Raw genomic sequence first — 144,179 nt, 5'->3', positions numbered from 1 at the left:
GCATAACTTAAAAAGAAAAAAAAGTTTTGGCTACTGACTCTAGTGTCTAGAGTGTCTGCATCACAGAAGAGAGCAGAAAGGAAAATGACCACAGACAAGGAAGCAAGAGACCATGGAGGTGGCAGTCTGCTCTCTGTAGGGCAATTTTTTTCTTGGGAGCTTACCTACTCCTAACTAGATCTGAATCACCTACCCAAAACAGCATTAATTCACTCCTGAGGATGGAAACCCTGTGTGCAGATTGCTTTCTGTGGACCCCGCCTGTTTGATTCTGGCTTGAGGACCAAGTCTCCAGTGTATGAGCCTCTGGGGGACCAGCCACATCTAGACCTTTGCTTGTGGTGTCAGACCACAGGATGGCTCTGAGGAAGTTCTAGAAAGGTCACATTTGAAGAGGTGGTTTTCCTTCTGTGCTCAGTGAAGGACTATCAGCAAGACTGGACCTTAAAATGTGGTGTAAATAATAAAGTGGCTGATTGAGAATGAAGGATTGGGAGTTAGAGGCCAGTAGAGCCTGGCCAGTGGACAAGGACTGATCTCAACCTGGAGGAAGAGTGACATAAAATCAAGTCCAGAGTGTGCTAGTGAGTGTTCAACAACCACCTCCTCAGAGAGAAAGTCTGTATTTGTAGGGCATGCTGATTTCACTAAACTAAAAGACTCCTACCCTGGTAGGGGTCAGATTCCAGCATGCTGTGCCTAAGCACAGAGCTGGGAGAGCCATCTTGTGAGATGGCAAAGCCGGCACCAGCTCGCCACTGCTGTGTGTGAGGCTGGAATTACTAAATGAGTGGAACTGGGACCTTCTGGACCAGTGCCTGGAGCACAGCAGGTGCTCTACAAATGGCTGTTTACCCAGGAACTGTGAGGACTGAAGGCCACAGGTGGGAAGTCAGTGAGCAGTGGGGGAGGGCTGGGAGGAAGCCCTGAAACTGAGGGTGTTGACTCTGGGACCACAAGTCAGAGGGAGGCTGTGATTCTTTTGAGCAATTACCTTTTAGACTTCTAGATCCCACATGGGACAGATGGAGAGGAGGGGTTTCTGTGGTCTCTATAACTCCTTTTACAACACTGTTCTGAAAACAGCAGTTTTCAACCATTGTTTTAAAAATGCAATGATCCTTACAAACAAAATACTACAAATAAAACTGGTGAAGGAGAATGCTCTTCTGTTGGGGACCATGTTCTGACTTCCTTGAAAGTCCCTCTAGCAGAACATTGACTCCGTGACTCCCAGCAAACTGTGCTTTCCTGTGCCCATGCCCTGTGATGGGTCTACTCCCTGAGCTCTTGGTCCGGCCCAAGGCCTGATGCATCAGAGATGAAGAAGAGCTGGTGGCTTCCCTGCCTTCTGCTACCCTGCTGAAGAGGCCATACAGAGAGGTCACAAAGAAATACGAAGATGCTGAGACCACATGGAGCCAGAAAGAGGGTCAGAGTCCCGGGTACTCAGTGTCCCAGATGGACCCAGGCCTAAATCATGCACAAAGATTTAAAAATCGTGAGTAAATAAGACAGTTGTTGTTTTAGGGCTCAAGGTTATGTTACTTGGGATTTAGATTATGGCAAAGAAGTAAAATTATCTGAAAAGGGTGTTGGAAAGATGGCTTAGTAGTTAACAGCGCTGGCTGCTCTTTTGGAGAATCTGGATTTGGTTCTCAGCACCCATATGGAGCCATCTGTAACTCCAGTTCCAAGGTATTCAATGCCCTCTTCTGACCTCCTCAGGCACCAGGCATATATGTGGTACACTGGCACAGATTCAAACAGAATATCTCTACACATTAATAATAATAATAATAATAATAATAATAATAATAATAATTAGTAAATAAATAAACAAGGCAAGCTGAACGTGGGGACACATAGTGTAATCCTAGCAGGGATGAGAATGAAGTAGGAGGATCTCTAAAGTGGAGAAGGGGAAAAGAGGAAAAAAGGAAGCCAATGAAGAGTAAGTCCTAGCACTGGGTCCCAGTCCCACCAGGGACCTCTGCAGAATAGTATAGAACATTTTTGGGGGTTTTCCCACCTAAAGAGGGAAAAAAAATCTGAGATATTTGTCTTCTGCCGCTGGACATATCAGTTCTGTAGGATTTCCAGTGAGCCTCACTTAAAGACTGTGAGACCGAGAAAGTGGGGCAGAAGTTTGAGTTCTGAGAGCTACGGACAGGGTGCTAGGGTTTCCTCCCCTGTAAAGCAAAGCCTTTGGCCAAAGCTCATGTGCTAATGGGGTGAGGAAGAAGAGGGAGCCAGAGAGGACTCTGCACCACACTGGCTGGGATGACTGCTTACTCTTAGTAGATGGAGAACATGGGAAGTTACCTGATCATCCCGCCATGCCTGTGAGAGGGGGAAGAAGAATCCCCAGTCCTTAGTCACACTGATAACAGATAAGTCCTGGACAGGTTAGTGAGTGAGAGGCCCGTGATGCAGGACTAAAGAGAGGAGATACCTAGTAAACCTGGGAGTCTGAGAGCCGCTACCTCAGCAAGTCCTTCCATCTCTCCCACCACCTGCAGAAGCTGAAATCTCCAGGATTCCCAGGAGGAAGATGAATATTGACATCCAGCACCAGGACGGATCTTGAGGTGGTACACAAATCAAATCTGGTCCAGAAAGCAACGAGACTAAGACAAAACCAGGTGGGGCATCCTGATGATTCATGTCATGAAATGCGATGGATCACATCACGGAGCTTCACCAAACGAGAAGGTTCATAAAACACTTCTACAGGTTGACTCTCTAGAGGCTGGAGTCATTATCTCAGTATTGCTTCCTGATCATTTTAAAGCTGAGGCTATTAAAGAATGTTAATGAACACACAGAAAAGAAAAAGGAGATTGCCAATGCCTGAGTCCAGTTCCCCAGAATATCATGGTGTACCAAATGTTGACTCTTGATAAAATTATTGCAGTTACAAAGGTTGACCTAAGCAAGGCATCTTTCCAACCACATTGCTGATAATGTTCTTTCAACAATAGATGAAAACACAGTAGCCCAGCAACACAGTTAAAAGTGGGTTTGTGGTTCTTTTTAACCAACAGTGCTCACATCTCCAGAACTCTTGTTTCTGCTCATGTGTTACCCAATTTATTTTCTTTGATCATGTGAAAGAAGAGAGAGCTGCCATGTTCACCAGATTCTCAGATAATGTAAGTAATGTGGACCAGTGGTGTTGGATGGCAGAGTTGGGGCTCAACTTGTATTGACAGGCCGTGACATTAGGTAACACCAGGTTGCATAATATTTCAAAATAATAGAATCTGTATTCAACAATACAAATAAGAGTCAACCATGTCTGTCCAGTGTTGGGGAGCTGGATTGATGGTCAATAAATCAGAAAACCTGAGGGTTTTAATTAACCCAAGACTCAGCAAGATCTACCAGCAGAATACTTATTTTTAAAAGCAATTTTAGGCTGCAGCAATAGGTCTTATTTTCAGCAGAAAGGCAGTGATGATCTTAATAGATTCTGTGCGGCCACACTACAGCTGGAGCGGTGTATGTTCAGTTCTGGGTGAAAGAGTAAGCAATTAGATGCAGGCAGGATTTCAAATGCATGTCACACAAGGAATAGTTATCAGCGCCGGGGATAAATGAGAACAAAATGATAACATTTTATAGGAATAATAGTGGCCTCCATCTATCTGATGAGCACTCAGGTGCAAAAGGGAGTCAACATAGCCTCCTTACTCTGCCTTTTAGTCAGCTATGGCCACATTAATGCTGTGCAGGCCACAGCAGCATCTGTTTATCTTGTGTGCATCTACAGGTGAGCTGATTTCTCTGGCCTGATGGAGGGAGCTGACCTCAGACTCGGGTAGTAGTTTGGATTTCAGATGTGCTCTGTGTATTTCTTCTTCTTCTTTTTTTTTTTTTTTTTTCTTTTTGGAATCAATGTCCCTCTGGGAATAGTTTTCTCATGGTAATGTAAGAAACACAAGAGATATGCCCTTTAAAACCCTCTGCAGGCTTCATATTGACCAAGATTAAGCCATCCAAAGTCAAGAGGCAGGGAACTATACAGTGTCCACTCTGAGACCACCAGAAGGAAGTTGCATACATTCGTATCACAATAGACTGGAACCAATGATCTCATTTACCCTTTTGAAATTAATAAGGTAAAACTAGAGTCCGTGGTCAGAAGCTACAGGAAGGCAGGTTTGGGTATAGGGCAGTGAACTACTGAATGGTTGTTAGAAATGCCCAAGGATGGAAATTCATGGCCCAGAAGTAGAATAGAATCCATCAGCTCATTCCTAGAAGAAGCAGAGATGCAAACCCATTACCATTTAGAAAGTTAACCTTGCACTGGGCACCTCTAACATACCACGGTCCCACCCCATGACCTTCTTCCCTAATTATGCCATCCTGATTCTCTCTGGGCCATTTCTTGGAGGTCCTAAAAAGATATAGCTATTTGGTACCCCTAACAGTTTCCAGAAGGGTTTCTTTCCTCCTAACGGCCCTGAAAGCATAGGTGCCGCAGACTGGGCCAGCAGCTTCTCCTGCCTCTCACATTGTGTTAGCTCGGTGGCAGCCACCAAGTCTGTAATACCGCACGAAAGCATCACCAAACATCCATCTAGCTCAAGCTGTCATTCCAGATTCAGATCTTACCCTTCCCATTCTATAGTCCTCTCCAGTGTATAAGTTGCCTTTCTCTATCCACATACTCTGCTTTGCAGGACTGTGCTCAGACGTACCATTCCACCCTCACAGACCCAGGCCCCAGTACAAACCAAACCCAAAAGCTGTTCATGTTTCACCCAGAAAGACGTTTCCCTTCCTCATATGTATAGTCCTAACAAACCTCATGGTACTTAGTATGTTCATATCACAGAAAGGATGACCTGGGAACATTTAGCATATACATTCTCCAATCCCATTTCATGATATTCTCACATTATTGGTCTGATAGAAACTTCAAGCAAAATTACCTTCAGCAGTAAAGGCATTTGGTTAACTCACATAGCAGGGTGTTGAATTGAGTGGTTTGAATATGGAATTGAGTGGTTTGGGGGTTAACGCTGCAGTTTAATGAACTCTGTCACTCTTTCCTGCCCTTCTCCATGAGTTGGCAGTATCTCTCCCCATGGGTGACAGACAGCTGCAAAAGCTCCGAGCATCCCACTCTTACACCAACAAGCAGACAAGCATTCTTCATGATGTCTCTCTCATCAGAATCAGAGAATGCAAGTTTCCTGCAGACATTTCCTTGCACCTGACTGGTTGACACTGGTGTCCATGCCCACACCCCTGGCCTGTCACTTGCAAAAGGGAATGGATTGCTAAGATTGTGGTAGGTCAAATGTGAGCCATTGTTGGTGCTAGACTGTGCTGAACAGAATCCAGGCTCTAAACTGTGAACAAGAAAGAAAAATGTGTCCACATTTCATCCCTGCACAGCTCTGGGATTGGATCTGACTAGGGTACCAAGGTAATGAAGAAAGGACAGAAAGACAAAAGGACTCACAGAAAAGCTGGAATTAGGTGGAATAGGCTTTCTGGTGGAGATGATACATCACCTCAGAAGCTGAGCATGTTTGTGATGCACACCTGAGCAAGGAGGCAGGATTGGTGGTAGTTGAATCAAGGAGGCATATTTAGTAATCTCCATAGACGCAGCCTCTGCAGGGGAACAGTTGGGGGAGAAAGCTACCATGGTGGTAGCTTTCTGCACACACTGTCAGCATCCACATGTGGTGTTTTACCATCCTCTGAACAGGACCTAGAGAAGGCTTTGCCACTTCCATAGGTCTCAGGCACTGGGGTTCTTGGCGTGGCCATGCCCATGTCAACAACACACATTCACTCAGGGCTTCGCTCACTCCCTGTACATTCATCTTTGCTAACCAGTGACCGTAGCAGCCATTTACCAAGCTGCCCTGTGGGGCAGTCAGCTTGCTGAGGGCGGGCCTATGTCCAGACACACAGAGGCGTCACAAGTGCACAGAGGCTCCACAGCACAAGTGCAGCCGCTGACCCTGTCCTCAACAGTGGCCCACTGCCGTCCTGAAGCTACCGTAAAGTGCGCAGGTCCCAGTTCCCCTCATCTTGTTTCTGGAGCTGTTCTTCCCTCTGGGACGTCCAGGAGAGCTTGGTCTCCACTGACGCTGAGGACTCAGAGGTGTAGGAATCCTATCAACACATACTGAGTATTTAGGTTCCCAGGGCAACATGTCTGAGTAAAGGAGCTGTGAGTTAAGCACGGCTATTGTCCAGGCTTTTATTTCCCCTTTTATTACCTGCTGTAAGGTAGGATGGAGTGTGAGCACACTAAATAAATGAGAGGTCACACCCCAATCCCGACACCTAGTGCCCGTGTGCTTTGGTTTGCTCACGTGAAAACCTGAGGCTTTCCTGGGGATGCTTGACCAACGCTAATAATGACTGCGTGCCAGACCCGATTCTAGATGTCTGAGTTCAAAGTCACTTCCAGCGCAGGTCAATCGCTCCATACTTGTCAGGTGCCCTCTCTCCAGTCACCTGATGTTTTCAGAACCCTCTCAGTGGTTCCCAAAGGCATTCCTCGTCTTGAGGGTGGAGTGTGACATTCTGTTTCTCACATTCTCATTCCGTCTCCAGGTAAATTTGCAAATCTTTCCTTCAAGTAAATGCCCACATACTGAAAAGCCCCATGAATATATAACCATGGAAGCAGAAGAGCGGGAGGAGAAGGACAGAAAGATGACGACCTCAAACGGCCTTTTCAGCCTCTCTGTTTTCACTTCAGAATGCTGTGTCACTGGGAGTGTCCTTCTTGTCATCCCTCCTTCCCAGGAGGACACCAGCCTCCTTTCACTTCCCTTTTAAAGTGACCATGGACTTTGTGCCCTTTCCACTGTGACTGCCCTGTTTTGGCCTCACCAGTGGTGTACTGTCCTTATAACAAGGATTCCAAAATAGCACATGAACTTTCGTATCCAGCCAGTCACCACATTTATCATGGATACCACAAAACTCTATAGTCCCCTGCTCCCCCTACCCTTCTCCTTTCATGAAGGAACAGTTTCCATTTCTACTCTGCCTCCTAAGAACTAGGATCCTATTTCCCCTGCTCTTGTGGCTGCTATTTTCCAATCTTTGCCAGTTCCCATTTTTGTGGGATGTAAGTTCACCAGGATGCCCTCCAAGGACTGGGAAGCCTGTTCTGCATGTATTTCTAAACACCCTCTGGACACACACACACACACACACACACACACACACACACACCCTTCCTGCATCAGGACAGTCCATGGCACATCACAGTCATTCTTCAGGGACTGTAAGTCTTATCTGATATCATAAAGTAGCATTCTGACTTCTGGCCTCATTCTTACTCACATCAAGCATGGTTTGGCTTGAACCTAGAATGCATATGCTCTGGATGTTTAGAAAGAATAGTATCATAAGGATCCTGATGTGAATTTTCTTCTGAAATATGAGCATAGCAAAGGAATTTGAGATAAGACTATAGTAAGTTTGTTATTGTTTAACTGTGCATAGGTGCATGCATAAATAATTAGTATAGTTTACTGACTCCATAACAGTGCTGGTCAAGCTTCTCAACATGTCCTATATGTGAGGTCACCTGTTCTGTTTGCCAAGTCTCATAGGAATATATGACCATCTTAGATTTTCAGAGAAAGTTAAGATTAAGGATGGCTAAGCTATGTATGTACAATCACACCATCAGTATATGTTAGCGGGGACTGAACCCAAGCCTTGGCTGCCTTCCAGCTTCACTCACATCTTGTTCTGCATACTGCTTCTCGATGGTGCTTCCGTATTTACCTTCTGGTTAATATTTACTCCCTTCTCCCTAGTACATCATGTCAAGGGTGTGGTGCGAGCCTTTCACTTCCTGAATGTTCGTTACTCAGTTTAAGCCAAGTTCCCAAAGGACATTGAAAGCGGCAACCCAGAGATTATGAAGAACCAAACGCTGACTGCAGTGCACAGTCCAGGTGTGGGCAGCCAGTGGCCTTTCCTTTTCTGTAGTTGGAGGCCTCTTGAATGGTAAAATGGCCCAACAGCCTTCCAGTCTTCAGATAATCCCAGACAACATGTGGGAAACTGTCAAGTTGACCAGGGAGCTTCATGGGGGATAAATAGATTCAAGAACTCTTGTAGATGGGATTATTGGAACACAGTAGGAGCTTGAGCAGAGGAAAATACAAGATTCCCCACCCCCTTTTCAGTATGGTGGAGAGAATGTAAACTTTGAGCCCCAAGCCTGTGGAGTGGCCTCGTCAGAATTCTGGACATGCTTGGTTAGCACTTCAACCTCCTCCCTGGTGAAATGAAGAGAATGATATGCGGGGGGAAGTATTTATGGAATTACAATATTTTGTATATAAAATACTCTGTAGAGACCTGGAACACTATAGGTATTCCCCAAACCAAAGCAGCCATTGCACTTGGAGGCAGCTCAGGTCCCACTGGCATATCAGGGGTCTGGGCATCATGGTCAGCCTTCTTCTAAGCCACAGGGTGAAACCGGTCTTGTTAGCTCTACTACCGAGTCCAGGCTCCAAGCGTGGGCAGTGGAAAGCCTCCTTCCACTCTGTTGTCTTTTCATGTGTTCAGATGAGAATCACAGAGAAGCCTGGGGAGCATTTTGAAGATCTAGAACACCATGAGGTCGTTCTCTGTTTACTTAGTAGAAAGGAAGAATGAAGGAAAGGAGAGATAGAGAAGTGAATCCAAGACAGATGTTTCCAAATTTGTAAAGTGAGTAAGATTAGCTTTTGGTGTGCTTTGACATCTGATCTTTGCCTCTTACTAAAGAGGGAGTATGTTCAAATGACCTCGTACCAGACCTGAGAGAGATAGGTGGAGACAGAGAGAGATCTCTCCCATTTCCATTTAATTAAACCACAGAGAAGACTGCCTACGTACATCAATGACCTCACTGCCTCAGCCTTCACATCCATTGGACTGGGTATTTAGCAATAGCTGCCCTGGCATCCAGGTTGGTAGAGGAGCGTAGTGCAGAGGTGGTTGGGAGACATGAGCAGTGTCATCTCAAGGTGAAGAGACTCCCTAACAGAGAACGAGCCCCTGGCTAAGAGGAGCAAATCTGAATTGGAAGAGACTTCCACTGGTTATCCCTGGAGTAGAGAACCCAGGGAGATCCCTTTATGAAGACATCTTGCAGATTCCATGCACAGGACACATCACTTCTGTCATCTGCCAAGGTCTGATCTTTCATAAATGTGCCTGTCTTGCTCACATGGTAAAATCACAGGCATGTAAATTCTTTAGCCATCTACATTTTTAGGAGCATGTCGGTAGGGGATTGTCTTGATTGTTAATTGATATAGGAGGTTCCAGCCCATCATGGGTGGCACCATTCCCTGGACAAGGTGGTCCTGGGTTGTTTAGGAAAGCTAGCTAATTATAGGTCTGCAAGTGAGTCAGCAGGCACCATTCCTCCATGGTTTCTGTTTCGAGTTCCTGTTAGAGTTTCTGAATTCCCTCAATAATGAACTGTGACCTGGAAGTGTAAGTCAAATAAATCTGTTCTTCCATTAAGTTGCTTTTGGTCAGAGTGTTTTATTACAGCAACAGAAAGAAAGCAGGAGCAAACCTCAAAGCAAGCTGACTGTAGGACTAACCAAACATTACCAACATTGAGTTGATAATGCAAGCCTGTCCTAGCAGGAGCAGCTGGAACCCAGTGCCAGTAGATAATGGCCATGAAGTAGAATGGGTTCAAGTGTCCACATCTGATTTTCAAAGATTTCCGTTGCTCTCAAGTTCTTCAAATACAAAACTTACTGTTAAAAAAAAAGTAGATGCTAAGTAATTGTAAACACTATGGAGGACAAATGCCTGCATAATCTGGTACAGTTGTGGAGCTGAAAGTTTCTCCAATCCTGCCCAGCTCCACAGTCTGGATGGATCTCTCCCACTTGCATCCAGCAGCTGCATAGTCCCAAGTAAACAAGATGTATGGCCTATGGGTCAGGCTTCTTGTTAACTAGCTCTTATAACTTAACTCAACCCATTTCTATTAATCTATATATTGCCACGTGGCTGTGGCATTACCGGTCTGCTGGCATCTTGTTGCTCCTTGGGTGTGGGGCTGGCATATCCCCCAACTCCACCTTTCTTTGTCTTGTTTTCAGTTCAAATGTACTGCCTAACCTTATCCTGCCCAGCCATAGGCCAATGCAGCTTTATTATCAACCAATCAGAGCAACACATATTCATAGCATACAGAAAGACACCCCACAGCAAGTTGCCCTTTGTTGGGGGCTGAAAACCAGTTAGTCATGAAGGCTGCTTGGTTGATCCCCCACCTGGAGTGGGGGCCACCTTTGTCAAATGCAGCCTTTGTTCTTCTTTACTGGCCACAGTCAGGTGGCCAGAGTACCTAGACAGCATTAGTTCTATCACTCTGTGTTTCCTTCCTACAAAGGAAACAGAAGCCATTGGCAAGAGAAAAGGGGAAAGGAAGGCAGTGAAGGAAAGAGGAGACAGGTTCCTATCTGCGCCACCTAGTGAGCTCCCAGAGTGCCATTCAGAAGAGCACAGGTGGCCCCCTCTTTCCCACCTGCTCTAGCACACCCTTGGATTTGCTATTGCCCCATGTAACCATTGATCTCCAGAATCCAACTTGCAGGACACTGGTACCATCATATTAGTCTCAGACTCGAAGGGATGTTTTTAAAAGAGACTTGAAGGAATGGCCTGTAAAAGGTCAATGGGGTTGGCTCCATTCCCATGTCCCTGCTATTGTTCCAGGTGAGGGGGAAGTAGATTGTAAAGCACTTTAGATATTATCAAGATCACACAGCCACCAACCACCCCAGGTGATTGTGCCAGGCATGTGATCGGGGACTGGAGGCACGGGTCTTGACATTCCAAATGATCCTCAACTCTTGACTGACCCTTGCTCCACCTGTTTTCTCTGTCATGCGTTAACAATACACTTTCCTCATTTCTTTCATCCCTTGCCTATTCCCTGCTTCAGAGGCCCGGTTAGAAAGGAGAGCATCCTGTAGCCAGTCTCAGTGAGTGGTGTCAGGAAAGGTCAGGGTTTGGACAGAGCTGCTTATGAGCTGTGTGGTTTATCCTCTCTGATTCTTGCTGCCTGTAGCACCAAAGTAGTAATGATGCAAAACTCTAAGTAACTGAATATTCAAGTAAGGGAATATTCAAGAAAGGGCTGTTCTAACAAGGGAGGACATCTCTAACGCTTCCACAGTCAGATTCTAAACAGAGACCTGTGTGAGACAGTCAGGGCTCTGGAGCCAAGCTGCCTGGGTTAGAAAATCCTTGTTCTTCACTCCAGCAAGTTAAGATGCACGGTGGGGATTGTGGTGGGGTCTTTCTCATGGGGTGTTGAGCAAGCTGAGACATAACTCTTACCATGTGCGTAGCCCCACACTCGGGCCATGTGCCAGGCCATCCATGTGATAATGCAGTTGATCAGGTGGTAATTACGAATGCAGGCTGATATGTTAGCTCAGCCTTGTCCTTGGGGACCTTATAGCATGGGAAAGAAGACTTGATGTCCATAATGTCTTGTATGACAAAGTTGTGTCCACCCATATCATCCCAGGCCTCCTCACCACAGCAGCTAACTAGTTGACTCCAGGAGGCTGCTAGCATTGGTGATTGGGTTGACTCAACATCTATTCCTGGTGTCTCTGCACTTCACCTCTCTGGCACCTTTAGCCTGCTCTGTGTTCACCGGAGTGGAATCAGGTGGGTTAAGGCTCCTTCATGCAGGAGCAGCTCTCTACCAACAGCTGGTGGGAGCTGCTCTTGTAAACACCTTGCTGCCCTTCACCCAAGTGAGGGGACTCTGAGCTGGGTGTTCTTCACTGTACTTAGTGGTCCCTAGCAGGCTTGAGACGAGATACCCAGGGCTTGATAACGCACCATCCATTATTGGCCTACTCACCTTGTCTTAACTCTTATTCTTCACCTGAGATTTACTGGGATCATGATTTTCAGTGCATTCACATCCTTAAGTTCTACTTGCAGAGAGACATACTGGGAGGTCGTGTGAGTTACCTTCCTAGTTGCTGTGAGCAAACACCCAACGAAAGCAACTGAAGACAGGGAGGCTTTCAGTTTAAGGGGATGCAGTGTACAATGGAGACATGGCAGCAGGTGACTCCATTGGTGTCTTGAGCAGAGATAGGGCAACTATATGTTACGTGCATGGCCCATAACAGGAAGGAGAGAACTTGGCTGAAATCTGGCTGGCTAGAAATCTTCTAGTCCTATTCTCACAGCCCTGTCTGCCAGCTAGGCCCCATGTCCAAAAGGTTCCACAACCTCCCAAAAAAGCACCACTACAGGGGACCGTGTGTTCAAACACATGAACCTGTAACAGATGGACACACTCTGACGAGCCCAGCTGACCCCCTCCCCAGCAAGTACAATGATGTCTACAAGAGCATGGAATCTTTTGTCAACACCGGGGGGAAGGGACCACAGCCCTCTTTTTCCTGTGTTCCATGAATCTGCATTGAGTCCTTGTTTGGAAGCCAGCTTCCTTGGAGATGCCCCTGGAGGCCAGGAGCCATGGGTGGGCTGATGCAAGAATCTGAAGTTGTGTCTCTAGGCTATGACCACATCCCAGCTGTGGGCTTCTTAATTTAAATACAACATCTGTGAGCAAGAGGAAGCATACGCCATTCAGGCCAACTGGGGCTATCTTTCTGTTTCCTTTTTTAACGGGGGTTTGGGAGAGTTGTAAAAACATTTAACTCTGGGCCCTTCATCTGTGCTAATAATAATAATTAGAACAGTAGGTCCAACTGAGAAGAGTTCATCTCACAATAATGAGAGAGACGAAAACACTCTCCAGACAAATAAGGAAAACAGTAGGGAAAAAATCAACCTCAGAAGGGCTGTTTCTGAACTGGGTAATTGGTATGTGAGTCAAGTTCTAGCCTAATATTCTATAAAAAGTAAAAATGGAGGCAGAGAAGAGAGGGGAGACAAGATACTAGCTGTCAGCTGTGGCTCTAAGGTACTCACTGGAAAAAATTACTATGCCATAGACCAACCTGCCCACTCCAACATGCTGACCCTCTAGTAAAGAGCACACTACTTGTGGCACCGTGTCGACCTGATTTGAAAATGCAACAGTAACCTCCATGTGTGTGTGCAGGCCTGGGGAAGGATGAAAGAGGAAAGAATGGGCTTCTCTCCCAGGAAACTGGGCTTCTGCAAAACTTCAGAATCTGGACAGGTCAATGCACATAAAGAACACCCCAACTCCCCTCTTTCAGCCCCTCCAAAACACACATGGTGGTTTCCAACCACTCACAGATGTTTCTGCTCCCAAAACAAACACAGAAACAAATATTTACAGAGCTCTGAAAAGTCAACAGAAGTCACCTGGGCACAAGGTTTCCTTGCCTGGGCTGGAGATCTCTGGCCTGGGATTATTAAACAGAATGTCACACCTAGTTTCCATTGCAGGCCAGGAAACCCTTGCACCCAAAGGGGATTAGTTCCCAGAGCACATTCATGAAAAGAAAGACCACATCTTTTCAAGAAAGTGTTTGCAGTCCCAAGGAAGAGACAAAGATAATGCTGGTGGCATTTCCTCATCTGCCGATGTGTGCAGAAAAGCCTCAAGAGAGCTTGTGACCCCACCGTGAATCAACCCACTGTGGTTACCGACAGCACAGTGGCTGCTGCTGGGGGCCGCATGGCCCACCTTGAATAATCTCTCACTCAGTCATTTGCGGGAGAGGCTCTTGTTTGTTTTTCCCGAATGTTCCAGACGTGAACGGGTCTCCACATAGGAACAGCGATTGCTGTCAACAGTCTCTATTTCACTGTGGTGCTTTCTCCCACAGGGCTAGAAAACCTGACAAGAAAAGCCCGTGAGTGGTGTTCTGAAAGGAAGGGAAGGAAGGTGGGAGGGAGTAGGAGGAAAAAGGAAAAGAAGAGAGGGAGAGAGGGAGGGAGAGTAGGGAGGGAGGGAGACCGTGTAAGAGGAGAATGAAGGAGAAAGGAAAGGAAGAGGGAGGAAAGAAGCAGACAGGTAAGAAAAAGAAGAATGAGAGAAACGGAGGCAGGCCTGCTGTTCTCAGACGCTCGCTGGTGCCCACGGAGGGGGCCAGATAGCTTCTCAGTGAAAAGCCGAGATTAAGCCCACAACATAATTTCCATTATGTTAATGTTGCTTTAAAATATATTGCACAGAGTGCTGCAACAATCAAATTATCAATTATAATGTCTACTCAGAGTAGAAAAGTGTTACAAACAGAGGCCTGATTACTGCTTCAGTACATCCAATCTGCATACTCATTGTTCAGTACAGGGAAAACAAATTATCTTGTGTTGGCCCCAGTTCAAATTTAATTAAATGAGTGCAAAGCAATTATAATAAAGTACAATAGTGTGGTAATGAAAGGAAAATAACTCATTAACCTATTAATCTTTATTTATGTTCCTCTCAAATAACTATGTAATTTCTTTATCACCACATCCCATAAGAAAAAGTAGGGTCTCACTGCTCGTGGCCTGCTTTAAAGATTCTATTTGGTTAAGATTTTTCCCGGCTGCCATTTATATCAACTCTCCTTACCTTCAGGGCTCACCCCTCCCTTCCCCTCCCATCATGCCCCTGTCCACATGTTCAGGTATATTGTCTAGATTTCGGCTTCTCTCTTATGTACCTCTGACACTTTTCAATTGTGCAAGGTATATCACTCTGGACGTTGTGATATGGTTAGCACAGCAGATAAGAGAGAGGCACCCTCTACCACCCATTGCATAAGACATAAAAAAAAAAAGAGGAAGAGAGGAGGGGGCGGCTTCCAGGGTAGAGAGGGCCCACGCTTCGGGCCTGAAGCGCTTACCAGCGGACAGTGTGTTTTGCCTCACATCTCACTAAACCACTTTGTGAGGCGGTCTGATTGACAGATGAGAAAACACTGTCTTGGAGTGAAGAAGTGTTTTGCCCAAGCCTCGTATGACACGTAGTAGCTCCTGGACTCAGAGTCACATCTATAGTCCCTATCTATGCTCTCGTAGACTTCCTTTAGAAGCTCTCTACTCAAAGTGCCATCTGCTGAACGACAGGTCTGTGGTCAACCGCAAGCAGCTCAAAATCTCGCCCCATGGTTCCTGTGGCGTCAGAACCTGGGTTCCCGCTCCCCTGGTGACTCCTGTGTGTATTAAGGTCTGAGCAGCACTGCCCTGCCAGGTGCCAGCCACACAGTTTCCAATGGAGGATAGCGTCGCGGGGATGTCCTCGGGGACACGATTCTTTGGAGCGCCATACTGCCTGGCTAAGGATTTTCTGGCAACATGTTTTAACACCTAGAGACAACCCCTGGAAGTCAGGTCTGACTCTGGCTTCCCTTGTATATCATATTATACAATCATAAAAACAGAGTATTTTCTCTGTCAAGCCTAACATCTGGCTCTAAAACCTTCACCCTTCCTTTCAAGGAGAACTTGGGAAATCACAAAGGAGAGAAGACACCTTGACAGATTGGCAAGCAAACGCTTGTCAGGTTTTTAAAGATTTCCCCTGTATTATCTAATTTGGTCTTCAAAGTACTCGTTTTTAGGCAAGGTTACTACAAGAGCTTTAAGTGTCTGAATGTGCCTACCCAGCTGGTAACAAAAATACGCTTGGTTTCAATGCCAGCACTTTCTCAATGCTGAAAGGAGGTGGGGGAGAGAGGGGGAAGGATAGGAGGGGAAAAAAAGAGGAAGAGAGAGGAGGAGGAGGGGGGTTAGAAGGAGGAGGAAAGAGGAAGAGGAGGAGAGACCAAGGTAAAAATTAAGAAGTGCTGTGGAAGTCTCTAGGGATGTTTGCCAAATACCTGGAGTATTTCACACACTTTTAAGCACCTTGAGGATTGTACTCTTCCCTCCTTGGCACCAGGTGAGACGACATGAATAGCTTTGACCAATAAGATGGCATCAGGTTTCATTTTTAGATTGAGTACTTAATTGCTTGTGGACACTGTACAGGGCTGTCTCTCGCCTCTCTGCCCCAGACATCAACAGCACACAACATGCTGTCTGTGTGATCAACCTGTGTTTCACAGTGAATGGATGTCCTGCCCAAGGGTCCCATGTCAATTCATGACAGGTGTGATGTAAATGAAGAAAAATAAACTTTGGTTTTCCAAGTCACTCAGGTTAAAGGCTGTTTGTCACTGAAGCACGACGGATTCTATCCTGACTCTACAGACACTACTCCTTTTCCTATAGGAGAAAGATGGGGTGGGTAGCATTTGTTTTGTACTGAATATTTACTATCTATTTTTCAGGTAATTTAATAAAGACATAGAGTAAAGTGCTCCCCCTACCCAAAATCACAAAGCGCACGCACACACACACACACACACACAGATGCAGAGAGAGAGACAGACAGACAGACAGACAAACAGATGTATATATAGAGTCATACACACACACACACACAGATACACAGAAAGAGAGAGACAGACAGACATACACTAACACATACATTCACACAGACAGAGAATGGTAATTTGTACACAGGAGGCCCTCTCTCCAATAATATTCACTTAATCAGTTCAGTAAACTAACTGAAGCTCTCCCTTCTTCCTCTAAAACACACCTCTACTGCACCCCACCCAGGTTGAAAACTCCTGACGAGTGGGTACCTTTGCAGTGCCGCATGCCCTCAGCCAGGCTCTTGAATTCTTCGGGCGCTAGTGTTCCTAAGAGTCCGTTAGGATTTATTCCCAATCTGTTTGCCTCAGTTGCATTCATTAGTATAATCACGTACATTAACGTGAGTGGGAAAGGAAACGGAGCTGTTTCTGTGAAAATGAGAGTGCATTGGAAAGAGTCCATAAAGGAAACTCTAAAAACAATGCTGCAAAAAAATCTGTAAAACGGGGAAATGGTGACGACTTATATGCAAGCTGCCCTAGAATAGTCCTTCAGTCTCTCCAGGTTGCACATCTTACTTTAAAGAAACACAACCTTCTAGGTGAGGCGTTGTGATGCAATTTACATAAGAAAGAGAAGCTACAGGTCTCCCCAGTATAATGTAATATTAATTGAAGAAGAAAGTCAGAAGCCTTCATCAAGTAATGCATACTTGGTAGTAAAATAAAAAAAAAATGCTAGTCTCTCTCTCTCTCTCTCTCTCTCTCTCTCTCTCTCTCTCTCTCTCTCTCTCTCTCTCTCTCTCTTTGTGTGTGTGTGTGTGTGTGTGTGTGTGTGTGTGTGTGTGTGTGTGTGTGTGTAGGAAGATGTATATTTGTGTTGACCTAGTCATGCATTTTGGAGGCCAGACCTTGATGTCAGGAGTCTTCCTCTCGGATTCTCCATCTTACTTGGGGGGAAATGCAGGGTTCCCCACTTGATGCACTACTTGGGGATTGTCCTTATACAGATGACAAAGGACTGAAGAAAGGACAGACACAGACACCGAACAGAAAAGCTGGGATTGGGTGGAGTATGCATGTTCTGATGAAGATGTGCCAGCAACAATAGTAGCCCAGAACCTCGGAGAGTCTATTTTGTAAATCTGAATCGAGGAGACATGTTTATTGTCCACAGCTGAACAAGGAGATGGGTTGGCAGTACACAGTTGAACAGGGAGGGAGGTTTAGCTAATCTTGGTAGGATGTGTCTGTAGGGATGGAATTTCAGGCTGCAGTCATCCCAGAGGAGGATGCTGTGATTAGCATCTTCTGTATAACTGTCAGCATTCTCAGACCAAAAAGACTTTGCGATCCCTCTGAGCCTCATCCATGCTTTGCCACACCCGTGCGTCTGAGGCATCCAGGTCCTTGACATGGCTGTGCTCATGTCAACGGCTCACATTCACTCAGGACTTCCTCTGTTCTTTCTTCATTCTGGGCATCTTCTGCCCCTCTGCTGAACCTTGAGCTCACTGATTAGCTAGACCAGAGGCTAGAGTGATGAGCCCCAGGATCTACCTGTTTCTACCTCCCCAGCGCTGGAATCACAGGCATTGATACCACGTCCAGCGTTTTGCATGGGTGCTGGGGATCCAGTACTCATGTGTGTGCAGCAAGCACATTACCTGTTGAGCCATCTCCCCAGCTCCAGCATGTATCATTTCTACTTTCAACCATCCTTGTTTAGCTGCTTTTGATGAGGATTTTTATGTTACTACCTTAGTTGCCTGCACCCCCCGCCCATCACACAGACACATGGCTCAGTTTTAGGTGTAGACATTCATATAGTCTTTATTCAATTAGCTGGTTCAATAAGCATTTATGCATTAACTACCTGTGCCAAGTGTTGGGCTGGGTGCTAGGGAGGGATCAAGAAACCCTAGAGCCTTACAGAACCTAAAGTAGTCACAGAATCCTTAATTGATTAAGGTTGTGATGTGTTGTGGAAGGCTAGGACCCACTCTTTCTCTCTGTAACTCAGATCTTGGATTATTTCCTACTTCTGAATGAGCCCCACTCTCCCTTCCTTGTATCCAATGTTGCCCAAAGTTTCCGTGGGCTGAATGGTCACTCTCGTCCTTAATAGCCTGGAGTATAATTCCTTGAGTGGCTGGAGCACCTCAGAATTTGGAGAGTGTTCTCTCAGTGACCCTCTTCTCTTCATGTCCTCCTTTCTTCTGCTTTGGGGTTGCTCTTCTCTCCTTTCCCCACCCCAGTCTGTCCATGCCATGGACTCCATACACCTCCTCTCCCTGTGACTTAAGGCGGAAGAGGTGAGGGCTCTTTAGGAGGCAAGAGACTGAGGCTACAGTCTTCATCCCCCACCCCACCCTCTGTCTCCATATCTGCCGAGTCACCCTGTGTTGGTGTCTAGCCCACTCTAGCAGAACCAGTAAACTAGGCCCATACTGGAGGGAGCAAGTGAGCCAGCAGGATTAGAAGCGATGCTCATCCTCAGGGCTTTGAAGGGCCAGACTGAGAGGCGGTAGTTCTTTAAGTTTTACACCATAAGCACCTCGTTTCCATACTTTTCTCCTGGTCTTGAATCCGTCCATCTTTTGTAAAGGCTACACAGTGAGCGTTTAAGCTTCATAAGTCATATGATCTTTGTTGCTATATTCAACACTGACTCTGGAATATGCATGACTGTGTTGCAATAAAGCTTTATTTTCATAGACAAGTGGCAGACCTGATCCCATGCATGGCCAGCAGCTTGCCAACCCTCATTCTAAGGGAAAGGGTTGCTGACTCTGGGGCACAGCATCATCCCGGTTTCCTGTAACCCTGTACACATCCTCACAATAAGTCCCTTTACTAAACTCCCCTCAAATTACCCACATTGAATGTGCCATCTGGTTCTTGCTAGGACTTAATTGATGCACTTGGCTTTGCATTTCTCCAACACAGGCTTTAAATGCAAAGTAACAACAATAACAAAAACAAGGAAAACAGACTGCGACCAATTACTATGTGATGGGGACACGGTGCTTATCACACAGTTATCTGTTCCCAAATATGATAGGACGTTTAGCCAGCCACAACACACTCACAGAGTGGACCAGAGGTGAGCTAAGCAAACCTCCTTTCTTGGAGCCTGTAGCCTCTGCCATCCTGCTGGCCTGTTTGTTGTCTTCTGAAGGAACAGAAGTCTATTCTAATTAAACAAGAAAACACATCTTTTCACAAGGGGAGACGGAGGGCATTGTACTCTGTGCCTCAAAGAAGGCATGCTTTAATAAGAATTCTTTTGTAATCCCTGCTTTTATTTGTAGCTTCCCCAGGCTTTTGCTGTTAATAAAAGGATTGTAAAGTTGACAAATATAAGCAGGGACAAAGAAGTTTGGGGAGATAATGCCTTGGTGAATGGGCAGGGGTTTGAAAGTGTATTGATTCCACAACTCGGAGATGATTGTGAGAAGCCAAAACTGCCATCGGTTAATGTGATGTTTCTATTACAAAGCAAAAGTCTCTATAAGAAGGATCACATGTTTCTTATATCACGTTAAATTATGCCCCGTGTTGAGGAAAATGGTTCAGGCCAGAGGCATCTGAAGATCTGTTTTCAAATCTGGATTCACAGCCCCTCCCACAACCTAATATGTTATCGTATGTACTTGGCAAATGGAATTCCAGTCAGTGTTGTGCACTCCTCTGTGTCTGTCAGGGGGCTCTGTGGTCATTCCACACATATGACTAGCCAAAGTAACTGGTCCTCCTTCCAGTGAGAGCTCCCAGTTTTCCCTGGAGGCTCCGTCATGCCCACACTCAAAGCTTTGACACTTCCTGTGAGGCCCCATTTGGGTACATGAGGCCAAATCCAAGCCAAGTTTTGGACTGTGTCCCTTGGCCATAGAGATTGACTTGATCATATAGGCATATGATCTAGTTACAAGCAAAAGGGTTTTCTAGGAAAGTGAGCAGATGGACTTTCCTTCCTTATTAATCTTGATTGTGGGGGCTGGAACTGTCTTAGCCATTGCAGTAACACAGGAGTCTGAGGCACAAGTCAACAGAGTAGGGTGATGAAACTAAGCTCCAAATACAGCCTTGACTGAAGCCAGCCTTGAAGACACTGATGGGAACTAGGTAAACAGACAGACACCTTTTCATGCTTTTCAACTATTAACCCTTGGTAATGCATCTTTTCAGATTCTTTACCAAGAGCATTGAGAGAGGGAGGGAAACTGTTCCCTGCCCCTTAAATAGGAACAGAAACTCCTTTTGGCTAATGTAGTGAATTAGTGATATGTATTTTCAGTGTTTCTCAGAATCCTACCACCATACAGAAAAGCCTGGACTAACTCGAGGGAGCACAAGACAGTGTGGAAAAGACCTAAATGAGGCCAGCAAACAGCCAGCAAGCTGCCAGAAGCAGAGATGCCCAGCTCACCCACAGCATGCTGCCAGAATTGGACTGCCCAGCTTACCCACGGCTCCTGTTGGGGGATAAAAAGGGCCCAGCAGAGGTGCCCAGGTGAGCCCAGCTTAAATTGCTAATTTATAGACTTTGAGGGAAAAAAAAATGGCCATTTTAAACTATTCCATGATCATTAGCCACTAACTGAAATCTGACCCAGTCATGGCTTTTTTATGTCTACGAGCCAATAATGTACCCTTTGTTTTAGTAAGAATTGGAGTTCTGTCATTTGAACTGAAAAAATATATGCCTTCATTCCCCAACCAGGCAACACTGTCGGGTGTCTTATTTTGTCTGTATCCCAAAATAAGTGACGTATCAACAAATACTAGGCAATTATATAATATTGGTAGAGATACAGGTCACATTTTGAAGAGCAAGGGATATAATTACTGGAGTCTCTAAAGTTACCTCTTGGAGAACCTCGTTTATACATCTTAGCTCATTGTCCCATTTTCTGTTACTATAACAAAATGCCCATGGAAGGATAACTTACAAAGGAAAAAAAGTGTTTTAGCTCACAGTTCTAGAGGACCAGGACTATAGCCCCCTAGTCTGTTTGGCTTTTTGTGATGTTCTTAACCTCCACTGTACTGCAGTGGAGAAGCGGACAGAGAATTTGCCACATTTGAAAGGGACATGAATGTGAGAAAGGCATCGGACTTGCTTTTTAGCAACTTGCCATTGTTAGAACTCTTCCATTCATACCAGAACTAACCCAGTCTCAAGAGAACTGTGCCGGTCTCTGGAGAAAGACACTAGCCCAGTGTGAGGGTGATACTCCTGTGAGCGTCCCTCCTCTTCCAGGGCCTACCCCCTCTCAGCATCATGACACTGAGGACTTCATCTCCAGCACAAGAACTGGGGTGGGAGAGGACAAGCCAGAGTCAAACCATCACACTCCTAAACAAGCTGAAAACAAGCTGTGGCTCACCTCTCCAACAAACACAACAGCTGAAAACAGGCACCTCTGAGATCCAGGTTCAGGGGAGCACACTCAGCCATCTCCCTGAAGGGAATCCAGAAAACTCCAGGCCTCAACTACAGAAACCTGAAATTAGGAATAGTCTTTTTTTTTTCTTTCTAAAAACAGGCAGGCAAGAAGCCCAGATCTATCTGCCTTCTTCTCTCCCAAATACTAGCTATTTACTGCTGTAACATACAGCATTATTCCTATAATTACATTCTTATTTATTTTTAAAAAGGCCTGAAGCCAGGTACCCACAGGGGTCATGCCCCACCTGACCTATTTTCTGTATCACAGTGGAAGCCAGAAACCAATTCTCACCAACTGCTGACAAATTGTGTATTTATGTGTAGGAAGGGGGGAGGGGTCCTTGCTATTATTTTTATTCTTAGAGGGTATCCAAGCTGTCTCTAGCCGTTAGCTTATAATTTAAGTTCTCAAATACCCCCTCCTCACCTCTGCAGATGAAGGTCAGAAACTCCTGCTGAAGTCTAAAAGGATTAATAAATATCCTTGGTAGACAGAACACACCCCAGTACTACCCATGTATTTTACAGCTTACCTCCTTGCCCTGCACGTCCTATGTACACTTATCCCTCTCTCAACAATGCACCTAGCAACCTGTTTGCAACCTAAGACCCACAACTACGTAAGGTTACATGTACATCCTCTCTGAACAGTGAGTACATGATGACAACATACTCAGCTTCCATTCAAAAGTATTTCCAATACACCTTGGTACAGGGTGGGAAAGCTGATCCAGCCAAAACTAGTTTTGGATACATGTGGAATAAGACAAAATTCATGTTCCCCAATGAACTTTTAATGAGAAATCTCTATGTAACATCTTACGCTTATGTGTAATTAGGTGTTCATATGATTAAAATCAGATTCACTGTGGAAAGGGACATGTGCAGCAGAAAAATTGATGACCAAATCTGTCAATCAAAACAGAAACATTCTCATGACAGCCCTCAGTGACCAAACTCCTCTTGAACCCCATAAAAGGAGGCCCCAAACAATAATCAGGAGCCTTGAGTAGCTTCACTTGTGTGGACCACTTCCCTCTTACAGGTACGAGCTGGCTGATCTTTTCTGTTGCTATGCTTGAGATAAAGTTTCCTGGATACTTTTGCCAATCTGAGTGAGCCTTTAATTCTTTATTTTAGAAACTAAGAATCTGGCAAGACCCAGGGCCCACCCCAGACCACAAGTAACACTGCCATTGTCTCTCTTCTGTACTGTGGGATACCCCTCCTGACACCTGCTTGGTACATAGCAGAAATCCAGGACTTGCTTAATGGAAATAAATGGAACAAAAAGCATATTTGGGAAGACAACAGCTGTCAAACTGCTAATTTAATGAAATGTTAGCTTATTTTATTAGCCATCAATTTGTTTCTTAAAATAAAATATTAATTATCCTTATAACAATTATTTCCTTAGTTTTATGCTTTGGGATTGCTGAGATATAGATACAAAATAAAAACCCCTGTGATGGTTAATCTTGATTGTTAATTTGATGGGAATTTAGAATCACCATGGAAACAAATCTCTGGACCTGTCTGTTAGAGATAATCTAGGTTGGACTGAGGTGGGAAAACCTAGACTAAATGTTGATGGTAGCATTCCATGGTCTGGGTTCCCAGACTGAGTGCAAAGGAGACAGAAGCTGCATAAGTCACTTTTCTGTCGCTGTGATGAATCACCATGGCCAAGACAAAACAACCTAGAGAAAGAAGAAGGGTTTATTTGGGTTTATTGTTCCATGGGGAGAGTTCACAATGGCAGGGGAGGCGTGGCAGCAGGTGGCTGGAGAAGGAAGCTGGGAGCTCACTTCTTCAACCACAGATAGGCAAGAATCACACTGGAAGTGGGGTGAGGCTGTGAACTCTCAAAGTCTGCTAGCACGGAAGGGCTTCCTCCAACAAGGCAGCACCTCCGACAGGTCCTACCATGTTCTCCCAAATATCACCACTAACTGGGAACCACACGTTAAATACCTGAGCCTCCTCAGATCACAACAGGAGTTAAACTGCAGACACAATACAAGCAACCGTCTAAAGCTCCTGCTGCCGTGACTTCTCCGCCATGACGGGCTGTATCACCTGGAACTCTAAGCCAAAATAAGCTGTTTTGTCCCTAGGTGGCTTCCATCAGTTATCCTGTCACAGTGATGAGACAAGGAGCCATTGCAAGCACTACGGGTAGTTTTTGATTCTCCACAAACTCTACGCCTCTCATTCCTACACACTGGGTGGACTGTTCCTTCCTTCCCTTCATGTTCACAGGGTGCTGGATTCATCTGTGGTTTGGATGCATTGACTATGAAAGCGGGTGTCCTGAAGGCACCCAAAGGGCCAGCCCCATGCCAGCCAGCACATCCTCAAACACGTGCAGAAGGGGATAACAATGACAATCCTCACTCTGGCTGCTGGGGATCTGCATGTCAGGCCACTGAAGCGCCTTGGTAGTTTGCCCAATGACTCCAACCTCCTTTGCCCCAGGCAGGTGTCCCTTCCCTTGCCCATAACTCTGAAGGGCAGGCAACTCTATTAATTTCCAAGAGCCAGGCCAACCCAGGGTGCAGGGTATCCCACCTCCACAGAACCTTATGGACAAAGATACAGGTGGAGTGAGTCACCAAGAGGACATGAGCTAGACTGTCAGCATTATGAGTCGCGAGATGGCAAGGGACTCCAATATTAACAATATTTGTTTCTCACGTCTGTTGCAGATCTTTCCACACTCGACACAGTGACCATCAGTGCATTAAAGCAATGAACTGGGGACCTGTCACCTTGTTTCTGACCTCTGGTCACTCATGTTCCAACCCTGGTAGCATGCCCTAGTCACAGCAAAAATCCACATTGTGTGCTACCACCAGTCCTGGGTTCCTCCCTCCATATTCCCACTTCCCTTGACAATAAGCCTTTTAGATGATTTGTAAGGATTCACAGGGACTTTGTCCATAGCTACATGCCATGCTTCCTAGGTCCTGGCACTTAGTTCGTGTTGCTTTTCAAAGACTGTGTTGACCATTTTCACCCTTGACCACAATCCTCATTCATTATGGGGCTCTCCAAATGTACTCAATCCATGCTGTCTGGGTTAAGTGTGTGAGAAACAGAAGACTCTTGGTGTTGTGTGCCATGTCACTTTTATTCTTGAGAATATGTGGCTGCCTTCATTCACTACACCAGAGCCCACCAAAATGATGTGCCCTCCACTTAAAGGATGAAGTCAACTGAGCATCATTTCAACCACGGGAAAAGACTCCTCCATAGAGTGGAGAGCTTTATGACCCAACATTGTATTAATGACCTCACTTCAGTGCTTATCAGTAGCGCTGCATATAATCCCTTCCCAGAATTACATGCTGGCCAGTTCAGATAAATAACACAGATCTCCACCACTCCTAATCCCAAATGTTAACAATTAATTTCCAAAATCCATCCTGAAAGACCCAAACAGGCCTCGCTTGGTGAATTTCTCACTAGTCAACATTTAAACCTCAAAACTTGAAGCTGTTGTCAAGACACCGCTGACTTAGGCAATCAAGAGAACAATATTCAGCAGTAACCCGGGTGAAGCAGGGACTAAGTGTGAATTAATAAGTCGGCTGACACCGGGCCCCAGATGTTTCCAGCACAGGCAATATGCTCGAAGTGATACTAAGCAGATTTACATACTTAACTAATATGTTTATTTAAAGAAAATTTCCAAATCCCAAATAACATCCAGATTTCTTCTTTGGCGGCAGATCAAAAGACAGCCTATCAATAAAGACAGACTCCAAGATGAACCTTTCAACATCTGCTCCAAGCTACTAAACAACAGATTTGAGAGTTTCGAAAAACTTAATTGCAGACAAATTTCACTGCCTCTTACATAAATATATATGTTCGTGTCCCTGGGGTGGTTCTGACCTCATTCATTTTCAGGTTGGCAGTACTAGACGTGCTCAGTCACCAGCCCCATCAGCTCCATTTTCACTGAGCATTCGAGAGCCTGGCTCTTCTTTCAGGAGGAAAGATGAATGGATCTTCTTCTCTGCCAGAAAACACAAAGCAAAACTCGGGGGGGGGGGGGGCGGGGGGGGAAGCATTTTAGGCGTGGAATACTATCGAAAGGACGGCTCCACCCTCCACCTGCACCTGCTTTGTTTGCTTCTGATTGCAGGTGAGGAAGTTTTGCTTGGTCTGGATGGCCTGAATTTGGGGGTGGGGGCGCTAGGAACAGTAGTAAGTCTGATTATCAGGATGTGTCTTATTGTTGTCAACAACTCCTTGTAAGAAAGCTCAATAACCGAATGAAAATCTGAACCGATCTGTGTGTTTGTGAAGGGGACATGGACAAGAGAATGCTGGCTCCATAACAGCTCTTTTCCCTTTAGCAGGGATTCATTCATGTCCCATAGGAGGTAACTACCTGAAATTGGACCGTGTTGTTGAGCAGAAAAGTATTCTTCCTATGCAATAGCCATGGCTGTAATTGAAATAAGGACTTGGTTTAGAAACTCCCTTTAACTGGGTATCTATTTAGTGCAGAGACCAATATTCGGAAGTTGACATGGGGTCAGGTGATTTAGAGAGAGAGTAGTCATCTCATCCTGTTTGCTTCTGTTTTATCCTTTGAATTTGGTTGTGCTGAACTTCTGGGGCCAATCCTAACCCAGCCACAATAGGAGCAAAATTTCAAGTCATTGCTGACATGTTATAGTTAGCCCTGTGTAGCTGCCATGACAGTATTGGTACTGAGCATGCTCAAACATTTTCTTGTCATTATAAACAAGCTTTGACAGAACTCTCAGATTGTATCAGGCGTGACTAGTACCTTAGACACAATGTAAAGTCTCCAGAAGTGCATGCCTAGGTGACAGGTAAGTGTTATGACATTTTAAATGAAGAATTTGTGAATTCTAGGATGTGGTACCCTCATGGGGTCTAGAAACCAACCTTTCATGGATACAGAGGGTATGTGAAGCCATGCTGCTTCGCCACCTAAGAACAGAGAAATTCTGTTTAAAAAATCAACTTTGGAGGTAAATGTTGCAGAATGAGCCTTCTGGGTTGTGGGTCTAGACTTCCTTTCCTCTGGAATGAGCTGTTTTCTGGTGTACCCCAAAGCTGATTTCATACACTTATGTCCCCTGTGCCTTTGCATGCTGAGGGTCCATTTTCACACATGGACCTCTTACACAGACACTAGCTGCCCTTCATGGCAAGGCCATGTTTTGTATACCTTTGTGTAAACAGCATTGTGTTAGTCAGGGTTCTCAGGAAAAACAGAATTGATAGAAGGAATACGTACATATGGGATTTATTAGAGGGGCTTACAGTCTTGGTAGTCCACCAATGACTGTCTCATAACAGAATGGCTGAGAATCTAGTAGCCATTTAGTCTACATACTAATCTGGCATTAGAGTCATAAGGATTCCTAGAGAGCTGCTGGTTTTCAGTCTGTATGGGAATCCCAAAGATGTTGGATTGAATACTGACCACAGCACCAAAGTTGACAGATTTGCCAGCAAGAATGAGGACAAACAGGAAAAACCATGTTCCTTTTTGTGTGGGCATCCACAGGTGAGGTCTAGATTTAGGGTGGTTTCTCCTTCTTCAAGTAGTCTGACCAAGAAAATCCTTCACAAGAGTGCTCAGCAGCTTTAGTTAATTCCAAATGTAGTCAAACTGACAACCAAGATTAGCCATCAGAGGTACCTAGTGGAGAACAAGCCCAGAGTAGAATAAGAGCCCAATGGACACTTCTGGGTGGTGTCATCAATGGACAGACAGATTTTTCTGCCTCTAAAGGGGAATGATAACAGCCACCGCATTGATTCTTGTGGGTTAAATGAGCCGACACATGAGGTCCAGTCATGTCTAGATCATAGCAAGCACTCTGCATACAGATCTCCGATTGTTTCTATGCTGTGTTTGGTATGGCTTGTTACTTATAGGGCAACTTGCAATGTTGAAATGGGTAGAAGATGATGATACCATAACTCTCAGATGTGAGGCCCTGTGTGCTACATAGTTTTGAATCTTCATGATAATATTGATTTACTATTAATATCCTGTTTTATTTATTTATCATTTGAATCTATGTGCACATGAGTGCTTGTGCATGGATAGATGTCTTTGGAATCCAGAAGAGGGTGTTGGATTCCCTTGATCTGGAGTTACAGTGGTTGTGAGCCACCCAATATGAGTGCTAGGAACTGAATTCGGGTCCTCTTGAAGAACACCAAGTACTCTTAGCTTCTGAGTCACCTTTCAGCTCCTACGACCTCTTTTTTTTTTTTTTTGGTTGTAATTGCAATAACACACATGAGATCATGAAGTTAACAGATGATGCAGCTGGGATTCAGACTTGAGCTTACTAGAATCGAAGTGTTGTAAGCCTAGTAATTCTGCCCCTTCCCACACTCCGTGCTTTCTCTGACTTAGAGGAGAAGATGCAGGAAGCCAAGGAGGGTGTACAGATCATATGCACAGCAGGAAGTAGGCTGCTCAGCTGGAGACAGGGACCAAACAGCTCTGGAGACTACAGTTAATACTGTCCTCCTTCGCTCCCTTCCTCCCTCCTTCCCCTCCTTTTTTCCTTCCTTTCTCCTTCCCCCCTTCCTTCCTCCCCACTTCCTTCCAATCTCAGGTAGTACTAGCTTCAGTAAAATAGGTCAGAAAATACAAATATCATTGGCTGGAACAAGATAGAATTTTTTCTCTGAGACAAGAACTACAATGACATTTTTTCTCAAAGCTGGTACAATGTGGGTTCTAGTCCATGAGAGCAGGTTTTTGTGATCTTCAGCTGCCAAAAATAATTGCCAGAGTACTTTTAACAGTGTCAGGAAGTGGAATCCAGTTGAAGTGTTCACTGACAGATAAATTTGTAGAGAAAATGTGGTACATATACACAATGGAATATTACTCAGACATAAAAGACTGCATTGTCATTCATGCCAACATAGATAGGAATAGAGCTGGGCAGTGGTGGCCCATGCCTTTAATCCCAGCACTTGGGAGGAAGAGGCAGGCAGATCTCTGAGTTCAAGGCCAGCCTGGTCTACAAATAAGTTCCAGGACAGCCACAGAAGGAAGGAAGAAAGGAAGGAAGAGAGGGAGGGAGGGAAAGAGGGGGGGGGTAAGGAAGGAAGGAAAAGAAAAATTATAGAGAGTTTATTGTGCCAAATTAAATAAGTTAGAAGGAGTAAGACAAAGACAACCTGTTCTCACTTAAATGTAGCATAAAATATTGATTTCATAGAGGTAGGGATTAGAACAGCAGTTACCAGAGCCTGGGAAGGGAGAAAGGGATAGAAAGAGGATGGTTAATGGGAATGGGAGCGCAGCTGGATAAAACGAATGATGCTTTACGTTCTATTTTTAAAGGATTTGCTTTGGTCAGTAATGGGCATCAGACCCACAGCCCTGCACATTAGGCAGATGCTCTACCACTGAGCTATATCCTTAGTCCACTTCAGTTTTTAAAATCTCAAAATGAGGCTGAGTGTGTGTGTGTGTGTGTGTGTGTGTGTGTGTGTGTGTGTATGTGTGTCTTCTTTTCACTTACTATGCTAGAACTTGTTCAGGGTCTTTCATTCTGATGATTAATGTCCTGCAGTTCTTGGAAATTTTCATGCACGATTTCTTAAATAATTACCTCCCGTCCATTTCTATGTTCTTTCTTTCTGGACTCCCTCCCCTCCCCCACTTCTAATGTTCTACAGCACAGTAGAGTAATGATGGTTGACAACAATTAATTGTATACTACAAAAGAGCTAGTAGGGAGGATTTTAAATGTTTCCATACAGAGATGACAGATGTTTAAGGTGGCAGATATACTAATTACTTTGAACTGATCACTGCATTTTGTGTCCTTATACTGAAATATCAGACTGCATGCTTTCTACATAGGCACAATTATGTGAATTAATTTTTAAAAATATAAAAAATAAGCAGCCAGGAAACATGCTTTCCTTCTTCACGGACTTGGGACTGTCTTCCTCCACTACAAGTTTCCCCCCTACAGGCTAGGGATGCCCTTTCTCCTCTCTTTCGTCTCCCTAGCGTTTAGTGGAAGCCCAGTAACACCAGAAGCATGGTAGACAAAACAACACTGTGCTCACTCTGAAAATTAACTTGTCACTGGAACCATAGAGCACAACAGTAAGCAGGACCTCTGAGCTGAACCTAAACAGAGAGAATGACTGGGAAAATAAAAGATTAAAGTGGGACCAAGAGTCTCCTAACATAATAACCAAGACGTCCAGGACACAATCAAAACTCATCATATCGAAAACCAGGAAAATCACAACTTGAATGAGCAAAGATAATCAACAGACCCAAGGCTGAATCAGATGTTGGAATTGTCTGAGAAGGATTTTAAAGCAGTCATCATAAAAATTCTTCAACAATCACTTACAAATTCTCTTGAAACAAATAAGGAGGAACAGAAACTCTCAGCAAGGAAACAGAAAATTTTTTAAAAAAGAACCAAATGGAAGTTGTAAAATACATAATAGAAATAGAAAGGACACGTCCTCAGGCAGGGTCAGCTTCTTCAAAGAACCATGGAAGAACATTTCAATGGTTTCCATTTAACCACATTGCCATTTTCTAGCTGCAAGCGAGGCTGGGACACAAAGTCTCAAACTTGGAATACCAGTGGCAGATTGGGGTTTTCTTTCTTGAGTAAAAGGAAAGAATGGGTTATTAATGTCCAAGTCTGCCATTGGAACAAAGGTGTGGTGAGAGTGAGAATGAGGCTCTGGGAAGGTAAACTGGAATATGGACTTACTTGCTACTTGCCAAAGAAACCAAGTGCCCACTAATGAGACTGATGTCACTTGTGGTTCAGGCAGGCATGATCCACAGTTACCATGGTTTCGCTGTCTTTTATAGAGGCAAGTTGATGTGACCTGATGTCACAAACACCTTGGCAGGCTCACCTTCTGGGAGAAGGCCACTTAATTACCTGATTAATTTGCTCATCTTAATTAACTTGTCCCTATTGTTGATAACCTTATATTGATTGCTCTGCTGTTAGTAATTAGAAAACTAGTGGAGAAATAAATAGAGAAGTCATGGAAAGGGTGGGAGCACACAGACTCCTGTCCTTCCTGGAATCTGCCATCTAGCCTTTGAGTTGAACACTTCAGCTTCTCCTGTTTGGTGAATATATTAGAGACACTGCTAATCATTTCTCTCCACTCCTCATTCCCTCTTATGAAATGTGCCCTTTTTATTTTCCCAGAGATTCTCTCTAGTCTCAAACTCCAACATGGCCTAGTCATTCAATCACAGCTGTTCAGACAGTGGATGAGCACTTGAGGTAGGTCAACCATATTCTGTTTTGTTCTGTTTTCTAGACTTATCAGTAGGAGTGTGAAGATAAAGAATCAGGCCACATTGTGTGTTAAGACTATTGGATAATGTAGATGCAGAGAGTACATTTTGCAGGGCTACAAGAAAACCATTGTCCTGTCAGCAATCAAAGGACTGGCCACTTAAGTTCATGAGACTTTCCTGTCCCTAGTCTCCTGATCCATGTTTCTTACTCCAGGGGTTATAGGTCACCTCTGGTTCTTTTTAAAAGTTTCCCTTATAAAATAGTTCACTCAAGTTAGTGGCTACTTCTTGTGACCTAAAAGTCCCTAATATAATAAATCACTCTTGTGATTAACTTCTGTTTTAGCTTTAAACACTTCTAGTGGAAATAAAAATCTAAGGGTTCTATTTTAAAACCAGTAAAGAGAGAGTTGCCTTTTAAATACATACACTGACCAAACGCTCTGGTCTCCCTCAGGAGAATTCTTTGTCTACCTCTCTCCCATCTAGTGAGTTGGGACTCTGCTGCCTGACACTAACTATTTCCCCTACCAACTTCAGTCCTGTGGGATCCTCTGATGCTCATACTCCACCAGTTTCCCAGAACTCCTTCCTGAAGTAATCACAGCTAACTCTTACTGCTAGTCACTTTGGCTTGGGGCCATGGCCTTGTGAAGCCGGGACTAAACTGAAGTTCGCCTACCTAATGTTACTGAATTGAGAATTCCTGTAAGACTGGTGATGTGTTCTTGCTTCGGGGCCCATGGTAATAAGCAAAGGCTGCCTCGCTTTCATAGGGGGCTGTAAATAAGGGCTTGTAAAGAAAAATTTTACAAACACTTCTGGGCTCACACAACACGGTTACACGTGGGGATATCCTGGGAGATTCTAAAATAAACTTGACTCATCCTCTTCATTAAGTTTCTTGTTTACTATTTGTGGTATTGTGCATGTGCATGTGTGGGGGGGGGTGTGGGGGGGGTGGGGGGTGTTTCTGGAATGGAATTGAAATCACCAACTAAAGCCATGGCCCTCTAGAGTCCCATACACATGCCTTGTCTAGAGTCCTCAACTCACTGCCTGAGATTTCACATGCCACCCTAACTATAACAACTCTGAACTTGGTGGAGACCCAGGGTACTCTTCGAAGCAGGAACGAGGCAATGTAGCGTCTCATGCACTCAGCTCTTTATGGCTCCCCAGTGCCAAGGATTCTGCACTTCTCACAGAAAAGGAATCTAGAAACTCCATTCTAGAAGGACTAGTCTGATGATAGGTCAGATCTCACAGAAGAGAGATGCTAGTTTCATCCATCTTGTGCCACTATGACAAAATGCCACAGGAAAGATCATTTACAGTCAACAGAAGTATGTTCCAGACAACCTGGAGTCTGGCAAGTCCAGGATCAGAGTTCTAAGTCCAGCATCTGATGAGGGTCTTATTTCTGAGTCAGTCATGGCATAAGCCAGAAGGGTAAAAGGAGGTAAGTGTGAAAGACAAAGGGGCCAACCTCACTCTTTTATAAGGAACACACTCCCATGAAAATGGCATTGACCTAGCCGTGGAGCCCTGAAAGAGGCAGTTTTTATGACCCAGTAACCTCCAAAGACCATGCCACCCCATAGAAGGTTGTTTTCCTGAATGTAGTTCTTCAGACCAATGCAGTATTCTAGATGACAGCATATGACAGTTTTCTTTTCTGTTACATGTAGCCTAGCCTACTTCTACTAAATGCACAAATGTCAATGTTAACAAATATGTATCTACAGTGGCATTTCAATGGCTGCATGGTATTCCAGGGTACAAAAGGACTACAATTTACTTTGCTAGCCAATATTGTGAGGTGTGGAAGCTGTTTTCAAACATGTCTGTGTGTTAATGCATTAGTGCCCATCCCAGCTCTTCCCTTAGAATAAAATGCTGAAGAAAATGTTGAGGTCCTAGTTTAGCCAGGCCTTGCTAATGAATGCACTTATTTAAATCTTTGATGGTTATGATCAATAGGCGTCTTCTGACAGGTGGTATAAAATTAAGCTTTTCAGACCTTTCAGGGCATTTCCTCCTCATTGATATTCTCAAACACAGGTAAACTTTGTTTTGTGTCATTGGCAATTCGATTCATGCTGGGGTTTTGCAACCAGGTCTAGACTCATGAATCAAATAACTCCCCTCTGCCCATTACCATTCTGAGCACTACCCTTTCCTCTGCCATAGGGATAGCAATGCCAACATTTACTTCATTTGGGCAGAGGAAATTGCAACCTTTGTCCATGTATTCAGTGCATAAATGAGCACCCACTTTTATTGAGTGCACACTTGGATGTAAGTGATATACTGATGGGTGGGACAGACAAGATTCTTATCTCTAAGGAAACAGAAAGTCCCTGACACCATCCACACTACAACCTGCCTTGGGCCCACAGTCCTCTCCCATCTCAGCCTATTAGAAGCAGCTTCCATTCCAGGCCCTACCTACTTTTCCCCCAGGTGCTTACCACCTGTGTAGAACTTCCCGGACATTTCTTTTATTTTCCTTCTTGGCCTTGAAGAGAAGCTATCAATATGATCCACTGACTACCATAATGCGCTTCTGGTGAATAATTTGATGATAAGCCATATCAGAGTGGTCCTCACCTACCAGAGAGGAAGCTTAGCCAAACGTCCTATAGAAGGTTGTTCCTGAGTATGGTGATATTTTATTTGTACTGAAATGTGATTTTATTTGTATGTTAATAAATAAAGTTGCCTGGGGGTCAGAGCTAATAGCAAGCCATAGCAGAAGCCGGGCGGTGGCGGTACACACCTTTAATCCCGATCACATGACAGGCAGATCTCTGTGTGTTCAAGGATACAGCCAGCATGGAGACACATGCCTTTACTCTCAATACCAACCATAGAAGACCTGGAGGTCTATATAGACAGGCAGTGACGAGGAGGTCATGTGGTTGGGTTTACAACCAATGAGAAGACAGAACAGAAAGTCAATAAAAAGACAGATACACAGGAAGTAGGTCTCTTTCTGAGAAGAAGGACAGCAGTGGCAGTGAAGGGTAAGAAAGGGTTTTTAGTATCAGCTCTTAGCTACTGCTCTGACCTCTTGGGCTTTTAACTCTGCATTTGGCTCTGTGTTTCTTATTTAATAAGGCTGTTACATCTACACCTGAGTGCAGTTCCTTGTATTCTGGAATGTTCCATGACTTGTGCAATCTTTAAGGTAGATGGAGTTTTAGAAGAAGTGGAGTGTAGTCCTCTTCTTTCTCTAGTTCACTTTTCACATGTCCTGACTCTGAGTAGTCATTCTCCCTTGTTGAGATACTCCAAGGTAGATACATAGGGGACTGGACCAGAAGCTACAACTCTTTCTCAGATGCAGAAAGAGTCAACAACAACAAAATGCTCAGATGCCTTTCTTTGTGGTACAAGAACCTGATAAGCACCCTATACAAACTGGGTTGTCTCTGGACCAGTGGGCTGGATAATTTTTGTCAACTTGATACAAAGTCACCTGAGAAGAGGAAACCTCAGTTGAGGAATTTCCTCTATTAGATTGGTCTATGGGTGTTCTGTGGGTCTTTTTTTTTTTTCTTTTCCACCTAGATTGGTGATTTAAGTGCTCACTGAGGCAGGTAGTCCTGGGAGAAAAATAACAGATGAGCAAGCCACAGGAAGCAAGCAAATAAACACCATTCCTTCATGGTCCTTGCTTCAGTTCCTGCCTCCAGGTTCCTGCTCGCGTTCCTGTTCTGACTTTCCTCAGTTATGGACTGTGACATAGACATATAAGCTAAATAAACCTTTTTCTCCCTAAATTGGTTTTGGTCAGTGTTTTACCACAGCAGCAGAAAATCAAAACAAGGAGATCACCATGTTTATGATCACCATGTTTATCATTAGAGTCCACTAGTCTATTTCTTGCAGGTGTTGCAAGAAAATAAATGTATAGTTTAAGGGCATCCCATGTGCAAGAGGATGGCATGTGTACATGTGAGTGTGGTGTGTATGTGTGTGTGTGTGTGTGTGTGTGTGTGTGTGTGTGTGTGTGTGTGTGTGTATGTGTTAGAGGGCTGATTGGAAACCACCCAGCAAATTCAGATAAAATGTCTCATCTAACACATGTTTGCAAGTTTCCTCTATTTGTTATTTTCTACAGGATCAAGAGAAGGTAGAAAAGGTTGATCTCTGTAGGTCTCATCACATACTCATTTGGGCTTTTTCCCTGGTCCCTAAAAGAAGAAAATTCTATGAGGGTAGAGAACCTGCCCATCTTCCTTGGCACTACCTCTCAATAGCTTAGAATGATGCCTGGCACATAAAAGCTACCAAAAAGATGCTGTAAACAAAAACATCATATTTCCTTTAAGTAATTGTTCTATGAGGGAATCGCTATCATTTATCTGAGCACTGTTCCATACTCTACCATGTACCCGGCTCCACACCACTCCAAAACTCTAGAGCATCTTCCGCCTTCGCTCAGTCCAGCACCTTCAGGGGCCTGAAATATCACAAGAGATGAGAATGTGCCCTTGATAGCAAGTTGCAATGATATGTGGAATTCCAGAGCTCCTGCAAATCCTGCATGGAACCAAAGAGGGCTGTTACCATAGGATCCAGCAGCAACATTTCGGGGAGGAAAGATTTCTCTTGGTGCCTGGTCTCAGAAGGACTCAGTCTAACGTGGGGCGGGGGGGGGGGGGGGGGGGGGGGGCAGATGGAGCAGCTTAAATTATGGTGCCAGGAGTGTGTGGCAGGCTGTTCCATCAGGACAGCCAGGAAGCAGAGTGAGGCCTGCCCCGAGTGACCTACATGGGACTTTTAAACTTAACCTCCTAAAGATTCCGTAGCCTCCCGAAAAGGTGTCCCCAGTTGGAGATCAAATGATCAGACCAGAATCTGTGGTGACCTCTCAGATTTAAATAGCAGAGGGAAATAAAAACATTTAGTTATCACCAATGCTGCAGGTGACTCTGGTTGTCCCCTTCCCCTACCCCACTACACTGTTACGGTTGTGAGGGGGATGTGTCACCAATGACCCTTACATATCCTCTCTATCCCTGCGCAGTCAGGCAGGATCACACCCAATTCAAGTGTAGACCTCAATTTTACCATCTGTCCCTTTCTCCAAATATTGAGTCTCAGTTATGATTGGACTCCAAGGACAAGGCTTTCTCATCCCACACTGGGGATCCTCTAAGGGATAGAAGGGTGGAGGTGTTAGTGGCCTCAGCCTACTCAAAGAGAGGTGGAGAGAAGGGTCTCTAGAAGATGCAGTTTGCTGACGCAGCTTGTTAGTGATTGGCAGCTAGGTTTAATGGACTGGGCATGGTGCCATACTGACAGATGGACACCCGAGTAGATAGCCAACAGATAACGTATGAGCAACAAATGTGTTTGTTGAGGGCAGCTTTCCCAGGTAAGAGCATCAAAGTGGCCTCGCCTGGAGTCCCCACACCTGTTTTTCTCTCTGTGCTTGACGCCCTGTGGGGCTGTGGTCCCCAGTACAGAGACCACAGGGGATACCTACCTCCTGTGGGTGGAAGGAATGAGCTTGAGATGCACAGGAGACATCTGAGGAGCAACAGGAGCTGCCACTGCCTGTTCCCAGCAAAGGCAGCAGGAAGGAAGGGGGCTTGAAATGAAGCAGAGCCCCCATGAACCTGTCAATATGTCCCTACTCTCACAGATGAAAAGTTGTGAAAACCTATTTTGTGACAATCATAGAGCCATGATGAGCTTTGAGGGAATCAATGAAATATTTGAAGAATTGACCACTGCCCTGAGGTCATTTCCCTGGAAATAGCCAGCTCCATTTTCATGAGATAAAAATTGGGAATGTCAGGACAAGTGTCCTGAAGTAACCAATGTCAACCTAAAGTTACCTTCCCTTATGCCCATGGCAGTCACTGTTCACTGAATGCCACACATTTAGTATTTCCACATGAACCCAGGGCCAGGTTTCATAATTTTTCAATAGGTGGTGTGTTTACAGGGAATCAATGCGTAAACTATGAAAGCATATATCTGGGACATCTCTTCATGCTCCAACCCCATCCACATAGTTGCTTTCCCACACTGAGACAGCAATACCCTGTCTCAGAATTTGGGGGAGAATCCAATAGCTTTGAGAGGATGTGGTTCAGGAGTTCAACTGATCAATTTCAGAATCTACACTTTGAATATCAGAAAGGTGACTGGCTCTTTAGTACTTTCAAATGTATTTTATTTACATATCCACTGAGATTTCATACACGTACATAACGTGTCTTGATCATACTGTCCCCCATTTTCCTCCTCAGACTTCTCTCTGACAGCTCCCTGTTCCCTACCAGCCTCACAGCTCTCTCCTTTTTATTTTCCTAGTTAGTATTTTTCCATCCACTGGGGCAGAGCAGACTAGCTCAGCAGCGATGACCTCGGTCCATGAAAACAATTTTGCAAGTATAGATGCTTCTGTGTGTGACCATGATGAATTGACTTGGATGGTCCAGGATTCCCAGAACCTTTACCAACAAGACCTTGGACTCTTAGAGCTGGGGTTGGAGTTCAAGGTCAGCTGCCACGCTGAGAAACTTCAAAGGGCTGTGAATGTTGAGAAAGCCTTGAGTAAACAAGGGAGTCCCTTTCTTCATTCTAGAATCTCCTAGCTGATGTATCTAGAACTCAATTTTCTCTTTCTGAAGTAAAACTCCCTGTTGACGTGAGCTGACTCATCTTATAACTGGGTCTACCGCACTGGAATCTCGTCATCAACCACCAGCTTTGTGACCCATACACAAGACAAGAAACCTGTCCTAACCTTCGTTTTCCCATAAAATAAAGGGAGGATAATAAATAGTAAATGAAGTAACTGGGAGGGCTGAATGGGCGCAGAGTAAATTCAAGCTATGTAATATAATACCTAGTGCATGGTAAGCACTTGATCCCTTGGCTATTGTTGTTTGGCGATTGCTTTCAAGTGGGGTAGCAGAGAGTAAAGGGAACACACAAAGGACAGAATCCTTATTTTAATATCAATAGTATTATTTCCCTTGGTGGTGTGGCCAAATACCTAGAAAGAAGGCACTAGGGAGAAGGGCTTGTTTTGACTTACAGTCTGAGAAGGAACATAGTTCCAGCATGGTGGATGATCTGCACCAGCAGGAATATGAGGCAGCTGGTCACATGACATCCATATGAGTGGAGTGGGGTGCTCAGTCCATTTCTCCCATTTTACTCACCTGGGCTTCCAGCTCCTAGGATGTTGGTGCGCACATCCAGGATGGGCCTGAAACATCTCAGATACCCTCACAGATACTCCCAAAGGTGTGTTTTCTAGTTGGTTCTAAATCCAGACAAGTTGGTAATCCAGATTAACCACCCCCAAAGCTGGAGAGATGGCTCAGTGACTAAGAAGACTTCTGGCTCTGTTAGAGGACCAGAGTGAGGTCATTAACAACCTCATTAGGTGATTTAACCATCTGTAATTCTAGCTCCAGGGGATCTGGTGCCCTCTGTGGGCGTGTATGCACTTGCTTGTGAGCGTGCACTTGTACACCACACACACACACACACACACACACATACACACACACACACCAATTGAATATTAAAATAAAAATATCAACCATCACAACTATCAATGACTCTGGTTGCTAAGTTACTGGAAACTCTTCTGTTGGCTGCCATTCACATGCTTCAAAGGCAGGACTACTGGCTGTCACATTGACTGATTTAATATAAATGTGTTGATAATGTTACATGCTTTTATCAAGATCAAGCTTCCACTTTAACATCAAAGCATCACTGTGGCCAACAAAGACACAAGAAAACGAGCCATTTAGCATGAGCTCTTGGCTTTTGTCCTCAGTAGACAAAGTGTCCATGTTTGAGATGCTCTAAAATTCTTGCCCTGGTAAGATGTCAATATCTCTAGTGAGGAATGTGTTGTTCTGGGCCTCACCCAGAAGACTGCACCGTTTATAATAGGCGCATAATTCTGTATGTCGTGTAATCTGCGATGACCTCATTCATAGGATGCACTATGACTGTGTGAGACATTAAGACAGATTCTGCTAATTAGCTCTGACTAACAATGGTAGAAAGCCACTACCCAGCCTCAGAGATGTTAAACTTAAAAAAAAAAAAAAAAAAAAGGTGCCTTAGAGATGGTGGGAAATGGCAAATATTTGAGTAATAATGACCTTACATATAATTCTGATCTATAAAAAAATCTCCCAACCCTCGTGAAGACCAATACAGAAGTTCCAGCACTGACCTCAGACTAGTTCCTAAGACTGTTAGGTCCTCGTGCATACAGAGTGGAAGGAGGGGTGAGGGATAGGTCAGGCCAACATGTCTGTATCGGAGAACCTTGTGACCATTTCCAAGGCTCACGTACCAAGCCATAAATTTCAGAAGCGCAGCAGAAGCCAGAGCACTCAATGGTCATGTGGTCCACTGAGTTTCCCATCCATTTTTTTTTTTTTTGGATGCACTTTCAAGGGAGATCCTTGCCTTACTCTCCTCTTTTGGGGTGCTTTAATGAAAGCAGTGAGGGGCCAGGAGTTCAGTGAAGCTAACTGCATTGACCAAGGTAATTAGTATCATAGCCAGGATCCAAACAAGTTCTCCAATCGACACCAAGGCTAAGCCCAGACTAATTAAGTGCTTGCATTTAAATAATTGTTAAATAGAATTGAACTGCAGTGACATTCTGTGATGAATACTCTTGAATATTCCAGAATCTCTGCACCCTCCACACCGAGATATCCCCATTCTGAGTCCAGGAGCCATTTTATATGAACAAGCTACTGAGTCGGTGTGGCAGGAGAGGTGTCTAGGCTCCTTTGGGGGTGCATTCTGAAGCAATTTGTTGTTTTCTTAAAACCTGGGGAAGAGTAAGCAGTGATCAATAGTGAAATCTGCCCGAATCTCTGAGGCTCGATGAAGGTAGTTTTGAAGCTCTTCACAGTGCTTGATTTCCTGTTATTTAGTGCCAAAAGTTATTACTTCAGCAGCAGCCCGATGTCTAATTTATATCAAATTGTTAGCTGAAATCTATTAAAGTTTATTAGCACCGTCTCAGAATACAGTAGCGTCTTACAGGTTCTGCTCCTGTTGAAATTGACCAGCTGATTTAACTCTATTACCTTGGAGACAGAGACAAACTAGAGTTTGTGGGAGCCATCCACGGCACTGAGGGAGAAGCAGCACAGATGAGGTCTGGGTATTGGGGATGTCCACTGCTATAGGACTGCTGCTGTCTCTCTGGATGCAGGCTTGACCCTGTTAGTTCCTACCTAACGAGATGAGACATTCTCCTCAGACTGCAGAAAGCAGCTGTTGACGTGGTGGGGCTCTGCAGGGGAAGGCACTCCCAGAACCAGGACAATATCAGTCCACAAGGGGGACATAGAGCAACCTGATGGTCTGAAAAGTGGAAATGATTTCTCAAGACACTTTCCCCAGATTGCCAATGGATCTGTGGCTACTCAGGGTCACCTCCAACTGGAGTGAGAAAGAACAATAGATCTAATGTTCCGAAGAGTGAGGTTCTGACCTGAGTGCATCCCACCTGCCCCTGGGGCCAGGACTTCCCCCAAATCAACCCACAAACACATGGAAATATTTATGTTGGGGCAGAATGAATCGCTGCAATGGAGCACAGTGCTTGGTTGTTTGGGATACCCTGGAGCAGTAAAAACATTGCCCTTAAAAGTCACCCAGATCTGGTCTGAAAATGACCCCAGGGCCTAGTAGCTGCCGTTGTGAAAGAACTATCAGAGCTTCCTGGGTCCTCTGGAAACTGTGGGGCTTGGGCTGAGAGTTTAGAAGTTAAACATGGGCTGGAGAGATGGCTCAAAGGTTAAGAACACTGGTTGTTCTTCCAGAGGTCCTGAGTTCAATTCCCAGCAACCACATGGTGGCTCACAGCCATCTGTAATGAGATCTGGCGCCCTCTTCTGACCCGCAGGCATACATGTAGGCAGAACACTGTATACATAATAAAATAAATCTTAAAAAAAAAAAAAAAAAAGAAGTTAAACATTCTGCGTCCAGTCAAGCCAAGGTACAACCTCTCTACTCAACACTGGTTCCCAAACTTTTACCCTGCGCGGCCTTCTGCGGTCATAACTGTGTCTTTGTTTTGGCCTCTAGTTCTCTAAGCTACCTTTCTCATGTCCGATAGGAACTCAGAGAGCAAGGTGTTGGTGGTGCTACATGTTAGAAAGCCACTCAGAGGCAAAGAAACCCCTGTGATGTCACACCATTGAGACAGAACATAGTACAACAGCAAGAACCCCAAGTTCTGCTCTGGATTTCTCCATGCCCTAGTCATTTTAATAAAAGCAACCAGCATACCGAGGCTGGGGGCCGAGCTTCACTGAACAAAATCCCCAACAATTTAAAAGTGCTGCTTGGCTCACTGTCGGTACTTATCTGAGCTGGTTGTCTCCATCAGGACTCCAGAGGGAAATCAGGAAGACTTGGGAAACATAAGAGACAAAGTGGGACAGTAACAGAAAGCTTCAGACTTACTCAGTTGCCTGTGATCACTCAACAAGCACATGGCAAGTACACTCCATTCTAGACCAAAGGCAGGCCGGCTCCAGGAGCAAGGTGCAGGAGCTTGGGGAACACTGAGTTGGTAGTGCCTGAGGGGTGAGCTCTCCAGGCAGCCAGGTATCACTTCCCACACCTTCTGCCTGGGAGATAATAGCCGACTGACTCCCAGCACGCCAGGTTCTTCAAGACCCTCTGAATTTATCTGAACACACTGCCTCCTTGTCTCTGGCACCGTTCCTGACTGCAAATCCCATTACTATATACTTCCCATGGGAAATGATGAGGTCAAGTATGGCAGGTTTTATTACCTCTGCTTTATGGCAAAGGAAAGCAGAGGTATGTGATCAATGGGAGGTCTTCACTCTTTTACAAATATATATATATATAAATAATTGACAATTTGATATAAATTAGAGCTGTCCCAGAGTCAGGGACGCCATGGTGAAGGCAACAGGCAGTGTGCCCTGCCCTCGGGGAGACAGAATTCTAGAGATGGGAACAGAGCGGAAAGCATATCTGCATCACACTACTGAGATGGAAGTTCAACAGAAAGTGGAGGCGGAGAATAGTGTGTCCAGGGAAATCTGATTGAGACAGGACATCAGAAAGCTGATATGACATACTAGACGGGAATGACTCTAAGAAAACAAAGACACAGAAGAAAGTGGAGGAGGAGGAAGAAGAGGAGGGGGTGGACAGCAGAAGCCTTCAGAAGAAAAGATAACTTGTAAAAATGGCAAAATATGCTGAGTAGAACCTCATTGGGGAAGAGATGGGACAGCTGGAAGAAACAAAATGAAAGATGGGGGCTTCTCTTGGGGAACAGGAGAAAGCAAAGTCAGGGTAGAACAGAGGGGTGGAGAGGCTGGAAGATCAGGGATTTCGTCATAAATAGAGATGAAACCACAATCAATGAAAGGGAGCTAATGGGATTAACTGTAGCTCAAGGCTGCCTTCTACGGGGGCTGGAGGACATGGATGAGAACAAGGACCAAGAACGGAAGGTGGCTGGCCATCTGGGACCCTCTCCAGGTGGGATAAAGAAGGGAAGGTGATTTGGCCAGAATCAGAAAGCTAGTTATGACCAAAGCCAGCTTAGTGAGGTGGCACAAACCTGTAGTCTTAGCACTCAGGAGGCCGAGGCAGGAGAGCTGCCAGTACTAGGTCAACCTGGGCTACACAGCAAGTTCAAGGCCAGATTAGCTAGATAATGAGAACTTTTTATATATATATATAAAAACAGCAAGGACTGTGGATGTAACTCAGTGGAATGTAACTGTGCATGTAACTCAGTGGAATGTAACTGTGGATGGAGCTCAGTGGAATGTAACTATGGATGCAACTCAGTGGAATGTAACTGTGGATGGAGCTCAGTGGAATGTAACTGTGGATGTAACTCAGTGGAATGTAACTGTGGATGGAGCTCAGTGGAATGTAACTGTGGATGTAACTCAGTGGAATGTAACTGTGAATGGAGCTCAGTGGAATGTAACTGTGGATGTAACTCAGTGGAATGTACCTGTGGATGGAGCTCAGCCTGGCGTGTTTGAAGCCTGGGTTCCATCCTTGGCCCTGGAGGAGAAAGGCCTGCGACCAGCACTCGAGCCCGAATCTTCCTGGCTGTCTTTCAAATGAACCACACTCTGATGATGCCCAGGATGAAGGGAGAAAACTTGAGGGGGATGGGAAAGTTCTTAGAAAAATACACTTAGGACATTATATTTAAGCTCTTGAGAGATCAGTCGGGTCTACACACAATGTACTCTCTGAAAGAAAATCTTACAGTCACTACACATTTCAACAACAAATGAACTGCAATCAATAGACACACGTGGAATCTTTTGGATGAGCACCTTCTCATGAGCTCAGCCACACCAACTCAGCCTCTGCGCTTTCTACCCCTATCCTGCAGGCAGCAAACACTGCTTCCTGGGTTTTCTCCAGGAAAGGCTGAAAACCCCTTGTATAGATTCATAGGGTATGATAATTTTATGACAAGTGATGGGAAATACTGTAGAAAGATGGAAGCCATGCTGGTACCTTGGTCCTTACTCCAAGAGAGCCTGCATCCAAGGCAAAGAACCTAGTGCCATCTAGAGAGGAGACCCCACTTCCAAGAACAATAGCTTTTCATTGCTGTAATGAAATACTTGACACACTCAACTCACAGTTTTATTTTTAATTTGTTGCATTTGTTTATTTATTTGTGTGTGTGTTTGTGTGTTTGTGCACTCATGCACATGCCTGCATGTATGCCTAGTATGCCTAGGCACACATGTAGAAGCCAGAGGACAGCTCTTAGGAGTTAGGTCTCTCCTCCCACTATGTGGGTCCTGAGGATTGGACTCAGGCCAGGCTGAGTCATCTCAGTATTCCCTTAACTCATATTTTTGAGGCTTCAGAGTCCAAGATCAGGCAACCCTACAGGTTTGGCTTTGGGGAGGGTGGCAGATGGCAGAACACCACAGTAGAAACACAAGTCAAAGCCAGTGGTCACATCTCAAACAGAAAAGAAAGAGAGAGGCTCAGATCCCACAATCCTGACAGAGAATAGTGCCCTCAGTGGCCTAAGAAACTTCCACTAGGCTCTAGTTCTTAAAAGCTCCCAAATCAGCCGGGCGGTGGTGGCGCATCCCTTTAATCCCAGCACTTGGGAGGCAGAGGCAGGGGAAGTCTCTGTGAGTTCAAGGCCAGCCTGGTCTACAGAGTAAGTTCCAGGGCAGGCACCAAAACTATACAGAGAAACTCTGTCTAGAAAAAAACAAAATAATAATAAAAAAAAAAAAGTCCCCAAACCATCACTACTTCCACCACGGTAACAAACACAAGTGTGTTTATGTAATTGTGTTCCTGTCAGTTTTCTTGAATTGGCAGTGATGTTTATATTTAACTTTTTCCTTGACTTCGTTTCATCAGCACACTTACTTTTTAATTTCTTTCATGTTTATGTTTATCACCATCTTAATAAAAATCTTTCAGAACCTCATTAGGGTCCATGATGATTGTATTCCCCTCTCAAGAGTCTATATGTTACTCAAGTTTGGGGAATCATGTTCTCAATCACATGACCCAAGCCACGGAGTACGGGTGGGGCTACTCTAGACTGATGACTCAGGGGTTGGGTGGAGTAGGTGGGAAGACAGAGCACCATGGGAAGGCATCATTTTCCTTCCTGGTACAACTCTTGGAAGATGTACAATCTGCCAAAAGTTAAGATGTAAAAAATGGGCTTCCAGAATGTTGATGTGATACTGAGCTCTCCTTAGAGCTGGGACTGGCTCCTAGCTCTCTTCAGATGAGAGGGCAGGTCATTGTTCTCCAAATCCCAGCACCAGAAGCTCCCTTGGCTCAACACAGCAATTTCATCCTCCTACATTAGAACAAATGTAGATCCTGGAGTCTCACTCCTGAGGAAGAAGTTGGTGTGGAGCCCAGGGCCATGCTCCAAGGAAATATTATGTCTTTAAACCTGAAACCTTGCATTCAGCAGCAGAGAATGATATGCAAGCTCTGTGGTCTTCCAGCACCTCAGATCCTGACATATACTAATTCCTAGGTGACTAGGCAAATAACAACTATAACACCTGAAAATAATGGAACCCAGTCAACAGAGGACCAGGGCAGGAAAGTGGGCTTAGGATGCAAGAGCAGATGAGGGCTGATGTCTTTATGATGCCCCAGGGTAGGATAGTCTATCCAAAATTCAAGAGAGGATAAAAGCCTGGTGTGTTGCCCCTTGAGGGGTGTGGCAATAAAATACTCTTCCCTTGCTTTGCTCTAAGAATCATCACTGCCTTCTGCCACTCATACATCCCAAGACATACAGAGCACCTACTTTCCCCGTTGCTGTTTAGTAAACATTAAATACCACGGCACACAGAGAGCAGCCAACACATTTGATAATTCATCAGCGGGAGCAAAGCCGACCATCTCCACGCAATGCAAATTGCTTTGGCTTCCACGTAGCTCCTGTCACTTCAAGTGCTGAGGTAAATCGCCTTCCTTGGGATTGTTATCAAGTACTCATTCTAACAACGTTAATTTACAATGTGTTTCCCCACTTTACATTGTGCTACATGACTTATTCATAGAGCTGGCCCTTTAGTGACACACAGATTCATTCTATCATTGTGCTCACCTAATATCTTTAGGTTAATGGAAACTACACCAGAAAAGAATCGTGGCTGGGTTGTTTCTATGGGAATCACTGATGTCAATGAAAGGCATCTCCTGAAGAGACTCGTCTTTCTGGCTGGGTTTGGAGAAAGAGGCCACAGGAAGGACTTGTGTTGTGGAATATCATTTTAACTAGGCAAAAATGTGTTACATTATTTTATACTGCAGAATATTACTTTAACTATGTGAAGGTGTGTTACATTTGTTTCTGCTGCCTTTGTTAATGATGTAAATTTATGTTACATTTGTTTGTGCTGCATTTGTTAATGATGTAAAGATGTGTTGCATTTGTTTCACCTTGCCTACCTACGGCACCTGAATGGTCTAATGAAAAGCTGAATGGCCAATAGCTAGGCAGGAGAGGGATAGGCAGGCTGGCAGACAGAGAGAATAAGTGGGAAGATGACTCTAGGCTCAGGAGGAGAATGAGAGAGAAGGGAAATGAGAGAAGAGGGAGGAGAGAATGAGGGAGAGAAAAAGAAGGACATGCCAGGGGCAGAAGCCAGACAGCTGCCAGACAGACAGACACAAGAAGCAGTGAAAATAAAATATACAGAAAAACAGAAAGGTAGAAAGCCCTGAGGTAAAATGTAGATGAAGAGAAACAGGTTAAGTTATAAGAACTAGCAAGAAACGAGCCTAAGCTAAGACCAAGCATTCGTAACTAATAATAAGTCTCCATGTCATGATTTGGGAGCCAGTTGGTAGCCTCAAAGAAAAAGCCTGGTACAGACTTGAGTCAAACCAGTTCGCTCACCTGAGGACTCCCTGACACCAGCACATAGGGCAGTCAAGTGTGGTAGCACCCTTGGCGGTGCACACTTTACACTCTCCTCCAACCTGCCTTCCCGTGATGACCATGGAAGGTACACAGAGGGCTGACTGGAGTGTGAGACTGATTTCTTGGGTTGCAACCACTCTCTAGCCAGGTGATCTGGGGCTGACGACTCCACTTTTTTGAGCCTTAATGTCACCATCCTCATTACTTCCTGGTGTTTGTTGACCAGGAGATGAGATGCAGCAGTTCATAAAGGACTCTGACCACAGGGCTGTAAGCATGTGACTTGCCGCAGCCAATGAGAGTAGCAGACTACATCCCAGTGTTGCATTTTCTCTCTACTGCAGAGATTGTGGAAGTGAAGTGCAGGCTCTGCTGAACTTTCGACAACTGAAGTCCTTGACAAAGGAGATAGGAAGCCAACTCCCAGTCATCTGTGATGTGGCAGGAATGAGCAGTAAATAATACTTTGTTCTTAGATGCTTAAAAAAAGAACACTTATAACTCAGCAGAAAGCAGTCTCTCGGTGTCAGGTGTCATTCTCTTTCTATTCCAGAACAATCAGAAACTTGAAATAAAATGCCAATGGCAGAGCAGTGGTGTGCTAGAAGCATACTGAACGCCTAGGCTTTAGAGTGATCCAAAGAGAAGCAGGGAAGAAAGATAAACTTGCTAATGATTAAGAATGCTTACTGTACAAGTCCAAAAATACCCTCCCCGTCTAGTATCAAGAAATGTGCATGAATTAAATGAAACAATACATATAAATCCTACTCATAAGACTATCTGGATTCTAGACTACCCTAAATATTTGGCTATGCTAGTTTTTACCTCCATTATTAATATTATTAAGTATCAATTATTATTATACTCTTAATACCACCTGACCTATGCACTCAGTGGATCTATGCAACTATGTTTGTGATATGTAAACAATAAATGCAAATCAGTGGCTCCCAAGTGCCGTCATGCTTGCTTTGGCCCCTATTCTTCTTCTCCGTGGGTAATTTCTCTGACTGCTAAGCATCTTTGTTGCCAGGAAGCCTCTCCTGCTGGCCGACCCCAAATTGTTGAGCACTCCACAGAAGCTGCCGAGCTCCTTCTCTTTGCTGGTGTTCCCAACTATGGACGAAATGCACCGACTGTGGGTATTATTATTCCCACTGCAAGTATAGATGAAGAGCACTCCTAATAGACAGTGGTGATATCTGAGTGTGAGGGCAGCAAAGAGGGCAAGAATCATGCCCATATTTTGAGAGGGAATTTAGCAATGTCTATTCAGATGCTAAACATGATCTGATTGGCATTCTCTAGCACTCTGCAGAGAAATAAGAGCACTAGAAGGTAACGATACATATTCAAGAGTATTCAGTACAGTATTTTTTTGTCACAACATACGAAATTGAAGCAACCTGTAATGCCTTTCCATGGGGAATTAGTTAAATAAGATTTGTACTTCTATTTGATGGAATGGTGCATTACAAAGATAAAACTTCATTATATGACCCATTTCTCCTTTTGCTCATTTTCTTCCATATGGGCTTGATCCCATAGGACGCTGCTGTTCAAACCACCCCTCAGGTAGTCATCTCTGGAAATAACCTCACAAACATACTCACAGGTGTGCCTCACCGGTCTCCTAGGTGATTCTAAATCCAGCAAGTACTTTATTTTGTTCCTTATTGTGTGTTCACAAACCCTACCATAGCATCTGGTACAAAGCTGGTGATTGCTGAGTACTTGTTGAAAAAAAAAATAATTAGTATATGCTAAACAAAATATTTTCATGATAGAAGACAATGTTTTTGTCGTTTTTGAATGGCATTCAATTTTTGCTTTAGTATGTGTGTATGTGAACAAATAGATGAAAGCTATATATCTGAATAGACAAATGAATAGATGGATACATCGATGATACGTTGATTAGATGGCTGGATGACTGATAGATGATAGATAGATAGATAGATAGATAGATAGATAGATAGATAGATAGATAGACAGACAAAGTAATGCCTTTGCCCTTCCTTAATTGGGAAGTGTGTATGACTAATGGATTTTTCTCAATCTTACTTTATACAATCATTTAACTATTGATATTATAGGTGATTTCTTTCTTTCTTTGTTATTATTTTTATTGAATGTGTCAAAATAAAATACTATAATAAATAATAATGGTTTGATTCAATGATCCTAAGAACGCAAATAGATTGAGTAAATAAAATACGACCAAAGTCTTATCTATTAACTTCCATTGCCCTCAGAGAAAGATTTTCCTTCTCCATCCCACCCCAAACCAGCCAAATATACCAACAGATGTTAATGGGTTGAAACAAGAAGGCTACCTACAATAGTGCTTTCTGCGCTCAGTCCAGAAGCTAAACGTGGCCTTTGTTGTTTAAAAATCCTATTAACCTCTGGGCAAAATAGTTTAAAGGGGGAAGAGAACATGAAGAAACAATCCTCTAAGCAATTGCCATTTTTGTGCAACTCTAAATGTATCATGGAAATTGCAACTTCCTAGGAATTATAGCAAGTTAGCTAGAACATAGTCCAAAGCCTAGCCCCAACACAATCTGCGACCATGAGACAGTTATCTCAACCTTAAACTTCATTCTCTTATCCACAAAAGGAAAGTACTGTCCAGTAAGGTGCTGAATATTAGCTACTATACCCCCAGGTTTCAATTGCTTAGTATAATCAAAACTGATTTCTCACTCACACAAAATTCAGTATTGATGTTCCCAGTTGGACATCTGTACCAGTCAGCTCTGTATCCAGCAATATGTCTTAACTTGAGGTCCTCACTTTGATGAACCTAAGTCCCAGGCTCAGGTGAATGCTTTGTTTGGGGGTATGATATTGAGCACTGCCTGAGAACAGTTTCCCACCACTCTGACAGATGCTTGACTTAGCTGAAGGGAGGAATATTTGTCTCAGCTCGTGGTTTCAGAGGACGCTCTCTGTAGCTACCAGGTCCTGTGCATAACAGCATAGCATCATGGTGGTGGGAAAGGACCTTCTTCATGATGGACCAGAAGCAAAGGAAAGCAATGCTGATACTCAGCTGGTTTTTTTCTTTTTCTCCACTATCTTCCCCATATGGGACTTGACCCTATATGGTGCTACTACCAACATCTCCCCTTCAGTTAATGATCTCTGTAGCTATCCTCACAGACACACCCAAAGCCTGTGCCTCATCAGTCTCCTAAGTGATTCAAAATCCAGTTAAGATGTCAGTGAAGATTGACCATGGCAGAAAGTGAAGCAGAAACAAGGAAGAGTTGATAGAAGGGTGCTTTGACATTTTCTGCCACTGCCTATGTACATGTGTGCTCTGAAAGACTGAGAAAACTCACAACTGAATGTCTTATGGCATCAAGGCAAGAATTTATCCACTGCTTAGTATCCTCGTGAATCCAAAGTCTGTTCCCATGAGACTTTCACACCCTACCACAAACAGAGTTATCTACCTGTGTACATAAGAGTTGCTTGGTTGAACTTGTGGAGAGCTGGAAACCACTGGAATCCTGTACAAATGAGACCTTAAGAGTCTAAAGGGTACATTTAAGATACTTTATCCACAAATGAGCTTCAACATCTTCATGCATGGTCACCATACCATAGGAGGGAAGGAGAAAAGGAAGCTGCCAGGCCTGGAAGCAGTATATGTCACTCCCACCCACATTCCAGTGACTATATTTGGACATATACACTATCACTCTCCCATCAAAGATGATATAAAAATTAAGTGTAATATTCCCATAAACCCAGGGGACAAAAGGAATGGCTGGGTAAACACAAAATTTTGTTTCTTCCAATAGAGATACTGGTTATTCTGGCATGGACTTAGATTGAGATTAAGAATGTTCAGGGACCAAGCATTCTAGATATGTTGTTAGAACAGGTAAACGATAGCTCTATTTAGCATCTGCAACATGAAACTTAAAGGCTGTCCTCTATGAGGAAGCAGTTACTTTGATAGAATCTAGCAAAGGTCTGACAGGAAAGTTGAAGGGTTGGTGTGGAATATGTTCAGACCATAAACTTATGGTTGTAGTCCCTCTTGGATGAGGTGCCTCAGATGGACAAAACTTGGTACACAGGAAATCAGTACTCTTCCTGTTGAATAAAGTCGCCATTGGTGACCCATGTATATATCAGATTCATACTGATTGAGTCTGACACCCAAGGATCAATTCGTAATCATGCAAAATGGCTTCTTCCAGGGGTTTAGGAGAAAGGGGCACATCTTTTTATATCATCTGCTTGGTATTTTCTTATCTTGCAGCTAACCCAAGGCAAGGTAACCTTGGTGGAGAAAACAGGCTAAGTGTTTGACATCTAGTGTTTACATTGTGATAGGTAGTGTCAGGGATTAGTTTCACCAGATTAATGAAGCCTTGTCTCTGGACTGCCTGTAAGGGTATTTCTGAAAGAAACAGGCCTTTGAATTAGTGGATAGAGTGAAGAAGATCTGAACACATTGAATGTAGATGAAAAGAACCATTCAACTCACTGAAGAACTAGATAAAATGAGTCTCTCTCTCTCTCTCTCTCTCTCTCTCTCTCTCTCTCTCTCTCTCTCTTTCTCTCTCCCTATCTCTCTCTCTTTCTCTCCCTCGCTCCCTCCATCTTTCCTTCCCTCTCTGCCTTCCTCCCTCATTCTTTTTTTCTACATACCATCTTCTGGAAACCCATGGATAATATAAGACTCATTCAAAAATAAATTGATAAGCTATCATGTGCATAGCTCTCAGTTAAGTGCTGAAATAGGTCAGATGTCTTAGTTTGGGTCCAGTGATGAAGATATTTAACACACATATAAACACAAACATATATGATCTAATTATAAAATACATGAAATAGGGAAAGTATAAGGTTCTAAGGTAGCTGCCTCCCAACACATTCTTCCTCTTCTCACTCATCCTCAGAATTCTACACTTTTTAGCTGAGACCAAAATGTTTACCAACAAGCCTATCTCTTCAAGACTCCCTTGCAGCTAGGTGTGGTCATCTGTTTAAATCCTATTTCATAGCCTTTGAGGAAAAAGGGAAGGTTGTTTATCTTCTCTTCCTATTTCTGTTCATTTAGAAGTCAAATGTGAAGGCAATGTTTTTTACCCCAAGACAAAAGCTAAGTTTAAGAAGATGAGTAGTTCATGATGTGAAGCTGCATATGAATCTTTAACTATCCATTCTTCCAGTGACAGACTAAGAACCATTGTTGTTTGGGCATCTATGAGAAAGCAGAACCTTTCCTCCCTAAAACTATCTCACCTTTGAAATGAAATAGGAGAATATAAAGACAATAGGAAAGTGCCTCAGGCAGAGAGAACTTTATGTTCAAGAACTTGAAAGGTCAGATGGTTTAACTACAAAGAGCAAGAAGGCAGCATGGTTCAGTGAAGCAGATAGGGGTGGTCAGGCATGAGCAGCTTCTGTCTTAAACAAAACTTTAATAACCATCAGTCTATTACTTATTATTCTCCAGCACCTAAAGATATGCCTCCTCTTGAAACAGTCTCATTAAAACTGGCTTTTCAAGCAGGAAATTCAACAAAATGCTTGAAACACAGTAATGTCTCTGCACCCCCACTTCCTCTTCACCTGCAATAATGTGGGTACCACAACCCCTGCCCTGCAAAGCTGCTTCCCAAGGAAGACATACGTCTGAAAAGATGTTGTCAAACTTTTCCTGGGAAGGGTTAGACAGTAAAGATTTTAAGTTTTATGGGTCAGGTGATTTCTCATGCACTTACTTAAGTACACTGTAATAGCCCATAAATGTGTGTGGACAGAACTGCACCAAGGCCAATTGAATGAATGAATGAATGAATGAATGAATGAATGGAGATGGATCCATTACAATAGAACCTTATTCATGGACATTATGACTTGATTTTCATATAACCTTATGAATTGTGACATGTTTCCTTGCCTTCCCCCATTTTTAAAACATAAAAATAAATTTTAAATGTAAAAATCACTCCAAGCTAATAGGCCATATGGAAAGAGATAATGCAATGGACTTGGTCTAGGAGCCATAGTTGACCAACTCCTATCCATTAATATTCAACACATGCCTATCGTATAGTAAGGGCTCAGTAGTTGTTCTTGGCTGATTTCTTTGCTAATGACATTAGCTAGAGTGCATCAGGCAGTGACTTTTCCATCCTGCAGTGTAGCATAGTAAAGGCACATAAAGCCTACCCAGTGTGAAACTTGATTTTTTCCTCCTATCTTCCAAACAGCTGGTCTTGATCTAAGTCAGGGCCAAGGACTGGGATGAGGGTAGGGGAGCAGGGTTGAGTGAAGTCAATGCCTTGGATCAATGGCTTCCTAAACACTACTGCCTGGGACCCAAAACTGTCAGCCTGGAAAGGACTTAACAAACTGAGTGCCTGTAAGGCAGTTCAGAATCTGATTTTGCCATAAGAGCATGATTTTAACAGCTCTGTGGCTGTTCCCAACCTTTTAACACTGTCTCCTGTGAGTCAAGAGATTCTGATTTTGCAACCAAATTGACTCCACCAAAGGTTTGACATTCTCCTGGGTAATGTCTCTGATATGACTGGCTTCAGGCTCAGGCCCAGCCCCCTCCTCTCTCTCATATATATGTTATATATATAACATATATATGTGTGTGTAAATATAGATATAGATAAAGATAGATTACATATATATACATATATGTGTGTGTAGATATAGATATATAGATAGATACAGATAAAGATAGATTACATACATATATTCTCTCATTTTCTCCATATTGAAATATATGTATGTTTAATTATCCTAATGAATGTCACAATCAGGTCCCTTTGGTCTTACACCTAGCAGGAGACAGCCTCTGATTAATCCTAATGCTAATATTTGAAGAAGTGACCACAGTTTTCAGTCATTTTCATCATGCCAGAATTCCATTGTGCTCTCAGGACAGTCAATCATGGCACGGCGATGAGGCCATTTCTTTTTATTTTCTTCTGGTTGTGGTTTTCAATCTTTCTTCCTGGAGACAGACTATGATAGAACCTCAGTCATGATTTCAGAACGAAGGACTCCATGAGTCTCTTGGCTGGGCCCACAAGCACTGGCTCTGCAAAGCAAGCTTCTCTGGATGGCACAACACTATCCAAATTCTACAGCGTGAAGGAAGAGGCGCTGTGTTCTGAGGCCAGAATCCCCTCTGGGCATGTGCTTGCCCACACAGCAGTGATCATGCATGAGGAACACAACCCTGGGGGCTGGGATGATGAAACTGGAATGTATCTGCCACCTGGAGCTGAGGACAGAATATGACCGAGAGGAACACCCCCTTCCAATGGGAAAAAACTGTGGGGGTTGGGGAAATAGAGAAGCAAAAGAATTGAAGGAACAATGGACAAATGTACTGAGGAGCAGGAGAGAAGTTGTGGTATGGGAGACTCTAGGCTTTGGTCCTTTAGGGGATGGGTGTGCTTGGAAAACAGCCCCTGATAAGATCTGGAGTGCTGTCACAGCAGACTTGGCAAAATAAGCCAATCTTCTTACTAATCTAAAAGTCCAGTAGTTCACCGGGAGGAGAAGGAAGAGGGAGAGATGGAGGGGGAGAAAGAAAAGGAGCATGTGCACTTGTGTGTGTGTGTGTGTGTGTGTGTGTGTGTGTGTGTGTGTGTGTGTGTGTGTGTCAGGGGGGATCTTCCTAAGCTCCATTCTTTCAGACTGGAGATTATTCTGAAGCTCTGCCTGAGAGTGTTGGTGTCCTAGAACTCCATGAAGTATCACATGGATACAAGACTGAGATGAACAATCTCCAGGGTGAGTGGACAGCAAGCCTGAGCAGCAAGCAGAGAGAAGCATGCTACACACTGGCAGGACATTCCTTCCGAACAGTTTCATGGCTCTCCAAGGGAATTCCTGGGTGTGAAGTCAACACTCATCTTCTTGAGGTATTCTCATCTTCACTAAGGAAGAAAACCTAATAAAATCTTCAAAAAAAAACAAACCCTGAAATTTAATTCATTAACCACAATCTTCCTTCCCACCAACACTTTGGTTCATAAAGACCCCACAAAGTGTGTGAGAGGTTTTTGGTTCCTGGAATAGCATGGTCTTACAAATTATCAGAAGGTTTCAATAACAGGAATGACCAAGCTTCGTTAAGACTTATTACATTACATATATAACCTTGTAAAGCCAATGCATTCCAGCTCTAGCTGGTCATCATGATTTGATAGGTATGAACATTGGGACTCAGAGAGGAGCAGATGGCTTGCTCAGACTCAGAGTGGAGAATGGAAAGGACTGGTATTTGAATCCTGGGCAGTCTATCCAACAGCAGAGTTCTTGTGCTTAATTTCCAAGCTATGCCATTTTTTTTAACGCAATGATATGTGCTTTAGAAGGATAAAATACATAAAATAGCAATCACCTTAAGAGGACTTTTTCTTGTCTAGTAATGAGGATAATTTATAAATGAATAAAAACAAACAGCTAATCCTATTCATATGGCATCAAGCCTCAGCTTGTGTGTGTTGAGTTAGATCACTTCTTTGAACTGGTCTAGAAGGGTGCAAATGTGTACACATGTGGGTGCATGTAAGGACATGTTGTCCTCAAGGGATGCTTCCTGGATAGAGCTGTACACGAGCCAGGCTTTCACAGGTAAGCCGACCGCAGTGTGGACTGGAGATCAGAAGGACTTTCACTGGAAGAAGAGAACAGGGTGTTCAACAGCACAGAGCCACAAACACCAGACACTATTTCAGGGACTAGAAGTAGTTGTAAATGCCTGCGGCATAAAGTACCAATTAAGGAATGGGGATGGTTGAGAATACAGATTAGTAGGTAGTTGCCAGAAGTCGGGGATTGCCAGATCCATGTTTAATGTCAGACTTTGGATTATCAGGTAGAGAGCCCCTGAGAACATCCACGTATCCAATCTATGTCTCTAAGGCAGAATAATAAGCCTGGTGGAAAATGAAATCATGGAAATCAAGCAAACAGACTTGTGTGCACACAGTGGAACATACAGAAACCTTGGAGTGGCCAGAGCTGGAGTCCACGGAAGTTCAAGCAGCTGTCTTGGTTGGTTGGTTTGTCATCCATAGACGAGTAATCCTTTGCTCACGTTTATTTGTTTCTATAGCTTAGCCTTTCCCAAATTAGTCATTTAGAATTCACCTGTAGATGCTTAAGAAGGGAAACAGCACCTCTTCTTGAGAGGTGGAATGAGTGTATACATGTGAGACCTGCCCTGTCTCCTGCTTCAAGAGCTTCCTTTTGGCCCACAAGGAATGGGCCATGTTGGCAGGCATGTTTTTTGCTCTTTGTGTATCACAGACAAACCTGACAAAAAAACAAAGGAGACACATGACCTAAGCTAAACAGACTCTCCTTGCCAGAAATGTGAAATCTGCAGATAAATGTAGTTTTCACCCCTCATCAAAGAGGCTTCTTTTTGCAGTGGGCGGAGATCATTACAGAGACCCACAGTTGGTAGAAATAGTGATCATAGAGTGCCCAGCCTCAACTGATACATCTGCAGCATAACCCATATACCTAAGGCTTAGGGAACATTGAAGAAGAGCGGGAAGGAAGGTAATAAGAACCAGGAGGCCGGGACGTTCTGTGATACAGTGGCTTCTATTTATGACACAGAATCTATGCCCATGAAATCTCAATAATATGGTGGCATTAAAAAACACCTGCACAATGACAGTACCAGTTGACACACCAGCATGGATGAAGAAATTGCATCAGGCCCCATCCCATATGATTCCTCTCCTTGGGCTCTATGAGATATTTGCGTCTTTTTTAAGCCTCCCACTTCTTTTTTCCTTGATTCTCTTGAGTTTCAACCTCTTGAAAATCACATTTTTTTTAAACAGTATCAGAACCTACCCCCAAGTCAGTGACTAAGAGAAAGAAGACCAAGAAAATAAGACATCAGGAAAAAAAAAATCAGGTACTAGTATAGCCAAATCACATCCTTACACCTGAGCAGTCTGAAGATATCCATTTTCTCTAATAGAGGGTGTCCAATACCTAACCAAGGCCTCTTTAGTCAAACCAGTGCTGAAGTCACGGCTAAAGTGTAGTGGCTAAAGATTTGGTTTAATCACAATGGAGAGTCCTCATTAGATTGTTTTATCCTTCAAGAAGCTTTATTAATCCCTCATCCCACATAGATCCCTCCTCTCTTGGTCTGTAATGAACCGCTCTTACATGTATGTGACAGCATAGCCATCAGTCCATGTGGTGATATTTTCTTTGTGTTCTAACAAATAAAGCTTATCTGGGGATCAGAGAACAGAACAGCCACTAGATTAGACATAGAGGTCAGACAGTGGTAGCACACACTCCCTTAATCCTATCACTTGGGAGGCAAAGACCCATCTGGATCTCTGTGAGTTCAAGGCCACACTGGGAACAGAGCCAGGCATGGTGGCACACACCTTTAATCCCAGCACTTGAAATCTCATATCTTTGCTTGGGAAAAACACACGCCTTTAATCCCAGGGAGTAACATGGCAGGACACAGAAAGGTGTATAAGGCCTGAGGAAACAGGAACTCGTGCTCTTGAGGCTGAGGACCAGGAGCTAGAAGCTTTTTAGCAACCGTTCAGCTGAGATGCATTCGAGTGAGGACTCAGAAGCTTCCAGTCTGAGGAAACAAAACCATCTGAGGAGTTGGCGAGGTGAGGTTGGCTATGGCTTGTTCTATTCCTCTGATCTCTCAATTTTTACCCCAATATCTGGCTCCATATTTTTTATTAATAAGAAAGACCATTTAGCAATTCATCTTACAAGTCCACGGCGGCCATTGGATCTGTCCTCCATCTTTCCTCACAAGCAGTGTCACCTGAGAAAGGGATGTCATCCCTCTTCTGTTTCTTCTTCACTGACTCACAAAGCTTTGTCAAGGGCATCTCTTTCATTTTATTTATTTATGTATTTATTTTTATTATTTAGCTCTGACCCAAAGCAGCATGTTTCCTACCTGGCAGGTTTTGGTTGAGTGTTCCTTCACCCCCTCCTTGCCCTCACCTCCCAGCACCAGCCCTGCCTAAACCCTTCAACCCCCAATACTCCCCTTTTATTTTCATATCACGTGACTATCTTTCAAAGTCTTTAAAGAGGCATTTGACTAATGAATGAGAACCATGTTACCCCCTTCTTCCACATGCACTTTAAGGGAGTCAGATAAAACCCATGTGTGGTCCTCACTGCTAAGACTGAAGCTTCTGCCAACACAGTGTTGAATTTAGATCTGTGCCATTTCATTAGAACAATGGGAAAGAGACAGAATCACTTCAGCCATGGTACAGAACCCACGATGTCTTCAGGACTGTCCATCTTGATGCTATTTTTTCATTCCAGATTGGTCCATACTGTATTACAGTGAATTCAATGAGATGGAGATTCCCAAGTTCCCAGGAAAGAATAAAAAAAGAATCCACACACCATTTGCTTCTCATTCCCCCCCCCCCTTTTTTTTAAAGATGGGGTCTTTACTATACAACCCAGGCTACCCACAAACTCAGGATCTTCCTGCCTCTGTCTCCCAAGTGCTGGCATTTCAGATATGCAGCAGCGTGCCCGACTGCCTCTTGGCCTCAATAGTCAGCCCCATCCAGACATAGCATGCAGTTCAGCCTCTGCCTAAAGGTGTATTTTCAAGCATCAGAGTGGCCCTGAGCCTCGGGGCCAGAATAAAGACCTTTAATCAGATTCTCTCTATCCACCAGTGAAACAAAGGAAAGAGGTAACTTCTGTCCCCAGGAATCATTGCCCTCTTCAGAATACACGTGAAATGTTTTTGATGGAGAAAAATGCGAAAACTGAGGAGGCAAGCCGATTGATTTCCTAACCAAATGGGCTCCCCTCAAGGTCTTGGAAGTTCCTCACTTTCTCCTCCGCACTGACAGGGAACTTTTTCAGGAAGAAACTCCATGACCTCTGGCTTATCAAACAGTTCTTCTAATTAATAAGTATACTCTATTGCTGAAAGAAAGAAGTATAGGGTGGTGGTGGGTTCACCTCATGATTTTTACTAAAACACTCCATCCAGAATCTTCCCAGAGAATCCTCCATAACAAATCCTTCAGATAAGGCTTTTAGAAAATTGTAATGAAAAGCAAACCCAGCTCCCAAGTGCTCAGGGAAAGACTAGGCAGGATCTTTATCATTACTGGGGCTTCCTCTGTGCTTGCATAGTAGTCCTTCTGGAAGCTGAGACCGGAGAGGGATACTCCCAGGCAAGAAGAATGATGGACTCCATATTCAATAACCACACTTGTTGGTTGCCTGCTATATATATGCTCAGCTCCTTCGTAGCCACCGTGGGAACATAGAGCAAATATAAAGCAAGAAAAATGGTGTTTTAAAATACTCTAGATATGCCAGAATTTTCAGTTTATAAGATCGTTTCATTTAATGCCAACAAGAAGTGTCTTAGGAGACAAGCAACGTGAGTAACAGGTCCATTTGTCAAGCAGGGAAATAGACGCTCAAAATGATGCTTGCCGTCATCATAGGAAATGATGGAGGAAGGGGACTAGACTCCTAGTGTGATTATGCTCAGCACTCTGCTCTTCCTAACCCTTGTACCTCCACTTAATAATGTACAGTGCAGGGTCCACATGGGAAGAAACAAGTTAAGGTCATATCCCATGAGTATTGAATCCCACAGTCCAATAAATTACATGAGAGCCTGGAGAAGGAAACAGCAGTACGAGCCAGAGGGCCAGAGTGGGCTTTCCGGAGGGTGAGTGTCTGGGTTTGAACCATAAAGAATGAAGGCAGAAGTGTAGAGAAAGGAATGGAAGCCAGGCTTTCTGAAGGAGGGTGGAAGCTTCCCAGAGAGTGAGACAGAGACAGGAAATAGAAAACGCTAAAGTCCAGTCAAAAGAAACCCTCAGAAGGACACACAGCTTCCAGTGCTGAGCCACTGACACAGGCCAGGGGAGCACTGCCATCCCTGGGGAGGTTCCACAGCAACCTTGATGATTAGTGCTCTGAATGGCAAGTAGAGACAAAGAAGCAAGCTGACCTTTGGTGCCGAGAAGAGAATTTGAAGGTGGGTCTTATTCCTCTTTGTGGAACTCCATATTGGCTTCTATCATGTTCTTGGCTTTCCCAGAAACTAACATCATTGGGCCAAAGTAAAATGTGAGGGGAGTCTGGACCTTCTGGTCACTCCTCAGGGCCTCTGACTCTTCCAAAACATGTCATCCACTGAACCTGGGGTAGCCGGGTATGACCACCTGTTCTGAGTTGTCCAGCTGCTAGGACCCATCACTAGCCTGAGAATAGTGAAGGAAAGTCCAGGTCAGAAAAGAAGGCATGTTTTCCTGCCTCCCCCACCTGACCCACTTCTCCACGTTCCACCTGCTTTAACCACCTCAGGCCCAGGCCCAGCTGCCAGCTTCCCACCGAGGCACTACCTCCAATTGCTAGGAGATGGCTATCCAAACTGTCACCCCATGATCAGAAGAGGAGTCATGTAACTGACAGCACCTGAGAGAACTCTCATTTGGATTAAATCAAAGTCTTTAAATATTTATAAAGTTCTGGTATCTAAAATAGTGAGACGCTGCCCTGTGCGTACACTGTTGAAATAGAGGCCTAGTGAATTGTAAATGGAGCACACATCCAAAGAGTCATATATTTTGTTTGTTAGAGTGTGCCATAACATGAGAGAGAGAGAGAGAGAGAGAGAGAGAGAGAGAGAGAGAGAGAGAGAGAAAGAGAGAGAAAGAGAGAGAGAGAGAGTTGAAAAACCCACTGCATTATGTTAAATATCCCAAGGGCTCAGTACAGAACATGACTAGAATAGATACAGACCATGAGGAACTTTTTCTATCTCATTAGACGGTCTGAGTTTTGAAATCTGTTCTGAGTGTGGTAAAGTGTGCAGAGCTGTAGATTAACGCACTGAATACATTCTGCAGTTCTTGATGTGTTTCATAAAAGGTCCATTTCAAAAGTGTGCTGTATTATAGGTGAACACTCTCAGTAAATAATCTTGTTACAGAAACCTAAGCAATTTTTACAAGGCGTATTTCTGGCTGACTGAACAATTTATTCGCCAGATGTCACATTGTATTTTTCCAATATAAAATGAAACAGCTTTTTTTTTTTTCTTTTAAGGCCGACTGTGTTGCTTTGTCTGAGTCTAGAACAAAGGAGCTCTCCTTAAGGAGGCTGATGCCATGTTAAAGCCCATCACTTTCCAATGAACGCCACACCTGGGAGGGGCTGGCAGCACCAGCGCTGACTTCCCCATTCTGGGACAATACTTGATAATCAAGTAGGATGACCCCTTGGGTCACATGGTCTAAGAAAACTGACTGGTTTCTTTTTTAAAAAAAATAAAATAAAATAAAAAGCAAAGAAAGCAATAGAAGAAGCCTAGAGCCTGAGCAGGGGGCTGGGAGAAAGAAGGGAGGGGTGGCCGAGGAGAGCCGGAAGAGAAGGGAAGGGGAAAGGGGGAGAGGCAGGTAGATTGGGAGAGAGGGGAGTGAAAGGCAGAGCCGGAAGGGCAGAAGAACGGAGAAGAGAAAGGCAGACAAACGCTGGAAGGAAGATGGCTGGAAGAGACAGGAGCGCAGGAGAAACAGGTGGAATGATGCTGACCTAGAGGTCACTTCGGCTGTCTCCCCCAAACACTGAGCCCACACAATGTTCTGAAAGTCTGCTTGGCCTTAGCCGGGTCCCAAGGTGCTGCTCCATGGTGGAACACTTGCCTGGCATGTTGGAGACTCTAGGTACAATGCCTATCTCCACAGGAGAGAATGGGGGGGGGGGGGTCCTCAGGAAAATGGACACACTCTGCTGTAGTCAAGGCACCTAGGTGTATTAAAGCCTTGGAGCCTTCCTGGTAAGAAACCTGCCCAGCTGCACCTAACCAACTGTTCTTAGGCTTATTTGAACTCTAAACCTCTCCGGTTTTTGTTTTTGTCTTCACAAACCATCTATGGTTTGGGCACATTCTCCTGAAGGTCATGTTATTTCTAGAAGACGAGCCCTATCACATCAATTATTTTAATCAAAATCCCCTCCATGGAGTGCGAGCATTAAGTAATGCTCACCCAGGAAAGTATCTGAGAAAGTTATTTTCCAACGCAGTATCTAATGTGGACAAGATATAGCAGTCAGCTTTAGCTCGATAAAGCTACAGTAACAAACAGTCCCAACACTTGGACTTCTGAGACTATTTCTCACCCATTTTGTATCTCTCAACAGCAAAGCTGAGGCTCTGTACTTCTCCTCCTCAGGACTCCTCAATCTCAGGTCCAGGTCTCACAGGGAACACAGCCTTATTAATGAGCAGTGACTTTTTTTAATAACAAGTACACAGTATATTTTGATGATACGCACCCTGCTTTCCCATTCCAAGCTCCTTCAGACCCCACCAATATATCTCTTTCTCAAATCCATTTCATGTTTTTCTTTAATAACCCACTGAGTGCAATTAATGATGCCCGTGCACGTATGTGGGGCCATTCACTAGAGCATGGGCAGCCTATCAATGGCTTCCCCCCACTCACAGAAATGTTACTCTCCTTTCCTTGGCAGCCACCACCTGCCAATAGTTCTCAGCTAGAGGTGGGGCCTCGTGAGCCCCTCCCCCACTCACGGTGGAATTCTGAGTAGACTCATCTAGTACAGGTAACCACAGCACAGTTTATCCGTGAGTGTAATAGTCATGGCATAAACAGAAGACGGTGTTTCTCAGCACTCCTCTCTATCCTCTAGCTCTTATGTTCTTTCTGACACATTTTTCATGTTGCTCTCTGACCTCTGGAGAGGGGAGGAGCTTGATGCAGATGCCCCATTTAAAAATGAGCCCTCATGACCACTTATTTTCATCACCCCACTGCAAAAAACAGCTTCTCTGACTAATATTGGGAAGAACACAAATCTATGGGTATAAACATCAATATTTAGAGTGGAGTTTGACGATGTGACCATTTAGCAAAACAACAGTGGTAGGTTCCCCCCTTAGTCCTATGATCTCCCAGTTAGAGGCTTTTGATCAAGTTTACAGCACCAGACATGAAATCTCTCCCGTGGAGCAGGCCTTACATCCGATGAGAAAGCAGCCGGTTACCCCACACTCATCATGCCGCTACTGCATCACTGGGTACACCTTGCCCAGTAGGTTCATACTGTAGCAGGCAGGTTCTAGTGCTAAGTGAGATGATTGGTATCTTTTCCTCCTAGCAGCCTTCATAGCCCCCTCTGGTCCTGTGGAAGCTAGACAGCCAGGAGCAAGTTTCCTGGTTACTTGAAGACTGACTTTCTCTATATCCCATGACCCGAATACACAGTATCTTAAGCAATTACTTTCCAGGTACTCCCATTTCCCCACCTCCCTCTCCCCACAGTATACTCCTCTTCCTTTTACTTTTTCTAATGCTCTACCATTCCCTCCCCCTTAAACATCTTCCACCAGTGGTTCTTTTCTAAATTCCTGGCTTCAACAGGCACTCCAAGTTAGACACACAGAATTAAAAATTCAAGGTTAGGATCCGCCTATTTTGAGAGAGAAGACTGGGGACTTTTCAAGCATCTGCCACGGGTTTCAAAGATGACATTGCACTAGGTTAAGCATGTCACATGACCAAGCCTGATGTCAGGGCTTGGGGGTATGTGCATCACCCTTATGGAGGCACTGTGAGTCCAAAACAGCTCGGGGAAGGATATGCCTTCTGGGGAGGACAAGGAACAGTGAGTACAGCGGCTACTGTGCAGAGTAGAGAGGATTCTGTGCCTCCCTGGTGTGTCTAGTGGCACTCCTCATGCCTACATCAGCTGCCTCATGGTCCCTGCAGCTGAAAATACATTAGACAAGGGCTGGAGCGTGTGCCACAATACACGCTTCAGCCCACTGATGAAGGCAAGTAGGTTTCCCTTTAAGAGATTTAATACACAAAAAGTTGAGGGTATGCTAGGGTTTATATGTTCATAGACAACCCCCAAAAATATTTGCCAAACAAAAGACTTCCCAGTGGAGGTGTACTGCACTGTGCTTTATTTAATTCAAAGTACTGTACTGAGCTATGTCAAATCGCCATATTTTAGGTTAAAAGCTTGCCTGTAGTAGTTATATACAGCCTAAAGTAGTTCAACCTAATATTATATATGCATACACACATACATTATTTAATATCAACTTATATGCACATTATCAGGAATCATCACCAAGGACTGTCAGAAGGATTGACGTGGGTGCCACTGTAACTTAACACAGAGGACACTGGGGTCCTGTCTAGGCTGCTCAGGACAGAGCACCCTGATGAGAGAGCACCGAATGCCACAGGACTGGATTCCATGCTTTGTCTCTGTCATGGCTGGTCTCCCGAAGCCAGTTACAGTGAGACAGCCAAATCATACCACAGCATACTGCAGCATCTCCAAACCACACCAAGGGCATCCAAATGCCCAAACTCAAAGAATTTCTGTTACAGTGCCAACAGGAGCCTATCGTGGATCATCCAAGAAATCATGGTCTTTCTAGGAATTAGATCAAATTCTAACAAAGTCAGGTCCTGAGGATGAAAGATATTCCCAGATGACAGTCATCTCCGTAGGGTTCCAAACTTAAACTGTCCTCCACAGTGACAGATTTACTACTGAAAATCGATCAGGGCCTTTGCACTGGCTGCTTTCTGCTGAGAAGGTGTGCCAGCCTCTCTCCCCAACCTCCCCTGCCCTATCTCCCATCCCTGATTTTCTTCAGGCACCTGCTCAAACATTGCCTTGGCAAAGAGGTCAATGTGATCTGATCACTTGGTGAAGCTCCTGTGACAGCTGTCACTCAGCTATACTTTCCTTTAGATCACTCATGGCCATCTGCAACCATCAACGATAGCAACAGACACTCCGTAAATGAAGAATAACAGTGACTGAAGTTCTGAGTGAGCGACTGAATGAGTGAGTGAGTGAGTGGATTCAGATCAGTGACCCTGTCATCCATAAGACAGGGACACAATGGAAAATTAGCCTTTCTTGTGCTATAAATGAAAAGAAAATAAAAGTTGAAAAAACTTCCGTGTGGTGATTTTAAAAACAACACAGCATTGGATCTACGAAATCAGGCTAGTCATAAAGAAATAAACTAAAATTAGGTGTCGTTTCAGGGGAGTGAGCGATTGAATGCACAACGAAGAAAACTACCAAGTAAGTGAAGAAGATAAAGGACAAAGTCAAGCTCATCTCAAAGAAGGATGCAGAGTTGGGAAATGGGAAGAAGAGGAGAAATGACCACAGGGGTACCCGAGAGATCAGCTGACACATCCAAAGAAGTCACAGAAGGGGAACGAGAAGGAGCAGAAGCAGAAAGTCAAAGGACAGCCCCGTGTGCGAACCGGAGGATTTTCTGAACACCAGGCAAACGAACACCAATGTTTTGAAAAATTAGCTTGGGCGCTCTTAGGTCACGTGTTAGGTCCTAGATCCCATGCCCAGCATTGAGTGGGGAGGGAGGGGAAGAACCAACCCCATCTTTTGGGTTTTTTGTCTTGTTTGTGTTTGGTTTTTCCAGACTGGGTTTCTCTGCATAGCTGTGGCAGTCTTGGAGCTTGCTCTGTAGACCAGGCTGGCCTCCAACTCGGAGATGCCCCTGCCTCTGCCTCCCAAGTGCTGGGATTAAAGGCGTGTGCCACCATGCCTGACAAACCATACCAATCTTAATTTGAGGACTCAGTGTGTACTTTGTCCTGTTAGTGGTGACTGTGTACTCGATCCCCAGCCTCAGGCAAGGGGGTTCTGATGCCTTACCCTTTCACGGGTCAGGAAATGGGGGTCTAGAGAGGTTAAGTGAGCAGCCCGGGGTCACACCAAGAACCCTGAGCCTCAAGTCAGGACTTCCCAGCACCCAGGCCTGACTTCCAGCAGTCTCCCTGCTCTGCCTCCTGGTGCACGTGAAGGGCTAACACCCACTGCCAAGTTTGTGCCTCTCCCGACAGAGAGCTCAGAGAGCTTCCCATTGTTTTTCACTACTCCATGCCTCTCCTACCCACAGCACCACCAGCACTCATTGATGCCTTGATGGACAAGGTTAGGAGGTCAGGACTTGTTCACAGAGCAAACACAGTGCAGTGGTGTCCTAGCTAGAGTTACTAATGCTGTGATGAAGCACCATGACCAAAGCAAGTTGGGGAGGACAGGGTTTATTTGGCTTACACTTCCACATCGCAGTCCATTACTGAAGGGAGTCAGGACAGACACTCAGGACTGGAACCTGGAGGCAGGAGCCAATGCAGGCCGCGGAGGGGTGCTGCTTACTGGATCTTCATCATGGCTTGCTCTGCCTGCTTTCTTGTAACACCCAGGACCACCAGGTGAATGGGCTGCCCGCATCCATCAATCACTAATTAAGAGTATGCTCTATTGTCAGATCTTATGGAGGCATTTTCTTAATTGAGGTTCCCTCCTTTCAAATGACTCTAGCTTGGGTCAAATTGACATAAAACTAGCCAGCATAAGTAGATAAATGCAGATTCTGGAACCAGACAGCCTGGTTCTAAATGCTGTTCCCATCACCCACTAGCTGTGGGATATTCTGCAGATTAATTACCTTCTCTGTTCCCTTATCAGAAGAATAGTAATAGCCAACTCTGCCTAAGTGTTAAATGAAGTGAGGCACATAAAATCCTTAGATCAGTGTCTGTGCTTAGAAAGAACCCAACAAAGGTGAGCTTTCACTGGGCGTGGCCCCAGACAAGCTCTGGCCTCGGGATCTTACACCCTAAACCACCTCAAGGAGCTGAAGGCCTTGCTGCCAGCATGCAGATGCAGCTGCATGAAAGAGAGTCTAGCTGGCTCTAACTGGTTTCTCTCCAACCACACTGGACACCCTCCATCTCGGGCCACAGCGAGCCCTGGGCAGCCGGCTCTCTCTCCTCCAGCCTTCTGCTCTCCGCTCCCCTTCACACCTTCTCCCCAGTCAATGCCATTAATCAAAATCCTATAGCAGAAAACGCATGCATAAGTCCGACACATTTATTGCTATGGCAACAATTCAGGCACTTGTCCCTGTGTCAAGCTATATCAGTGGAGATAAATTCTATTGTTTTCACACTGGCAGTTTTCTCTGTGTTGGACTTAATCCATGGAAAAATATAGCCTTTCTCTTTATTTAAGAGAGTGAGAGAGCGCTCCAAAGAAAGAGAAAGTGACCTCTGGGTTTCTTACCCAGCACATTCAGGACTGAAACCAAATTTTCTCCTTTCTTTTAAAAATGAAGACAGTGATCAACCTCACCAGTGACACGTCAACCAGCAGCAGCCCCACAACCAACCTCCCCCTAGAACCTGGGGTCCAGGGAGGGGTCTAATGCCTTGGGAGATCTGCAAGAGCCCCCTGCAGGGCTGTGGGGCCATGTGGTCTGCACCAGGACCCAGCCCTTGTGACACCCTGAGGGAATTCAGACTGTGGCCTCAGCAAACAGTGCGGACAAACAGAACAGAACGGGCCTGCTCATAATGAAGCGTCCTGATGAATAGTGTCTCTCACCCGGAGAAACCAAGGAGGGAAGATCCTCTCCCCATCCTCCTCAAGTGCACATGATGGTGATCCACATCCCCACACCCACACTTCCAGAGAAGCTGATCTGCCTTTTCTAAGCCCCTCCTATACTGAGTTCCTTTCACATCCTTCCCCGGGGAACCAAAACCCAAATGTAAGGTTCCTGCCAAGTCTAAAGCCTTAGGAGCATTGGCATGTGCCCAGCACCCTACTAGGAAATGCTGCAGACACCGTACTGGGGGAAGCCTGAACACATGAAGGAAAACACAAATATCCCCTCCTCCAGTCTTTGCTATCAAGTTAATTGAGGTTCCCTCTTCCAAAATGACTCTTGCCTGGTGTCAAGTTGATATGAAACTAGCCAGTGCACTCATTATCTTCTGTATTCCCCACCCTCTTCTGCTACTTCCTTTCCCCTCCCCAAACAGTCCTCCTTCGTGAGGAACAGGCATTACTGAGCACTGACAATGTGCATTTTGGAGGCAATGCTGACAGAAAAAAAAAACAAACAACCGATATTCCTGCCAGGAAGAGGCAGGTGATGCATGCGGAGGTCAGATGCTGACCTCTTCCTGAGAAGAGGAAACAGTGTGAATTGAATACCTCAAGATGGCGTCCAGGAAATGGTAAGGCTGAGGGTGCACCAGAAGGATGGAAATGTGGCTCCATCCTTTCTAGCCTCTTGGGTGTGTGAATGTGGGCAAGGATGGCCCTCACTGCCAGGGCAAGAAAGCTGAGCCTTCCATCCTGGAGGTCAAAGTTGTTGTCCCATCTTCCACAGAGGCCTCCGCAAGGCCTCATGCAACCAAGGTTGTTTTGTCTCAGATGTGGTAGAGTGGACTTTGGTGTGGGTTCTGCTCCTTGGAGGTTTAGAAGCAAAGGAAAGGATTCTGTAAGGTCACGGTGGGGCTAGATTCACCCCTCAGGAACAATGACTGAGGCCATTCTCTGAGTTCTCTGCCCTCCTCCCTGTCTCCAGCCTCCTCGGCCCTCTCTCTCCTTTCCCGCACTCCTTTGCTTCTGTTCCTTTTCTTTCTTTTTTAAAGAAGGAGTCGAGGACCGTGCACTGGGTATTCTGTAGCCCAATATTCTCCCAGTGAATGAGTTTGGCTGGGGTGAGAGGGTCATCCTGGGATGACAGATCCAGGGATTCTTTCTATGCTAGTCCTCTGGGCCTGGAATCTGGTGAGGCCCAGCCATGGTCCCGAGACTGCCTGGGCCTCCCTCCACTAACAGTCCTGGGACTGGTGCAGGGTGACGCCTTTGAAGGATGGGAGGGCGAAAGTCCTTTATTCCTAGGCTCTTTGTCCCATAAGCAAACCCAAAATCACAAAGAGGAACTCTGCCTGTGGTTGAAGATGTGAGTGCCAGGAACAGGGATTTTAGGAGGAGTCCTCTGTGATTGTATTTTCTAGGCCTGGAGAAACCTCTCTCCATGAATTACGGAAGATGACTTTTGAACACTGAGATTTAAGTAACTGAAAAATTCCCGGTGAATACGAGAGACGGAAATGCAAGTCTAGAATAAAGGAAGGACAGAAGACAAGGAAATTGGGGAAAAGGTGGGCTGCCAGGGAAGACTAGAGCCACAAAGGAAGGAGGGAAGGATCTTGTGGAAATGACAGAAATTTATGGATGAGTCTAGAGAAAGCAAGCTGCCAAGAAGGAGAGCCTGAAGACGCTCTTCTGGATTACAAACAAGCCTGAGGCCAGTAGCCACCATCTTAAACCGCTGTGGGAGCACTGCAGCTTATGGAGGTATAAATGGATCCCTTGGGGGTGGACCCTGGAGATGTGGAGCTGGAGTGGAAGCTCAGGATAGGCTGTGAAAGGCTTTGGAGTTGGACTGAGGGAAGACAAGATTGAGGCCACAACAGCAACCAGACCAGAGGAACTTCCAAGGAGGAAGCTCAGGGGGACTGGGAGTTGACAGGCTCATTTGTTCTTAGGCGCTCAGAGTATTTACTTTTTTGCAGGACCCACAGTTTTGAGCAGTAGCAAATGGGAATCTCTTTCTGTACTATGTAAAATTCTGCAAAATTCCACTGGAAGACTGAGCCCTGAGGAGGAAAGAGGCCATGTGGGGAGTCAGGCACGGGCTGGCAAAGAGCACAGAGGATTTGCAAACTGAGCTGAAGGTTCTTTGTTTTGCCTTCCAGCACCAAGTCCAGCCTTTGCTCTAAGGCAGATTACAGTCTACCCTTCTGGGACAGGCCAGGTCGCTACAACCATGGACAACATGCACGTTTCTGCAGTGTCCTGATCACACCCCGGTGTTACCTGCTTACTACTGTTGTTATTATTTAATTTCTGAAACAGGATCTCAGTATGTAGCCCAGGCTGGCCTCAGGCTCACAATTTTGCCTCGAGTGCTAGGATTGCAGCAGGTACATGCCACCTTGCCTGGCTCTTTATTCACTAAAAAAATTTAACTTCCGTAGAAATAACAGGTCCACTTTGACTCATTGTGATTTTATTGAATTTATTTGGTGGGCACACAACCATGGAGACGTAAGAGCATAACTTGAGGGAATCGGCTCTCTTCTACCATGTGGATTCTGTGGACTAAACTCTGACTGCCAGGCTTTTCGGCTGGTGCCTTTACCTGCTGAGCCATCCCACCAGCCGAGCTGCTATGTGTCCATTTTGCTTGTTTGTTTCTTTATGTGTTGTTGCTGCACGGTTGTTGAGATAGGGTCTCACCAAGTACCTCTGGCTGGCCCAGAACTCACTATATATATAGATCAGGCTGGCTTTGCCTCCACCTCCCAAGTTCTGGGAATAAAGGCATGCACCACCCAGGCACTGTGTTTTTAAAAATGTTTTATCTGAGACACTCTTAAACTTTCAGAAGGGTTTTGAAGATAGTACAGAGAATTTCCACACATCCTTTCTCTACCCTGTGTTAGAACCTCACATGAATCCACTCTAAACTCCCGTTAACAGTATCTCACCAAGGTTAATTAAGTGTTCCGTGGTTATGTAAGGCCCTTATTAAATTTTAATTGACTTATTTTTATAGTTAAATTTATTTAAAGGGAAGATGTATATTACTCTTGCTACTAGGAAATGAGTGTCACCGCAGAGAGGCTGAACACAAAACAAGCACTCTGGAAATGAAGCAGTGATTGCCCAACGCTCATGAATTCCAACACTGGCTTTGCCAGAGAGCTGGCGTCCATTTGATGAGGGAACTCTATTAAAAGCAGTGGGAATGTAGTTAAGACGGAGATGCTTCAAACAGGAACTTTCTACATGAGCAACCGAAGAGCTGGAGAACAGGTTGATATGGAAGCAGCCACCTCAAGTCTCACACTCAGGTTCAATGATTTACTGTGGGTGTGGAATTTCCCAACTAGGTGTGGTGCCACAAACACATAATTCCAGCACTTGAGGGCCTAATGCAGGAGGATCATGAGTTCTAGACCAGTGTGAGCTACATAGCAAGACACTATATCAAAAAGTACTAGTGGACTAGTACTTGAATGCTGTTGGCATAGCGCTGTCCCCCAGGAAATAACACAGCTCATGGGTCGGGGCTCGCCTGGGGTGTGCAACGCTGGGTTTCAGGAGGGAGGACAGAATGAGGGAAAAGAGCTGGGAGGAGGGAAAATGGGAACACAAGGGAAGGAGCCCTCCACTGAGCTGGCCATGGCCTCACAAGAAACCCGGGCATTCGCTTGGCCATGTGGGCTAACTCTGGGGGACCAGGGGACTGTCTGTGTGAAGAAGGAAAGATAGGACACTGACAATGTTTCCCTGTCTCTTCTCAGCCAATGAAGTCTGAATTTATTTCTCCACCCTTCTAGCTTGTGCTATCCACAGATACAGTTTGGTTAGGGATGGGATCTATCAAGGTGAGTACCATGAAGGTTATGCTGAAATGAAATTTCCTGGCCAAGAAAGCTAAATGGTGTTCTAGTTTGAAGATATGGTGGTGGTGGTGGTGTGGTGATGGTGGTGATGGTGGTGGTGGTGGTGGTGGTGGTGGTGGTGGTGGTGGTGATGGTGGTGGTGGGTGGTGGTGGTGGTATGGTGGTGGTGTGGTGATGGTGGTGTGATGGTGGTGGTGATGGGTGGTGCTAGTGCCTCTACCTCCTTCTTTGCTGAGTGGCAGGCTGAAATTACCAATGGGGAAGAGCCTGCTGCCTGCTACAGCTCTGTGGGCTCAGCTTCTCTCTGTGTGAGAGACGGGGCAGGCCATGCTGGAAGAATGTAGTTTCCTTATGCAGGCAGGACCAAAGAAAACCCAACAGGATGAATGAGTCTGTGTCTGTGGTGGTATCAATGAAGGTCTACAAAGCTGGGCGGTGGTGGTGCATGCCTTTGATCCCAGCACTTGGGAGGCAGAGCCAGGTGGATCTCTGTGAGTTCAAGGCTGGCTTGGCCTACAGAGCAAGATCCAGGCCAGGTACCAAAACAACACACAGAAACCCTGTCTCAAAAAACAAAAAAAAAAAAAAAAAAAAAAAACAAACAAAAAAAAAGGTCCACAGTCTGGTGAATTGAAGTGGCGATCAGGAGCAACAGGAAATGAGGGAACAGAGAATAGATTTATGTGGCAGATTCAAGCTCAAATCAGGAGAGGGGAAATGCACTCACTTTTCAAGTTTGCTGTAGAATCAGAATCAGAGAGCAATTCCAAAGCTGGAAGGAGTCATCAACATCATCTCCTCTAACCTCTTCATTTTTGTAGTAGGGGAAACTGAGTCCCAGAAAAGCAAACACGCATGCCTGCAGCACAGGCACAGCTAAGACTAGAACCCAGCTCTATCCACAGTCAGGTGGAGTGGCTAGACCCGCTCCCGGCAGCCCCAGGCTCAGGGGCCTTCTCCACCCCTCCCTGAAACGATGAGGCAGCCATCAGAATTATAGCTCAAGCTTATTAGTCGGCTTTAATGTGCTTAATGTGGATGTAATGCTAAAGATCCACAGCACTGAAGCGAGGAATTGAAGCAATAAACTCGTGTTTGCTCTGCTGCTGGCGTCCCGTCTTGACCAAAGATCCCCTAACAATATGCATTGGTCCAAAGTATACATTTTAGATATTATATATATGCTATATATGCTTTAAGTAGTATATATTTCTATGTATCCCTATGTAAGAACACACACACACACACACACACACACACACACACACACACACACACACACACACCACCCAGCTTTTAAAATGTCAGAATGTTCTTGGTCAGAGGCCATTCTATTTCACTTACCTTGATGGCATTGGAAAAAATCACTCTTTAGGCAACTTGGCATTATCCTGGCAGGTTCGCGTTGCTTTTATTGTTTTGTTTTGTTTCCCATTTCTTAAATGACATTTTGAAATATGCATTTGTGTTTCTTTTTGTGAAATGCTCTTTTGTGAAAATGAAACTATGTTTGCATAACAACTAAGATCTTTGAAATGCTTGGGGGTGTTGTTGGGAACTTTCATCATGGGGGGAATGAACTTGTGAAACGAGTCTGAGAGCTGAATTGGGGAGCTGAGTCAAAGGGGGGCTGCATAGAGAGGGGGGTGAGAAAGAGTTTGAGGTATTTCAAATGCAAGCAGGGCTCAGCAACAGAATGGAGATCTGCCTGGGCACCACTGTCACTGTGGAACTTCTTGTTTTGTTGTGGCATATAAAGTCCATTTTCTTAGACACTGGAAGAGCTAAATACCATCCCCGTCCTCTCTAATCTATAAATTTTCCAGGGGCAAATTTGGGCCAGCCATGTCTCTCCAATCTCACCAGTAACTTTAGGTCAGAAATGAATTTGTTGAGGAGTCATATATTTGGAAATGTTTCTGCTGGAAACATCTGTGGTCAATAGAACGATACATCGCCTTACAACTCCACAGCAGAGCTTTATGGGTTGGAGTGGTCAATCGCCAGCGCTCTCTCTCTCTCTCTCTCTCTCTCTCTCTCTCTCTCTCTCTCTCTCTCTCTCTCTCTCTCTCTCTCTCTCTCTCTCTCTGTTGTGGTGAAGGCTAGTCTGACCTCCAGAGGTTCACACCTCCTTCCATGGCTTGTAGTGTTAGTGAGAAACTGTCTGAGGTTCTAGTTCCCAATCTCCTTGGCAATTCACTGGGTCCATGTGACTGAGTTCCATCCAATGGAATGAGAGCAGAAAAAACACCCATCTAAAAAGGCCAGGGGAAAGGTTCCACACCTCCCAGGGATATGAGACCCACAGAATGGGTTTGGGGAGTTCTGTGTTAACACATAGAGCTATAATGGAAAGAACTTGAATTCCAGAGTCCTTAAAATGAGCCTCTTAATGAGAATCAACCAAAGTGGACTATTATGTAAGTGAGAAATAAATGTTCCCCATGTTAAGCCAATGAGGAGAGCTGGGTATATTATCTGTTACAGCAACCGACAGTCCCTTAATTAAGATCACTTTTGAACAGCTCAGTGACTTCCTTTTGGGAAATTACCTCTCCCATTATGTGTCATCTATATTAGATAACAAATCACACGCCCTTTTCCCAACATGAAAACACAGACCCTGTTTCGTCTCCCCCTTTCCCTCCTCCCACCACGTAGCCAGGGAGTAAGCACATGACTTGGGCTGGAGGAGGCAGGCTGTCTGTCCTGGGGAGGAAAACAGGAGAAAAGGTATCAGGATCAGAGAGAGGCAGCAGCAGCATTCTGTCTACTGCCCTGCTTCAGGACACTCGCTAAATTCCTATTTTCTGGCTCCCCACAGCCGTCCTGCTTCCTGCCCGTTTCTGGCCAAATTCAAAGCACTCCTCAATTCTGTGAACTTCTAAGACCCTTCTGGTAAATTTCTCCTTCTTAAATTGGTAGAGTTAGGTTTACTTGACTGTGACCAAAAAAGAAAAAATCCTAATACTAGCCGAACTTGAAGGAACAAACGGAAAACAAAATTTGAAAGAGTCCATGTTCCGATAGATACTTGGAAGACTGCGTTTGGTAAATAACACTGAAAACAAATACACATCTCTTAAAATATAGATTCGCTGTACCTAGATGTCTCCTTGAACTCTGCGGGGACGTGGGGGTGGGAGTAGGAAAGGATTAGCCGTGGTTTTCTATAAGCTGCAATAAATATGAAGACAGTGAAGTCAAGACAGGGGAGTATGATTGATTTATTACATTATAGTTCATTAAAAGTGTTCCACTGCCTTTTTAAAAACCATCCAGTCATTAAAAAATCTTTGCGGACACAGTTTCCAACATCGTTATAAGGGATTCTTGACAGCTCCTCATTTTTAATGGCACTGTTATAAACAGGCTCCATAATGGTCCTGCCTAGTAGGAGGCTGGTTTAGAGGCCAAGACTGAAGCAGCCTGGGCTGCTGCCGAGGTCCTGTGCAGAGATGGCGTCTGAAGTTAATTTGTGTGGAGTAATTGAAAAACCTGAATTTTGCAGTATGATCTTAAAGGTACTTTCTAGAAGGGTCTCAAATTCCAACACGGGGCTCTCAGATGTGTTTTCTCTTGTAAATCCAAAAGATGAGAACTAACTGAAGAGTCACTGTCCTCAAACATCTAACGGGAGGAAGTGGTGCTGATGTGCAATTCAAATTGGTAAGACTGTGCCTCGGGCCAACTGAAGGGAAATGCCAGCTTTCTCATTTGTAGCAAATGGATATGAGCTCTCAGCTGGTTTGGCTAGGGTCCCCAAGAGATCAGGCAGCAGGGGAAAAGATATGGGAGTGTGGGCGGACTGTGTTTGGAGCAGGGCTACTGCTAACAGTCCCCTCTGCCCACCACAGGGAAAGCAGAGAAATACAGTGGCAGTCTCAATCGTAGGAAATGCCAGTTATCCCCTTGAAATAAATGTCTAGTGTGACTGTTCACATCTAATTCCACTCCACAAACATCTCCCTGGTGCTTATTAGGTTGACACCAAAAAGCTGGACTTTGCTGGATGTAGGGATGAATAAGACAATACGCGGAGCCCTGGCGTCAGTGTGGCTGGTCATGAATGCAGGCAGATGGGCACAGGGCTGGGAGTAGAAGGCTCCAGGGGAATAGAAAACACACCTAGTATTTCACCTGCCTAGCATCTCCTCTTTTGAGAAAAGAATTTATTTCTCTCTAGACAAACTGCCTTTCCATCCAAATTAGACTCACTGTTCTACCCCACTTCATGACCTGGCTCCATGAAACATACACGCAACCAGCTCTGAGCAACTAGAGCATTCCACTTGACTCCCCTGGTCCTTAGCAATAGGTACTTCAGCCAAGACGGCATGATGAAACTCAGCTTTGAACTTCACTCGGAACTCCTAAGAAAATGATGCTGGGTTTTTCTGGGGCTGCTCAGCCAATAAATGCAAACCTGGAGCCACCAGCAGCTCAGTGCCTTTCCCTAAAAAAGCATCTCCTAGAGACTAGTGACAGGTGCAGGAGAGCAGAGGGGAGAGCTGCCTGATGACACAGTCAGCCACCTCCATCCTCCTCTGCCTGAAGCCTTCATCCTGGATGTTTCAGAAAAGCGAGTCACTTGCCGCCACAGAACAAGTCCTGCTACCAGTAGGGTAGCTTTATGTGGAAATAAGGAAGACATCCCAGCAACCAGGGATGTCAGGCACCTTTGAGGAATTCCACGTCTTTCCTGTGCTCTATTCTGAGCCAAGACATCAGGGTGGTTCTGTGGCCATCCTTTGCTTTCCTTGTGCCACCTAACTATATACTGGCCACTTAACCCACTTGCTGGTAGATTCCCCACCTTCCCTTGCCCTGATCTCTGTATCTTGAAGTACTGACCTCTGCAAAAGATGGCACCCAGGTGCCATAGCAGCAGACTCTGGAAGAGAGAGCCCCTGGGATGCCCAGCTCTGACTCAGGCAGCCACAACTGATCAGGAAGGGCAGACACAGGAGGGATAAGGGGGTGGAGTCGTGGGGAGAGTTTTGAGTGGCCTGAGAGCCACAGTAAATCAGGAAACCAGCTTTGAAACCACTGGCAAGAAGAGTGCTCAAGTTCCCAAGCCATTGCGTGAGTTTCTGCAACAGCTTTGCTGAAGCTGCAGGTCTCTCGGGCTAGGCTGACCTGTCCTCAGCTGCGGATGGGGTCAAGTTTTCATCAAGGGTTGCCCATTTCTCCATAAGCATCCTGCTAGGGATGCCGGCGGCGGCGCTCTCACCTGCAACTACCCTGCTGCGCTTAGTCCTAATCAGACGTGTGAGGTGTTTGGTTTCTTGCTTCTTAGTCATTCTTCCTTGGACACCAGGTTGCTGATATATTCTCAATTTCCTAAATTCCATGGAGTAAAACGTAGCAAAGACGGATGTCCTCTGTGTCCCCGCATCGGCTGCTCAGGCTCCCTGTTTTAGCCTCCCAGTCTGAGATGCTTGGGGAGAATTAACCAGTGATCTTCTCTAACCCTGTCTCTGCTTTTAATGACAACAAAGACAGTAACAGCCCAGTGCAATGCCTTCTCCTGAGTCATAAGTTCTTGTTTCTGTCACACTATTTGTCCCTCCCATAGCGACATGCCATTACATCATTATCCTTCTCCTTGATTACTTAGGACTTTGATCCCCATCCTGTGACCAAAACACAATCCATTCAGGAACCAAGATCAGCGGCTGCCAGCAGGTCTCAGCTTACCTGACAGTGCTGGTCTAAGCTACGTGGAGCTTGTGTTAAATAAAATTCTAAGGTTGAGCCAGGAAGATGTCATCCAGACTAAGGCAAGAAGGATGTTCCAAAGAGGTGGCAGCATGTGCCACACCCTCGCTTCCAGCAGAATTACCTTGTTCCGAGAAGAACCAGCTGTTGATTTGAATATTCAAATTCAAACATGGTGAAGGCAGAGCTGACCCAAGGGGCATCCGTATCTGTGATGTGTGGCCAGCACTCTCCTGTGGCCTCTTTGCTGAGATGTCTAGCTCACTTCTGATTTTGTTCTGGATGGTAACCCAAGCCTCTCCTGCTGGAGAGGGGGGTTGCGGCACATGGAGGGGACATGGCTGGACCTTCACACCATCACCAGAGAGGGATGTGAGTAGGAGTACTACTGTCTTCCCTTCGGGTAGAGCTGGAAAGTTTCCAGGGAAGGAATCTCATTGGCCCAGCTTGGGTTTGGTGCCCATTACTTACCCATTGTGACCACGATGGTAACGAATGGTGCAAACCTCCAAACAGTCCCTCTTTGCTGGTTTCTGTCATCAAAAAGGACAGTGACTGTTATTTATTTACTGACGTTATCTACCAGGTGTGAGAAAACATGAGGTACAAAAGAACCCACTATAAGAGTTTTTATTAGGGAAGGGAAAGAGGTGGATGTGAGTAGGCTTACTGGAGAGGAACAGGCAGAGGTGGGCAGGGAGTGGGTGGAGTCTGCCTTTACAGGTCATCCGTGCATGCGCATGTGGGCTTAAGTAGCTTTGCCACGCATGCGCATACATTATGTGACCACACTGAGCAAGGATTACTAGAATTGAAGGCCTTCGAATGACTAAGCATTTTGCTTGACTGCTGACAGTGCATGCGTGGTCTTGTGATGCCAGAAGTGGCTAGGAATAATTACAGTGACCATGATAGAAATTGTTATAAATCAGGTTCCTTTCTTCCAAGTCTTCTTGACCAACAGATCTCCTCCAAAAAGGAAAGAAAATCTCATCCACAGATACATGCAGTTCTTCACATGGAGTCTTAGGGAATTGTTTGATCTCGAGTCCTTTCCTGGCCCTAGTACTAACTAGCCTGTCTACACAAAGGAATCTTATTTATTTATTTCTAATTTCAAAAATGTCTGTGCATGACCTAAGTGTCTTGTGCCCAAGGGGGCCAGAAGAGGGAAATGGGAAACCCTGAAACTGGAATTTTAGAGGTTTGTGAGTTGCCATGTGGGTGCTCTTAACCATTGAGCCATCGCTCCAGCCTCCTACACATGTTAGTGGGATAATTCCTAGTAGCTGATCCTTTGCAGAAGCAAGCACCTACTTGAAGCAACTCAAATCATATCTAGCTCCATTCTCCTAGCATGGCCACTTTAGGCCTGTCTCAAATGTTCATGCCATATCCTCCTTCTCTGTTCAGCACACTCTCTGCTGCAATCACTGCTCGGAAGATAGGAGACCATTTATGTTCAGACAGAGCTGGGAGCTGGTTGATCATGATCTCAACCAACTTTGAGCATCAAGAGGAAGGTAAAAACAATGGTATTGAATTGCAGATTGTCAAGCTGCAGAGATATAGCTCTGTTCTGAAAAGGGGAGGGCATCTTTTCTTCAAAACTGAATACAGAAATATTTCAAATGGAATAAACAGCTATTTGAAAGCTGCCCTAGAGCAAATTGGAAGTCAGCACAATGCCCAGGCATTCACTTGTTTAAGCCTGGGAGAATGCACACATGCATGCTCTCTCTCTCTCTCTCTCTCTCTCTCTCTCTCTCTCCATTCTTTATGCATACATATTTACACACAATATACATAAAGAATGACCTTCTCCCACTCCACTACTCTGCTGCCTGCAACGGTAACATTTACTGGAGATTTTATTACAAAAGCCACAAAATGAAATTCTAATCAATAATAGTTTCCAGGATGGTGAGGGGGAAAAAAAGGGAATTGAATACATTCATAGGTAAAAGATGCTATTATCTCAGTTCAGTAACTATGAAAGAGAAATAGATGAAAAAATCTGGGTTTTATATTAAAACCCAGCACAGCTGTAGAGTTACATAATAAAGCATTGCCTGTATCCATGGAAATGGGAGTAATTGATGCACCACAAGTTATTTTTATAAACCCAAACAAAAAAATTCAATCAGAAATGTCTCTCCCCATTTTGGGGCATTGTATATTTTGTATCTGTACATAATGCTCACATTTAGAGTCTGAATGCACTCTCTATTGATCAGCCTTGCTGAATAGGACGTGCTGCCTTCCCTGAATATTCAGGATTAGAATCCTGCGGCCTAGTTCCCACCTCTTCTCACTCGCCAGACTTCCTTTGAATACATTACACAGTGCTTTAGAAACAGGCAGTGCTGACTTGGGGTGGGGTGGGGGGATGGAGAGTAAAGATGGAGAGCCGGGTTCCTGGTTTGGGAGGTGTCAGAAGGCCTAAATTTGAAGATGAGAGCTCTTTGGAAGGCCATGCCTTGAACTCCACCACCACTCCCAGTGCTATCAACCCTCATATCCTCATCCCATGCATGCATTTACTTAGTGCCTAGTACAGAGCTGAGCACACAGCAGCCCTTTCCAAAACAACCAGGGCACATTAATCACCCCAGTTTGCTTGGCAAAGGACAGCTGAAGACACCTGTTACAATCACACCCTAGGGTCACAAGCCAACCCTGTATTGGCTCTGCAAAGGAGACACATAAGAATCTGTGGAATGAATTCATTTCTCCAAGAGAGTTCTTGCCAGTAAGAGCTGGAGCAAAGGTAGATGATCTGGGCAGAGGAGCAGGGCCCTGAACTCATGTCCCTTTTTCTTTGTTTGATATCAGCACTCTGTTCTTTGAAATTCTTAATGATTTTTAACAAAGGGCCTCTTGTTTTCATTGTGCACCGACTACAAACTTACTGTTGATAGATGACCCTGCAAAGCTGTGACAGTTAAGAGCCTACATTTAGCAAACAGACAGGTGAAAATTCCACCTTCATCACTTAACTGGTTAAAAGATCGGAGCAAGTTAAACCCCCGAGCCTCTGTGTACTCATCTATGAAAGGAAGATAATAGCAATATTGACATGGTAGGTTGCTATGAAAATTACACAGCAAAATATTTGTAATGTGCTCATGGTTTAAAGACAAGGAAAGCCTTGCTCAGTGAATAGCATTAATGTTCAAGTTGAACTGAGTAAAAGAAAGACCTGAAGGAGAGAGGGGGTCACAACTGAAGGCTGGAGACCGCTAACTAGGCTCTAGCCATATGAACACTGAGTGACCGTGCAAATTGCTTTAAATAGAACAACTATATTGCAGATAGGTCTAAGAAACCCTCCTACACACTCTTACCTCCACCATCCTATCAGCTTCATTTTAGAATCTCCTCCGTGAAGGTTGTGCTGGTGGATAGAGAAGCTGCCAGCATGAAGTCCCCTCCCCTGTTAACTTCCAGATGGTCTGGCACAGTAGGGAGTTGAGCTATGTTGGGGCAGGTGACATGATTAGAGATTGGAGAGTCCCATGAGCAGCTTTCTACCTCATCCATACAGACACATACTTACAGACATTCATCTTTCTTGATAAGTTACCTACAAAGAGCCTCACCAAATCATATGGTAATTCTGCTACCAACATACCAAATAACTAAGCTATTTGTTTGCCTCAGTTGTACCATTTTACAAACCCACCTCCAGAAATCTGCTTTCTCTACATCCCTACTAATAGTCTTTAGTTTTAGACTTCTAGATTTTGGCCATTGTAATAGACATGATATGACACCTCATTGGGTTGCTGATTTCTGCTTTTTTAGTGACTAATGATCATTTTTCCCAGCACTTATTGGCCATTTTTTATCTTTTGGAGGAAAATCTTTATTCATTTCTATCATACATTTTTAAAAATTTGATATCACTTGTTGAAAAAATATTCCTTAACTATTGCATGACCCTGTCATGCTCATCAAAGCTTATTTGTCATACTGCATGAGCGTGGCTTAACTCCTCGTTCCATCTCCTTTCTCCATGTTTGTCCTTGTATTTCTACCACAATGTCTTTTGTCACTTTGTAGTAAGTTTTGAAATGTGGAAACATGAATCTACATACTTCTTTTTTCTCTGAATTACTTTTACTATTCTAGGTTCCTTGGGTTTCCAAATAAATTTCAGGATCATCTTGTCGATTTTCATGAAAGGTAACCTGAATATTGATAAGATTTCACTGAGTCTCTATCTATTTTGGACAATATTGTCTGATAACAGTAAATCTTCTAATCCATGAACATGGTATATCTTTCTGTTGGTTCAGATATTAATTTCTTTCAATAATGTTTGTAGTTTCCTTAGTACAATGATTGTGGTTTTATTCTTTAGTAGTTCATTATTTTGAGTTGTATTAATTTGAATTGTTTTTGTATTTCCATTTTCAGATTGTTCATTTGTTTTTATTGTTATTCATTTGTGTGTGTGTGTGTGTGTGTGTGTGTGTGTGTGTGTGTGTGTGTGTGTGTAGGTATGTGCATATGAGTGCAGTTGTCCTCAGAGGCCAGAGGAGTTGGATCGCTTTGGAGTAGAAGTTAAAGGACTTTGCCAGCAGCCTGATGCAGTTGCTGGGGATGGAACTCAGGTCTTCTGGAGTACATGCTCTTAACTGCTGAGCCATCACTCAGTCCTTTTTTAAATTTTTAAAGTAAAAAAAAAGTGGATTGTATGTAAGTGTGTGTGTGCATGCATACATGGTGTGTGTTGGGAGTGGTGCCCATGCCGTGGAAGTCATGTAGAGATTGGAGGACAACTTTATGGGGGAGTTCTCTCCCTTCCAAGGGTCAGACTCAGGTCCCCAGGTCTGTATGATAAGCTGCTTTGCTCTTGGAGCCATTCATTGGCCCTGGTTTTTCAATCTTCACACTAAAGCTTGTAAACGTTGTGAGCACAGTTATTTCTTCTAATAGCTTTTTTTGTGGCTCTTCAGGAATTCTATGTATAGGACAAACTTCATCGGCTATCAGATAGCTTTGCTCAGGACAGACGCCTTTTTTTTTTTTTTTTTTTTTTTTGTCTGCTTGTCCTGGCTAGAACTAATACAATGTGTAATGAAAGCGAAAAAGCGCCAGGCGGTGGTGGCGCACGCCTTTAATCCCAGCACTCGGGAGGCAGAGGCAGGTGGATCTTTGTGAGTTCGAGGCCAGCCTGGGCTACAGAGTGAGTTCCAGGATAGGCTCCAAAGATACACAGAGAAACCCTGCCTCGAAAAAACCAAAAAAAAAAAAGAAAGAAAGAAAGAAAGTGAAAAAGCATCCTTATCATGTAGGAACAAGATTTTGGTAAAAAATAAACAACATAATTTTACATCAAGTATTGTGTTAAATCTTTGGTAGATGTCCCTTTTCACTTTAACTAAGTAAATTCCTATTTATTTCTATATCCACCCAGCCAGATAACTACATTCCCAGAGGTCTTTTCCCTCTTTGGCGGTTTGTTACTGCAGATGTGTGTGATTATGTGACCCACATCTGCTACCCACTGAACATATACTCCACGAGAACCAAGGAGCTGTTTGTGACCACTTTATCCCCAACTCCTGGCACAGGGTACAGGAATTTAAACAAACGAATAAATGAATGAATGAATGAATGAATGAAGCCAACCAACATACATGGAATCAGGAGGCTGCAAGGACACTCAGTGCTCCATTCCTCTTGATTTAAACCATAGTTTTAAAAAATGTTTGCTATGCTCTGGAAGGAAAAGTCCACTTTTGCTCTTGAAGTGACAGGGCAGCTCCTGTTTTGGAGATGACTCTTAAGCAGTGAGGACATTATAAATCTCCCCATTTCCCACTAAATCTACCTTATTCCTGCTATCATGCCTGTGACTCTCTGTCCACATCCGTCCTAAGAGCATGTACGATTTCCATTGGGCTCATGTCACACATATTGGTTTTCTCTCCCCCTTTCTCTTTGAAGGAAAAAGCCAGGCATGGTCTGTCTTGGTCTTCAGAAATTTGTCAAACGAAGAGAAGAATGATGGCCACCATTGAGTAAATAATTTAAAGACCTAATAAAAAATAAAGTTTTGTTTAATCCATATTCATTCTGAAATGTTTGGGGCTCTTTTGTTCTTTCAACACAAGAAACATTATTGCATCTTAATTTTTAGTGAACAAATCAATGTTTTAATGACACTATAACCAAAATTCCTATCCAAGTGCAGTCACAGTAGATCTCGTGGTCTGGTCAATGGGGACCAATATCATTTTCAGCTAAAATCATAGTAAGCATTTTCTTCATCCATGTTTATCCAAGCCATTTTTACCTGCCCAGAATGACTGTATCTTTCTCCCTGTATTTTTAAGTGGCAGCTAAAATCTTACCTGGTTCCTGAAGACATTATGTCAACACCATTCCAGCCAGAGATATGCCAAGCTTCCATCCCTGCCCCTGACACAGCATGGACCTGCTGCAGGCCTGACAGTTGTTCAAGCTAACTTCCTGCTCCTTGAAGACTTCATCCTCGCCAAACTATCTGAGTTAGTTAACTGCTCTCATTGCTATAACACAATCCCAGACACAAACAGGAAGATGATTAGAGAAAATCTAAGATAATTCTTTTTTTTTTTTTTGAGACAGGGTTTCTCCGTGTATCCCTGGCTGTCCTGGAACTAGACCTGCAGACCAGGTAGGTCTCAAACTCAGAAATCTTCCTGCCTCTGCCTCCTGTGTGCTGGGATTAAAGGCCTGTGCCACCATCACCCAGGTTAAGAAAGTATTCTGGATTTTAACAATTTCTAGCCATACATCCTTTTCTATCTCACTTGTGCTGTTTGCAGATGCAAGCTTATATACATTGATTGATGTCAGTTACAAGTGTGTCTTATCTTTCCTACAGACTAGACTATGTTTCCTGATACCATGGAACTTGCCATATTCACCTCTATTCCTTCATATTAATTCCTTCATACTAAAAAAAAATACACATTTCTCTTGTGTATAATATATTCTTATGCTTATTTCAGCTTAAGACTAAGCTAGCTCACAGTTTCTGGTGCTCACAAGCCTTCACTCAGGATCTTCTTCTAAGACGGTTGGCCATTGGCTGGATTCATTTCCTTGCATTTGAAGGTCTGAGTTCACATTATCCTGCTAATTGTTGGCCAGGAACTAGGGACTGCCTGTGGTTGCTGCTATGTGGCTCCCAGGGCAGTTCAATCGATCCCAGATGGATTTGGGATCATCATTTCAGAGGTGTCAGTCTCTAGTCACTAGCTGCATTGATTCTGGGTCACCGTGAAACAGGTCATCATGGGGGTGCCCCAGAATCAATGATGAGCAGTATGTAAAGAATGAAGCAGGAATCAGGGACCAGACTTCACCTTCAAAGTCAGGTGCCCATGTACCTAGTCCTCCCAGCAAGGTCGCACCTCCAACAGTTTCAAAAGCCTTGCAGAATAGTGCCATCAACTTGGGACACGAGTCTGTCAGAGACGTTTCATACTGAAACCTTAACGGTTCCTTTCAACAACCTCAGTACATTCATGCTCACAGTCGCCAAAACTGGGAAAATTATCTTGGCATACACATACTTCATTATAAAACCGTCACTGCCCACTCTGCATTGCCACAATTACCCAGGCCCGACTCCCTACCACGTACATATACATAGGTCTGTACCTTACTTGACCTTACCTTGTCCCACCCTTTCATTCTGTTGCTACTAAATAAGTGTGCTGATTAGATTTGTGTCACCTTGACAGAAGCTACAGTCACCTGGGAAGAGAGGTCCTCAATTAAGAAGATACATCCATTCCAGTGGCCTGTAGGCAAATCTGTGGGGCATCTTTCTGATTAATGATTGCTGTAGGAAGGCCCACAACAGTGGGGTTGGTGGCACCCCTGGGCAGGTGGTCCTGTTTGTATAGAAAGCAAGGTGAAAGAGCCATGAAAGCAAGCCAGTAAGTAACAGTACCTCATAGCCTCTGCTTAGGTTCTCGTCTCCAGGTCCCTGCCTTGAAGTCCTGCCCTGTCTTCCCTTCATAATGGACTGTAAGATGAAATAAACCATTTCCTCCCCTTTGGGTCATGGCATTTATCACAGCAAGAGAAAGGCAGGCAAATACAGCGAGTAATCTTGCCTCTAACCTATTTCTTCCTATAGACACTGACTCCACGTATCACAGTGACAAGAAAGTATAGCCACGCCCAGCTCCGCTGTGCCATCCTCCTCCAGTAAGAGGACTGTTAGACTGCACGAGCCAGCTCATAGTCACGGTGAGTATCCTTAGTAACCTGGACATCAAAGAATTGATTCTAATGCAGAAATATGAGGGTACTGACACCAAAGAGGGAAGGATGGATGAAAAAGGTTTAAGACACAGTGAAGTTAAAAATATTTTCTTAATACGGACATGACCGACAATATAAACTTGTTTTGGAGTTGGGAAATCTGAATAATTTCTACCTTAGTCTCTTGAAGACATTACAAATTTATGGAGGAAGAGATAGAATACAGCATTTCAGAAAAAGACTCCAACTCGACTGATCATAAAGTATTCACTTACGACTTCTTGTTGTTTCTCAAAAGTAGAGGCTTCTAATGTCTAGATGAGGAACATTTCCTCGGTACTGGGTCAAGTGATGTCATGTTCTGGTTAGCCCGTTCTCAAGATAAACACATCATGATAAACAAACATACACAAAAACCCTAACTTATGGTACCTACCTTTTTCTGTCTCATCAATACCCCTACAAGGACCATTTTTAAGCTCCCGAAGGTCCTACAGCCAGTTTGTCAAATCCCTGTAAGTTGTATAAACTGTTACACAACAGCACTGCACTAACACCTACTTCTGTATGTCACCACACAGGTGGGTTGAGAGCTACGATCCCCTCAGTAAGCCTCTGGTCTAGCATTGGCATGGACATTCACACTTGGATTAATTGCTTTGAGAAATCTGGTAGTTATGGTGACTTGGAGCCCATAAAGATAAGAACCTTGTTTCCCAAAGGTTTAATTCTCAAAGATTGATAGGTAATAATGCCCTAACCATAGCATGCACTCCAAAGTTCCACCTTATTACACTTTCAAGGCCCCCACACTAATGCGGTTCTTGGGTAATCTTTTTCAACATTAAGGCATTTGTGGCTAGACACAACTAGTCTTTCAAAATAGTTAAAGACCATTAGCAACAACAACAACAAAAAATTCCCACTCCCACAAAAAATTCTTTTGATGGAACAAGATAAAATTGCTCTCAAATTTTGTATTATTTATGAGCAAATCACAGCTCATAGGGCGAGAGGTCAGTGGAGAGAGATGAAAGCGTGGTGTGGGAACACAGGCTGGGGTTATGGACAGCATGTACGAACATTGTTCGCCTCTTCTTAACCCCGTGTGTAAACAGCTCTGCGATGTGCTTCTCTCAGCCATGAGACCAGTCACGCACTACAGAGGTGTCTGCCTCCGGGAGTGGGTGAAGTCCTTAAGGCTTAGGTACATTTTGCAAGCAAATTGTGATAGAAAATCTGAACTAAACGCAAAAAGGAGTGAAAGGTATCTTTAATTAACATTTTGTGAGGAGGGAGACACTTTCTGATATCAAGTCGTACAAGGATTCAAAGCGTCTAATAGTTAAAATCAGAGGATATCACGCTCCGTGCAGTTCACTTGGCTTTGACCACTGGATTTTTCTTTCAAATTGTGTTCAGCTGTCTGGCCATGACCCCATATTCACATTCGTATATTCTCTCTCTCTCTCTCTCTCTCTCTCTCTCTCTCTCTCTCTCTCTCTCTTTCTCTCTCTCTCTCTCCCTCTCCCTCTCTGTCAATTATGGCACCTCTTCCTCACTTTGCCTGGATTCTTCAGAGTCAAAAATCCTGAAATCATAACTGGCTCTGTGCAGCATCCTCACCGAGGCATACCTGTAGACTGCTAACCACAGTTGTCCTTGCATATTTCTATAACTTCTGTCTTTTTTGAGAAACTGCCCCCCATGCCTTTTAGAATCTGGTTGGGAAAGTACACAAGTCCAAGGTATTGTTATGGCCAAGAAGGCATGCCTGGGCTCAAGCTCTTCTCCCCACACCTCTCATTCTACTGGGTTCCACTACCTAAAAAACCTCAAGCAACTTCTCTAGCCTTCTGAAGTCTTCCCATCTCTAAACTAGGCACAAAGTACCATTAAACATTTTCTTTATCCGATTCAAACACACTCATAATGAAGGTGTAAGTTCTCCCCAGCCAGGAGCATCTCCCTTCTTGTCTTCCAGCAGACTTGATTAGGTGTGTCCCTCATCTCATTGTTCCCACTAAATTGGAGCCTATTTGAAGTATCCAATTCATCACATTCATAGTCATTCATCATAGCCACTGAATGCCTGACAGCACGTCGCATGATGCCCTGCATGCTGGGACCTCTTAGGGGCAGGTCACGCATCTGCCTTCTTCGCTATACCTCTGCTTTACAGAGCAGTGCTTGATAAATCTAGACATGCAATAAATATTGGTAAAATAAAAGTCGGTACATCAGGAACAGGGTAATATGCTTCATACGAAGTGATACATCAATCAGCGGGGCAGCAGAGTTCTTGGAAGTTGTTTTTCACTATTGTATGCCTGGAGTTCAGTCTGTTCGTGGTCAGAAAATGACCAGTAAGTGAACTACTGAATCAATCAATCAATCAGTCTGCTGGCCTGATGTAGCTTCTATTGTTGCATGGAAAGCAACTTGCAATCTGAAAGTGCTGTTTGGTGGGGCTGAAGCAGCATCATGCCCTTAGAAGCAATGGCAGAGATACCACACAGAAGGTCCCTGAATCAGTGACTCATAGGCATGACAATTTTGCTCACTGGGGGGTATTTGGCAATGTCTGGAGACAGGTTTGGTAATCATCACTGGCACCTAGTGTATAGAGTCCGGGGACACTGTGAACCATTCTACAATGAAATGACAGGACCTCCAGTATATCAATAGTTCAGGCCTTGGGAAAGCCTGCTATAAATGATCAGGTACAAGAGATCGATTCTCTCACGGTAACATGCTAAAACACGATTCAAAAAGATGGGGACTTTCTGTGTGGTGGTCTGTCTCACTCACCTAGTCACAAAAAGTCAGGACAGAAAGGACACACTAGAGTTCACATCCGAACCCTTTGTTCTATTTAATTATTTTATTCTGTTTTGATGTTTTGAAACAGAGTCTCACTATGTAGCAATGGCTGACCATTCACCTGCCTCTGCCTCCGGAGTGATGGGATTAAAGGCATGTGCCAACACACCTGGTTTTGAACCCTTTATTCTAAAAAGGGACCAGATCCAGAAGGAGAAGTGAATGGTCTAGGTCATGTGGCTGGTGAACACCGGGCCGGTATAAGAAGTGAAGCTCCTGGTTCTCATGCAAGGCAGGAGAATTCTATGACTCATGAGAGCCTTCCCTTGTAAAAAAAATCTTTCCCTGTTAAGGGTAGATAAAATTATTCCACCTGTGACTATTACATTTTATGGCCAAAGGGAGGTTATCCTGCGAGTCTTAGCTACCCGTAGGAGCCTTTTAAAATCAGATTCTCTTGCTGATTGTTGAACAGGAAGTCAGACAGATGCCCAACCACCAACTAGCTACACATTCAAGTAAACATCAACCTTGTAAACTACCCTGGGAGCTAACAAGACAGGGAAAACAAGCAGTGCCTAGCAGCTGCATTCCTGGCCGGCAGCTAGCAGGATAATGTGACATAGAGCCTTCAAATGCAAAGAAATAAACTCAGCCAATGGCCAGCCATCTTAGAAGAGGATCTTGAGTGAAGGCTTTGAGCCCCAGAAACCGTGATGGGGCTGAAGAAGGATAAGATGCGCGCACGCGTGGGGATTTTAGTTTTTATCGGGGCATATAAGCTTGCATCTGCAAGGTTACAAGAAAAATAGAAAAAGAAATGTGGCTAAAGAGAGTATTTAAAATCAAGTAAATTCTCTTAGAATTTCAGCCACCATCACCAGGATGGGCCAGGTTCTTGCGCGGCCTTGGACAGGAGTCCTGGGATGTGCAGGCTCTGAGTTCAGCCCACTCATCAGCCTGGGAAAGAGGAGGTCCTAACAGCAGAGCCCACTTCAGGTAAATGTAGACACCAGCAGAGCTGTGGCTCTACACACCTCCCTTGATACTGTAGCCAGGGTCAGGGCCTCCCCGGGTGGGGCCACACAGAGTCCCACTCACCATATATCTATAGATGTACAGGCTTTAAATCAAGCCTAAGGCTGGTAAATAAAAATTTTCTCGCCTCCTATACTGGCGAATGGACTTCATGATAATATAAGAAGGGCTTCCTTTTCAAAGATGAGCTCATGTTGTCTTGCTCAAGTTGGGGCACCTCTGAAGGATGCCTTTTCAGAGCTTCCATAAGACCCCCCATAAGGCCTTAGTCATGACCCTACAGAGGTCAGCCTCTCCCTTTCCTCTGTCCTCATTCCTTACTGTCCTATATACGAGTGTCCCCCAAGAACATTCCCAGAGGAGCCAGTCCAGGAGAGCTACCCTCTCCTTCCTGAGTCACACTGTCTCCTTCCTGCAGGTGGCTCTTTCATCTGCACCTTTAGCTCCTAATCCCTCACTCCTCAGCCTGCCACCTGCTGGTACATACCAGATGGCTTCCAAGAGTCACCCATTTCTCAGGAGAAAAATGTCACCGTCATCTCTCGCTGTTTGTGTGTTTTTTTGTCGTCCTGGGGACCAAACTCAGGCCTGGAGAATGCTAGGCAAGCACTCCACCCCTGAGATACACACCCAGCTCTGCCGTCACCTACTTACTACAGCATGCTGGTTACATCTCTTTCTGGCAGTTGTCCACACAGATGAACACACCTATTGAAAGGACCAGCTCTGTTTGAAGGATCACATTCAGCATAAACAAACAAACAAACAAACAAACAAATAAATGCACATTTAATTATGTGCAATGAGAGCATCCATGTCATTTGCTGGCCAGATTTGCTTGAGACTTTCTTATCGTGCATATCCCTGTAGCCTGTTATTCCTCAACAGATTGGACAAGTTTCAAGGTTAATAAAAACGCTCTGGCAAATTGCTATTTTGAAAGTGATTGAAGGCAATATCCCACTCACCACATATGTTTGACCTTTTGGGGGAGGAAAAGCAGAAGAAGCTTGTGGAAGCCTCATGCAGGGTTAGTTCTCTCGACAGCTCTAAATTACTTGGCCTGTGTTGAGTTGCCTTAAGCACTACCAAGACCAGCCTTGCCTTCCAAAGTCTTTCTCTCTCTACTTGAACTCATCACATTAAACAATAGTGATAATAATGATAACTCAGCAAAAGCTGTCTTCTTGCTGTCAGACTCCAGCCCATTGCCCTCCATGTGAGTCTTCTTATTGAATGTGCACGACAGCCCCGCAAGTCAATATTTCTATTCCATGGGAAAGAGAAATAGGAAATTGAGATTTAGAGGAACTAAGTAAACTATCCTAATCAAAGTGTTTCAGGGGTGAAACCTGAATGAAAACTGAGGGCTTCCTACAAACCACCTCAAAACAGCTTGTCTTCAGTCATAGCTGTAAGGACCGTGGGGCCTTCCAACAGGATCTTCTCCCAACCTTCAGAAGGCCGCCTATCCCTACAGAGCAGGCAACAAGTTTGGAGGAACCCGTAAGCCCACAAGGAGCTCTTATTAGATGACTCACAAGAGCTTTGGAGCAAAGATCCCAGCTCTCTTGGCAGTGGGGTGGAAGGGGACCACCCTAAGGAAAGTATTGCTTTCTGATTGTTAAGCTCCAGCCACCCCCTGTCCATGCTGAGCTAGTAATGCTCTTTTATTGGCCTGACTCACATCTCCACTTTCTAAGTAATATCCTGTGCCCCCTCTCAAATGAATGACTTGCACTTGAATCTTTGGCTCAAAGTCACTCCTGGAATGAATAAATAAATCTTCCTGGGAATACTGGGGACTGGGAGAGGACAGTGTTGGGCTGACTCATGATTCTACTTTGGTATCATCAATGACTTTGGATAATTCTCTCTATTACATTGGCCCTATATCTTAGGCTAGCTCTCAACTAAACTCTTGCAGTAAAATGCTCCCTAAGGAAAACCAAGAGTTTTTGTACCATTTAGTCATAGATTTAAGACTTTTTGAGGTTTAAAGAAAACCCAAACCAGTGCCTCAGATATGATTTCTACTCCCCTCCCCTGTCACCCCTCCCCTCCAAATACACCAAGACAATATGCTAGTTGGCCCATGGTCAGGTTCATAGATTCTGCCCTTAATCTCCCTACTCTCCTACTTAAAAGCCTTGTCACCTACGACAACCTTTCTAACCTCTCAGTGACCTTATAACCGCAGTAAAAATCATGATGAGAAGGTCTGCTTTGTGAGGTTATGGTGAGTAAAGTTTGATTTATATAGTGTTTACACACTATTATTGTTGTCATTGTTAACTGTTGAGGATGAGATCACGGGATGAAAGCTCAAACACCGTAAGGCACCCCTTGAATTGTGCCTTGCTCTCCTCCTGTTGGACTAATGAGCCATTTAGAGGGCCGCAGTCAATCAGAACTTTAGGGTAAGGCATCAGTTTGCCAGGGCATCCCTCCTGCCCTAATGTCATCTGAGTGGTACATTAAGGTAGAATTCAGATCTTTGGAAAAAGAAGACGGATGGGTGTGTGCTCTCTTAGAACAACACTTTCCTCTTTGGAGGAAGATGCAGGACTGTCCCACAAGCGAGACCCACCCTGCTGAGCTTCACCTCCCCCACCCAACCTCCACTCACTCCTCTTCCGCTTTAGGCAGACTGCCCTCCTAACACCCTGTCTAGTTCACCTCCTGTGTGGTGGTGGCTTCTGCCACCTCCCTCTGGAGTCCCGTCTTTCCTGGCAATTCTCCCGGGCTGGGGGGCTGGGGGGAGGGGGCGAGCAGAGGCTTTCTTTCTGCTGGAGGTCACATATTGAGCTTGACTCTTGTCCAACATGATTCCTTGAGCCTTTGTTATCTCTCACCATCCACACTCAGAAATGCTCCGCTTTGTATCCAAAGATCTGTGCACAAACGCCTCTGTTACCTAACCAAGAGATGCAACCCTTCTCCCTTCTGCACCCCACTTCTCATATATGTCACCAATCAGTCATTCGAAGGTGCCTAGAAATGAGGCCTGTGAGAGAAGAGACAGCCCACGCCTTTGCTTCTTGGTAGAATAACTCTGAGACACATGTTAGAGCAGGGTTCATCAGTCTTTTGAAAAGAGGTACACAATAAATACTTGAAGGTTTGCGGGGCATCTGGCTTTTGTCACAACTGTTCTCCTCCAGACGATACATAAACAAATGAGCTTGGATGTGTTCCAATGTAATTTATTTACAAACAAGGTAGGTGGCCCCTGACTCCTGTTCTAGATTATTTCACAGGGTCCCCAGGGTTGGTCCCAGTTGTCAAGTGATTTACTCATTAATGTACTCTGTCCTTCTTTCTCAGCCTCCGCATAGCAAGTACTCTGTGACCATATTATATCCTGGTCTTAGTTTTGCTGTAGAAGAAATCTAAGCTGAGACCAATAGGTCAAGTGTAAGATATCATGAAGTCAGATGATGGGAAAAAGTTTCCAGTCTGATGGAGTCACAGGGGGTGGGCCAGGCAAAAGAAATAGCAGTTGTATAACTTGGGAGCAGAAATCATGGATGCATTGAGAAACCAGAACAAGATCTGAGTGGCTGGAGCATGGGAGGAGGTAGCCATAGCAGAACAGAGCCTTTCACCCACAGAGATGGGACCAGATTCCACGGGACCACACAGGCCATGCTAAGACCTTGGATCTAGATCCCGAAGTAGCAGGGAGGCACGGAAGCACCAAAGCAGCCAAATGGAAATGACACGTATGTATGTGGAAACGCCAAACCTGAGGGGCCACTTGGAGCTCTGTCTCCTGCCCCCTACCGGGTACTAGTGACCTGCTTCCTCTTGCTCTCTTCAGTCCCATTTGACTAGAATCCCTGGCAAATCAATAGCATCACCCTAAACCAGAGCATCAGCAGTTAAGCACCCTCCACCAACAGGGGACCAAGAGGAAATAACCAATAACAATACACCATGAGACAACGGCAGGACAAACTAATCCGCCGCGCTCGGGCCTCACCGGGTTATTACTTAGATTTGGGAAAGGATTCGGGAGTAATATCGTTGACTTCCACCAGCTCCTTGACAATTATTACAGCATAAGTCCCTACCGCCTTGCTTCTCTCTATCCTTGTCTTGAAGAGCTAGTGTTATGAAGTCTCCAAACAGGAATCCTGGAAAAGTTGCTCCCTTTGCTGTCCCCTGTCACTCCTTACCCAGATGAGAAAGAAGGAACTGTCACCCAGAGCTGTGGCTGTGTCCCCATGCTTTCCAGAACTTTCTTCTGCTAGTGTGTAAGCACACAGGAACCCAATATGCTCTGCACCCTGTGGCCTGAGGAAATGGGACGTTTTCCTCTATCACAAACATCCACCTTGTACTAGATGGAGGGTGGAATAAATCCACAACACCAAAGGGAAGTTCTTTGGAGGAGTCCCACATGGTCACTAGGCTGCTGGTGGCACTTCTTCCCAAGAGGTTTAATGGGGGGCAGTTACCCATATCCCCGTGCGAAGATTCAGTCTGTCACAGCAATGCGACCTGGCAAAGGTAAGTCTTTTCTGTGACTAAAGACAGCTGCTTCCTAAGCATGCCAAAGCATCTTTCTGCCCTCCTCGCCTGCTCTGACACACTGCCTAAACACAGGAACGTATTGCACATGTGTTACTTGAATTTCTTTTGGGTTGTTTTGAGGAAGTGGTGTTGTTGATACAGTCAGATCCAGGGCTGACACATTCTGTGAATCCCTACAGTCACACAGCTGGGAATCCCTACAGTCACACAGCTAGAAATCCCTACAGTCACACAGCTGGGAATCCCTACAGTCATATAGAGGCATCACTAGCTTTCTAAGGCTAGAACATTAAAACAGCCTGTGTGGCTTGCTCTCTTTTCCCCACTATTCTGTTTTTGCTGTTGTCTTACTTGGTTGGTTGGGTTTTTGCTGTTGTTGTTGTTTGCTTATTTGTTTATAGTACTTTTAGTCTTTTTAGGGGTTTTATCTTGCTTTGCTTTATTTGAGATAGGATATCACTATGTAACATGGGCCAGCCTCAAGTACTCTGTCCTCCTGCCTCAGCCTCTGGAGTACTAGGATTACGGGCATGGAGCACCATGTCAGCTTTGAAGCTACTCTTGTGACAATGGTGACATGCATTTGCAGGCCAAGCACTTGGGGCATCACCAACCCTGAAGGCCAGGAGGCACCTGTTTGCCTAATAATTCTCTTACAACTGGCAGAAAATCCATCTCCTACCTGCTTAAGCAAAGAGGAAGTTATTGAGCAAACTCAACTGAGACAACCAAGGCCGGGCTGCTGACTTGTGTGCCTTCCTCCTCTTTTAAGTGAAAAACATGCTATTTACTATTTTAAGCCACCAAGGTTTGAAAAAGATCATTGTTTTATAAGATGGAGAATTTACCAAGTGCATCACTTCCCAGCAGCGCTGCCCAAGTATGTTCCAGGCTGCCTAGTCGCAACTAAATTTCTCTCCAGTGTGGATCCTCTGTCTTGTTCCATTGGGTCTGTTGATGTTAACTGTGTGTTCACTGTTAAGCTCATTAGTAGTCGCAAGTCACGTGCTGTTCGGGCTTTCCGACCGACCGAACTAGCTGAGCTTTGGGGAAGAGGGGACTATTTCACAGGGACTCCGTTTTTCTCTTCTCTGTGTCACCCTTTGGCTCTTCGTAGGAACAGGAAGTGACAGTTGTTCTGGACCCTATATCCCCTCTGATTTAATGTTAGGGGCCCAGTGTTCTCATTAAAAACCACATCTTGTCTCCCTGGCTTTGATTACATCAACACCATCCCTGGGCCAACTACAGTGACCAGAAGAATCCTGTCTGTGGCTCAGCTTAGATGACAAGTGGCATCTGTCACCAGACACAGTGCTCTATCCAAACACAGAGGCTGAAGGGGCTGGAAAATATGAGGGTGTGCTTATTTAAAAAGGGTGAAGGGAACAGAAGGTTTCTCCAACACCATGAATGAAATAGACAATTTGCTTATGATTGGCAAGTGGAGTCATGGCCACAAATATGCCCCCAACTCATTAATGCCTGTCTTTTCTTTTGAAGACAAAAATTACAAGTCAAATGTCTCAATGAGAAAGGAATTATTCATATTAAACTGTAAATGGCTGGTACAAAAATGTGTTTGATTGGAGTAGAGGGGGAAAGGTATATATTAGTTCTCCTCCATTTGAATTTCAAAATATCCCAAATCAGTGGTCCAGGAACAATGTAAGTTCATTTCTCACAGTTCTGGAGGCTCCAAAGCCGAAGTCAAGGGGGAACTCAAATTCAGAGTTTGCTGAAATCTTGCTTCTTCATCAAGGGCCTCACTGTAACTTCATATACTGGAAGAGGAAAGGGATCTCTCTTTCTTTTATGAGACCCCGTCATCAAAAGGCTTTGTTTCTTTGTGCCATCACTTTGGGTGCTAGAATTTCAACATACGATTTTGGAGGGACTCATACATTCAGACCACAGCAGCATTATAGGAGTATTTGTTCAATGGAGTGGAAGAGGGGTAGGGAAAAAAGAAACGCAAAGAAGAAAAAGGAAAATGTGCCTCCACCTACATTTTTCCTAAGGCTAGCTAGCCCTGCTCTTGTGCACAGGAAAAGCTATCATATTTTAAGAAAAGACCAAAAGGGGCTTCTACAGAAAGCCTTGTTTGAAGCTAGTAGCAGAAGGAAGAAATAGAAAATGTATTCGTTCCCTCAGAGTAATTACAGTTTAATTGAAACCCAAGTACGTGGTACACAACTTGTGCTGTACACACAACTGTGTACCATGGTGCGACAATAATGTCTTCAAGGAAGTCACCAGCCAACCTAAGTGAACTCAGGGTAGGGTTCCCCAAATTGCATCTCTGGAGTATTAACTCTTCAGTAGCTTAGCATATCCAGATACGCGAAAGAAGACAGAATGAAACCCTTTCCAAATTCATTTAATGACAGAGTTGTGAGTCAAAAGAAACATGTACTAAGAAAAGTGGACTCAGTACCAGGCATCTTTCCTTTTTCCAGGTTTGCTTGTGTTCATTCAACAAGATGAGCACATGATCAGCTGTTAGGGATACACAAGTTATCAACAAGAATAGTCAGATTACAAGCTCTGTCACTCATAAAAACGTATTGAGAAAACAGCCAAAGTAAATGGACATAATGACAGATTCTAGTCCAACCCAACAGATGCTCACAAATCAGGGCAACGTGGTCCAATGACAATTTGCATACAACACTAGCAAGTACCACCAAGGAGACATGCAAGCTCTAACAACCTATGGGAAGGAGGCTACAGCTGGGTAGTGGGGAGGCTTTAAGGAAAGACTTGGTACGGGAGAAATCCATGGCTTGAGACTTTAAAGATGGAAGAACAAAGCTCCAAAGAAGTACGGTAACTGTAAAGGAACATGACCTGGTGGCAAAGATCAGGGAACTAAGACTACAGAACTTCAAGGTGCAGCTCCAGACGGCCCCTCTGGGGCTCTTGAGGGGAGCTATGGACCTTGCAAAGTCAAACAGATGAGGAGAAGCACTTCCACTTTGCGTAACAGCTCCAAGTCTGGGCATGTGGTGAGCCCTGTGTGGAATGGAGTGCCCCAGAGGCTCATGGTTCTTAGCCAAAGAGCAATGGCGTCTCTGAGGTGTGCTTGCCGTCGACATGGATTACACCTCCCACTTGAAGAGAGGCACTGGGACAGATGCCAAGCCATCACAAGCCCCTCTGCTCCTTAACATGGCACTTCTAGGGGCTGTGAAAAATATAAAATGAATCATTCTCTCAAGACACAAGGGCAATCATAACCGTAAAAATTCTCATCCGCACAATTTAATCATTCCCAACAAAGGGACTGATCTTTGTCAGCTCTGTCAGAAGCCAATTTTTTTTAAAAAAAAATTAAGCCCAATAGATGGATAGATAGAGACATGACACAGATACAGGTATACAGTCTCAAATAACATGTACCGTTCAATAAGCCATGCAAATAAAACTGTACCGAAATAAAAAATACCATCATAGCCAACACCGCAGAAGTTCCTCCATACTAGAGCGTGTTGTAGAGTATTAGTTGAAGATGTGTTACATGTGTTTATGCTGTGGAACATTTGTTTAATGATGCAAGGATGTGTTGCATTCCTTTGTGTTACATTTGTTTAACTCTGTGAAGCTGTGTTACTTTGCCTGGCTAAAACACCTGATTGGTCTAATAAAGAGCTGAACAGCCAATAGCTAGGTAGGAGAGAAAGAGGCAGGGCCGCCAGGTAGAGAGAATAAATAGAAGGGGGAAAAGAAAAAAGGGAGGAATGAGAAAAGGAGGAGAGGAGGATGCCGGGGGCCAGCCATCCAACCACACAGCCAGACATGGAATAAGAAGAAAAGAAAAGATACACAGAAATAGAGAAAGGTAAAAGCCCAGAGCAAAAGACAGTTGTGATAATTTAAGTTAAGAAAATCTGGGTTAGAAATAAGCCAAGCTAAGGTCAAGCATTCATAAGAAAGAATAAGTCTCTGAGTCTCTTTATTTGGGAGCTGTGTGGCGGGCCCCCAAAGAACCAAAAGAGAGAAAAACCCAACAACAAGAGTATCTGTCTCATCACCTCCCCAAGGGGAAATACTATCATTGCTTCCAACAGTACAGATTAGTTCAACCACTGTGTAGTCTATAAGAACAGATGAAATGTGTGGACTTTGGGGAGACTCCTTCTTTTTTTTTTTTTTTTTTTGGTTTTTTCGAGACAGGGTTTCTCTGTGTAGCTTTGCGCCTTTCCTGGAACTCGCTTTGGAGACCAGGCTGGCCTCGAACTCACAGAGATCCGCCTGGCTCTGCCTCCCGAGTGCTGGGATTAAAGGCGTGCGCCACCACCGCCCGGCGACTCCTTCTTTTAATCACTGGGCTTGTGAGAACCATTCATGTTGTTACGTGTGGGCTACAGACTGCTCATTCTCAGGGCATAGCATCCTTTTGTGGGACTGTACCATTTTCCACCTATACTATTGTGGGTGGGCATTTGGATCCATTTTACCTGGGGGGCTGTTACAAATTCCTATCCTACAAATACTTTAATAACGTCTCCGCTGATTACGTGATGAGTTTCTTTTGAGTCTTCCAGGAGTATGTTAAGCTTGAATTTCTCCCAGACTGAAATAGTTCATCTCCGAGAGATTTTTTTTCCCCCCGACAAGATTTCTCTTTGTGACAGCCCTAGCTGTTCTGTAGACCACGCTGACCTCGAACTCCACCTGCCTCTGCTTCCCAAGTGCTGGGGTTAAAGGTGTGCACCACTGCAACCTGGCCAGAGAGACGCTCTTTGAGACTGAGGAAGTCCTAACAAGAGGCTCATTCATATTTGAGAAATAAACAACTGGTAAGTCTCAGGAAGTCCCTGAAACTTGTTGTGTTCATAAGGCCCATCCCTCCCTAAAATTCGATAAGCAATAAAGACTTCTGAGGAGAGGAGACTCTCTGACCTGTCACATGGTCCAGAAGTCATACAGAGAGCTCCAAGGCTGCAGTTTTCATGAATCATCACCCATGCTGGGTGGGCTTTTATTGATATAGCTGCCTTTGAGTGATCAATGCTACTGTAAGTAACTCCAATAAATCATTGGTTTACCAAGTTGAATTTTAGTGGTATTGTTACTCTAAGTCTATTGTCAGTTCACTGTTTGTGCTAGGGTCTGTGTGTGTGTGTGTGTGTGTGTGTGTGTGTGTGTGTGTGTGTGTGTGTGTGCATGTGTATATGCATGTGTTGTGTCTCTTCAGGGAAAGTCTCTCACATACCAATTAATGCCTGAACAGGGACCAAAGAACCAAACATGAGTTGGGATGAAGTGGTCACATGGCCCCTGCAACAGTCGCTGAGACATTCAACTAAGGTTGATTGCATGAGGATGGAGCATCCACAGAGTAAATCCCAATATGGCTACCTTTCCGGTGTGCTAAATGAGGAAGAGTGTCTTCTTGTTGTATTGGTGGCTGCACGTTCCCTTCCACAGGTGCCAGAACAAGTCACCAAGCCTAAGCTGTCTGAGAATGAAACATCTTTGGGGAGAATCTCAGGTGGCCATCTTCCTTTACTGGTATGGGGGAGTTTGCCTTCTTGATGAGTACACATCATGAGTATGGGGAAACCACCAAACAGACAATGAATTAAAGATTATTCTACAAATCCTGAGAGTAACATGCATGAGACGGGTTCATAAGCAGGCTGTGGCATCAGTTCGTGGACCCGGTATAGGCAGTAAGACATGAAAATGAGGCTTAGCTGCCTTTCCAGAAAGAATTTGTTTGGTTAAGGAGGACTTACAATGGGAACGGGACATGTGGTTGCTAACCTCTACATCAGTCTCTGGTTTGGAAAGGAAAGTGAATAAAAGGGAGGAGGAGATAAAGGTCCTGCCTTATCTTCTTCTTGTTGTTGTTTTGTTGATCTTTTTTTTTCGAGACAGAACTTCTCTATGTAGTTTTGGTGCCTGTCCTGGATCTTGCACCATAGACCAGCCTGATCTCAAACTCACAGAGATCTATCTGCCTGACTCTGTCTCCCGAGTGCTGGGATTAAAGGCGTGTGCCACCACCTGGCCTTGCACTTCTTATGGCTAGAAAACTAAAGGTAAAGAGAACACAACCGAAATCTGTGTTAAAGAGACTGTAGTGGTTTAAATGAGAACGGCCCCCACAGGCTCATAGATTTGAATGGTTGGTCCCCAACTGGTGAAACTGTTAGGGAAGGTGTGGTCTTGTTGGATAAGGTGTGTCACTGGGTTCAGGCTTGGAAATTTCAAAAGTCCAAGCCATTCCCAGTTAGCACTCTATCTCTCTGTCTGTTTGTTTGCCTCTCTCTCTCTCTCTCTCTCTCTCTCTCTCTCTCTCTCTCTCTTCCTCCCTCCCCCGCGGGGCCCCCCCATCCTGCTTGTGGATCAGATGTAAGCTCTTAGCTGCTGCTCCAGCACCACGCTTCCTGCCATGCTCCCCAAGATGGTCATGTTCTAACCCTCTGGAACTGTGAGCCCCCAATTAAATGCTTCTTTTTCTAAGTTTCCTTGGTCATGGTGTTTTGTCAAGGCAATAGAAGAGTAACTAACATCCTTGGGATCCAAAAAATTGGAATCTGTGGAAAGAGTCAGAAAATGAGAAAGAAAGTGAGGTAAAAGTCATAAAAATATTCATCATGTCTGAACTTTAATAAAGAGAAAGGGAAAAATCTATGATTCTGCACATAGGTGAGACCAACAAAAATGGCCTGATGCCAGAGACCATGATAGTTAAGAAGTGTCCTGTCTCTCAACTGATGTAACTGAGAAAGGTTTTTACAAGCAATAAGATCTTGTCGCAGCCTGGTTCAGGAGGCTGTAGGGAATGAGGACAGATGGACTCAAGCTCTGTGCTGTGGACCCTGCATGCTACCATCAAAATGCCAAACAAGATAAGACTGCAGGTACAACAGTGGTACAGACTATTTTGAGTCCAACCAACGATTTTCTGATTGGATTTAAGGCTCATTCTATCAGAATAAATCCATGTCTGCTACTGTGTGTCAGGACAGGAACCTGTGGCTAGGGAGGCCCCAGTACTAATGTTTATAGATATTTATTAATATGTATCTTTTTAAACGTACATGTTTGGGGAGGTTTTTGTTGTTGTTTGGGTTTTGTTTTGTTTTCCTTTATCCGCTAACCTTTCCTTTTATTCTTGATAGGTAGACATTCTCAATATTCTGATCCACCAATTATTTTCTCTTATAGGTAGCAATTTTTATTTCCTGTTTTAATGACCTTTTCTGATTCCAAGGGCTTAGAAATGATCTCCTGTTTTCTTCTAAAGACACTAATGTTTTCACACTTAAATCTGCAAACTCTCTGGAATCACTATTGTTTATATGGAGTCAGGTCAGGGTGTGATAAGCCGCATGCAGGAAAACATGTAGCACATGCTCTAACACAAACAAATTTAGCTCACAGGACCAGCAGGCACCGTGATGGTTGTCAGGAGAAAATGGGCAGAGGTTAGCAAAGTGACTAACCAGTTCTAAGGTAAGTATGGTCTGTAGTCCACACTACAGTTAGTGCCTTCCATTAGTAACCCTGCCTTGGATACTTGGAATTTCCTTAGATAATAGATCTTACTTTCTCTCACAACACAGAGACACTTGTGATAACATATATCTGTAATTCCAGCACTCAGGAGTCTGAGGCAGGCAGATTTCGTCACATTCAAGGTTAGCCTGGGCTACATAGTGAATAGCAGGCTAGCTACAGTTACATAGTGAGACTCCAAACCGAACAAAATGCACACAGACTTTCAGCTGTGAGAAGTGACGGATGTAATTAGCTTGACTGTGGCCAGTGGTTCACAGTACAGACATAACAAATCATCTCATTGTATACTTAATGTTTCACTTTATGTGTTCATTATATCTCAATAAAGCTAGGAGAAAAAAGACAACTAAGTTGGCTTTCCACCTTGCTAATCTACCAGCTTCCCACAAGCTTAAGGCCCAGTGACCATTTGCAGTCACTCCATCTCAGCATACTTTGGTACTGTCCCAATGCATTTGCATATGGATTCCCTACCAGGAATGGGATACTTTCTCATCTCTCAGTCACCTCTGCCACTCCGAGATCATGCTCCAACACTCCTTTGTTCTTAAAGAAGTCCTTGGTTCTATCCCTTCCTTCTGATCACATTTAGTTTCTCCCATAACAGAGTTTACCTGCTTTGTTAGAGCAGCTGTGTAGCCTTTTCTATTTCAGTGCCCTACTCCTGCAGACCAGCTACTCTTGGAAGGTTTGAAGGCAGGTTCTGTGGCTTACCTTTGTGTTTTCCCCATGCTTGGCTTGGGTAAGAACTTACTATGTTTTGAATTGATTACTATTGAGGAGGGCTAATGGGAATGCCATCGACCAACACATCTGAAGTTGAAATTGGGACTCTCCTTAGGAAGCAGAAAAGACCATAGATGCAAGCTTCATGTAACATCACCCTTTTTAAGTAGAAAGAGATGAGGTGGATAGGAGAGAAATGTCAGGGGCAAAGTTGGGGGGCATTTTTCTTTTTATTAAACATAAACATAACTGGTATGGACTTGTCCCAATTGCTATGAAAGGAAACACTACTAAGTATAACTATTTTCAAATACACACAACATAGCCTTCTGTGTGGTGTTCAGAAAGTTGAGAAGACACAGATATATGTGAGTTGAGTGCCTGTGTATGGATCGGTTTCAGGAAGGTGAAACCCAAGCAAAGCCCAAGTGATGATCCTGTTGATATCAAGACTCAGAGTCAGAATTTGAGTCTGATAGAGCAGCTGGGACTTTCATGTCGTGGTTTCTAGAGAATAAAGCCCTTTCATGAAAAGAGGAGTTCCAGAAGTTTCTGTGAAGAAGTACAGTACCCTTGGTTCAAGGTTAGCCTACACTGCACACTACACAGAAGGCGAGCCTTCATAGTGTAGAGCAAGAGCCATTCTGACAGTCAGTAAGTCAACCACCAAGACAAAAGTCTTTGAAATGAAGCAATACAACCCAAATTCCCCAAGTCACATTATCTGGTAGATCATTAAAAATCACTATGAAAGGAAAAGGGAGTGGAGTGGACATGACCCATAATCAAGAAGAAGCCATCAATAAAATGGCCCTGAGATGACTCAGATGTTGTAATAATAGAGAAGGACTTTGAGCAGCCATTATAAATATATTCAAATACACAAAGGAAATTGTTGTCTTAATAAATAGGTGGTGAATCTTGGAGCAGAAACAGAAACTATGAAAAGAACTAAGTTGGGTTTTAGGAGCCTGGCTCAGGGATAGAACATCCCACTTATGCCTGGTACTGTAAACCTGGTCAAGAGCCAGTGGCTGGGCAGGTCATAGGCCCTAAAGAGGGGACATATTACTGTTGCTTTGCTAAGTGCCCATGATTGTCAAACTGCCTTCTAAATGCTTCGGTTTATACCCAGAGATCAGTGCAGCTCTCAGCCCCAGTGAGAGGAGCTTCCTTTTCAGTGGACAGCGGTTAATGCAGAGACCACAGCTGACCAAAGAGCTGGGAATAAGTAGCTGTTGAGTTCTCAGCTCTAAATGGGACACTGGTATCACACTCTTTAAGACTCGGGGAACATTTCAGAAGAGACAAAAAGAATGTAAAGGCAAATGACAGGAAGTATGCTGTGACATGCTGTCTTCTGGACATGACATAGCTATCCCACTCATGAACTCACAGTAGCTGTGGTTCCCTGCACAAGGCCTCCACTAAGACTGAAACAGTCAATATTCAATCATGCATGGGGGAGGGGCTCATGAGGTCCCAACCTTTCCTAAAGGACTATGGGCAGCGAATGGTTGCTGGGCAAAAACTATCATTTTCTTCGGTAGTGTAGCCACTGATAGACACATTTTACATAGTAAATACAACCCCTCTCCATGCACATACTCATGCTTATACAAGCAACCCTAATTAAACTTAGTGAGTCAAAAAAAAAAAAAAGTCATATTGGAGAAAGGAAGAGTTCCAGTGGGAGGGGGTGAATGAGTGAAAGCATTGTGGGATGAAAATGACAAAATTTGTACTAAAGATGTTTGCAATTATCAACAAAAACAACAAAACTCAGAGCCTTGGTGACTTAACACACAGAACAAAAGTGAGTCTGGGTACCAGAGAGAGAGAAAGCAGAGACTGAGAACAGAGTAGTGATGCTAAAAATAATGATAATGTGTCATTCTTTTTTATGAGAAAATGACAGAAGAAATTCAACTAAGCTATGCAGGACACAGGGAAGCCACAACTAGACAAATTACACTCAGACTCCTGAATATTTAAAAGAAGAATAGTCCAGAAACATCAAGAGTAAAATGACTCATGTTGTAATATTTCTGAGCCAACTTCCTATGAAAAGCAGTGCTCAGAAGACAAGAGGATAACATCTTCAGAGTGGTGAGTGAAACCACTGCCAATCCAGAGCTTTATATCCAGCAACATGTATCCTTCAAAGGCTGGCGTGAAATAAATATGCTGTCATATAAATGACTGAGAGTGTGCTGTGAACAAATGTGCACTGTGGGGAAAAAATAATAAAGGGAATTCTTCACACTGAAGGAACATGATCCACACAATAGCTCAGATCTATGAGAAGGAATGAACAGTGGGTATGAGGTCAGTAACAAAAGGTAGCCCCCCATCTCTTAATTTCGTGATAGAAGGGGAAGAAACAGAGAAGCGGGATGAGGCAAAAGCCACGGACAATCAAACAAGATCAAATCCTAGCCTGCCACGTGTAGCTACAGGACGGCAAGCAAGTAAGTCATTGCTTCGCTCACTACTGAGCTCATGACACATGCGCATGGATGCTTTTAAAAATTAAAAGAATGTACACCCAGAGCTTAGCATGGCTTCCAGACACAGGAGCGCTTCAAGTGAGCAGCCCCTGTGTTGTTTACATCAGGAACTACATAAGAGGCAAAACTTCAAGTTCAGAACTGTCCTGTCTAATTCAAAACTGCCCAAAGTTGTAATACATGTTTTTCTCTCTAAAATAAAGATCATAGAAGTTCATAGCATTTATGGTGTTTGATTGTCTCTGATGTAAATATTCAGAGACGTCCAGTTTTAAGATCATGGATGATAACATCAAATATTGCAAGTGCTGGGTTTGTCACTTTAGGGACTCCAAAAAGCAAACGCCTCCAGTGCAAACAGATGCTAATGTGGGCGTGAAGTTTGTCAGTGCCTTGGGACAGCAGAGCAGTCTCTGCCAGCTCTCAAACTCACCCTCCACTTAGCTCTTCCCTGAAGGTTGCTGTCAGTTTCTAAGTCTCTTACTTTGTTTCCAAAGGCAACCTGGAGTGTCCCTATAAAATATATGGATTACTGTGTTTTTACTTTATTGCTGGCCATACACAGAAAATAAAGCTAAACAATATTAATGTGATTTAGCTGGAAGGTACTGCTTTACAGAGGGCTCTGGACCTGTGCTGAGGGAGGACGGTGGGGGGAGAATTGTCCAAATATGCAATTTAGTTTCACTAATTCTACTAGTTAAATACTCTCCATGGACTTATAACCCACACCCTCTTGTTCCTGGAAAAACGTAGATGGCCTTCTTTCCCCGTTGACCATTTCTTTTGAAGAAGAATTCACAAAGGGCCATGATTTTAATTTATTGGTAGGCTTTTGATTTTTACAGTTTCTGGACTAAATACTCAAATAAGTTTAGTTATTAAAAGACTTATAAACTAGTGTTTGCTGTCATGTGAATTCTTGACTCTATTACATACTGTCATTGTCCTTGAAAAGAGAGATACTGCACCTCTCACCTCCGCAATGAACACCCATTCTCATAGGCTATGGAATTCTTCTAAAAGATGGCAACTCTTCACCAAAAGAAAAAGTACACTCTTGGGTCCAACTTCAGATCTATTGCTTTATTGAGCCAGAAATACTGAAGGTGAGCCTAGAAGTCTGTTAGGGAGCACTCCAGGAGATGCTATTGAACGCCAGGCTTGAAAAGCCTTCCTTCTTAGGCAGGAAGGAGAAATACAACATTCAGTGTGTTGGAGATATCACCATGGTAAAAATGATGTTCAGTTTGTAAATATTTACATTTTGTTTCAGGGTTTGCTTGTTTGTTTGTTTGTTTGTTTGTTTTTAGGTGGAAAGACTGGTCACACATCACCTAGGCTGGCCTTGAACTCTTGACATAGCCCAGGCTAGCCACAATCCCAAAAATCTTCTGCCTTGGACTCCCAAATGGTGGGATGACAGATCTATGCCTGCTTCAGAATTTTTGTTGAAAAATTCAGAGAGAGAGAGAGAGAGAGAGAGAGAGAGAGAGAGAGAGAGAGCCCCAGATCTATCACGTATTCCAAATATTTTGCAACAGGACTGACTCTGTGGTGCTGGCTTCTTCTTTGCTTTAACAGCAGAAGTTTTCATTCTATTAAAAATCATTTCCATCAGCGAAGTCAAGAAAATGTTTCAGTGAATTAGAATTTAGAAAAACTTCAAAAATAGAACCATAAAGTTCTCAAAATAGTGATGTATTTCCTTCTAGTGGAAGACTCTAGAGCTCACTACATTGGTACTGAATCTTTTTCTTTCACCGGCATGAGTGGTTAATTAGGTGCACTTTTGCTATCAAAAACAATAAAAAACAAACAGCATAAAAGGGGGTTGTCAAAGCTGTGCCGTCCATCAGGCAGCAGCGCTTCTTCCCCTCATCGGATCTCAGGCATCCATCCGATGTGTTAATATTTATGGAGTGTTTATGGGAGAAATCTGTTAGGATTAATAAATAATAAAGCTAATATCATCCTTAAAAATAAATCAAGAATCTCATCATAAACTTGCCCATAATTTACTGCAGCAATAAAAAATAAAAAACAACAGGAAAGTACTAAGCATCCAGGATTGTTTCCATTACTCAGAATATCTAACTGCTTCAATGTCCTTTTTTTTCTCTCCTCTCTTCACAATGAAATAAAATGCCTTGGCAACTTCAACTTTTAGTAATCTTTTTATCAATCCGCATGAGGCCAGAAAGATCAGATGTACTTGGTAGCTCACTGGCGTTTTCTTTCTGCCTGATTTAAGTCTGAAGTGTTAAATTTGATAAATACAATAATACTAAGATTAAAGTCTCTCGATTCCAAACTGACACTGAATTTATTATTGTGAGATGTTTTACCAAGTTTGTGGGTTAGAATTGTAAAAACCCCTTGAAATTTATTCAAAGGTTATTTCTAGTCCTAGGTAAGACATTGATTGAATGTTCATTGACTTTATCCAAGTGACATGATTCTTTCTACTAGTTAAAAATTCTGGAAGAGGAGGTGGAGGTGTAATTTAAGATTTTTTTCAGCATAAAAATAGAAAATATACAAATGCATCAAATTTTTAACACTCATATTTTCTATGATAAAATAGTGAAAAATAAGAAAAGTGTTCCACTGTGTGCTAGCAGACCACAACTCCCCTGGACTTCAGGTTTTTCCCCCTTCTCTGATTTCAAATTATACTTTCTTTTTCTCTAGATTACTAGTCTTGTCTCAGTGATGATGCCCATGCCCCTGGGAAGAAGGGAACTGCCTTCTTCTATTCAAAACTCAATGTTTTCAAAACTCTATCTTAAGAGCTGAGGTGGACCAATGCAGAGATGGTGTGATTAAATGTACTTGAGCTTAGGAGGCACACAGGCAGATAAAAGATCCTAATCTGAGTCAGAATAGTCACTTCGTGAACACACATTAGCTGCAGAGTGCTGAGAAAGAACAGTGAGATCACATTAGCCAACCCTAATGTTGTTTTGGATTTGGATCTTGGACTCTTTGAAACATCTAAGTCTAATTATTTTCCAAGGGCTTTGAAGTATTTTATTGTCTTGGGAAAAGTATGAATTGTGCAGGTTTTTGCTGTCCCAACTTCACTACCCGTCAGCACATGAGTTTTTTATAGACAGCATCTATTTTAAGTCCGTCTGTCAGTCTGTCTTTTGATTGGTATATTTAGAATACTTTTATTTAAGGTAACTACTTTAAAGGCAATAACTTTATCTTTATGGCATTTTCTGACATAGGAAACATAAATTTGCAATAACATATGGGGTAGTGCTGGAAAATCAATGATAAGTCCATAATTTTAAGAACAAAATTTGACATTGTGTGCTCTGTAGGTCAACAGCTGAGGTTCTACACCAGTCCGTTTTAGATATGTCCCAGAGCACTATTTCAATGTATTCATGTGAGACAAAGAGCGAGGAGAAACTGAATTGTGACCAATCAGGTAGCACCTGTGAACTGAGTGTTAACTCCATTGTAATGTCTACCAACAGAAGAGCCTTCCCCTTGCCCTGCCTGACAAGAGGCTCCTACTGTGAGATGCTTCAAGAAGTGTTAGTTCTGCCTAGGGATGCGGCTCAGTGAGAGAGCTCATGTCTAGGATGCTCAGGGCTCCAGATTCACCATGCTGTACCGCCCCAAACAGCATAGCACTAAACCCCATTGTTTCCACCAGTTTGTCCATCAAAGGGCAGTTCATACACTCTTTTCCACTGCTCTCAGTAATCTGTGAATCACGAGTGGAAGCTTAATTTAGCCTTCCAATGAGAGGTCTACCTTTCCTAAGTAGTAAGATTGTGTTTTCAAATTTTATTTTGTATTTATGGGTATGTATTGCCTGTATGGGTTTATGTGCACAACATGGGTACAGGTACCTGCAGAAGCCAGAGGACACTGGATCCCCTGGAACTGGAGTTAAAAGTGGACTGTGAACTACCTGATGAATGCTGGGAATCGAACCTGGGGCCTCCAAAAGAGCCGGCTGTGTGTGTTCTTAACTGCTGAGCCATGTCTCTAGTCCCCAGAATGCCCTTTTACGGACAAAATTATTTTGGAAATATTTATGGTTCAATCTCTGTTTTGACCTTCAGTGTGTACTGTGTCCATTTTTCTTAAAATTATGAACTTATCATTGATTTTCCAACTCTACCCCATATGTTATTGTGGGTTTGTATTTCCTATGTCATAAATGCCATTAAGATAAAGTTATTATTGTTGTTTTAAACAGTCAATATATTGATTCCATATACACACTGTCCTGGCTTCCTTCAACTGTCCATTTGACACAGTCTAGAGCAACCTGAGGGGAAAGCCTCACTTCAGTAACCACCTAGATCAGCAAGCTTCCTTGTGGGTATGACTGTGAGGGACTGTCTTGATTATTGACTGATGTTGGAGTGCCCAACCAGTGTGGGCAGGACCATTCTTGGGCCGAATAAAAAAAGCTAGTTATGTATGAGCCAGTGAGGGAGCTGAAAAGGAACATTCATTCACGGTTCCTACCTCCAGGTCCCTGCCATGACTTCTCTTGGGGATGGATTGTGACTTGGAAGTGTGAACCAGATATACCGTTTCCTTCATGGTTGCTTTTGGAAATCGTGATCCATCATAACAACAGGAAGGAAGCTAGAACGCTTGTGTGCACGCACACACACACACCACCACCACCACCACCACCACCACCACCACCACCACCACCACCACACCTTTGTCTTTTTTGCAGCTGGAGACATTTGCCTCCAACCTGTGTCAGGTGGTTCTTCCTTAACCTACTGATGGACACCTGGGCTGTGCCTGGGATTTATCTATCATAAAGAAGCAACTATAAATGTCTGTGATCTTTACTCTGTTTTTCTCCCACAGGTAAATTACTGAGCAAAGTCTTGCTAGACTGTGTAAGTAATTATAAGTTTAATACATAAGAAAACACCAAATATTTACCACAGTTGTACAGCTCTCCATTTTTATTAGCAAGGATGAGAGTTTCCATTGTACTGTAGCCTCACTAACTGTTGGTAGTATTAGTCCATTGAACTTCAGCCGTTCTGGTGAGTAAGCAGTGGTTTTGATTTACATTTATTTTCCTAATAAGTAACAATATTGAACAATTTCTCATGTTTCCACGAGCTGTTTCTATGTGTTTTTGTGTGAAGTGTAGGTCAAAATATTTTTGGCCATTTTAGGGGACCATCTTCTTACTATTGAATTCTAAGAGTTCTTTCTATACTCTGCATCCAAGGCCTTTGATACATATACTATGTTTACTTCCTGTCTACAGCTTATGTTTTTTCCTTCATCTTGTCAGTTTCCGGAGAGAAATTCTCCATTCACCTTTGAAGGATTTTGCTAGGTGTCTAATGCTAAAGTGGTTGATATTTTCCCCCTTGGTAAAGATACTTCTGTTTCCTTTTGACTTCCACAGCCTCTGTTGAGAACTAGAATAATTCTTCATGTTGCCCTCATGGGGAATCGGGCTTCTCACTCAGCTTGCTGGTAGGACTTTTCTTTTGATCTCTCTTTGGTTTCAGCAGACTGACTACAATGTGTGGAAGTGTTGTTTTCATGCTGCTGCTGTCTTTTGTGGGGGACTGCTGAGCTTCTGCGGACTGAATTCAGAAAATCCCTGGTCAGCAATGACATCCTTATCGCCATTTCTCTTCCATTTTCTCTCTCCCTTCCTTTGGGCTTTCAATCACATTTAAACTAGACCATTCTTGTTTTGCCCCTCCCCCAGTTTAAGCAATTTTCTTAAACTTCTCGTCCTTTATAAATACCCTTTGTTGCTTCCATACTGCTACTAAGCCCTAGTCATAGTTCACATTACTTCATTCTAACAATTCCAGTTGTATTCCAGTGGACATTCTCTCTCTTTCCATGCCTTTTCTTCTACCTTTCCATCTATTATTGTTATTTTAAAGTATTTGCTTGTGTCATCCATGTGTCTCTTTCTATTGATTATTTTTTCCCTTGATAGTGAGTTTCATTTAACTACTCCTCACGTGCCAGATATGCATGAGACACAAGATACTCATACAGAAATAACTTAGAGACTGTAGGCAATCTTAAGGCATGCTTACCAGCCCCAGAGGTTGGCTGAAAGGTGCACTCAGGTATGAATTCAGGTCAGTCTGAGCTGTGGCTAAGTTAGCTTTAGTCGGCGTCTAGCTGGGAATGTCTTGAGGGTGGAGATTTGTCTCACATTATCATTGGCTTCTTTGCTTATCAGAATTATTACTTATGTGTGCCACAAGAGCATGAATGACTTCACTTTCCATTCCCAGCCAGGTGACCAGGGACTCTCAGTTCATAGCAAAAGTCCCAGTGAGCAAAGTTGGTAGATAGAGAAAATGGACTTCCAGATCCAGCCCAGTTTTCCTAACCAGCTGTACTGGCATAATTATTCACATTAAATTACTCGGTTCTTATCCACAATTATATTCATATTTCCAAAATCTCCAATTTATTTTATATTCTGTTTAATTTATTTATCCTCATTGATTTGCTTCAAATGAATACCACCTAAAATCAGGCCTAAATACAAAATAAAATAAGTTAAGTTAACACAAAGTTCTGCTGTAACTGTATTAGACCAGCGTTTGTTCTGGGTTTTCCTCAAGGTTTGCAGACTTCTTAAACAAGTCACATCTTAAACATTTTTCAGTCAGCTTTGGTTTTTCAAGATTAACATCAGGATCTCGAGTACCACGAGAACCAAACATAATTTATTAGTAGAATCGACAGTGGATGGGCAGTTGTTGGCTACGGAATTGAATTCATTTTTCTGAACCAGTTTCTTTAATGAGAAAAAATCAAGGAAATAAAGTGAGACATTTTTAAAACTAATAGAAATCTTTAACGTAATAACTACTGACAAAAGCAATTAAAGAATCTCTTTAAATATTTTAATAGAAATAAATGAGAATGTTCAAATGACAGGCACCCGAGGGAAACAGGGGCATTTGTTAACTTTAACTGCCAAATTATTTCTAATTGTTTTTTCTGAACCAAGAAAAGATTTCACAAAATTTTAAACCACTTTAAAGAATAACTCCTGAGTTTATCGATGAATAAAGATGAATTAATATTACTTCCTGTATTTTTTAAGCCTTCACCATCATACGTAGCCCCATAGCCTGACCTGAATCATGTGTCTGTGTTTCAGGACATGAAGAAGGGGTGGAAGTCAGAGAAGAACGCCCTTTTCACATAATTAAAGATTTGTGAAAGAGGAGGAGATGGAGTGCCCAAACTGCACAGCCCACACCAAAGAACAACACTTTAAAGCCATAATTTTAGCCAGGTAGGATGGTCCAGCACACACCAAGACCTTGTCTTAAAAAAACAATGGGGTGGGGGGGAGAAGGAGTCCCATAACCTGACCTTTCCAGATGTCTTCTGAGAACTCTACAGTCTGGTACTACCCATAGAATCTTCAAAGAGCAGAACCTAAGGGTGCAGAAGTTGTTCTCGAACCCAGTGGAATTCTCATAAGAGCAAGGAGCATTTGTCATTTGCTTCCAGAAACATCCAGGTGTTCCCTACACAGCCCCAAGAAAATTTCAAAGTAGGGGAAATTGAGGTTGTAGCGGGGAGGTGGGAAGGGAATCTTGAAGAGGGGCTTCACGTTCAGTGAGTCACTCAATCAACAATAATGTGGACTGGAACCTTTTTTGCATTTTCACTCCATGCACCAACAGTTCTCAGCCGTGCTGGTGATGAGCCCTCCTCATGGAAACGATCTTTTCTTAGGTTAAGTTCTAGAAAACTGCTTCGTTACCTGTTGAGTCTGACGATAGAAACGTAAGCCTCAAGTTAGCACCTTTTTTCTTACTGCTGTTGATTTAAGAAATACCGCATTCCCCTACAAGGCAACTCAGGAAGCTCCCAGCTGGCCAGGGAGCCCATCCCACAGGACCCAGCTACAAGCTGTGTGTCCATGGGATGATTTCGCAGAGTTTCAGAATTGCTGGCACTTACTTCTGTCATAGTCTATGTCTCTACCACCTGTGGTGTGACATGGTCCTGTGTTGATTTAGTAAATTTAAACTAAACAGTCAGAGCAAATACAAAGATGAGAAATTTGGGTTACCTCAATTCTGTTTTTTGTGACCACTTGGAGTTTTTATTTGTGTTTAAAATAATGAAACAGTACAAATGACTGGGTACAGTTTTTTTTGTATTTGGTCAAAGAAAAGTTCAGTTAAAGTATGAGATATTTATCAAGCTTATAAAGTATCTTTTAAATTGCAATTTATTATTTTTTATTTTTTATTCTTTGTTTTAAAGAGAAAGGAAAAAACAATGATTGCTTTTGATTCCAAGTGTGCAGCTGGCAATAAATAACCTTGTATTAAGAAAGTGGGAATATTTTAAAAGATCTGCATCGTGTTCGAAGGACAGCAGATACACCACTGACTACAAAATCTACCCTGAGAATAATGTACCTATGCATGGTGCTGTGTGCTTTTGGCATGCATTAAATAATCATATCTTTAAATAAATAAATAAAATGTAAAAACTGTTTTAAAGGACCAGTAAGATGGTCCAGTGGATAAAGGCACTTGTCACCAAACCTGATGACCTGAGTTTGTTTGAGCCTCAGGATCTACACAGTGGAAGGAGAGAACCAACTCCTGAAAGTTGTCCTCTTGCCTCCCAGTGTGTGCCACAGTGCGTCTACCCTCCCTCCCTCCCTCCCTCTCCCCCTTCTCTCTCTTGCACACACACACACACACACACACACACACACACACACACACACACACACACTAAATGTACTTCATCAATTTCACTCACATGATAACTCTGCCTCTAGAAGCTTTTTATCGCTATCATCCTAGTTTTGCGGATGAAGACACCGATGCTAAAAGATGCCGCGGAAGAAGACGAGCCGAGAACCCAGGTGGTCTGACTCCAGAAGCTGTGCGGTTACCCACAATATTATTCTGCCTCTCAAATTGGAACAGCTCATCCAAAATGTAATCATCTCCAGCTGCTCTTTCCTGAGCTTTGCCGCTTGTCTAGGGCTTTACACACATGGTCTTGTGGAATCCGTCAGTCCTCAGAAGAACCCTAAGGAGTGTTGGTCACCACTCCTGCGGCACAGTGAGGAAAGAGGTAAGGGACGCTCAGAAACTCGCCTGAGACCTTCTGTACCTAGCTGCAGAGGGCTTCCTTGCTTTCTCTTCCTGCTGCTGTCACCTGCTTTTGTTTGCTCAAAAGACAACAACAAAAGATACGGACAGGGAAGTGCTAGAAGGTACTTGCAGGGTGTGGCACCTGAGCCTTGGGTGTTGATATGTATAACCTAGCCACACTGAGTACTCAGAGTTATTTACACTCAGTACTTTGACCTGTTCTGAATCTCTGCATTAACCACCCCCTCTGCAAACAGAAGCTTCTGTAACTAAACCTGAGAGCAACACAAACCTGTGTTTATAAACATAAACATTTAGAGTGCAGTTTGACAACACAACAATTTAGCAAAACAGCAGTAGGTTTCCCACGCACACCTTCTTCTTAGGGCCTATAATCTCCCCAGTCATGGGCTTTTGACTGAGTTTTTGAGTACCAGGCATGAAATCGCTCCTGTGGAGCAGCCCTCATAAATGATCAAAAAGAGACAGGTTACCCCCATAACCATCATGCCACCATTGCAGAAGTGGGTATATCTTGCCGACAGGTCAGTGTTATGGCATGCAGGATTCAGTACTGAGTAAGACCTTTGGTGTGTTTTCTCTTCCAGCACCCTGTGGAGCACCTTCTGGTACTAAGTAAGCCATCAAGCAGGGAGACAGTTTCGTAGTCCCTTTGATGTTGATTTCTCTGTCTTACATCTAAGGTGAGTGGTGGCTTCAGCAGTAGAGTCTTATCATCTAAGTATGATGGGTAACCAAGAGCAATGGTGATAGCCTGTGTTGTTTGGTGGAGGGGGACAGGCGTCCAGGGCCTACCTGGCCAATACCGGTTCCTAATTATTAATCATTTCACACTTCTGCTTCCAAGCCTATCACGACTCACAGGGATTTCCAAGTAAATAAAGTCACAAAATTCCTTAGCCTCATCAACACCCCACCCCTCCCCATGGTACTGTCCATTGTATCATGAGTTTGTGTTTCATTCCTAACTGCTTCAGAGGGTGGGTGCAGAGGTTTGCAGGTAACACAATGAGCATGGCTGGAGCAAGGCAATAGGAAGTGATGGGGACGGAAGTGAAGAGGGTGGTATATGAAGAAGTAGTCACTGCTCAGAGCTTGTTTGGAAAGGGTAAGTTCCAAGACCACCAATACTGGGGTATCTGAAACCAGACAGTCCCATGCCTTACATGTACTCTAAATCCCTACCCCCACCCCTGTATGTACCCACCTATGATGAAATGCCCATACTTTCAGTACTCAGGAGGCTGAGGCAGGGAGGATCAGTGCTAGCCTGGGCTACCTTAGTGCCATTCTGTCTCTTAAAATAAGGGGAGGGATTTACAATAAGGGGGTTAACAATGATAACTAATAGTAAAACATATCAATTAAGATGACATAATGCAATAAAAGCTATTTAAACACACATGTTTATTTCTGGAATTTTCCATAATACGTTCAGAACACTGTTAGCCTCATAAACCACAGGAAGAATTAAAGGAACAACCAATGAGATTTACATAAATGCAGCTCTCTGAGGAGATTCGGCTGCTGAGTTTCCCAGGGCTGGCAGTATACATCAAACACACATCTGAGAAGGTGAGCGAACCCACCCAACTGCAGACGAGGCAGGGCAGCGTGGCCCTGGGCAGGGTCCGCCTCCGAGAGGGCCCAGGCGCTGACTTGTTTCAGTGGCGGAGGTTTCAAACGCACATTGACCGACCGAGCATTCTTCGAGAATCGCTTAAGTGGAAATGGTCCATGAAATCAATATTCAATTGATCAGTTTGAGTCAACAGCTGGCAGAATGAGAGACTGATGGGAACTCAGGTCGGAAGCCAAACACGCCGGAGGCTGCTCTGTGCCCACCGACAGCACTGGGGCATTGGCATGGGCACAACTCTTCAGGGAGTTGAGGATAGGGAAAGCAGTGTCACCAAGCCCTGCCGCACCTTGAATTTCATGCACCTTCCGGTCCCGGCTTCTGCTTCAAAAAAAAGAAACAAAGAGAGCAGTGTAAAGAAGCCTGTGGCATGGGAGGGTGTGATGGTTCTGATACTGTACGGTGGGGGAAAGGGCGTGAAGAAGGCCCTGGGTGGGGCGGGGGGGGGGGGGGGAGAGTGAGCATGGCCCAAGGGAAAGAGGAAGAAGCTGCTTCTCAGCCTGTGACAACAGATGTCTCTCCCCGGTTTCTCACACCCTCACACCCGTCCTTCCCCTCTCCCTCTCTCTCCTTCCCTCTCCCCCTCTCCCTTCCCTCTCTCCCTCTCCCTCCCTGCCCTGCCCTCTCTTGTTGCCATGGTGCATGCTGCACTTCATTTGCTTCTGACAACACAAGAATCACTAGGTGTGTTCTCACTGATGAGATGTTGTCTCTGAGAAGATAAATGGCAATAATGGAACAGTTGAACTGGAAGGCTTTCGATGCTATTGATCTGATTCCTTTATATAAATGTGGAAAGTGGCGCCCAGAGAGAAGATGTGGCCTGCCCAAGGCCAAGGGTAATTATTTGCAGAGTCTCTAAATTTAGACTTCCTAACGGTTGACACCTGTTCTTGCTAAGTGGCCATGAAGCTGCTCAGGTGAGCGGTCTGCGCTTGTCTTTGTATGGAGGCTACTCCAAGCCGTCTTCTCCCAGTTAGTCTTTCTGTCTCCTCAGCTTCGGTGGATACGGGGGACAAGTGGGTCTAAGAAAGGTTGTCAAGATAACTTTGAAGTCACATGAGTCTGAAGTAAATAATGAAAGGACAGGCAACAAGATCAACCCTGTGCCTTAAGTACAAACTGTCAAGAATGTCCCCTCTTGTTCATTTTCTTGCACTAATGCTGATAAAACTGAGCCACGTTAGGACACTCAGCAGACCAGGATTAATGAGTAAGCCAAGATTACTTATAATTGACCTATTCATTGTTCCTATGCAGATGCTTCTGCTAAGTATGTGAAAACACTTTGTTCTCTTAAATAGGCTATATATTCCCTGCCCTCCATCTTGTTTACACTATTAATTTGCTTAGCAAACCTTTTTACCATATCTAGTACAAAGGTAAACTACAGCCCAGCCAGAGGGTCTGAATTATTCATACACTCTAAATTAGCACGGTCCAGATTAATGAGGTTTTCCTCGACTTTTTATCTTCAACCACCTTCCCCTGAGGCGTGGGGTCGTCGCTTCCCTCTGTCTCTGTCCCTATTATCATAAGCTATGTTCCCCAGGTGATACCCGGTTAAAGGGCACCTGGTCACAGTCTCTCTAGGGCTACTCTGAAGGCACAAGGAGAAGAAAGGGAAGCATTGTGGCGCCCCAAATCTCCCGATACCCCATCTCCATCCTTGGTTCAAATTCCATTTAGCAAGGAGTTTTGGAGAATCGACGGCTCAGTTCCCTTCTTTCACATGTGTGGTATTAGGTTTTGTTTGTTTGTTTAATCTTGGACACCATGGTGCTCTTACTAGGGGATGCAGAAAGGGATACGGGTTTAGGGGGATTCCAAGAAAGGTTCTCTTCTCCCCTCTGTCTTCCTCCTCCTGCCCTTCTCTCTGTTTGTGTGTAAGTGTCCATGCTCTCGCTCTCCCTCCTCCTTTACCCAATCTTCTTCTCTCTGTGAATGTCATCATCACGATGTGAAAATAACAATTTTGAGATTGGTGCAATGTGGGAGAGCGACAGCAGAGAGATTTTGTGTGTTTATCCAAGGTAAGTGCAGAAGCAGCCACTACGTAAGAACACGGACACTGTGAAGGGCTCGCTACAAGTCCGTTGCCATATGCATGCTCATTTCCTCCTTTACTGCTTAATTCCCCCACCATGCCATCTGATCAGTTCTCGAATGTCCCCTGTGTCTTCGCCTTAACAATCAAGCCTGGTAGGCCATTCTACACATTTGTGATTCTCCGCATGAAAAAAAATGCTTCCTGACATCTGCTCTGAATTTGTTTCTCTTTAATTTCCATTTATGCTCCCTTATCCGAACATCTGTGTCATTCTGAAAACAGTAACTCAGACTGACGTTATCTGTGCCATTTAAAATTTTATACTCCCCAGCTAAAAGTCCCTCTTAACCATGTCGTGGATGTGGAATGCTGATGATGCTCAGCCCAGCGAGGAGGGGCTCAGCTGTGGCTTCAGAGGGGGCTGCAGATGTGTCAGACCCCGATACTTTCTCAATATATTTTCAAAAGAGGGGCAGAGATCAAACCTGAATCAGCAGGCTCTCAGCTGCAAATCTCTCTGTTCAGACTCCTCCCTTGGTCCCTCAGTACAAAGCAGGCAATTGGTAGAGGCTTGAGGCCTACATACTTTTCTAAGTCATTTTCCTTAGCAGACCGGATGCTAAGAAACATGATCCGGAAATGTCTAACTAAAGAGATTGAACAAAAGAAGGTAGCTCGGTGGGAAGAAAGAACAGAAGGAAAGAAAGCTGGTTCTTTTTCCACAGTCAAATGAAGACAGGATCTAACATTCAAAACCATGATCATTCCACTCTGAGATTCACATGCATGACTAAGTTATTTGAATGCTGAAAATGTCTCTGCTCCCTCCAGTCCGTAGCCTTCAGGCCAGTCTCTCTACAGTGGGCTTGGCTGTCATTTACCTAAACTGATCATTGTCACAGGAGGCTATCTGCAATGCCTCCACTTCTGTCTTGTGGTTCCTTCCCATTTCTGCACCCCTAGTTTTTATCTCTTCCTCTGTGCTTGAAAATATTCAATTTAAAAAATGATACAGTTGTTCAATCAAGAATTTTTTTTAATGTGTTGCACAGCCACTACTTGCAAGGCAGGCCATTCAGGCCACATGCTCAGAGGATGAGGAGGGAACCAACATGGCTTGCCATCACGGGGCTTAAAGTGAATGTGACAAAAGACAAAAAGAAAAAACAAAACAGGAAAGCGAATCAAATTATCCTCTAATTGTACATTGTGGTCAGTGCTATGAAGAGGAGATACAGTGTGTTGTGAGAGTGGTTGGGGAAACAGCTCTTTAGTCTGAGTGATCCAAAAGCAATCATAAAATAGATTTGCGGCAAAGGTAGTTATGGACATCATGAGCGCTGCATTGGCCAAGTGTACAAACTTCTACAAGTCACATGTCGGTGGAGGAGAGACAGGGATGGTGTGGAGTCAGGAGGCAACCTTGCCCATCACAACAGACATAGGTACACCTGTGCTGGATTAATGGACCTTTTGAGGTCCTGATGGTAGCTTGTGAAATCATCTCTAAAACCCTGCTGTTAAAGCTCAAAGCAGAGAGAGCTCATAGAGTCTTCAGGAACTGGGAGAAGCTTTGAAAAAAGAGAAGGATGTTACATGGGGCTGCCAGGAGCCAGGCCACTTCTCTTCCAGCTGAGGACACCACCATCTCTGCTTTAACAACAGCTTTGGCTGAGTCCCTGTGGTCCTTTGTGAAGCCAGAATGGAATCCCTAAAATGTAAACTTAGCATCATCCCACTCCTTGCCTAAGCTCATCAGACACGCCCACTTTAACAATACCTTGGCAATGCCTAAGATCATCAGGACATAGGATGAGTGCCGAGGGGCTTAAAGAAATCTCATAAGCCAGCCCTGCACACTGCCCTAACCACGGTGCTCAAGCCCCCACCACCTCCTTTCCCCACTAACCATGTGCGCCATTGGCACCAACGTCCTTCAGTCCCGTGAATACATGATAGGCTATTTGGAAACACATTCCTTCAATTCTTCACCCTCTCACTTGACTACCTCCAACTTCAGGGACAGTCTATGAAATCCATGCTCTAGGAAGCTGCTCTGAGCCTCCCAGCCTTTACTCTGTGCTCTGACTAGTACAGACCCTGTAGTGTGGCCCCAATCATGCTGTAACTGCTTAATTGTATGCCCTAGATCCTAAGTTCTGAGAAAGCAGAGCCAACAGGGGTCTTGTCCCCTACTGGTTCCGAAGAACCACTAGGGGTCTTCTTAAAAGTAACGAGTAAGTGACAATGGTCCTGTTGAACCTTGATGCTGAGCTAAAATTTGTGGCCACTGGTACTAGATCTTCCCTAAGAAGATGCCACTGACCTCCTCCCTTGGCTGTATCTCAAGCTCTGCCACGAGACTCCGAGCTTGGAGATAAATGTGCCTCTCAGATAGAAAACAGTCCGTAGTAGGAGCCCTAGAAGATGGAGCCAAAAGTTCTGTTTGCCATCTTCAGGAGGAAGTTAGTGTTCCAGGAGTGGGTGCTTCAACATGTCTCCCCATGATGCCAGCTTGCTAACAGAATGTTCAAGAACCACACAGCTGCCTTTCCTCCCCTCCCCCCAAGTTATGGTGAGCATGCGGCCTCAGGATTCCATTTCTCCCTCTTGGAATTATTTATGGGGCCCTGGGCTTGAATAAAGAATCCATTCTTTTGGAGGAAACCATGATGTGTTCAAAAAATATATTTTTTTATGTTTCGCGTATGGACCATTTTGGTAACCATGCCCCAGTGTGTGAGTAATAGGTAGCTGCTTTGGTGCTTGTATCATGCTAAAGCTTATTCAGATGTGATAACATTTTTGCTGCTGTATCTTGGCAACATGATTTATTCTGCAAACGCTCAGTGTTACCATCTCACAAAGCTGTACCATCTGGGTTGAATTAATAGGCTACCCAGAGAAATAAATGAGAATGGTCTCCTATAATTAACATGTAGGTAAAGTATATTTAACAGATTATTATAATTAATATGTCAGTTACTGATTTCATGCTAAATAGAATTGTGAACACAAGATATTAAGATTAGTTACCCTCTCTGTGTGTGCCTCAAAAAAAAAAAAAAGAAAGAACGAAAAAAAACCCCTGCAATGGAGAAAGAAACGAGGGCAGAAAGTTCAGTATCAATAAAATTGACCTTAACATTAAGAACATCAGATACCAAAACCACTCAGCAAACAGTGACAATGTCGGGCGTCATAAGCTGGAGCAGCAAATTACTGGTTTCATAAATTCAGAGCGGATACCAGAGATGTCCAGAATATCCCAGATGCGACCGGCGAAAGCACCAGAACGTGCTTAATTTATACGCAGCTGAAAGCGCCTAGCTAAAGAGAGGAGTGGGGGAAGGGAGGGGGGAGGAAAGACAAAGAAAAAACAGATTTTTGCCTAATGCCAGCCTGAGTCCCCTGCTGCTCAGCACCCTGTGTAAAAATGCCAGCGTGTGAGAGAAAGGCTGTGAAGGAGACTTAGAGGCCCAGGAATTCCGGGGCACAGGCATCCAAGCTGGACCTTCAAGGGGATGAGGAGGGTTTTGTCTGGCCATTCAGCATGGATAAGTATGGATAAGTGACTGAGAACCAGGCAGCGGGGACTGGGAGAGGCCCAAAGGTTCCCTGTCCTTTGACTTACATTTCCTGACCGAGCCTAGGTCGTTGGAAACTTCTGAGAAAGAAGGTGCACTGTGGTGATGCATGTGGATGCTGAGCTGTACTATTAACGTGCCCAGCCTCGGGTGCCTCGTCAGGAGATACTTTGGGCCGTGGGACAGTGAACGCACAATCAAGTTTTAAATGTTTGTTCATGTGATTCAAGAAGGAAGAATTTCTTTTCACCTCTCTGGATTTTCCTTGGTCCCTACCAGGCAGTGCTTTTCTGGACAGTTCTCCTGTCCTCCCTATTCATACTACCTAGGAATCTGAAACCTTTGTGTATTTCCTCACTGACTTTGAACTACTAAACAGGGATTAAAACTTACAATTCTGGTGTTAGAGGGCATGTCTCCATGCACCGGGGCGGGGGGGGGGGCAGCAGGGGTGGGATGGGATATAGAGCCTCCACAAGGTGAGGTCACATTTCTGGGGAGGGTTCTCTAAGGTGCCTGCTGCGGGTTCTTCTGTCTCAGGAATGTCTACCCAGCGTCTGCTTCTGAAGCCCCCTAATCTAATTGCTGAACAAATGGATCCAGGAATCCTCCAAGCTGAGCCTTCCCCAGAGGGTCCCCAGGACAGAGCACAACCCATTTCCAAAACAATCAGGCCATCTGAGAAGTGACAGAGAGTCAAACAGAATATGTCTCCCAAGAATGGATTGTGTTTAGCCTTTGGGGACAGGATGACAGGAAGTGTCTCTATTGCCTTTTTCTCAACAGTACATAGGGGGAAGAAATATTGCTTTAGCCAGAGAGAGGGGGAGGGAGGGTTATTGGGAAGATGAAGAGAAGGTGAGGGGGTGGGGAAAGCGAAGGGAAGCTGGGCTTTGTTAGAATGGTCTGAGAAAGGTTCAGGGAAACGGGGCTCACACGCAGCTCTTGACCTCAGAATCCCAACATGAAGGGAGATGTCCAGTTGTTTCCTTCAGGAGCTTCAGAGTTCTCTTTCCTCCTCACATCTACCACCTTCATTCTGTCCCTCTGCCCTGTGGCCTCCCCTGCTCCATCTGTCCATTCTTAGGGCTGAGCAGACATCCGCCATCTTAATTCTTCCTCAATTAAGCTGCCTTACAGAGCCTGACTGGAGCCCTGATGCTATAGTGCCAACTCTCCCCAAAGGAGAGTCTAATAGGCAGACTGGGAGCCAGAGGTTCAATTCTGAGCCAGTCACCTGTGCCTGGAGAAAAGGGGTTTCTTGGCCTACTCTGCAGGGGAGGAAAATACAACTCCACAGGAAAACCAGAAAGGAAAAATAACTAACATTACTAGATTGGAATTTCTACCATGACAACCCCGATGGTGTCACCATAGCCGTATGGACTGTTACTTGCTACTTTAGAGGAAGATAGTCTTTGTCCAACCTAGGATGATCATCCTGGTCTCTAAAACACCACTTTGTTATATATAAACAAAATATATCTTTTATTAAAGTATTCCCCAGACCTAACACCAAAATCAACACAGGCATGTCTAGTAACCATCATGGTGTTAGTTGTGAGTGGGGTTGTCAGTATACTGAACCCCTGACCACATGGCTCATTGCTGATGCTCTGAGAATAGTTGTTAAAGGAATGAACAAATTAAGAAGGTTTCCCGACAGGCTTTAAGCCTGCTGCCTCATCTCAGGCCACCGTTCTGCTGGGTTCCCTGCAAGTCTTACCAGACAATGATTTCTGACTTTGGCCTCTGGCAGCACGGAGAGAGCACCAGTCACTGCCTGCTTGGGCAGCAGCTCCCCAGCCCCAGCTGATGTCTGCAGGTGCACAGCATGTGCTTGGAGAGAAGAGGCACACAGCCCATGAAGCTGGTTCCAAATCTGCCAACCTAAGCCCCGGGCTGCTCAAGGGAAAACAGGCTCAGATGAGTTCCTGAATGTAAAGAAGATTCCAGTGGGAGTGTGACAACCAGAGCAACCAGGGAGGCACGTAGTGTCCCCGCACACAGGAAAAGAGCTGAGCACAGAAGGCTCTGGGGCAATTACCTGGAATCCTTCCAACAATGCCACAAGCATCTCTTATGCATTTACTTTAGTCTAGGGATGCAAGCCTACTCCTACAATTCTGTTTATCCAAATATCCAGTTGCATGAGAATTTACGTGTGTGTGTGTGTGTGTGTGTGTGTGTGTGTGTGTGTGTGTGTGTGAGAGAGAGAGAGAGAGAGAGAGAGAGAGAGAGAGAGAGAGAGAGAGATTATTCTCTGCAGGAGGATTTTAAATAATTTTGAAATGTAGAAGCCATGAAAGTATCCAGCATAGACGGAGTGACAAAGAAAATACACATGCCCGGATCTGTGAAGTAAATGCAGCTATCAGAAACACCATAGTGATTGCACTAAGTACCACAGACATTAGAAAGTACCAAAATACGTGATTCCGGTTTGGTTTTTTGTTTGTTTGTTTGTTTGTTTGTTTTTAATTAACATATACCATGTGTCTTAGTCACTGTTCTATTGCTGTGAAGAAACATCATGACCAAGGCAACTTTTATAAGATAAAGCATTTAATTGGGACTCAGTTCATTATCATCATGGTGGGGAACATGGCAGAATGCAGGAAGGTGCTGGAGAAGTAGCTGAGAGCTACATGGGGATCCAGATCCATAGGCAGAGAAGGGGTGGAGTGAGGGGTAGGGGGTGGGGAGGGTGGGGGAGAGACTGGGCTTGTCATGGACCTTTGAAACCTCCAGTGATACACTTCTTCCCACAAGGCCACACCTCCTAATCCTTCTGATCCTCTCAAAGTGTTCCACTCCCTGGTAACAAAGCATTCAGATATATGAGTCTATGGAGGCCATTCTTATGCAAACCTCCACACCAGAGTGGTGTTGAACATCTTTAATCCTAGCACCGCAGTTGGAGACAGAGATAGATAGATCTCTGTGAGTTCCAGACCAGACGGGGTTACACTGTAAGACCCTGTCTCAAACAAACAAATTTAAAAAAAAAAAGGCAACTACAAAAGCATTATGACTCTAGTTACAAATACTGTATTGTACAGTTAAGTCTTACTAAGTAGCTAGATCCTAAGGAAAGGAGGGGGAGAAGGAGAAGGAGAAGGAAGGAAGGAAAGAAACTGGGGTGCTAACTATGTCAATAAGCTGGACTATAAAATTGTTTCATAATGTATATGTATATCAAAATGTTGCACACCTTCAGTATACACAGTTTTTGTCAATTGTACTTCAATAAAGCTGGAAAAATAGTAAACTGTGTGTTTTCTCTGTAACGACTGTTAATCTATGGGAAAGAATGTCTACCCATTTTAAATCCAATTGCCTTGGGACTGCAGTGCGAGCCATTGGGGGAGATTTTAAGCTTTACCCACTCACTGCTTTCTATTGGTGCATTAAATCCTTACATGTATTAGTTTTCATTTTTTAATTCTCCACAATTTGAAAAAAAAGAAAGGGAGATGGAAAAGGCAAATATATTAATCACACTCCTCATACAGAGAAGAAGAATCTGGGATACTAAAGAATTCACTGAATTTGGAATTGGATCCAATCTAATCTCATATTCTCAAGAAATGGGAAACTGAGTCATTGTGTACTGAAGCAGGATGTGAGTGCCAAGCATGGAATGGTGATGGCTGTGACCCATTAATGAAGTCATTTATGCAGAGTCAGAGGAATGATTCAGAACATGTCCTCTTCTGTCTCCTTGGCTTAAGTGTAAGTACCATATGACCTTGACCAAGCTGGATAACTTTTCAATCTTTTAAACTATTAATTTGCAAAGTTAAGATAATAATAGCATCAACCCCAGAGGATCATTGTAAAAATATAATGAAATACCTATTAAGTACAAGCTCTGATATATGCTAAGTCCTCAGACATTTTAAGCAGCACATATATATCATTCACTAGGGGTCTCCTGAAATATAAACGAGAAATCACCTGTTTGATCTGGAACACCCAGAGAGTTGTAGCTGAGTGTCTGTGATTCTGTGACCCTCCCAGAATAACATGGGCAACTTTGTGGGAAAGGGCATGTAGATTCTCTCTAGGAGAAATGAGGACTGTCTTCTGTAGCTGTAAGTTTTCTCAGGTCCCTCCTGGCCCCACAGTCCCTCAACTGCTTATAAAATAATCATTCAGAGGCTTAGTATTATTTACCAATTGCATGGCCTATGGCAGGCTTCTTGCTAGCTAGCTCTTATAACTTAACCCATTTCTATTAATCTATAAGTTGTCACATGGCCAGGGCATTACTGATCTGCTGGCATCTTGCTGCTCCTTTGGTGGTAGCTGGCTTCTCTTCTTTCCTCTCTTTTCTTCTCTCTGGATATCTGCTTGGATTTCCCACCTGCGTCTAAGCTGCCTTGCCATAGATCAATGTAGCTTTTTTTAATCAACCAATCAGAGCAACACATATTCACAGCATACAAAGACATCCCCCAGCAGTCTTCCCCTTGCAGACAGCCCTCCAAGAGTAAGGACGCTTAGTTGGAGAGTGCTTCTAAGGGACAGAGTCTTAAATCATCTTCCACCAAGACAGCATGGCCCCACCCGAAGTGCCTGTCACTTCCTCGTGGCATCCACACCCAACTTCTAGGTGCTACCTCTGTCCTTGGTACCCCCTCTTCACTAGAGCCTACTCCATTCTGGGATGCCTTACCAGTCAGTCTCACGAAGTTAGAACAAGTCCAGCCTAAGCATCAGTTGATAAATTCACAAACACATTTTGGCCCTGAATTCAGCAGTTTGACTGAATGATGCAGCTGGGTGATGTGAGAGAGGTAGGATAGCTTCAGTTTTAAATGACAGACTGAGCACTTGCTCTGGATGAAGAAGACTAAAACGTGTCCATGGAAACAAGGCCGAGAGTGTACCTCACTTCTACCAGGTGCTCACACAATATCACCAGGAATCTGTCTCCGTATCTCATTTCTGCTTTGTTGTGATTGGCCTCAATCTCAAGCCATTGGGTGGCCAATGATGAAGCACAGCAGTTTAGAGCAAAAAGAAACAGGAATCCCTCTTCCTCAATAGTTGCAGCAATGTCCCAAATATAGTCATTATCCACCTTGGCCTGACTCACCTGAAACCAAGTGTCATAGGGAAGGAAAGAAATAGACTCCGACTGGCTGGACCTGTACTCACCGCCAGAATTGGAGACACAGTTACCCACAGAGAGCTATGGAGTGGCACACCAAGAGTGGGTGAAGAGCTTGGATGCTGTCACTAAAAGGAGGAGGAATGGATGCTAAGCGGTGACCACTCATCTCAAAGTCATGCACTCCAAAGCACAGCAGTGAGTCTCCAATAGGAACAGCCAGGCCCAGGCACACCTCCGAAAGGCATCGCGCAGCAAGTCCAGGCAAAAGCCTTCCAGATGGAGTCAGGGATGTGTGCAGCCTCGCCAGCAAACGCACCACACAGAGGGCTTCTCCCGATTCATGTTCTCTCAGCATCGCAGCACTGTGGTTCTCAAGGCTCATGTTAGCCTGTCAGAAGGGGGGGGGGGGGGATTAACATGCATTTTGATTTCTGTTACAAACACGTTGTTTCAGAAATAAAGTTGGCATAGCAGGCATCTTGGTTGATTTAATCTCTGACATGGGAAGCTTATTTATAGTATCACAGCCTTCCGAATGTTTAAAAACTCAAGCATTATAAGCCTGCTGCGCTTTTCCTGCGAAGTACAGAACAGCACTAAATGAATAATGCCACCTGGCCCAGCAGCGCCGGCAGGATCCAGCATCAAACACAGCTTCAGTCTGTTCCCGGCATGCAGACATCCCTCGGCTGGGGCTGCAGCCATCTTATAGGAAGATTCTCATGCCCCCATGCCTGGGGATGCATCCTAGGAACAGAGCCCCTTACCTATCCACTCTCACTCTCTCTGCCAACCTCTCCTGGAAGCAGAGGTTCGGGATCAGCTGACTCATGATGCCTCTTCCCCCAGATAATCTTTCCAAAAGCAGCTCTTCTCCCCCTATGAACATCTAGAACATGTTCGCTGTTAAAGCAACCCTAAGGCACTCTTGTTTTCCCGGTCAATATGAGTCTCACACAGAGCACCCCATATCTTTCTTTCTTTCTCTCTCTCTCTCTCTCTCTCTCTCTCTCTCTCTCTCTCTCTCTCTCTCTCACACACACACACACACACACACACACACACACACACACACACACACTAACTCTCACTAAAATCATATCAATGTTGAGTAATCTAGATACATAAGTCTATCTTCCCATTATAAGAGAAGTTCATTATACTCAAGTTCAGACTGAAGTATACAAAACATCTTAGAGGCACGTAAAACAATCAGGCATTGGCATCTTGGAGAGCAGGAGATCACAAGACACCTGCAAGATAAAGTCTTACATGAATTTATAGGCAAGTGCCAACCACTCAACACACTATCTAGACTCTATAAACAGTGTGCTTTTCGGGGTTAAAGAAAAAAAAACTGTTTCTTTTTCTCCCTTTCTTTTTTAATCTCGATGTCAGAGGTTATGATTTTGACATTTAGACAGAACACAGACTGCTTGTAGTTCAGAGGCTGACCCTAACTCTCTGGAATCTAGCTACAAAGAAATCTACACCAGGGCTTTTCAGTAAGGAATGGGACACAGAACAGCCAGCGGCCCTTTCTCTATTCCTTGTCACCAGTGGAATCAGGAAGTCCCCGTCAGGAAGAGATTCTTAAAGACGAGCCAGAAACCTCTAGGGAAGCAGTGGCAGCCACCAACCGAGGTGAGAGCATTCAGAACACAAGCCTTTAGAGACACTTCATGTTCAATACAACAGTCTTTATTATTTATTTATTCATCCATTTGTTTATCTATCTATCTATTTATTTATTTATCTATTTGATATCAGCTCTGAGAGAAGGAGGCTGGTGGGGAAGAGAGAAAGCCCTGTGTACTTCTGTGTCTCTGGGAGAGTGATAGTCCTCTGTAGTCCTGAAGGGACAATATGGGAGCACCTCTAGGGATAGCACACTGAGCCTCAGGGTAACAAGCCTCCCCTTGAACAAGATATGGGCGGTATATTTCTACGTTTACCACCAGGCAACACCTCCAACCCTGTGACCTTGTCGGGTGGGACTTGGCTGTCTCTTATCCTCGGGTATGCTTGAAGAGGGCCAGAGGGCATCTTGTCCCAAATCGCTTCACCCCTGTTCTAGCACCCCTGGGACCTCGTGCCAAGATGTTCATGCTGTGCAACTGGACCTCAGTTCTCCTTAAGCCCTTTCAGACGCGTAGCAGGGCTGCGCCCCCACCTGATGCTCCTCCTCTTCTCGGGGAGTTCTCCACATCATCTCACACTCTCCTTCCCACAGTCACTGGCTCCAATGCCCGCCAGATGTGGCGTTCCCGTGTATTATCTTGGCCTCTCAGTTGCTCCATCTCCTCACTTCTGGTTTCGTTTTGATCCTGAGCCAAGGTGTAAAAAAACAACTTAGTAGAACCAAGTTTTAGCTCTCCCGCTAATCAGCCCATGCTCAGGCAAACTCTTGTTCTCAGTTCCTTCTTCCATCACCAAAGATGCACACATCTAAGAAAGATATGGGGCCTCTGCGGTTTGCATGAGAATGACCCTCACAGACTTAGTTTGAATACTTGGTCCTCGGTTGGTGGAACTGTTTGGGAAGGATTAGGAGGTGTGGCCTTGAAAGAAGTATGTCACTGGGGGGGTGGGCTTTGAGGATTTAAAAGACTCACACCATTCCCAGGGTGCTCTCGGCTTCCTGCTTGTGGTTCAAGATGTGAGCTCTCAACTGCTTCTGCCCCCATGCATTCCTTCTGCCATTATAGCCTCTAGCCTTCTGAAACCATAAACCCTAACACATACTTTTATAAGTTAGTTGCATTGGTCCTGGTATCTTATCACAGCAATAGAAACTCTAACTAACATAGCCCCTTCCTGCCCTTCTAAGCAGCCTCTGCCAACCTCAGAAAATGTGCTGCTCTATTCTGTGCCTCAGTTTCTCATTTGTAAGATGGAGATAAATGTAGCAGGCATACAGATTAGCTAAACTAGCTGACATTTCTAGGCCAGAATTGCTTCAAGAAGGATCTTAACATTTATTTGTTTGTTTTGTAGTGAGAGGTGTGCGTGTAGGGGTGTGTGTGTGTGTGTGTGTGTGTGTGTGTGTGTGTGTGTGTCTACACCACGGTGCACCCATGAATGTCAGGGGACAACCTGAGAGAGTCAGTTCTCTTCTTCGATCACGTGAGTCTAGGCTGTCAACTTGGCAACAGGTGCCTTTGCATGAGTCAATCACCAGCCCAAAGATAACCGATGCGTTCAGATTTCTCTCAGGACTCTGAGTTTTTACACCTGTTTGCGTACTCTGCAGGCAAGGGGACATCACAGTTCGTAGTTTACTCTTTCCACTATGTAAGTCCCAGGGATCAAACTCACGTGGTCAGGTGGTCCGCAAGGGCCTGTACCCATGGAGGCGTCAAGCCATCTGAGAGTTGTACAGGTTCAAAAGCATTTCATCAAGCGAGAAAATGGTGGCACCAAGTGGTAGAGTGACTGGCCCAAGGTCACATGGCTAGTGTGCAGCTCCTGACCATCTGGGCACTGAGCCTGAGCACACCACAACCTCTCCTGCCTCTCAAGATTTCTGCAAGTTCCGTCCACACCGAGCACTCACTTCACAGAGTTTCTGTGGAGACACCTGAAAGGCATACCATAACGTGCGAAGGTGATTCCAGATAGTAGAAACGGAAGGCAGCAATCTGAATGGTATCGGTACACTCAGGACATTGGAAATTTCAGTTTTCCAGGCCTGTGTCCTTGACCTGGGCCGGAAAAGCCGAATCCAGCTGGCCTCAGCCTTTGTAAGTAAAGCTTTACCAGAACACAGCCATGCTACCCTTGGCAGTAACAGCGCTTTAGACCCAGTGATTCTCAATGCTGTGACCCTTTAATGCAGTCCCTCATGTTATGGTGACCCCCAACCATAAAATTATTTTATTGCTCCTTCATAACTCTAATTTGCTACTGTTATGAATCATAATGTAAATATCTGATATGCAGGATATCTGATAGGGGACCCCATAGGGGTTGTGACCTACAGGTTAAGAACCGCTGCTTTAGATGCACAAAATCTTCCTTTATCTTTGTACGCACTCTTTGCAGTAAGATTATCCTCATTGTACACATGAAAAGGCTGAGCCTCAGAGAAATTAAGGCCTTAAGGCCACACAGCTGGAAACTGGGATTGAAGGCAAGATCCCAAACTCCTGCCCAAGATACTTTCATCCTGTCCACAACCCCACCCTGATGCCAGCTTCATCCACTCCCTCAACAAGCAGGGGGTGGGGGGGGGGATTCAAGTCCTCCTTCTGGCTCAGAGTGACTTTGGGAGAAGCTGAGTGCTGATGGTGTCTCTGTCAACTCCAAAGGGCTCCTGTTGTCATTCTCCCTGCCCCTTTTCTACGTGTTCTTTCCAAAGAGAAAGAAAGGACCTGACCGCCATACGTGTGTATACACACACACACACACACACACACACACACACACACACACACACCACTCAGTGTGCCAAGCGCAGGCACCGACTAAAGTCATGGGACAGATAGATCAACAGTAAGTTAGACAGGTGGGTTGTTTTTTTTTTAAGTGTGCACTTCAGAGTCATCCTGGCCACTTGTCAAATGTAAAAGGTAGGTCTCCTCTCCCGCCCCATCCCCACTCCTATGCATGCCACTGCGCACATGCTGTTTTTCTTGGCCCCGCTACTGAGCAGGGAGAAATCTATCGGTTTCATTAGCTCTTTGAAAAATGAGGTGGGACTGTGTCAGTGAGGTGACGAGGTCACTAAGAGTCATTTATCATTTTCGATGAGGCATAATGAACCTCTCGAAGCTGGACTCTAATTTAATTGTCGGCTACTTAATTGAGAAGGAGGAAGCCAGCTCCAAGACACTGACTGAAGGTGTTTTCATTGAACATAGACCGAGCTCATTTGCACTCTGCAGGTGACAGAAAAGCTGCCTCTGGTCAAACTGTCTCACTCACTCTCCCTCAGCACAGTCTCATTTTGTGCCTAGTGGAGTCGGGAGCTTCCAAACTGACTTACCCCTTTAGTAGGTGACACCACCCCCTTACCACCCATGACCCAGACACCAAACAGAGAAGTCAGCCTCCATTCCTCAACTGTGAATCCATCAGTAGATCCCATTGGCTGCCAATTCCTGACTCCTGGGTTCAAGCCATTGTTCCTGGTTACCCACTAAAGCTGCCCAGTGCTGTCCTGGTTTCCACATTTGGCCTCTCCTCAGCTCCTCATCCATCCAGCAGCCCAAGTGGGAAAAATCAGAATCAGATGACATCACCATGATTTGTTATAGACTGCACGTGACTCATTCTCAGAGTTAGCAACTTAAGGTTAAAATAAATACATAAACACTGTCTCGTGCAGCTAACTTGGGAAGAGCTGAACTGGGAGGTTCTGACACCTTTTCTCCAGAGGGTGGGGTCAAGAGGTCCAGTGAGCAGCAATCTCTGGAGGCTTCACTTCCAATGTGACTCAGGCCACATGCTGGTGGAAAGCAGCAGTTTTGGCCAAACATGACTCTCCTAGCTCTACTCACACACCCTCATGGTGTGGCAGCTGGCTACCTCCAAGGCAGCAAGTCACGAGCTCCAACATCTTTTGCAACCCCAGAGTCACACTCTGCCATTTTCTTGAGAGTATCTTAGTTCTGGCCTTATTCTGTATGAAGGGTGTGGATAAAAAGAAGCCAGGATCACTTGGAGCCACCAGGACATGGCTATCAGAGGGCAGGTTTATTTAACCCCCCATTAACTTTTCACTGAAGTGGGAATACAATCTTAACATGTTGCTAAGACTTTCCAAGCACTGTATGATCTTGCTTCCATTACAACCTACTGCCATTAAGTTCCAGCTACAGTGGCTTCTTTCCTGTGCCTCCAGCATATCCCTGCCTCTGCCCCTCTTCATTTGCACACCCCTGTGACTAGAACGGTCCTCCTCCAGATTTCTACATGACTGATTCTCCATCACTTAGCTCCGGAGGCAAATGAAGCCTCCAGAGAAGCCTACCAACCAGCCTGTGGCTATCTGTGTAGAGTTCTAGAAAAGAAGTAAATGAATGTTAGAATGTGATGAGGCAGGATGCCTACCTGTCTGGCAAATTGGGCTTAGAGCTTGTTCTGACATTCTGACGTGATCATCGAATGTACGACTCAGATGCTTGGCTCTCCTTCCATTCACCAGCCTATGCCCTCTGTGCCAGGGTGAAGCAGGTGCCATGGAAACCGCCACAGCTGCAGGTCAGGGGAATTCTCACAGCAGACGTCTCTGTGAAGCTGAGCCTGGTGGTTCAGCTCCGTCATCCCAGTGTCTCTGCTGTTCCAGAGACCGAGGAAGAGGCCACAAGTTCCAACACTGCAGGAGCCACAAGCAAGTTCAAGGCCAGCCTGAGTAATCTGCAAGACCTGGCCTCAACAAATGAACAATGAAAACAGTGGGAGAGGCCTGTGCTGGTAGTTCATGGTAACTGCTTGCCTACCATGTGCCTGGCCTGGGCATGACCCCCAACACCACTGAAAAAAAAAATACGTGAAGTTTGCTCTGGAACTCTAGACTTATTAAACGATATTAGCCGGAGTTCAAAGCCTACCCAAGTGTTGTAGCTGCGCCTTAATTCTACATATGTGACCTGTGTGTCACCTATGGTCATGCCTTGCATTTTTCTAAATAATTCCATATTAATTTAAGAGTTCTTTTTTAGCTTGAGAAATGGCATGTATTGAATGTTTGTCATGTGTCTGGCACTGTGGTCACTGATTCAGAAACTATAAAAACATGAGACTGGTCTAGCTATATATATGTATGTGCATGTGTGTGCGTGTGTGTATGCATATACATATACACACATATATGCATATGCACATATACATATACATACATATACACATATATACATACATATATATGTGCAATTATAGGTTGGCATAAAAGGCTAAAGAAGACACAATTGTTTCTCTAACATTTGGATGAAGGAGAGCATGACTGAGATGGGAAGACACTTGAGGTTAGAAGGGAACCAGGGTTTGAATCAAGCCTTGGAGAATAGGGCAGATTTACAATGAAAGAAGGGAAGGGAACAGCCCTGTAAGCGAAGGAGCTGTTCTCACATAAGAGTGAGGCAGGAGAGTTCAAGAATTGGCAAGAGAAACAGTTGGAATGAAACTGAGGCCACACACAAGAACATGAATGAATATAAAGGATATGAAGTCTAATGTAGAAAATAAAATCTTGCATGGAGGTAATTAGCTGATTAATGTGACAGATGTCAGTAAATGTTTGTGGATTAGAATGAGATATGATGCATCTAGGCTTGTACCAAAGGATCTACTGGGGTCCTGTGTGCTCTTGCCTGCTCTCAAATAGCCTCATTACTAAAATCCCTTCCTGTGGGGATACCTACTGTGGTGGTTTGAAAGAAAACAGCCCCTAAATGGGGTGGCACTCTTAGGAGGTGTGGCCTTGTTGGAATAGGTATGGTCTTGTTGATGGAAGTGTGTCATTGTGGGGGTGGACTTTAAGGTCTCATCTATGCACAAGCCACACCCGGTATTTGAGACCACTTCCTGTTGCCTGCATTTCAAGATGTAGGACTCTCAGCTCCAGCACCACATCCGCCTGCATGCCATGTCCCACCATGATGATAATGGACTAAACCTCTGAACTGTAAGTGAGCCACCCCAACTAAATGTTTTCCTTTATAAGAGTCGCCGTGGTCATGGTGTCTCTTCACAGCAATAGAAACCCTAACTGAGACACTTACCCTCCTCCTACTACCGCCCAAAAGAAATACAAACCAAGGTTCAAGTCCATGGAAGTTTACTCTGGGGAACCAGTGAGATTGTTGGGCTTACTTAAAAGAGCAATGAGTGGAGGGCTATGGCAGGGGCACTGTTGACTTAGAAGCAGCCATCCTGGAAGATCTGTACCTAGCATGAATGGTGGCTCAACCACAGCTGTGTGAATGGAGCCCCCATCCTTCCCCATCTGTACCCTGTAGCAGCTAGCCTTTCCCAGAGATCCTGAGGCCACATGCAGTTAAGGCAGAACTGCATGCAGCTCATTGGGAGGGGCAGTTGTATATGCACGTGGGATCTGTTACCTTCATCAGCCCCTCTATCCAAGAGTGAATGTCACTAGTCAATTAAACCCAGATGAACTACTGAAGATGTTGGCAGTTTGGCCCCAAAGAGAGTCCCATACAACAAGCCTAAATGAAAATCATGTGTTTGGGATTATGTAAACAAAATATCTAGATACTTTCAAATTCTTCTTTTATAGGACAGTTCAAAATAACTCCCTCATGCTTGGACTATGAGCAGAGTCCAGCCTGGTTCAACTTCTCAATTGTGGGGATTGCTCCAAAATAACTTCCTTTTTACATTCTGTGGTTGTCAGAGATTGAACCCCAGACCTTGAACATACTGGGCATGCACCTAAACTGAGCTACATCCCTGATTGATAATATCCATATTTCAAGGCACCAAAATATTAGCTTCTCTCCTCGTCCCTAACAGTTGATTCTGCAAGGCACATGGCTCAGATGGGATGGCAGGGCAGGAGGCACCCGCTACAATTGGGTATTGTTGTGGTTCTCTAAATTGTCCTCTTCTGGTTTCTGCTCCCTGCTCCTTTTCTGGTCATATTACAGACGCCATCTTCCTGGTCAGAATTATTATGAGAGAAGCTTACCCAAAACTAAATGTGGTAATGATAGGGCCCAACTTACTGGCTCTTCGCATTGCATTTGACATGTACTGAGGTACTCAGAACTCCTCCTGTGGAAATGCTGAACTTGAATTCACAGAGACAGACAAATGCCCTTCCCCTCCTCTCAGAGCCCCATTTCATAATCCAGTGCATATCAATAGCCAAGATGCAGAATCAGCCTAGTTGCCCATCAACTGATGAGTAGATGAAAAGACATTTATTTATATATATATATAATTTATTATATATTATATACATATATAATAATATATATTATATATGTAATGGAATATTGTTTAGTCAAAATAGACTGAAATTATATCATTTACAAGAAATTTAGTGGAACTGACAATTATCATGCTAAGTGAAATATGCCAGACTCAGAAAGACAAATATGCAGAATATAGTTTAAAAAAAAAAAAAAGCATGAAGGCAGAAGGGGAACTATTTGGGTGAGGGGCCAACAGAGAGGGATAGGGAAGGATGATGGGAGGTAAATATGATCAAAGGACAATGTACATGTATGAACATATAATGATGACAACCATTGTTTTGTACAATTAGTATTCACTAAAAAGAAACCAAAACAGTGAAATAGAGACCAGGTCAGAGCGAGACCATCATGCAAATCAGTTTCTTATTTTGTCTGTGCCAAGCCACAGAAATTCAAGATAGTCCATCTGCCTAAACAGCTAAGTGTCTTGTTTCCTGTGAGTAAAAGAACTCTGCACTAGAAGAAGAAAGTGAGCAATGAAGAGGAGACAGACTAAGTGTTTCTCAACCTGTGGGTCACAACCCTTTTGGGTCAAATGACCCTTTCACAGGGGTCACATATCAGATACCCTACATATCTGATGTTTACATTACAATTTACAACCGCAAAAACATTACAGTTATGAAGTAGCAATGAAAATAATTTTATGGTTGGGGGTCACTGTAACACAAGGAACTATATTAAAGAATCGAAGCATTAAGAAGAAACACTGGTCTAAGGGATTGTGACTGAATGAGGAGGGACGGAATGCCAGGCAGTGGGAGTTACTGAGGCTTTAAGAACGGGCGTGGCACGGGGAGCAGTCTCTTAGGACATGCAGGTGTGCGGGAGGTGAACACCTCTGCCGTACCACGGCAGGTGGAGGCTGGAGGCAGGAGGACCACTTGGAGGCTTTTCGAGTGAGGCTGAGCAGATTCAATTGTTTTCACTTTCACTAAAGCCGCGCAGAGTCACCAAAGGCTTCCTCCACCTTTGGAATTCCACTTGGCAATGGCCTCATTAGGGAAAAGCTCTATCGACAGTCACATCAATAACTAGATGTGTAATTAACTTTGTTTCCTTTCCCCCAGGGGGTGGCAGTGGGAAAGGCTGAGAATATAAACTCTCAATCTCAGAGTGGAAGCTTTTAGGGATGTGTCTTCCTCCAGTGGGTGCCACGCTGACAGTGTGGCTAAATGAGGCTTAATTTGACAATCCCAACAATCCATTGTTAATGACATGCCATGGTTATAATTTGCATTTGATAGATCCAATTTTTTGTTTCTGCTGTTGGCTTTCCCCTAGCTCTCTCCTCTGGGTTCCTGCACCCCTGTGTTCTTTGAAAAGCAAGTTTTCTTTTCAATACCACAAATACCATCTCTGCTATTGGGACACAACAGTTAAATAATGTGAAACCGCACCGATGCCAGTGAAATAAAAGTGAGTTTTACAGAAGCGAGTTCCTTCCCTGAACATAATAACAGTAAATTTCCAGGGTCCTGTAGTGTAATATCCATTAGATTTATTATGTTGCAAGTCCTGGTCCCACTGGCTCAGCCTGAGGGTAAGTATATTACATTTCATCACAGTTTCATTTTCTCCTACAGATGAGAAATGGGAATGCGATTGCAGTTATGTAGCATGCATGTGTTAAATCTGATCTCTAATAAAATCAAACACATCACAACTCAAAGCACTTGAGCACAGTGTCGGCAAAATGAAACACCATCTGTCATCATGTAGAGAGTGCCTTATTAGAACACAAAATCAAACCGCTCAGTGTGAACATTGTTACTTAATAAATGGGTAAATGAAAACTGATAATTATGATCTTATTTATTTTAAATGATTACTTAAAGCCGCCAAAAGCACAACATAATTTGTCAAGTAGACACTCTGGACCCCGTAAAGGTACACAGAGCAAATACCTCTGAGTGAAAAGATTAAACAGACTTAGAGAGAAACAAAAGGGGATGGATGGAGAAGAACGTTCGAGAACTACCCAGCAGAAGTACACATGAGGAAGAGGAAGGGCTCGAGAAGCCGCGATCAGTTCCGGGTAGAGGACTGCAGCAGTAACACTAGAGTCACCAAAGCATTCGGTTGGAAAAACATCAACATTTTCCAGGGTGCAGCAGACACAGTGACACACGGATGGCTTCAACGAGAGCTAGTGGCATTGCCAAGGTCCCCAAGAGGCGGATCTGAAGCTTTTCACTTGTTTCCAGCTGCTGGGGGGCAGGAGATGTCTGCTCGATTGGATCTTTTATTTGACTAGAGCACGGTTAAGTTCGAGTAAATTAAATCACTTCTGAAGATAGAAATTAAGTCCAGGGAAAGCACCCACCCAGTCTGGGGGAGGAGAGGGCAACCACTGGCAACCAACCACATTATGGAGGGAGCTCTGCTCTTTGTTCCCTGCACAGAGCATGCCTGCAATCACAGCACTGTGGAGACTGAGGCAGGAGGATTTCAAGTTCAAGGCCAGCCTGGGCTACATATGGAGGCCTTGACAAAGAAAGACAGATATGAAGATGAGGAGGGGGAAGGAAAAAAAGGGGAGGAAGGGAAGAAGGAGGAGAGGAGGGAAGTCACCTAACTTCTCACTAATTGGATTCAGCACTAGGTAGGGTCTCTTCCGAATGCTTTTAGGTTTGATCTTGTTTATCTGTCCTGATGAGATCACAGCCATTCCTGGGAACCTACTGGACTTCTTCAGAGTCTGCAAGCCCAAGATGTGGAGATACTTTCTGTCCTCCTGACAACCAGTCTGATATCAGTGTCTATACAGTCTGGTGTGAGTGTCTACACAAGTATTAAGCATTCTGAAGTCTTCCTTTGGCTTGACACCCAGTTTTTCAAGGTCTTGGGATTCTAAAATCTCCTTTTGTCTCCAAGAAACAAAAAAGGGGGTTTATAGACCTCCTCAGAGTCCTAGGCTTCCCCTAGAATTTTCACAGCATATGATATGGCCATGAATGAAATCAAATTTGGAAAATATGCAGTGCACTGTCGCCTTCTCATACCCTTCCCCAGCACTTTAAAGGATGCTTTCATTACCAGTGGTCAGGGGCAGGGCTGCGGGCAGGTGTTTCCAGATTCTTGGCCTCTTATTCAAGGAATTGACATAAAAACCAAGAAGATAGCAATGTGGCAAGAAAACTTTATTTAAAGCAAAACAATAGAAGAGATTAGAATATGCCACAAGAGAGCAGCAGGCCACAAGACTGATGATAGGCAAAGGCCCCAAGCTCCAGCCTGGACTGTTTTCATGGACTCTAAGGAAGGAGATGCTGGTTACTAAGGGGTAAGTTTTAGTGGTTCTCTATTTTGATTGACAGATTAGTTCATATAATCCTTTCTCCTTCTGTGTATGTCCTTTCCCATGATGCATTTAATTTTAATCATCTACATTCCCAATTATGCATAGGCATAACATGGTAAATAGTGGATTCTCCCCAAAAACCCACTTGAAGGACGTAGTTTGCCTTACTGTTTACGCAAAACCAGTTCAGGCAAACTCAATCTTTCTATTCTTCATGCCCAGATACATTAGGAATATATTTTAATAGAAACTGTCTAAATTTGAGTGGCATTAAGAGAGGACAGACTCTTCCTTTGTCCAAACAGGAAAGCATGTGTAACTGATGCAGATTGGGTGGTCCCTAGGTTGCTAACAGGTTGCTAGGCACATTGTTCAGAGAGAGAGATGGTGCACATGCCATGTACAGGAGAAGAAGCTAGGCTGAAGAGTGCATTATCAGAAAAGAGGGTGTGCATAACCCAAATCAGGTTGAGTCCCAGGTCACTGGCTATTCACTCTGCTCGCAGCCTCAGTCCCATGCAGTGTGTGTCCTAACTTCAATCTCATGTAATTACATCTAACTTCATTACATGCACATACTTAGAGCGCTTACTATATTTAAATCAATGAAGTTGATATTGTCACATTATTTAAAATACATTCACAGAAGGAAAATTTGTGTAATAGAGGTAATTGCCATACAAATCTTGGTGGCTGCCTGAAGGTAAGGTACAGCAGATCCAGTAGAGAGGGAGGGGAAAGGCTGAAAGAGATGGTGCCTGGGATGGGCTTTGAAGGACTTCAAGAGGCAAAGACGCCGAGACAGAAGAGGTAGGCAGAAGGATCCCGTGACAGCCTTGGGATATAAGGATTTGACTGGATTTGTCTTGGGTCCCTTGCAGAGACTTCTAAAGCCTCTTAGGGTTTCTTCAAGTGAAAAATGTCTCTGCCATGCAATGAGGTGACTGATGGGCCTCCAGATCACTTCAAGATGGGGTAGGTCACCAGACAGACCAAGTACAGGACTCAAAGTTTGGAGCTTTGGAATAGTGAGGAACTTTAGATCTCCAGGGAACAGGAAAACCTGGAGGCTGACTTCAAACACATGGTCAATGATGTAACCACTTGTGACTGTCAGAGAACTCACCAACAACTCTGGACATGGTACCAGGATGGAACTTTCTGGAAGCTGAATGCACAGATGTGCCTAGGAAAAGATGTACCCTTGACTCCAATAGGGAGAGGATATGGAGGCTCTATACTTCCTACTGGATATCATACTCTGTATATCTTTTGTAATAAAGCTATAATCATATGTGTAATACTGAGTTCTATAAGTCATTTTAATGATTTATTGAATGGAGTGTTAGAAGAACCCTTGGATTTAATCAAGCCAACCAGTAGGGTGGTTGTCCTCAGAGCTTATCAGCAGCCAGCACCAAAAATGAGATCAGTCATATAAAGAACTTTGCCTTGTACATATGACCCTCAGTGGGCTGACCTACAAAGGTGACCTATTAAAAGGATGTAGGGTGGGGCTTTTTTAGCAAGAGACTTGGAAACAACAGATGGGTTCAACCAGGGAGGCATTCTCCATTCTTTATTGCTAGTCTTTTTTTGTTTTGTTTTGTTTTGTTTTGTTTTGTTTTTCGAGACAGGGTTTCTCTGTGTAGCTTTGCGCCTTTCCTGGGACTCACTTGGTAGCCCAGGCTGGCCTCAAACTCACAGAGATCCGCCTGCCTCTGCCTCCCGAGTGCTGGGATTAAAGGCGTGCGCCACCACCGCCCGGCCCCTTATTGCTAGTCTTTAAGATGAAGAAGGCCACGTAGCTAGGAATGCAGTGGCTAGCAAACACTCACAGGAAATGGGGCTTTCCATCCTGCAGCCCCAGGAACTAAATCATCTGTCCTCCCTGATGATCACATTCAGGAATAAACCTCTAGTTCAAGCTGAGAGCATGCCTGGCACCTTCAGTTCAGGCTCGTGACACCCTGAGCTGAAAAACAAGCCATATCACACCATGAAAACCTACAGAGCTAGGAGGTAATAATGGAGTTTGCTTCAAGTCTCTAATGGGGCTAATTTATTCCACTATAAATAAGTAAGGTCCTGGGATGAGTGTGTAAGGAAACAAGCTGTCATTCTTGGTAGCCGAATTACTTCATTTGCCTAGATTCCTGATTATCTGACCTTCAAAACCCAGGTTAATTCCATCCTGAAGTCATCATGGAAGCATCCATGTTTAGGACTTATGTCCTGCCCCAGATACGGCTGATTAGTTCTGAAGATCTAAATGTGCTAGCCAACCAGAGCCCTTCTCTGGAACTTTCGATTTCAGGTTCGAAATGTGGCCAGCCCAAGAGAACGGAAAAATTAAAAAGGTCCTCCACAAGGAGATGTTTCTGCTGTGAGTAGAAGGGGTGAATCCATGCCCAGAAAAATGACAGCAGCCTTGCGCCATGTTGGGGCTCTGTTCTCAGGCTTCTTAGGCCCAGATGTGATGTGCCTGTGAGTTGTTGAGGGACACTCAAGTGTCATTTTATCTTAAATTCCTTCTTCACTTAAGCCCAGTCCAGTTGGACTTCCATCCCAGCACAGCAGTAATCATCACAATTCATAGTCTCCCGATGTCTGTAAGGACAAGACTAAATCCTGCCTGCTGGAGATCAGTGTCTTGTCTCTGTGGGACACTTCATGAAGTTCTCTACAGACAGCATGTCGGATGCCCTGACACTAGTTTAAACAAGGCATTTATTTTTGTCTTGAGATTGGCTACACAGGATGCTAAAGTCAGGCTTATTTTGTTAATTTAGCAAATAACCTGTTAATTAAACTTTTTTAAAAATCAGTTCATTGCACCAGTGTTTCAAAACGCTGTCCTCTCAGACCCAGCAATGCTGGTCACCTGCCAGAGACCACATCCGTTAAGTTCTTTCATGGACGAGGAAGACCTGCTAAGGCCGACTTGTGTGGAATCATATCTTTGGTCTGTTGCTGGAGCCTTGTCTGAGAGAGTAGATGTTTGTCCATCTCCCCAGGAAGTGCTCACACAAAAACCCAGCATTGTAGGAAAACAACAACAACAACAAAAACACCTCAAACAGGATGTTGAAATAAAGATCCAGTTAAGGTGAAACATATCCACAGCTCCCCTGGCTGAAAGACAGAGCAACATAAGCTGTTCTTTCTGCACTTCCCTCCACGATCACACACACGGAAGACGACCATTTCTGGGTGATCTCCCATCAGGGCATGAGCCAACACCCTCAGTTCCTGTGTGATGATGTCTCCCAGAGTCAGCACTCTGGAGAAACAGAGTCCCCTCTTCTTCACATCGAAGCCAAACAGAAGTAGAACAAGAACCAAAGCATGAGTGTCAGGGCAGCAAGGGAGCAGAGGAGAGACAGAGTCTCAAGGACATGCAAGTCCAGCCTGAGCAGCTCCCTCTGCGCCCCAGCACGGCCCTCGGAGTCTGCTCCCCTCCCAGGGCTGCTCCCCTCCCAGGGCTGCTCCCCTCCCAGGGCTGCTCCCCTCCCAGGGCTGCTCCCCTCCCAGGGCTGCTCTCCTCCAGGCAAGCTCTCTCCACATGGCACTGTGCTGGGACATGGCTTTAGGTTCCCCCAGGGCTTCACGTGCTGGAAGTTAATCCCACTGTGAAGTGTTAAGAGGGTAGGAATTTTATCTGAGTGTAGTATTTATAAGTGAACCCCTTGTGATTGGGATAACGTCATTAGGGTGGGTTAGACTGAACTTGCATGGTTTTATAAAAGGAGAGAATACATATGCATGCATGCACATGTACACACACACACACACACACACACACACACACACACACACACACACACTCACACACTCATACTTTCCTGAGATGCCCTGAACTCTGCCAGCAAGAGAGCTGTGAGCTAACTCAACGTGTTTTCTTTTTAACTTAGCCTGTGGTATCGTGTTCTTAGCAACAGAACTAATGAAAACTACACACGATCCGCCTTGTTATCCTCAAAGCTCTGGATCTGACAGAGGTTCTCCTTATGTCCACTGTTGCACAGAAGCACACAGACATTGGTTTGCATCCCTTGTCCACTATCTGATTGTGTATAGACGAACATCAATGATAACAGTAAGGATGATAACAGTAAGGATGTCGATGTTCTCGAATTCTCTGTACCCTGCTCCTCCTCCTATAGGACTCTCCTACCTCTTCTTATTTCCTGCTGCCCCTTACTTTCCCCATATGTTATTCTACTTTCCAAGAAAGTTGATCTCACCGTAATTCCCTGTGTCCACTGGTTTTCTGGGTGGATTAAGCCAATGAGAGACATCAGCAGGAGACTAGTGTGAAGCAGGGGTATTCTCCTCCCGCTTTGCCTTGGGCTTTGTCTCTAGAGCGAATCTTCCCTGTGGCTTCAGTTTCTCCCACACATGATCTACTTTGGCTTCTGTTTCTACCAGATACACCTGGCTCTTTCCTCCCTGTGACCTTTCAGTGAGTGATGGTAGCCACATTCTGTTGCTGTTAAGTTCAGAGTGACTTCACCACCCCGACCCGTGCAACCAATTCTTCATTTTAAATTACTTCTGTTTAAGGATTCAGAGTGACTTCAGTGCTTCTCTGCAACACCATCTTCAATTACAACGCTGAGCAAGAGTTAGACCTGGCCAATCACAATGTCACCTTCCTGTGACCACCATGATAGGTAAGATTTGCACACAGCCTGATCACAGCCTTCCATAATTGAGAAATAAATAGGGTATCTAACAGGGTGTGTGTGTGTGTGTGTGTGTGTGTGTGTGTGTGTGTGTGTGTGTGTCTGTGTTGGAAAGAGAGGTATCTGTGAGATGCAAGCCTGCATCTACTGCACCCATCTGACACCCATCCTGCCTCCTCGTGGAAAGAGCACCATAGAGAAGGTCAACACAGATGATGTCGGAGTTCAGAGAGCCAGAGTAAACCTGGGTCTTGATAATATCTAGAGATGGACACCTTCAGGTCCTTGAGTCTGAGGACAAAAGAAACTACCTGAAGTGGGGTGGGCTACACCTCTCTCTGCCTATCTGTCTACATGCATCACTCACCCCTATTTACCTCCACCAGGCACATCATGATGTGACATCCTTTTACATCGTGACAAAGCTTAAAGTTTATATTCAAAAGGATACAATGAAGCTACCACAAAGAAATCTAAAAAAAAAGGAAAGAATCTTCCAACGATTTAAGTTTACATACAGCATTGTATTGGGAGCATTGCAGCTGTCCTTGGCTGCATGTGGCCCCCAGGCTGCAAGTCCGACATGCCTACATCCTTTTAAGTGTTGAAAGCCTGCTCTAGTCTGAACCTGGGTACTGAAATGATGTGGTTTGGGCAGGTATCCCCCCTGCCCACGCTTCTCCTGGCTCTTTTAGACTTGGTTTGATTTCTGTGCCCAACTCTGAACCCCGGGTACTAAGGACATAGAATATTTCAATATCCTTCCTTGATCATGGACCTGCTCTCTGCGGGGTGGAAGAAGAGGGGTCAGCCCTACACGATCTAGATAGAAAGCTGGAAAAAATGGTTCCCAAGAGAATGAAGAGGGAATTATACTAATGATACCCTGCCTCACTGTAACTCTTTCACTTTTGAGACAGAGAAACTGAACGCTGGAGATGGGACATGGCTTGGCCCAGGCCACACAGCTCACACCACCTATCTAAATCTAGTGTTTTGGTAGCTAGAGATCTTATCAGCAATTGACAATTCACCTGAACTTCAAAAAACTCCCAGAATGTCCTGGAAACTTCTTGGCTCACAGTCCCCTTGGAGCCTCTTTTCCTCAGTGGGGCCTCTGGACTGAAGAAAACGTAGTTGTTCCATTTAGATAGACGTTAGGTCCGTAGCTGGTCCTCTCAATGCTATCTGACCAACAGCCCTGAGACCCTTGTTCACAGACAAGGGGCAGCACTGCAGCCTCCAGTCCCAAAGGGTCAGGGCAGCCACCTCTGGCCTCTTCCCGAAGACGGTGCTAAGATGTCCATAGCTCCTAAGGAACAGTTAGTTACTAATGTTTATTTTGGTTCCGATGTTTGCCTCTCCCTGATTGGCTTTCTATTTCATTTTGCAGCTCTGACCTATAATCTCATTACAAGCAAAGCAGCGGCGTTATAAATTCCTCCAGAAGCTGGAACGAAGCCCATTTAAGATCAGATTTTTCCTCTAAAATATAAGCCGATCCTGCTTGTGTCCTCTTCTTCCTA

The sequence above is a fragment of the Peromyscus californicus genome, unplaced genomic scaffold, assembly GCF_007827085.1.
Source record: "Peromyscus californicus insignis strain IS unplaced genomic scaffold, ASM782708v3 Scaffold_8__1_contigs__length_139910024, whole genome shotgun sequence".
NCBI lineage: Eukaryota > Metazoa > Chordata > Mammalia > Rodentia > Cricetidae > Peromyscus > Peromyscus californicus.
The sequence above is the reverse complement of the archived record's forward strand: the minus strand, read 5'-3'. Positions refer to the sequence as shown.